General features: G+C 46.5%; 3 protein-coding genes and 1 long non-coding RNA gene across 11 annotated transcripts; 1 reads left to right on the top strand and 3 right to left on the bottom strand.

Annotated features, from left to right (window-relative positions):
- Positions 1-882: 882 nt before the first annotated feature.
- On the bottom strand, positions 883-13,719 carry Card19 (caspase recruitment domain family member 19). Of its 2 annotated transcripts, XM_070033291.1 has the most exons (6): positions 13,447-13,717; positions 5,893-6,035; positions 3,613-3,766; positions 2,136-2,195; positions 1,874-1,945; positions 883-1,175 (listed from the first exon to the last, which is right to left on the bottom strand). In XM_070033291.1, exons 1-6 carry the CDS (start codon positions 13,451-13,453, stop codon positions 1,060-1,062), a joined length of 552 nt encoding a protein of 183 aa, XP_069889392.1. In that variant the 5' UTR covers positions 13,454-13,717; the 3' UTR covers positions 883-1,059. The 2 variants fall into 2 exon arrangements, with proteins under 2 accessions (XP_069889392.1, XP_069889393.1); XM_070033292.1 differs by lacking the exon at positions 2,136-2,195 and having other exon boundaries at positions 13,447-13,719.
- A 247-nt stretch (positions 13,720-13,966) lies between these two features.
- Positions 13,967-18,972, top strand: LOC138834686 (uncharacterized). Its single transcript, XR_011374231.1, has 3 exons — positions 13,967-14,083; positions 16,088-16,312; positions 18,889-18,972. It is a non-coding gene; the product is annotated as an uncharacterized lncRNA (long non-coding RNA).
- On the bottom strand, positions 16,884-37,736 carry Susd3 (sushi domain containing 3). The gene is made up of 5 exons (XM_070033290.1): positions 37,620-37,736; positions 26,699-26,887; positions 23,845-23,992; positions 22,690-22,854; positions 16,884-19,330 (listed from the first exon to the last, which is right to left on the bottom strand). The coding sequence occupies exons 1-5, from the start codon at positions 37,705-37,707 to the stop codon at positions 19,114-19,116; spliced, it is 807 nt and encodes a 268-aa protein (XP_069889391.1). The 5' UTR covers positions 37,708-37,736; the 3' UTR covers positions 16,884-19,113.
- A 13,924-nt stretch (positions 37,737-51,660) lies between these two features.
- On the bottom strand, positions 51,661-100,799 carry Fgd3 (FYVE, RhoGEF and PH domain containing 3). 7 transcript variants are annotated; one of them, XM_070033287.1, is made up of 19 exons: positions 100,676-100,799; positions 94,423-94,562; positions 91,810-91,944; positions 90,376-90,839; positions 86,576-86,650; positions 84,994-85,115; positions 82,090-82,246; positions 74,105-74,243; positions 73,041-73,099; positions 71,588-71,734; positions 70,560-70,652; positions 68,597-68,676; positions 67,854-67,884; positions 67,325-67,432; positions 66,796-66,858; positions 59,429-59,551; positions 55,430-55,570; positions 53,185-53,325; positions 51,661-52,588 (listed from the first exon to the last, which is right to left on the bottom strand). In XM_070033287.1, the coding sequence occupies exons 4-19, from the start codon at positions 90,799-90,801 to the stop codon at positions 52,370-52,372; spliced, it is 2,124 nt and encodes a 707-aa protein (XP_069889388.1). In that variant the 5' UTR covers positions 90,802-90,839; positions 91,810-91,944; positions 94,423-94,562; positions 100,676-100,799; the 3' UTR covers positions 51,661-52,369. The 7 variants fall into 7 exon arrangements, with proteins under 7 accessions (XP_069889388.1, XP_069889383.1, XP_069889384.1 ...); XM_070033282.1 differs by having other exon boundaries at positions 84,994-85,130; positions 100,676-100,798; XM_070033283.1 differs by lacking the exon at positions 100,676-100,799 and adding an exon at positions 100,458-100,669 and having other exon boundaries at positions 84,994-85,130.
- Between the last annotated feature and the right edge of the window lie 5,251 nt (positions 100,800-106,050).

Genomic DNA, 106,050 nt, shown 5'->3' with positions numbered 1-106,050 from the left:
ATCCTGCATAGTGGCTGGGAAGTGGGTTCAAGTGCCCAGCTCCATTGAGAGCTCTGTTCTTTGGACACACTGGCTAGCCAGGAGTGTGGAGAAGCTGGGGCTGTAGTGACTGGCCAAGGGAAGAGGTCCAGGAAGGATGGAGACATGGGGGCTTCTTGGATAACCATGATAACCTTGGATAACCAAGGACAAAGTAGATTGGACTCCAACGTGGTTGAATGTCCCTTCGCTCCCTTTAGCTAAGTGACCCAGGCAAGTGGTTCCCTCTGTAGGCCATGTTTCCTAACCACAGTGGAGTCAGCAGGCAGGGAGGCTGTCAGACCAGGATTCAGAGCTGCCAGGCCAGCCAACCCCTGTCCATCCTTCCCCACAGGGCCTGAAGGCTGAACAGTGAGACCAGGTGACTGAGCCACCAGGGGGCACCAGATGGCCAGGAGGCTGAGATGCAACAGGGGAAGGACAATATGGGGACATGTGAGGTAGGAGGGAATGGAGGATAGTAGAGGAGGTCTGAGAGGTTGGGAGCAAGGGGAAGATGTCTGAGAGAGAGGGCACAGTAGGGAGACACAGAGAGAAGGGGAGGGGAAGGCCTGGCCCAAAGGCTGGACTTGAAGCCATGAGGGCCAGGCATTCATTGGTTGCTCATGTAAATCCAAGCTACTCAGGAGGCTGAGATCTGAAAATCATGGTTCAGAGTCAGCTAGAGTAGATAAAATCAAGAGACTCTATCTCAACTGTGAGAACATCAGCTATGAGCATAAAAGTCAAGTAAGAACACGAGGCCCTGAGGTCAGCCCCAGTACTGACAGCGGCCAGTCAGAATCCTGTAGAGACTCTCCTGAGACAAAATAAAAGAAAAAAAAGAAAAAAAGAAACAGTGGCTGAGATGATATAAACATTTTAATACATTAGGCACCTTGCAGGGTGAAGGTGATAAGCTTCTTATAGAAATTATAAATAGTGAAAAATAAGCATTTAGAAAAAGAAGTGCTGGCTTTGCAGTGGGCAGCCGGGCGATTCTTTGGTTGAGCAGCTGACGAGGCTCAGGGTCTGAGTCCATCAGAATCCCCCGAGGTCATCTGCTAAGAAGGCCAGCAGGTAGCGGCTGACATGTCTGTCGATGATGACTGGTGAGAAGCCGAGGATACGCCGGGTTCCTGGCAACACCTTGGGGTCTGGAAGACAAAGGGAAAGCTCGGATCCAGGAGCCAGCCATTATGGTGAGCTGTCCTGGCCTTGCTGAGTTCTATAGGGGCCAGAACAGGCTGGGCACTGGTGCTGTCACTTTCTCATTCCCGCATGGTCATGATATTTGAGTTAACAGACCTGAATTGGGGCACATGTGAAGCCTATAGCTCTTGCCTGAGTGACCCGCAGGCCTTGAGCACTGTGTGGGCATGCACCTGGCCCCACCCCCTGAGGCCTTCCACAGGTGGGACAAACTCGGGCATCATGGGAAGGGGGAGGGAGAGTGGGCTGGACTTTGACTTGGCACTGTGATGCCTTGTGGCCTCCAGTCATGGAACTCTACAGAGATTACAAGACCCAGGCTTTAGGGGAAGTGACCTGCTCAAAGACCCCATGTGACTCAAGGTCACCAGTGTGGCAGAACTCTTTAATCCCCAGGCCCCAGGTGTTCCCTCCTCCCTGAGTGTTGTCCTCTGATTCCCACCCAGGAGGGGGGGCTCCCATGCGATTTCTTGGTATCCCTTTAGGATGACTCCTGACTCCCTCCCACTGTGTAGGTGAGGAAATTGAGGCAGCAGAGAGGCCAAGGGGCCATAACGTGCACAGGATTCAGGGTCTTCTCCTTTAGCCCTGGCCAGTGGCTGGCCTGGAGCCTGTGTGACCTGTGTGACCTGTTTGAACCCACCTGGAGGGCAGCAGTAGAGGAGGAGGGCTAAGCCTGCGGCCAGGCCCAGGCCTGCCAGGAAGCTCATGGGTCCTGGGGGAAAAGGAATGGGAGTCATTTGCCAGGTTAGTGAAAACCTCAGGGGCTGTCCACCAACACGAAGGTAAGTATGGAGCCCAGCCTTGGGATGGAGAAGCCCGGGGACCAAGACGGAGCCTAGAGGTGGGGAGGGGGAGGGAGGGAGATAGAGAGAAAAAGAGAGGGAGGCAGCCGAGCGTGTTACCCCGGTCACTCAGCTCGCGGCTCTCGCTGCCCCAGTCGAGCTCTGTGTACTCTGAGTTCTCTGGAAACAAAATCACAGAGCACTGTTAGTCAAGGCCTGGACCTGAGAGCACCCCCATGGGATACCCAAGGCTGCATCTACCTCCTGAGGCTGCTGGGCACTCTCATGGTCCCATGTGGCCCTGAGATGCCAGGATATAGTACAGTTAGACCCTCAGGGAAGCCCCTGGTTTCCTGGCCACATGATACCTAATACAGCAGAGTATCCATGATGGAATCTGACTGCTATCTTCATGAGCTGTCAGGCCAGGCACAGGGGGCAGGGCAGGACAGGAAGCTTTAGCCCTAGATCTTCCTGTTGGACCTCTGCAGGCAGCCCACCTGCCAGACAGACCATGGGGGTACCTAGGAGCCATGGAAGCTGCTTTATCTCCTGAAGAGGTGTGGCTCTACCTAGCTATCTTCTGAAAGACCCCTGGAACAGTCAGCTGGGGTGAGAGGGCCCACCTGCCCCATCCTTGAGCAACTGAGCGATCTGGGGATGCATTATTGGGATGAGACTCCTGGCAGAGAGGCTTGGGCTAGGCCACCTCATTCCTCTGGCTGAGAACAGTATTCCCTTACGCCTACCCCAAAAGGGTACTAGCATCCTAGCCTGGCTATGCCCTGCTCGATCCAACAAGCTTAGAGGGAGAGCTGGGGGAGCACAAGCCTCTGCCCAGCCCTCTGCACCTGAGGACACCTCACAGAAACACCACATATTTAAATTGGCACACAACCCCAATGCCTACGGTGGACAGGGTTAAGTCAAGGCTGGAATGGCCTAGGAGCACCTTACACTGTGAGGACAAGGCTGACTTCATGAATATGAAGTCATCCGCATTCACCTGAGGGTATAAAAGGAAGAAGACCAGATGTATGGGATGCAGGCTGCAGTGTGAAAACTGGCATAAGAGCCAGGTGCTGTGGCTCATGCCTGTAATTCTAGCTATTTAGGAGGCTGAGATCTGAGGATCACAGTTCAAAGTTGGCTGGGGCAGAAAAGTACCAATTAACCAGTTAACTACTCAAAAACCAGAAGTGGAGCTATGGCTCAAAGTGACAGAGCATTAGCCTGGAGCAAAAGAGCTCAGGGACAGCTCCCAGGTCCTGAGTTCAAGCTTCAGGACTAACAAAAAAGAAAAAAAAACCTGCACAAGAAGAGAGATAGGGAGAGGGATGAAGAGTCAGAGGATGGAGAGAGGGAGAGGGAGAGAAGGAAAGAGGGAAGGAAAAGGAGAAAGAGAGAGGCAGATAGACAGACAGACAGCAGCGCCTGTAAGATTCTTGCTGGGAGGCCACAGGGTAGTCTCTGGGGAGGAGCTGTGCTGCTGCAGCTTCAGATGGACACCCAGGATGTCCAAGACATAGCCATCTGACAGAATGGCCTTCCTAGACCATCACTGGGCCAGTGGTGATGGTGGGGAGGTGGCACTTACGCAGGGTATAGCGGCTGGGCAGGCAGCTGTGCAGAGGCTGGGCGTGGATGTACAGGGCTCGGTAGAACTCCTGGCAGTGCTGCTCGCCTCTCTGCTGCAGGTGGCTCAGGAGGTCACAGAGCCGCACACGCAAGGAGGCCTTGGGGTTCCGGAACTGAGGGCAGAGGGAAGAGCATGCTGGAGGGGGCAGCTGTGGCTAGGGTGGAACCCCTGGCTCAGGATCCCAGCCTCAGTGTCTTCTCCAGGTATGGGAACCCCTAGTGCCCCTCACCACACCTGCATGGAGCCCAGCACTGCCGCAGTTAGGGGCATTACTGCCAATCCTCACTTCCCATAGAGTAGAGAATGGCCAACTGAGGCTGAGACACCACACAACAAGCATGGGGCAGGGGATGTCACCCTAAGTGGTAAGACTCGGTATGACTTCCTGTGTGGCCTCAGTAAGTCACTGCAAACCACTGAGACTTGTTTTTCTTTATTTGTAAAACGTGAATAACAAATAAATTGTAGGGTCATTGAAGAGATGACATGTGATAACTGCTATTATTTTACAGTTATAGGAACCTGAATCAGATCTTTGAAATATTAGCTGAGGAAAAAAAATGGGTTTTTCTGATGTATTTGATGAGCCAGCATGTAGGTTTAAGGGTCAGTGGACATTCTGCATTGACCCCAGGGACTAGGAAGCTATGGCCTCGCGCTGCCCCCTGGTGGCTGTAATCATTGCTATAGGGGAGTAAAGTTGAGCCATACATCAATAAGGCTTGAGGTACCTGTGAGAAACTTCTTGAAACTTTTTTGAAACTGAGCATGTATAAGATTTCTAGTTATAGTAATGAGATTATTTGAGCTGTTAGGTTTTAAATCATTGTATGACTCTCATAATGTAGCCAGCATCTGAGCTGGTAGCAGTCTGGTTCTGTCCTGACCAACCTTACCTGTTCTAGGGGGTCTCAAACTTGTGACCTCTCAACAAGTGGGGAAACTTTAGTTCCAAGACAGGAAGATACTCAACAGAACAGCAGGGACTAGACACGGACCCCAAAAGCCTAGTAGGACTCTGGTACCAACAGCCAGGCCCTCCATTGTCAGAGACCACTGCTAAGGAGGAGGTAGCTCAAGGCCAGAGTTGGAGCTTGGGGCCTGGCAGGCTCAACTCCCACCTGTACCCCTGAAGCCCAGAGCCTCTCAGGTCCCTCAGGTCCCCCAGGCCTGGGGAAGTAGTCAGGATTAGACCTCTTGGGACAGAGCCCAGGAACTGCCTCTCACATGCCATCCCCAGCAGAGTTCACATGGCACATCACATCTCTGCGGAGCCAAGCCTGATAAGGGTGACCCTGGGCACATGACTGCCTCTTAGGCTTCAGCAGCCTTCTTTGTACAAGGAGTAGTAACTGTGGCCCTTACAGGCTGTGAAGGAGCATGCGTGGCACCATTTACCAGGTGGGCAAGTCTGCACCACAGCTTGCAAGCACAGGACTCTCATGCCTACTGCACAGACAGGGAACTAAAGCTCCCAACACGACTAGTCTCCCTGAGCTCTGCTGAGTAGCGTAGGGCAAATCCAGCTCCTGCCCTGCCATATGGTCTAGAGGCTCCAACCTGTACCTCAGAGGGGCTGGGCCTTCCAGCTCACATAGTACCCACTTTGAACCTCTGTGTGGCATTAGAGTGATGCCAGGCCCAGACTTTAGACCCACCCTCTGTTTCCTGCTTCTGGTCTTACACCGCTATGTACGATTGTATGTTGTCACGTGTTGTGGGATGTGGTTACAGCAGGCAAGAGGACATGAACAGCGCTGATGTTCTGGGGTTACTTGGGGTCACTCGGCAGTTGTTTGTTGTTTTTTTTGTTTTGCGGAGGGGGGGGGTCTGTTGTGGGGATTGAACTCTGGGCCTGAATGTTGTCCCTGAGCTCTTCAGCTCAAGTCAAGTGCTCTAACACTTGAGCCACAGCATCACTTCCAGTTTTCTGGTGGTTAATTGGAGATAAGAGTTTCACTGACTTTCCTGCCCAGGCTGGCTTTAAACCCCGATCCTCAGATGTCAGCCTCTTGAGTAGCTAGGATTACAGGCGTGAGCCATATGCACCCAGCTACTCAGGCACTTTTGAGCTCTGGTAGCCTTGGTATCCAAGCCCAGGTATGCCACCTGAGACTATCCTGGTGGGCCATCCCTTGAGAAAATGACTCAAAGCTAACTCCAACAGCTTCCCCCAGCCCAGAAAGAAAGGGAAATGCAGAGGCGGCTTGGGCTCCCCCACCCTCATCTCCTCAGCACCTTTTCGGCTTCCTTGTTGGTGAGGATCTGTGGGTAGTAACGGTTCAGCTGGAGAATGATCCTGTCCACCTGCTGCTCACTCAGGCGCCCCTGGCCTGTCAGGAAAGGTGTGTCCTGCACCAGACGGTCACAGTAGGTCTGATCTGAAACACGTGGGGAGCGCAGGACATGAGCCAGTGTAGCCCTAAGGGGGCCAAAGATGGCTCCCTTGGTGTTGACCTCTGGAGTCTCCACACATTGCTGGAAGGGTGATGAATTCCCTCAAGGGTATACCTGCCAGACTGCCGACAGCTCATACAGTGGCCATCATATACAGGGAAAGCTACCAACCAACCAACTCACCTTGCCAAAAGATGGAAGTAGGCAGGCTTGGCAGAAACCCAGAAAAGGACATAGTCTCCAGCTCCTCTTCTATGCCCAAGAGCTTACCACAGAAAATGAACTCAGAAGGGTGAATATGCCATCCCACAGGCACCCACAATGCCATCTGAAAATAGGTAGCACCTAGGGAAGTCATATGAGCTCAAAGAAGGCCTAGTTCTGAGCAGTATAGCAACCCTCGGCCGTGTAGCTGCAAGAACATGAGGCTCAGGATGGCCTGTGCTGGGATCACCATGGGACAAGGCAGTCAGGAAGGCCTTAAAGCTCCTACCACCAGCAAACCAACACACCATCCAAGGAAGGGCCTTATCCTTTGGTTTTTCTATCAGAAATCATCATTAAAGGGGGTTGGGAATGTGGCTTAGTGGTAGAGTGCTTGCCTAGCATGCATGAAGCCCTAGGTTCGATTCCTCTTTATTACATAAACAGAAAAAGCCAGAAGTGGCGCTGTGGCTCAAGTGGTAGAGTGTTACCCTTCAGCAAAAGAAGCTCAGGGACAGCACCCAGGCCCTGAGTTCAAGTCTCAGGACTGGCAAAACACACACACACACACACACACACACACACACACACACACACACACACACACACACAAACACAATCAAATCACCATTAAAGCACTTACACTAGATCACATGCTAGGTTTGATCCCAACAAATACACACACACACACACACACACACATACACACATTCACTCCACAGAAGACAGATCTTTAAAGCTGAGGGGTAGAGAGGATATAAACAGGCATGGGGGGGGTCACAGGATCCTTCTGAAAACCTTATAGACATATGGCCACTTGTCTAAAAACTAAATCATGAATAAATAAGAACATCTGACAAGACCTCTAATTACTTAGAAGGTTTAATTCAGTAATCAAAACTGCCCCAAGAAGGAAAAGCTAAGACCAGATGGTTTCTCTGATGAATTCTACCAAGCATTTTAAAATGAGTCAACACAAATCCTACCTCTTACAAGACACTGAAGAGGAAAGAGCACTTCATAACTATTACATGACGTCAGAATTATGATACTCAAATCAGACAAACACACAATAAGAAAATAAATTATACAGAATACCCTTTATGAATATTAATGTAAAAGTCCTCAACAAAATATTCATAATCCAAATTTAGCACCATAGTAAAAGAATTATATGGATTTATTCTTGATATGATGGTTCAAAATACAAAAATAGATGTAATATACTAATAGAATGAAAAAATACATAACTTCAATTGATGCAGAAAAAGAATCTTACAAAATTCACTTTTTCTTGATACCAATACTCAATTAATTAGAAATAGAAGATGCTAGGTTTTGAATGTGCATGTGTTGGAAAATTCATGCCCCATATAAGTGTTAGGAGGTGGAGCCTAATAAGAGAAGTTTAGATCATGAAGCCCTACCCTTGTAAATTACTAGTTATTAATACTGGTTATAGGAAGTTTACCATCATATCCTTTCCTTCCCTTATACATAAAAAGAAGGCTTTTTACTTCCAGAACTATTTAGCCATCAAAACTATAAGCCAGAAATTGTCTGTTCATTGTAAGTTATCCAGTGTCAAGAGTTCTCTCATGTTGCACAAAGCAGATTAAGGCAGAGGGAAATTTCCTCAACATGGTTCAAGCCATAAATTATATATATATATATATATATATATTTATAATATATATTATATATATATATATATATCACAGCAATCACGCTGAATGATGAAAGCTTTTCCTCTAGAGACAGAAACAAGACAAGGATGCCTCCTCCTGCCACTTCCATTCAGTGTAATTGTAAATGCTCTAGCCAGAGCAATTAGACAAGAAAAGTAAAGGCATCCAAATTGGAAAGGAAGAAGAAAATTTATCTTTACAGATGGCATGGTTTTATATAGAAAAAAAAATCATAGTTGGGTACCTGTGGCTCATGCCTGTAATCCTAGCTACTCAGGAGGCTGGGATTTGAGAATCGCAGATCAAAGCCAGCCTGGGCAGGAAAGTCAGTGAAACTCTCTTATCTCCAATTAACCACTAGAACCCTGATAGTGGCACTATGGCTCAAAGTGGCAGAGCACTTTGAAAAAGCTCAGGGACAATGCCCAGACCCTGAGTTCAAGCCCCATGACCACCACCACCAACAACAACAAAAAACTTAGTCTTCGGCTGGGAAGGTGGCTCAGTGGTAGAGCGCTTGCCTTGCATGCATGAGGCCCTGGGTTCGATTCCTCAGCACCACATAAGCAAAAAGAAAAAAGCCGGAAGTGGCGCTGTGGCTCTAGTGGTAGAGCACTAGCCTTGAGCTGAAGAGCTGAGGGACAGTGCCCAGGCCAGAGTTCAGGCCCCACGACTGGACCAAAAAAAAAAAAAAAAAAACTGCTAAGCTAATCAACATATGCAGCAAGACTGCAAGACATGAAGTCAAAACTGTTATATACTAACAATGAACAATTCAAAAATAAAAAATTCCATCTATAATGGCATTAAAGTGAACAAAATAAAAATAAATTTAATCAAGGAGGCAAAAAATGTACTCTGTTAAAAAATGAACATCTAACAAAAAGGAAAGATGTCTCACATTCTTGGATTAGAGGATAATACTGTAACAATGAGGACACAACTCAAAGCAATCCACAGACAATGCTATCTCTATCAAAACCCCAAAAGTGTTTTGTTGTTGTTTTGCAGAAACAGAAAAATACATCCTGAAATTTATGTAGAATTTCAAAGCATTTAATAGCCAAAACAATATTTAAAAAGAATAACTTTGGAAGACTCCGAGTATCTGACTTTAAAACTCACCAAAGTAAAATACGCAAAACAATGTAGTACTGAATGAGACTGAGCCCAGAATGAAACCTATATATGAGAATCTTTATGGCTTACAGTTCCATTCCAAGTGATAAGAAAAAATTCAAGCAACATGCAAATTCCTACTCTCCGTGTTACTTCCCTATTTTTTTTAGGAATCTGACTGCAAAGCTGAAACTGATTAGAAAATAATAATTGTTATATATTTGATATAATTATATTTTACATAATTATATAATAATAAGTAGTAGTAGTACTAGAGCTTGAATTCAGGGCCTTATTTTCTTGCTTAGCTTTTTTTGTTCAAGGCTGATGTTCTAACACTGGAGCCACAGCTCCAGTTATAAATTTTTGCTGGTTAATTGAAGATAAGGTTTCATGAACTTTTCTGTCCAGGCTAGTTTCAAGCCATGATTCTCAGATCTCAGCCTCCTGAGTAGCTAGAACACACAGGACCAACCAATGCCCAACCTAGAAAAAAAAATTTTTTTTTTGGGTCCGGTTGTGGGGCCTGAACTCTGGGCCTGGGCGCTGTCCCTCAGCTCTTCAGCTCAAGGCTAGCGCTCTACCACTTGAGCCACAGCGCCACTTCCGGCTTTTTTCTTTTTGCTTATATGGTACTGAGGAATCGAACCCAGGGCCTCAGGCATGCAAGGCAAGAGCTCTACCACTGAGCCACCTTCCCAGCCCTAGAAAATTCTTTATAGTTTAAAATATTTTTCCCCTCTTAGGAGAATTCAAATAGCCAGCCATCAAAACTAAAAATGAATGGAATTATTAAAGTCAACTCAGTTATTGCTATTAGATCCACTTTGTTTGTATGTGTCCAAAGTATAAAATGAATAATTATTTATATTCAAATTAATCTGTTTTTAAAATACTACTTAAAACTTTGTTTTCTGGTTTTTGAAACACAATGAAAGTCTGGGTTTTTTTGGGCAGATGAAAATACTTGAGAGCTTCAACTGTTCTTAATTCTCTTTCCTAACTGGAGACTGATGTGGCTGTTGTTTAAGGAAAGGTGTGCATTCCATTGTCTTACATCTTCTAAGTCTACTTACAAAATAGAGTTAGTAGATGGATGATGAAATGGGATGCAAAGGACTTTTTGGAGTGACAAAACATTGTTTTGATCTGCCTTGTCAAAACTTTTCAAACTTTATTAAAAATGAGTGCATTGCTTGTAAGTAGATAAACTTTTATAAGGTATTTACAAAATAATTGATATATTGGAAAAGGTAGGCCATTTTCTCTGGTTTCACCCATGGGGCACAGTATTCAAATGCAGTCTTTCTCACATCTCCATCCTTTTGGCTGGTCTTTCTTCTGCTTTTTGAATTCTCATACCATTGAAGCAAGCCATGCTCTATAGGGTCCTGTGTGGTCAGGTGGAAGGGGACGATCACCCTGCACTAGTAAGTCAAATGTGTCCTCCAGGGGATTATGATGTAAGGGTGGGGGTCTGCATTCACAAGGCTGCCTACCCAAAGTTTCTATCCACTATGCCTGTCCTCCAGAGGACAAATGGAGTTGTCCTGGTTCTCCAGGCCTACTCTTTGGGCCATCAGCCGCCATCTCCGATCACAAAGGCGGCAGCTAGGGACTCCGAATGCTAGCTAAACCCTCACCGCCTATGTGGAAGATAAGATTCTTCAGCTGCCCCAGGGATCTGCCAAAGCTACATGGCCAGCTACATCTGGCAGCTTGGCTCCAGCACCTGCAGCCTCTCTCACTGGAAAGTTAAAATGAATCCTAGTCATTATTTGGATTCATTTCTCATGGAGAAATCCCATGAGCCAGGCATTCTATAGACTCTACACCTACCTACCTCTGCCCTTCCTCCAGTTTGCAAGATAAGCATAACCACCACCCTCAATTTCAGACAAAGAAACAGAGGTATAGCAAGAAGACAAGGTATGTATTTAAGACTGAAGTCAGCTAGGCAGATCTGAGGTCTGGACCCAGACACAGGCATATTGGGGCTACCTCTTCATACCCAAATATCCTAGCTCTCCTGTTAACACATGGATCAGCCATGTAATAGGCTACATGAATCTGTCCTCTGCCAGACAGGAGCAGGCCCAAGACTGCTTATATCAATGTGCATAGGGATGAGTACACAGTAGGCATGCACTAAAGAGTTCCACAATAAATGGGCATCAGTCCAATGCCTAGGGCAAGATCTGTTGGTGGACAGCGCCCTGTAGCAGTCTCCTCCCACCCTGTGAGCCCAGCAGGGCCTCTGCTGCCCACAAAGCATGAGTCACTGGAGTTCTGAGTCACCCGGCACAAGTAGCATAGCCCAGGGGCTGAGGCTGCCTGTGCAGCTCTGAGGCTCTCGGTTTCCTACATTTCCTGTGGTTCTTGTGATCTATGCATGCAAAACCCATACAGGCAACCACTGGGAAGCCCCTGTCCGAGTGCCAGGCCCTGGTAAACACAGCCAGGACTGTCTTCACAGGACAAAGGAAGACTCTCAAATTCCACATTCCCACTTCCTGTCTCACTGGCACCAGGATCATAGACCCCACCCACTCTAGCCTGAACTTCCTTCTCAGCTTAGACCAAAGCCTTCAGCCTGTTATTTGAGCCCCTGGAGCATCCAGCCCCACATCCTTATTCAGCCCCTTCCTGCTTGGCAGCTCCTAACTGCACCATAGTTGGGGACAGTGAAGCCTCCTTGAGATTCCCCCTTCCCCACCCTTATCCTACTTAGGTTACAACAGTTGGCCATCAACCTCCCTCCAAATTGCTCTCAGAGGACCCTCTTACACCAGCACCCAGTATGGCTAAGATCACTCCATCACTAGGCAGCTAACTTATTAAGCACCTGTCCTATGCAGACACCATCAGTGTTTGGCAGTCAGTGTTTGGCAGTCGCTGGCTCACACATACGCTTGCTGGCAGCAAAGACTGGGGAAAGGCAGGCCCCCAGGCAGTACAGGAGGATAGTAAGCCCAGGACTACTTGCCTGTGGCCTCAGCAAGCTGTCCATCTGATCTTCACAGGCCTCTACTCTCTAGGTCTCCAATTCTTTTTTTTTAATTTAATTTTATTTTTTTTGTGAACATACTGTACAGAGGGGTTATCTAGGTCTCCAATTCTTAACCCAAAAGGAAGGATTGTGAGTACTATCTAGAGGCCCAGTAGATACCAGAAAGTGTATGCTGTTTTCATGGCCAAAACCTTGAGGACCTGCTGTCTGGCTGTGCCCTTCCAGATGCAAAGTCCCTTCAAGTAAGAAACCTTCTCAGATTACCTACTCCCTCCCCAGCGTGCTGCCTCAGTCTCCACCAACACTCAGTTCATGGCAGGGCTCCGTGGGGGCAACACAGCTCTAAGTTATGCATCTCATGCACCCTGATGAACTTGCTTTCAAGTTGCTAGGAAACCGGGAGTCTGCACATGCATCGCATAGACCTGAGCGCTGGGGCCAGGGCTTGGGTCCTCTTCTCCACTGACCAGCAGAGTAGCCAGGGTACCTATTCAACCTGATGTTGTTTTTCTATTCATACACAGACATCCCATACAGTTATAGGTAGTGCCTCAGGAGGAACCTCAGGTGTAGTATACGCTTAGAAATAGCAACCAGAAACAAGAAGAGTTGGAGGGATGACAAAGGGGAGCAGGTGACAACAGAAGTCTCTTCTAGCCTGGTTGTCTTGAAAGTCATCAGGTTTACAGCCCACGAAACCTTATTTTGGTGCAAGCTATGACCAGAGAGGGCTGGGGACTTGTGGCTCCACTCTGACACCCTGGGCCACCTTCCACTACGTGAAGCCGAAAAGTGAACAGAGCGACCTCACAGGACTCAAACAGTTTGCCACGGGGTCCTTCCCTGGCGCCTGAGCCTCCTGAGCTCCTCTTACAGAGCAAAGTCGGAAAGAAAGTGGGCGGAACCCAGATCAGGAGTGGGCAGGCCGGGCTGGGCCCATCCCAAGCGGGTGCGGGGAGTCCAGTTGCTGGCTCTGATTCGCCCCCGTCCTCTCTGGGGTAAGGGAATGCAGAGCCCCAGGCGCCCCCGGAGGCAGCAGTAGGAGAGTCCCACGGGTACCACGCCGTGCCCAGGAAGGCAACCCCGATCTCAGCCCCAGCGCACCGCACCCCGCGCGCGGCCCGACGCCGCTGCGATCCACGCACGCAGCCGCAGGGCCGCGACCTCGCCCCGCCCCGGCCTCCGAGCTTACCTGCTGCTCTGCCTCTTCAAGCCTGCACCTGGGCGCCCCACTTTCCGTGCCTCCCAGCCCCCCGGCGCCCCCCGGCCCCGCCGCGCAGAGCCCGGGAGCCCCCCGTCCCGCCCCGCGGGTGCACCCGCGCCGCCGCCCACAGCTGACAGCCAAGGTCAACGCCAGGCTGGCCCTGTGCCCACCTGTCATGGCGGCAGACACGGCGCCACCCCGCCGTCCCCGGCTGTCCGCCGCCCGGCCCACCGGCTCCGGTGACCGCCGCCCCGCAGGCTGGGCTCTAAGCCCAGCCTCTTCCCGCTAAGTCCCTCCGGGCTGCGACCGCGACGAGGCCGCCACCCTAAATACCGCCCCTCAACTAGCCACGCCCCCTCCCCGTCCGGGCTGGGAAGCTGCGCCGAGCCCCGAGCGCCGTCCTATCACCGGCCTTTCCCGGCCCAGTGTCTGTAGCGACTAGGGCAGAACTGTGTGTAAACCCGGTCCCTCACAGAACCACGCCCCCGACAGTGTCAGTTACCTCGCCACGTGGAACCCTGGGCCCCGCCCACGTCCGGAGGGCTGTAAGCCCCGCCTCTCGCTCTGAGCCACGCCTTTCACACAAGTCCCGCCCCTATCTCCAATTAGCCAATGCGCGCCTCACTTGAGCCCTCCGGTTCTTGGTCCCGCCCTCCCAGGCTCCACCATTGCTAGCCGGACTTGGGCTCTTGGTGTCTCGGACTTGCCGGCTCTGCCAGCTCGTGGAGCTCCACCCTGGGCTATCGCACCCCACCTCCAAGATGAAGAAAATGAGACTCAGAGGAGATATGAGTCATTCAAGGTCATGTAAGTCAGGTATGGGGCAAAAGGCTTGTCTGCATCCAGTCCAGTATAGCCTTTCGTATATCAGCCAAAGTAGCTTTGATTTTGCATCCGAGCAAGCGGGGCTTGGACAGTGGTGCCCAGGGGAAAGTTGGGACTGAAGAGTGCGACCCATTACCTGGCACCGTGGCTCTCACTAGGGAAGTCATTTAGCTTGTCTGAGCATCAGTTTCCCGAAATGGACGACCTCAGACAAGTCTCTCCACCTGTTTCCCTTCCTTTCCAGCTCTGGTGCCCACCAAAAGAATCCCCCAGCACTATATGATGCTGTCAAATGTGCCAAGTTGTGGTTAGGAAATGGAGCTGGGGGAGGCTGGGAGAGCAAGTCAGGGTTCTCAGCTAGCTATGACTCCAAGCATTTTGTTTTGTTTCCTTTGAGACATTGTACCCTTACCTGGAATGGGGAAGCCTTACCACAAAAGTCCCTGTGGTCCTTGTGCCCTTCGTCTTTCTGCCTCAGTTTTCTCCCCTGTGCTGAAGTTTATCTTCTCATATGAAGTACCTTGAGATTAGGTTGTAATGGCCTCTTGGAAACCACAAACTCTCAGGCCCACTGGTGGTGGTCAGTACACACACACACACACACACACACACACACACACACACACACACACACACACACACACACACACACACACACACACACACACACACACACACACACACACACACACACACACACACACACACACACACACACACACATTAATTCTATTCAGGTTCCTCACAGGCCCAAGAGATTCAAAGCAAGTAAACAGCAACTCTCAGTCTGCACAGAGGACAACATGCTTAGCCTGCCCTATGTGAGGTGATAAGCACTCAGCCTCTGAGTGTGTGTGAAAGGGGGTGCGGGGGGGGGGTGAATCCAGGCTAGATTTCGCTAGATCTAGGACTTACCTCCTGTGGGAATGCTACAGAGCCTACTGGGGACACAGCCTAACTCTAGTCATTAATCCATCATACTGTATTATGGTGACTTGCATTGACCACCTCTACACTCATTTCACTCCTGAGGAGAATGTCAGAATCACAAGTGCTGGGACTGGGTGAGACAGGGAGGACTCCAAGTGTCGCCTACCTTTGGCATTGGCAACCCTTTCCTCTCTCAGGAAGACCAGCATTCTACCTTCATGTCTGTGGAAATTAGTCAGTGATGTGCCATTTTCAAGACAAAGCATCTAACCCTGAGTGAAAAGTTGCTCACACAATTACTTAGCAGCTTAGTGACTGATTCCCAGAACTTGGAAGATAAAGAGTAGGCAAATAGGTCATCAGAAAGGGGCATCAACTAGCATGGAGAAGATAAAATGTGCTTCCTAGCACATACTCATTTTACCAAAAGAGCCTTCCCCACAAGTGGAGACAGACCTTTTTCTAAAATTCAACCAATTCCAAAAGATGTATGTGTTAAGATTACTTAATAAAACTGAAGGGTGGTATTTTCAAATTAGAGAATAAATTGTTTGGTATAATCTCTCTCGGTGTCTTTGGCCCACCAGACACTCAATCACAGTTCAAAGTCAGTCTGAGCAGGAAAATCTGTGAGACTCTTATCTCCAATAAACTATCAAAAAAGCCAGAAGTGGCACGGTGGCTCAAGTGGTAGGGTGCTAGCCCTGAGCAAAAGAAGCTCAAGGACAGCACCCAGGCCCTGAGTTCAAACCCCAGGACTGGGAGGAAAAAAAGGACAGAAAGGAATAAAGAGACAGGATTACAGTGCCAGAGTAGCCTTGAAAGGCTGAGGGTGAAGACCTAGGCAGGAGGACATGGTGCCTATGGGCTGTGGGAGGCCGATGTGACTAGAGATAACCATGACCAAAAAGGCAGTGGTGGCTGCTAAGGGAGCTGAATACAAAAAGAACAAGGATATTCCTTTCTCACTTGCCCACATGGCCAGAGGCCATCAGGGGTCCTTCATTTATTCATTAACTCACTCAACAATGTCTCTTAAACATGCACCCCATCCAGAGGTAGATCATAAGGAAGGCAGAAGCTTTTCTCCAGTATTGAAAGATGGAGACACATATCTGTCTGAAGAAGATTCATGCAAAGGAAGAGACGGAAAATGTCTAGTAAGACTGCTAGACTTTAAGATGACCCCAACAATCCTAAAAGCCTGAGTGATTCCTTCATGCCACCTCCTCCAGTGAACCAGGCTTGTCTGTGTGACCAGCAAAGTATGGAAGAAGTGAGGTATGCAACATCTGGGACTGGGTCACAGAAGCATTGTAGTTTCAGTCAAGTTCTTTTGAGTAGCGTCTGCTGTGGGGTACTGGCCACCATATCAAGGGTGCTCAAGCAGCCCTTCAGAGGTGTGTGTGTGTGTGTGTGTGTGCGCGCGCGCGCACGCACGCACGCAAGTGCATACACACACGCACACACACATGCTCATGAATGCATACATGCCAGGCTTGAACTCAGGATCTCATGCTGTTGTTTAGCTGATGCTCTACTACTTGAGCCACACCTCCAGCCCAGCTTTTTGCAGGTTATTTTTGGAGATGGAATCTCACAGATTTTTCTGCCCAGGCTGCCTTTGAACTGTGATTCTTTAAGTCTCAGTATCTTGTGAGCCACCAGCACCTGACTTTTTTGTTTTTATTTAGTGCTGGGGATGGAATTCAAGAACTTAGGCATACTAGGCAAACACTCTCACCACTGAGCTATACCCAACCATTCTACCTGGTTATTTGAATGATATTATTTTAGTATCTATAGCTAGTATGTGGCTGATTCCAAGTCTTTCTTTTGGTAACTTAGTTGTTTTTTTTTAAAGTTTTTATTGCTTTTATAAAGGTACAGAGGTTTACAGTTACATAAGTCAGGTAACAAGTATATTTCTTTGGACAATGTCACCCCTTCCTTCGCGCTAGTAACTTAGTTTTGAGATGTGCAGAATTGGGGGGTGGTCTAGAGTGCTACATTTTGGGGTGGAGCTCACAGCCCACAGTTCTATTGAGCAGTACCTCCTGCCCTGCAAGCTTGCACAGCATTTTCCTCCTGCCTATCTACTTACTATGGCCATCTAGATACTTCTTTTCCTCTTTCCTCTTTCCTTTTTTTTGCAATGCCAGGATTTAACCCAGGGCCTCAAGCTTTCTATACAAACATTCTATCACTTTAGTTATGCAGCCCCCACTCCCCTCTCTTTCTCTCTAAGAGAGAAAAAGATTCTAAGAGAGAATCTTACTACTTTATCTGGTATCTCCTGAACCATTATTCTCTTTCCTCTGCTTCCCAAGTAGCTAGATTACAGGCATGCATCACTACACTCTGGATGTGTATTTGTAACTCATATCTGAGAGCCAGAACCTTTTATCCTAATCCTCCCTTCCCCCACCTCTGCTCCAGTAACACAAACTTACTTAACTATGTGGGAACAAACACACACTCATCACCCCCTGCTAGTCTCCAAACCTTCATGTAGATCTCTAGAGCCCTAGTCTACCCTGGCTCAACTTCTGCCATCTTGACTGCCACCTAACCCTGTCAGGGGTTAAGGGCCGGGACCTAGCACCAAAAAAACCTGAATTTTTTTTGTCATCCATGCCAAACCTTGGCCAGAGCTGCTGAAGTCCCAAAAGAGGTTGAGTGGTTTCTTTGTGTGTGTATGCTGGTACTCAACCTTGAGCTCAGGGCTAGGGCACTGTCCCTTAGCTTTTTAACTCAAGGCTGGGGCTCTATCACTAGAGCCATAGTCCTACTTCCAGCTTTTTGGTGGTTAATTGGACAAGTCTTATGGACTTGTCTACCCAGGCTGTCTTTGGACCACAATCCTCTAATCTCAGCCTCCTGAGTAGCTAGGATTATGGGTGTGAGCCACCAGAGCCTGGCTAGTGACTGTTACCATGGAAGCTAGCTGCCATCAGCAATTCCAGATCTGAGTGACCAGCCTTCGATGAGACTCCATGCAGCCACTTCTGACTGCACCCACTAACTGCAGGAAGGGATCAAGAACTCAGCTGTGCTTCCACTCAGCCCAGAACATCACATAGTAAGAATACACAATTATAGTTTATTCCAAGAGGTTTAAGGCTCTAGAAGGATAGGCAAATGGCACAGTGGTTTCTACCTCTGTGGTTTTTAGGAGTAGGAGAGATTTTATTTCCCTCACCTGACGTTATGGACAATGGATGCAGAGCCTTGGGCAGGTCCTTGATTCAAAGATGCTGAGGTGGATAGCCAGGCACTTGTGGCTCACACCTGTATCCTAACTACTCAAGAGGTTGAGATCTGAGGATCATGGTTGGAACAGCCTAGGCAGAAAGTCTGAGGGACTCTTATCTTCAATTAACCAGCAAAAAGCTGGAAGTGCTCTAGGAGTAGAGCACCAGCCTTGAACAAAAAAAGCTAAGTGAGAGCAGAGGCCCTGAGTTCAAACCTCAGTAGCAGCACAAATTTTCACAATAAAAAAAAATTAATAAAGCCAGGTGCTGGTAGCTCACACCTTTAATCCTAGCTACTCAGGAGGCTGAGCTCTGAGGATCACAGTTCAAAGCCAGCCCAGGCAGGAAAGTCAGTGAGACTCTTATCTCCAATTAACCACCAGAAAACCAGAAGTGGCGCTGTGGCTCAAGTGGTAGAGCACTTGCCTTAAGCTGAAGAATTCAGGGACAGCACCCAGGCCCAGAGTTCAAGCCCCACAACCGACTAATAATAATACTAAATAATAATAATCTGAAGTAATCATCTATACTTGCTGAAAAGTATTTTATTGCTGTTCTTTTATTCTACTACGCAAAACTAGATTTACTTAAAGTGTCTCACAGTTTCTTTAAAGGAACCCTGGTTGGAGGGAAGCTGCCCCGGGACATTGGTCCAGCAGCTGTTTCAGTGTCATTACTACAAGACCTCCACGGGACTCCCCTGGAACAGAACACTTCCCACTGGGGCCTCAGCCTTCAGTGGCAGCTTGACTCCTTACACCTGGAAGCAGATTTCTCTGGCCATCCTCCAGCTGGACATGTTGCATTACAGGTACCTGACTGGTGGGGTCACCCTGGAAGGTACATGGCAGGCCGTGTGGTTATCCTTGTGGTGGGCCGGGAGCCTGTTAGGCTCTTCCCTGGGCTCACTGTGTGGACCACCACAGGGTTACATGGTGAGTTGGAGAGGCCACCAGTGCTCGAAGAACCAGGCCCAAAAGTCCAGGGGTCCTTGTCCACATCATGGGTCACACTGGCCAGCTCTCTGATGCCATCACTGAGGTCTCTGTGAGAAGAGGAGACATAGGCTGAGGAAAGTGCTCTCTCAAAGTGACCTCCAACCCAGCCTCTTCCAGCCTGTTATAGGTCCTTCCAGGTATCCCCCCCCAGCCAAGGATCCTCCCATAGTTCCTTCCATAGTTCTGTGACCACAATGCCCCTAAGGTGAGTGTCTGACCATCTCTAACACAGATCCCCACAGTCTAACAGCTGGCATCTGTGAGGAAGAGCCAGGGCAGACCCATGGCCCCAGACACATCAGCCAGTGGAACCACAGCTGCCCTCATCCAGAATACCAGATGCCTTAGCGGCAGCCCTCCTTTCCCCTATGTCATAGTCTTTTTCTTTATTGGGATACAAGATGGGTAGAGGGTATCACAGGTGGGGGGTACAGCCTAGGAAATGTGACTGTATAAAAAGGAAACTGCTAGCCAGAACTGTCCTAGCCAAACTAAAATAAAAATGAACAATTGAGTTGACAGGTCAAACAGTCTCTCATGATACCAAGGTCATGAGAAAAACATTAGCAGGTAATGTGGTGAGCAACCAGAGAATGACTAACACAATGTTATGGGAGGCAAAAGTTTAGGGAAAATATTCTTCCTCAACATTTATCAAAGGAATGTGAAAATGGCCTGCAAAACTTACACTTGTAAAGAAGGGATGAGCAAACCATTAGCTTGTGGTCCTTATGCTATGGCTGAATTAACCTGTAGGAAGCTCTGGGAGAAAGAATTGGTAGTGAAAACATTCAAGCTATTTGGCCCAAACAATCCATTTCTGGAATCATCATTAATTTCTAGCAATCGTCTCAATGAAGAAAACAAAGCTGGGCACAGTGATACATGCATGTAACTCAGGAGACTGAGGAAGAAGAATCACTTGAGCCCAGGAGTTGGATACCAGCCTGGGAAACATGGTGAATTCCCATCTCAAGAGAAAAGGAAAAATAGGACTGGGGATGTAGCTCAGTGGGAGAGTGCTCACAACAAAAGGAACTAGATCTAAGCACAAAGACACTTACTTGACCAGTCAGCAGGGGAGGATCTAAAGGCTATAGTGTACTTACTAGTAAATGCATTGGGTGGTATGAAAGTGTATACAAATGTATTGACTGAAATATGGTAGATTCCAATGAGAACTCAAATAATGTAATTTCTTAGAAAGGAAAAGTCAACATTCAACAAAATAAGCACCGGGAAACAGGTACTTGAAAGGGGTGGGATGGAGTCAAGGGAAAAGTCAAGATGAATGAAGAGAAGATGGGAAGAATGCAGTCAAGAATCCAATGTAACCTGTTGCAACAATGAGAAGTACAAAATGTCATGTCAAAACCAGCTTTACAATGTCGGTGTGGGGGGTGGAGGGGGGTATGATTGGGTGGGGGGGAGGGGGGAGGCTGGGAAGGGAGGTGTAGGGTAAACAAAGGAGGAGGCTGCAATGCTTGGTAAGAAATGTATGCATTATCCTGCCCATGTAATTGTAACCCCTCTGTACAGTATGTTCTCAAATAAAATAAAATAAAATTAACAAAAAAAAAGAATCCAATGTATATCCTACAAAATTGAGGAGAGTGAGGGAAGGGTTGGTAGGGGAGGGATAAATGAAAATGTTGAAAGGGGTGCTATTGATTAAGATACATTGTATTTATAAACTGGTCACCATTTGTTAAATGGTGACTCCTTTGTACAGCTATTTAAAATTAATATAAATTGTTAAGAAATAAATGATATAGTACATTTGTAATAACAGCTATTAAGTATGATTCCTAGCTGGGTGTGGTGTGGTGCAGTGCATGCCTACAATCCCAGCTAACTATCCAGGAGACAGAGGTAGGAGGATTGTGGTGTGAGGCTGCCTTGGGTGACAGCATGAGACCTTATCTGAAAAACTAAAAAGCAAGCCAGGCGCTGATGGCTCACACCTGTAATTCTAGCTACTCAGGAGGCTGGGATCTGAGGATTATAATTCAAAGTCAGCCCGGGCAGGAAAGTCTATGAGATTCTTATCTCCAAGTGGAGCTGTGGCTCAAGTGGAGAGCACTAGCTTTGAGCAAAAAAAAAGCTCAGAGACAGCGCCCAGGCCCTAAGTTCAAGCTCCAGGACTAGCTCTCCCCAACAACAACAACAACAAAAACCAAAAGACCTGAAAAGCAAAGGACTAGCCAGGCACTAGTGGTTCATGTCTCTAATCCTACCTATTCAGAAGACTGAGATTTGTGGATTGCAGTTTAAAGCCAGGTGGGTCAGGAAAGTCTGTGAGACTCTTATCTCCAGTTAACCAGAACAAAACCAAAAGTGAAGCTGTGGCTCAAGTGGTAAAGCACCAGCCATGAGCAAAAAAGCCAAGAGACAGAGTCAGGTCTTGAGTTCAAGCCTAAGTATTGGCATAAAAAGAAGAAGAAAAAAGAATCAAAGAGCCCATCTTTGTTTCTCATGGATGATTTGGTTGAATTACAACACAATGAACAAAGTCACCCCTGAGGCACAGCAAATCAGGCAGTCACCCTGGATCCTGAGCCTAGGGATGGAGTACCTTCTTTATTCCCTGACTGGAGGAATTGGGGACTTTTCCTTGGCAGAGATCCTATGCTTTCCTACAGCTCATTTCTGGGCCCATCTCTAAGACCTGCAAGCAGCCAGGCTAGGAACATACATCTCAGCATGATGGGAGACACCATCCAGACCCAAGTGGGACAGGGGTCTCTGGTAAGACCATAAACCCAGGGTCCTTGGTAAGCCACACCACAAAGGACAACAAATCTGAGTTTAAGGGCTCCAGAGACCTGATAGCCTAGTGTTAGGCATGATCTTGGAGCACAGAGTGGGTGCTGATACTGATGGCAATTCTGGCTGACAGCAAGTCTGGCCGACATTCTCTATGGGCCCTGAGCCACTCGGGTCAGATTTCTGGAGCCGGAAAAAGAACATCCTTATACCAGTTCTGAGGAGAGAGAGACAGAGACAGAGAGAGGCAGAGAGCAGAGCTATGTACTTGTGTGTGTGTGTGCACTCAATTCATGCTTCTGAGAGGGAAAGGGAAAGGGAAGGGAGGACGTGAGAGATGGAGGAAGGAAAAATGGGAGGGGGAGCAATGACTTAGCCTTGCACTGAGTCCTGCTGGGGCTGGGAGGGAACCCAGTCTTGGAGTCATCACAAGCCTTGGCACTCCTGTGGAGTTGAATTCTCATAGTGGGCTGGGTGGGTGGGGGTAGCTCTGAGAACTGAGAAGTCTCTTTCAGGATGCTCTGGTGTTAGGGTTGGGAGTTGAGGCATAGGGCTCTGGTTGCGCCAGGCTCTGGACAAACTGGGAAAAGGTTTTCTGGCCCCCGACATCCCCAACCTGCCCCCAAGCTTGGTGACCCACATAGCAAAGCTGTGGTTGTCATGGGCCTGACTGGACCGGCTCCCTGGCTTGCCACCTCGATCACCACTGCTGCTGTTGTTGAGATTGTGGCTCTTGAGGCCTAGGTATGCCGCTTGTACTGTCTCCAGGTCTTCGCCTCTCAGTTGGTACCACAGCTGGGCTGTCCTGGGGGAAGGGGGAGAGCTCAGGATGAAGGACACTGAGCAGGCACAGGAACGAAGAGGTGGCTCCATACAGCCCAGCATGCCCTCAGGCAGAGGCGGTTGGCAAGCCTCTGTAGGAGCCAGACAGGGGACACTTTTAGGGTCATTTCACCCACCCCAGTTTCTCCTGTAACTTAACTCTGCCTCCACCACTGGAGAGCAGCCAAGAACAGTCACCCAGAAGCATGGCTGTGATCCCATAAAAGGTGACTTAGGAAAACAGACGGTAGATGTTCTAGCCGTGGGCAGTGCTGCTAGCTGAAGAGACTTATGAGTAAGTTTGTGCCACTGAACAGCACACTTAGAGATGGCTCAAATGATGCATTCGTGTTATGTATATTTTACCACAGTCAGACAATACAACCAGAAAAGAAGCCATTACTGCCAGGCACCAGTGGCTCACACTTAGTTACTCAGGAGGCTGAGATATAAAGTTGGTAGCTCAAAGCCAGTCTGAGCAGGAAAGTCCATGTGATTCTTATCTCCAGTTAACCCGCAGAAAAGCCATAAGTGGAGTTGTTGCTCAAGTGGTAGAGAGCCAATCCTGAGCAAAAAAGCTAAAGGACAGCACCCAGGCCTTGAGTTCAAGCTCCCAGCACTGGTATACAGACACACACACACACACACACACACACACACACACACACACACACACACACACACAATTGTATTAAGAAGCCCTTCAGTGGTCATATTTTGCTTATGGGCTGTAATTCTGACCTTAAATCTGTGGCACTCACTTCAGCTGTAGGCATTCTTCAGTTGTCCCAAATGCCACTAATGGGGCAGAGTGTTTGTCCTGTGTGTGCGTACACAGGTTTAAGAATATAAGTCTCAGAGCCACCATGTACCACTTTCCACACCATCCACAGACACAGATCCAGGGTGTCTGTAGCAGCTATGGCAGCATCCCTTGAGCAGGGTACATCCTAGGACCACCAGGCCACCATACCTGTTGGAGCGCTGCTGTTCACTCCTCTTCACACACTTGAGGAAGCAGCAGGTGAGGAAGGCCACAGACATGAGCAAGATGATGGCACAGCTCACGATGGAAGCGATGACCGCCACCTTGAAGCCAAAGGTCTCATGTGGCGGCACAGCTGTTAAGGAGACAACCACCAGCTCCTGGGACAGCTGGCCCAGATCCACCAAGCACAGGGGTCGGGGTCAGGGGTGGGGGGAATAGGGGATAGGGGTCAGGCCTTTCTCATTCTCAGTGAACTCTGTTTTGAGAAGAGTCACTGGTGGCTGAGGCAAGAATTTATACAGATTTCACTTGAGGGAGGCTATCAAGGAAGACTTCCTCCAGGGAGGAAGAACTTGAGTAGGATTCTGCAGGGTATTTAGAAGTTTTCAGGGAGTACAATGGAGTTGCTCTTGCAAGATCAGATAATGGCCTCACTGGCTTGCACTCTTGCATCCCTGATTTAGAGCATAAGGCTGGGCTGTGGACCAGATGCTGAAAGATGCACCAAAGTGAACTGTTGAATCAGCCCACTGTTTTGCCCAAGTAGGCAAAACTCTTCAGGGGCCTTCTCTGGTCACTGTATAGGATGAAGCAAAGGCAAGGAAAATATTCATGATTAGGGTCAAAGGACATTTGTATAATCTAAGAACCAGTTCCATAGATTCTTTTTGTGTGTGTGTGCCATAACTGGAGCTTGAATTCAGGGCATAGGTACTATGCCTTAGCTTTTTCACTCAAGAATAGCATTCTACCACTTGAGTTGCAGCTCCACTTCTGGCTTTCGGGTGGTTAAATGGAGAGAAAATTCTCATAGATTTTCCTGCCCAGGTTGGCTTTGGACTTTAAAACTGAAATCTCAGATTCCCAAGAAGCTAGGATTATAGGCATGAGCCACAGCATCTGGCTCATATCTATAGATTCTAAGGGATGTTCTGGAAAAAAAAAGATACCAGGGTCTTAATTTGAACAACATTATATGCTTTTGCCCCAAAGTGGACATGGTTCCTGTCTCTAGTCACATTTCCCCTGCTAGATGACAGCAACCCCAACCCCAACTCCAACCCAACCCCAACCAAGGGGATGGAAGAGATAAGGGAGAAAGGTGGAAGGGATGACATGATCAAGATGCATTATACTCAGAAAGAATGACACCACCCTATTTGTTAGGAAATGGAAAGACTTGGAAAAAATTATATTAAGTGAAGTAAGCCAGACCCAAAGAAACATAGGTCCCATGGTTTCCCTTATCTGCAATAACTAGTATATGTCTAGGACAAGCATAAGAGGTCAAAAGCTATGTACATATGACCATATAAGCTGATGCTAACCAAAATGAACCCCAAGATAGGAACACAAGAGATTTTATCTTTTTTGTTGTCCTTTTTAATGTACTTATAATGTACTATGTGATTTTTTTGTTTCTTTGTATATTCTTCCCCCATGGTATAACTTCTGTTGTCACTGTATTTGATTCGTGTCCTGCATCTTGTATATACATTTTTCTAATTTGGGGAAGGCAAGGGAAATAACAAAATGCTGAAATAAGGATATAGGTTGACCCATTGTAACAACAAGAAGTACAAGACACTATGTTAAAAACAAACTTTACAACTTTGGTTGGGGGGAGAGGGAGGAGTTGGGGAGGAAAGGGAAGGTAGGGAAAAACAAAGGAAGGGGTAACAATGCTCGATAGGAAATGGACTCATTACCTTGCTCATGTAACTGTAACCCCTCTTACAGTATCTTTACAATTAAAAATATATAAAAGATGCATTATACTCATAAACTGATATGTTAAGTCCATTTATGAGTACAATGCACCTTTGTACAACTACTTAAAGATGAAGATGATAATATTAATTACAAAAACAACAGAACAGAGACCTCCATTGCCCAGCAGTGACACAACTGCGTTCCAGCCAATAGTGGATAAAGAATAGTGGTCAGGGACTACTTCTAAGAATCTTCCTTGAAATGTTGATGTGTGACCTTTGCCCTTAGGGGCCACCATCCTATAAGCCCTACTTGAAACAATTGCCACCAACTCAGGTCAACAGTAGGAGCCCGGTCCCGCTGTAATGGAGCATGCTCCAAACCTGGCTATTCATTCTGTAGGGGGAAATGCTACCTTGATACTACTTGTCATTTGGGGTTTTCTGCCTCTTGGAAACTAGTCCTAACAAATATCGTCATTCTTAAAGATTCACTCAGCATGTGAATAAGTTAAAGGCTCTGAGAATTTCTGTAGGATATACATACAGCATCAGCCAAGCTATTTTAACTCTGAAGTCATTTTTATATACAAACACATTAAGATACTAAACAGGGAAATATATTTTGCTTTGGACAATGATGTGTGAGAATTGCATCTTACACCCTTTGCCATAGAAACCAACCCCTTCCCTAAGACCAAAAGCCCCATGATCAGACATATTCTGGTCTAGTATGTTCCTAGTACCTAGAGTCCTTTTACATAGAGTAGCCTATTAGGATTTGCCACATGAAGGTAGAGACAGACAGAGGGAGGGAGGAGGAAGGAAGAAGAAGGGAGGATGGGTTTCCTGTTTAATCCGTAGCAAAGCACCAGCTCAGACAACACAGATGGTCTCTTGGGGCTTAGAGGCCAGTGTAAAAGCAAGATTTGAACCAGCAGCTAGGACTAGAGTCCATGCTCAGCCTTGAGGGGTTACTGGCCACTGTCAAGCCACAAGGGATGGAACCTTAAGCACCTGAGAAGCCGATGCCTACACACCTAGGACTATGCACATGACTGGATTTAGTCCTCTCCCCCGACTCAGCAGCCATTGAACCAATGTGGCTCAGGAGAGAAGGGTCTTACATTTGCACACAGGGGTCCCTGAAGACCAGTCAGCGATGTTCTCCTTCCAGGCACAGGTGAGGAGGCCAGACCCTACCATCTGGTGGCCGGAGGGGCAGTGGAACACGAGCACAGTCCCCACGGAGGTGCCGTTGCCACGGAGGACTTGCAAGGTGCCCCTTGGGGGTGGCTGCAGCTGGGCACATGTGCCTGGGGAGAGAGAAGGGCTGTGAGGCTACCGGCAGCTTGGCGTGGGCAAAAGGGAGGTGTTGGCAATAAGGAGGGATTCCCCCAAAAGCTGAAGGACCCTCTGGAAAAGGTCCTTGGGGACCATCCAAACGTTGAGACCGAGCTGAGGACTCCAGTTACAAAATTAATAAACATTAGAAGACATGGTCAGGTGCCAATGGCTCATGCCTGTAATCCTAGCTACTCAGGACTGAGAGCTAAGAATTGTGGTTTGAAGACAGCCCAAGCAGGAAAGTCCATGAGACTCTCATATCTAATTACCCATTGAAAAAGCCAGAAGTGGGCTGTGGCTCAAGTGGTAGAGCCTTGAGCAAAAAAAGTTCAGGGGCAGCACTCAGGCCCTGAGTTCAAGCCCAGGACTGGCACCAGAAAAAAAAAAAGACAATAAATGCAAATATGTCACTATTATCTAAGCAGAGCTCCAAAGGCAGAAATTAAAGGTAGAAGAAAAGAGATAAAGACAGCATGAAAAGTAAAAGGCATTTGTGACTTCCTAATAATTGAAATGTTTCTCAAGATAAAAATATTTTGAGGGGCTGGGAAGGTGGCTCAGTGGTAGAGCGCTTGCCTTGCACGCATGAGGCCCTGGGATCTATTCCTCAGCACCATATAAGCAAAAATAAAAAAGCTGGAGGTGGCGCTGTGGCTCAAGTGGTAGAGCGCTAGCCTTGAGCTGAAGAGCTGAGGGACAGCGCCCAGGCCCAAGTTCAGGCCCCATGACCGGACCCCCCCCAAAAAACAAAAATTTGAAGAAGGTATTTGGAAAAAAGAACAAGCTGGGTATTATTGGCTGATGTCTACAATTCTAGCTGCACAGAAGACTGAGATATGGGGATTGCAGTTCAAAGCCAGACCAGGCAGGAAAGCCTGTGAGTATCTTATCTCCAATTAACCAGCAAAAAGCCAAAAATGGAAGTGTAGTTCAAAAAGTACAGCCCCAGCATTAAAAAAATAAACAAAAGGCGCTGGGAAGGTGGCTCAGTGGTAGAGTGCTTACCTTGCATGCCTGAGGCCCTGGGTTCGATTCCTCAGCACCATATAAGCAGAAAAAGCCGGAAGTGGCGCTGTGGCTCAAGTGGTAGAGTGCTAGCCTTGAGCTGAAAGCTGAGGGACAGCGCCCAGGCCCAGAGTTCAGGCCCCATGACCAGACCCAAAAAATAAAAAATAAAAATAACAAAAATAAACAACAAAGCCGGGCGCTGGTGGCTCACGCCTGTAATCCTAGCTACTCAGGAGGCTGAGATCTGAGGATCGCGGTTCAAAGCCAGCCCGGGCAGGAGAGACCGTGAGACTCCTATCTCCAATAAACCACCAGAAAACCGGAAGTGGCGCTGTAGCTCAAGTGGTAGAGCGCTCGCCTTGAGCTGAAGAGCTGAGGGACAGCGCTCAGGCCCAGAGTTCAAGCCCCACGACCGACAAAAAAATAAAAATAAATAAATAAATAAACAACAAAATCGAGCAAGAGAGCAAGGCCTTAAGTTCAATCTCTGGGTACACACACACACACACACACACACACACACACACAACACTCAGTGACAGAGACACAAAGGGCTATGTATTGCATGACTTCATTTATATGAAATGTCCAAAATAGGGAAATCCAGAGAGACAGCAGATTGGTAGCACACACACACACACACACACACACACACACACACACACACACACACAACACTCAGTGACAGAGACACAAAGGGCTATGTATTGCATGACTTCATTTATATGAAATGTCCAAAATAGGGAAATCCAGAGAGACAGCAGATTGGTAGCTGTGAGAGGATAAAGGGAGCAAGTGAATTGAACTGCCTAGGGGACAGGGTCTTCTTTGGAAGTGGTAAAACAGTCTAAAGTCTTGGGGTGGTCCCCCTCCTCCTCCTTATCCTCCTCCTCCTCCTCCTGTACCCATCCTGGGACTTGAACTCAGTGGTGCTCTACTATTTGAGCCATAGCTCCCCTCCCAAATATTTGATGGCTAACTAGAGAGAAGAGTCTCAAGCCCAAGCTCTGAACCTCAATCCTCAGATATTAGCCTCTGGGCTGCTAAGATTACAAGTGTGAGCCACCAGTGCCTGAGCTGTATACTTTAAATGAGTGAATTTTATATGAATTAGAGCCCAATAGGGCTGTTAAAATCAAGAGGAAAATATTTCAACTAAGAAATACTTACACAGGCTGGGTGCTGGTGGCTCATGTCTATAATGCTAGGTACTCAGGAGGCTGAGATTTGAGGATTGTGGTTCAAAGCCAGGCCAGGCACAAAAGTCCCTGAGACTTATCTCTAATTAACCACAAGAAAACAGAAAGTGGAGCTGTGGCTCAAAGTGGTAGAGTGCTAGCCTTGAGCAAGAGAGCTCAGGGACAACACTCAGGCCCTGAGTTCAAACTCACAACTAGAAAAAAAAAAGTATTTCTACATATTTAAGACCTGAGATGGTGGCTTTTTGTGTGTGTGTGTGTGCCTGCCATTCCTGGGGCTTGAAGTCAGGGCCTGGGCACTGTCCCTGAGATTCTGTTTGCTCAAGGCTAGAAAGTACTCTACCACTGAGCCACAGCTCCACTGGCTTTTTCTGAGTAGTTTGTTAGTTGTAAGAGTCTCATGGACGTAACTGCTTTGCCTGGCTTTGAATTTCAATCTTCAAATCTCAACCTCCAAGGTAGCTAGGATCACAGGTGTGAGCCACCAGAGCCCGGCTTTTTTTGTTATTGTGGATTTAATTTTTTTTAATTTGGTTGAGATTAAAACCAGGTTAAGGGGCTGGGAACGTGGCTCAGTGGTAGAATGCTTGCCTTGCATGCATGAGGCTCTGGGTTCGATTCCTCAGCACCACATAAGCAGAAAAAGCCAGAAGTGGAGCTGTGGCTCAAGTGGTGGAGCACTAGCTTTGAGCTGAAGAGCTGAGGGACAGCACCCAGGCCCAGAGTTCAGGCCCCATGACCAGCAAAACAACAACAACAACAACAACAACAAAAGCAGGTTAAACTATTTTTAACAGATTTTCCGATGAGGGTGTGGGAGGAATGGACAAGTTCTAGGATGGTATATATGATGGTGTATGCAGGATGTTGGGAGTGTTGGCTCAGAGAGCGGGGCATACTGACCCAGAGCATCACTCTGTGTTAGGTGTGGTTTAAAACCTCTGGTCTGGACCATTTCCTGAAGCCCTCAGATGACCCTTCCTGGCCTTGGGTCACTCAGCTCCCAGGGGTTCAGCTGGGACTTGAACTGTGCTCTACCAACTGAACCACACCTCCAGCCTTTTTGCTTTAGTTTTTTTTAAAGGTAGGGTCTCATGTGTTTCGCCCAAACTGCTTTTGGTCTATGAACTTCTTATTTATACTTTCCATGTAGCTGAGATAACAAGGCAGGACCACAATACTCAGCCTTGAGACTTAAACTCTTGACTCTAGAATTTTCTTCCTCATAGCTACCAGCTCTGTATCCACAGGCATCAAAGCAAGAATGAAAAAAGGAAGTATGACTCTGTACTCTCTCAAGGAAAGGAAACCTTTTGCTTTTTCAGGTCCTGGGATCTCTCTGGATATATACGGACTTACTGACCAGAGAAGTAGACAGGAGGGTTTCAGAACTATGGCAGACAGCAAGGCAGCCATGGGCCAGCTATCAGACCCTTCCACAGGACACCAGGCAGCCAGCACTTCCCAGTGCTCAATTTAGAGCAGTAACTTCTGCATTCTTGTAAGGCTGGGCCAGCAGAAGAGGCCCACCCTACCACCAACCAGAGATTTGTAACAACGATGGTAAAGAGTGCATTGGGGAGGGAAGTCAGTGAGGGGGAGTGCACTGGTCTATCTGATAAAGCACACATGGGCATCGATCCATCATTTAACGTTTTTGAAGTGGGGGGCGGTGGTACTGAGCGTTGAACTCAGAACTTCATGCTTTCTAGGCAGGTGTTTTACCACTTAAGTTATGCCTCATCATTTCAAACTAAGACCTCATCCCAAAATAAATGACAGGTAGAGTAGGCACAGGGTCAGACAAGTATGTGAGGAAGCAGGCAAGGGGTGATATGAGGGCAGAATGGTGCTTGGGTATAGTTCTAAAATCCTTTGCAGGGGGCGGGAGAGCTAGAGGCGTGGCTCAAGTAGTAGAGCAAGTTTGAGTTCCAGTCTTAGACAAAAATGTCCTTTTTCTTCTGCTCTGTGCCAGGAAGGAATAAAAATGCCAGAGGAGCCTCTCACAGTCTGGCTGCCACAGAATAGACCTCTTCTGCCTCTTCCTGAGCAGGAGGTCCCTGCCTAGGGTGGGCTCAGACCTGTTGATACTAAACTGGCACAGGTCTGGGAACGGAGGTCTCTGCTATGCATGAGGGGTATAACAGGCCAAGGCCTCCTATGAATCGGCGGCCACTAGTGAACCTGGGTTGAGGGGCTGGCAGGGCCTTTTCATGGGAGATATTGGGGGCCCTTGTCACTCCCTGCCTGGGACCTGTGTTCCCACTTGCATTTCTACACTAGCTTCCTGGCAGGGGAGACTAGAAGAGACATCTACAGAAGGAAACTACCACCATAAACTACCCCTAAGTGTGTCTTAGGGACAGCAGTGTGGATAGCCTAGCAGGAGAAGAGTGGGGTAATGAGATGTCCCAACTCAGTTCACACTAAGTCTGTCAACAGCCACATCCTGTGCTCTGCAGCTGGGTTCCGCTGTGGTGGGTGTTTGTGTCTGCAGACAGCAACTACACTTCGCAGTGTGCACCAGCCACAACCCAGGCAGCCCCAAATCTTCAAGGACAGACTTCCGGCTTCTGTCACTGAGCCTCCACAGCATGGGGTGGGGGCAAGAATGATGTCATTTACCCACATTCAAAGAAAGGGAAACAGCCCCTTGTCACACTGCTCTGAAGGAAACCAGGATGCAGGGGCAAATGAAATACTTAAATAAAAACTATTCAGGTCCAGCAAAATGGGCAGCAGCCCCAAAGCCGTGCCTGGGCAAAGTGGGCAGAGAAGGCTGGGTTTTAGTAGAGGTGGGGGGGCAGTTTCTAGGAGACCCACAATAGAGGACTTCAAATGTAGTCCTGACTCCAAACACAGCTTCAGACTACACATTTCCTAGCCAGCTAACAAGGGGCCCTCACAAGCAGAGCCCCTGCTCCTCGTTATGTTGTAGGAATAGTTCTTCCTTTAAAATTGAAATGAAAACTGGAAGAGAGCAAGGGAAAGGGTGACATTGTCCAAAAAGAGACATATTCTTTACCTGACTTACATAACTGTAACCCTTCTGGACATCACTTGTATAATAACAATGATTTTTAAAAAAGAACTTAAAGAAAGAAATTAAAACCAGGTACTGGTGGCTCACATGCCTATACTTATAACTATTTAGGAGGCTGAGATCTGGGGGTTATGGTTCAATGCCAGCCCTGGCAAGAAAAAGGGTGAAACCCTTATCTCCAATTAACCACCAAACAGTGAGAACTGGAGCTGTGGCTCAAGTGGTAGAGTGCCAGCCTTGAGCAAAAAAACTAAGGAACAGCACTCAGGTTCTGAGTTCAAGCCTCCATAATGGCACAAAAGAAAGTGATATAAAAAAGGAAAGAGAGAGAGAAAGGAAAGAAAGAGAGTGAAAGACAGAGAAAGAAAGAAAGAAAGAAAGAAAGAAAGAAAGAAAGAAAGAAAGAAAGAAAGAAAGAAAGAAAGAAAGAAAGAAAGAAAGAAAGGAAGGAAGGAAGGAAGGAAGGAAGAAAGGAAGAAAGAAAGAAGCAGAACTGGGGCATGTCTCAAGTACTCCTAGCAAGCACAGAGCCCTGAGTTCAAATCCTACTACTGCCAAACTCAAATAAAATAGATGTGTATGGGGAAGGTGACAATGCTGGGAAGCGGGCAAGCTCCACTGGGGCTGGCCCTGCCTTGTTTACTTGTGTAGTTCAGGGAGCCTTCCACCCAGCAAAGCCCAGCTTTCTTTAATCTACATACAATCAATGCAGGTACAGGCAGGCACCCCAAGTTACTAGTGGGACCCAGCCCTCTCTAGGAGCACCCTTGTGGAGCCCTTAGCCTTCTTCCAGCCCCAGATAGGTTTCTGAGGGAGTTAACTCCTGGCCTCTGGGGTCTGATCCTCACCTGACCCAGTCACAGGAATAGGGTTATATTGTGGAGACACTGAAGCAGGAACTAACACATAGGACCAACCTGAGTGGGACTTGAACTTAGGGCCACTGTCCCTCAGCATTTTTGCTCAAGGCTGGCACTCTACCAACGGGCCACAGCTCTGCTTCCAGCTTTTGGCTGGTTAACTGGAGAGAGGAGTCTTTCAGATTTGTCTTCCCAGGTTGGCTTCAAACTTGGATGCTCAAATCTCAGCCTGCTGAGTGTGACTTTAAGTCATATCCCAAGTATCCCAGGGCATAATGGTACCCAGAGCACCAAACATGATAGCCCTAGAAGGCCTTCATCCCCAAGGTCCCCATCCTTCCAGTCCACGGCCCATAGAAAACTCTGACCCTCTAGATTCCATCAGGGTCCTGCCCCCATCCCTGCCTTGGAAAGCTAGCAAACTCTTCTAAACTCTGGGCTGAGCCCAATTTTCCAGATGAGGAAACTGAGGCCTACAAACCTAGCTGAGTTTCCTGAGAAAACATTAGCAGAGCTGAGGATGGCTGTTCCCACAGGTCAAGCCGATATAAAAAAGATAGGATGTGCTGGTCGAGAGTGGCTCATGCTGGTAATCATAGCTACTCAAGAGGCTGAATTCTGAGGATCACCATTCAAAGCCAGCCTGGGCAGGAAAGTCTGTGAGACTCTTATCTCCAACTAATTAGCAAAAAACTGGAAGTAGAGGTGTGGCTAAAGTGGTAGATCACTAAGGAACAGTCACCAGGTCCTGAGTTCAAGCCCCACGACTAGCAAAAACCAAAAGTATAGGGATGATAGGGTTGCAGAACCAGGACTACAGCCCATGAAGTCTGTAACCATACCAGGGATGTTTGAAAATTTACCATGACTGGTGGTCTCTGACCATCATATTCCTAATCCCTAATAAGAGAGATCCCCCCAAAACTCAGCTGCAAACCCCAGCCACCCTTACATGAGCCCCTATGCCCTGCAGACCCATGGCCATTCATTCCTCATTGAGCCCCACTCCCTAGGACCTCTTCACATGTGGTACCTAAGAGTTGAATCCCAGCTACTTTGTCCCCTGCTTAAAGCACAGCATCTCTCTCTGATGCCCCTCCAGACCAACTCTGCAGGCATGGTCTGAGACAGAATTGTCTTTCTGTCTTACTTAAGGGTTCCCAGGGACACTGGACACTGTATGACTTCCCATCCTCAATGTGTCCCCCTCTGATCCTCAACCTTTTGGCCTCAGCTCTGATGCGTGCGTGCATGCGTGTGTGTGTGTGTGTGTGTGTGTGTGTGTATGTGCGCGCGTGCGCATGTGCACACATATGGTGCTGTCCTGAGGCCTGCTTGAACTCAGGGCCTGAGTACTATTCCTGAGTTTTTTCACTCAGGGCTATCACTCTCTCACTTGAACCACAGCTCCACTTCTAGTTTTATGGTAGTTAAATGGCGATAAGAGTCTCATAGACTTTCCTGGCTGAGCTGGCTTTGAACTGGGATCCTCAGATCTCAGTCTCTTGAATAGCTAAGAAGAGCCCTGTCCCTGGTCCATTATTATGCAAGCACCTGTGAAACCTCTTTTTATGCATTACGTAGAACTAAATCTTCAAGAAAAGGAAAACACAAACAGAACAAAGTGAATGGTTTAGTGCAAATGAAACACACACACACACACACACACACACACACACACACACACACAAGGTTGAGCCTGGCCATATCTCACTGGATAGTATTGAAGACAGAAGCACATAAGGCCACCCCCCCCCCAGCCTAGAGGGACTCCTAGCCTGTGTCCCCCACCTGACATCTGCCCAGCACATATGCCTCAGCAGTGTTCCCAGGCCCTTACATCATGGGGGCACGTGGCCTACCCTGGGCAGGGCCTCTATTCTCCCAGCCCCACCCCCCCTAGTCCTTGAGGCCAGTGAGTGTAACGAAGATTCTTGCTTGTTAATCTTTTATCTGGAACTTTGGACTACAGGCCAGTCCCTTCTTTCCTCCCCCCTGGAGCCCGCACCATCCCCTCACCCTGACCTTTTCAGTAAGTGCCCTTTTATGCTGTCAGAAGCTCCTAGGAGAAGGGATAGCAGCCACTGGACCCAGTCTCAACAGGAGTTGCAAGCTGGGCCTGGATCTTTACTTGCTAATGAGTCCCTGTATGATTTTGCTCAGGACTCAGTTTCTTTAAATACAAAATGGGAATCCTTAGAAGAGATTTTCTCAAGAGTTCTCAGAGGTGACTTATGCATATACAGAAACTCTCGAGAACAGAACCTTCCAAGACTTTAGCAGATGATATGTAGCACCAACACTAAATATGGAAGGTCCATAACTCTGGCTAAGTGTTCTTAGAGTCACTTCCCTCTTTGAGCTTATCTCTCAAGGGAAGAATAGCACCAACTTCAGAGCGCCTAAAGAGCTGTATCTCCTAAGCAGAGCCCCATATTGTGAACTGTATACTCTCTTCTTCCCAGAACTGAACTGGGAAAATTTTAACTAAGAAAAATTGTGTTGCCCAAATGCCTAAAGGGTCAGGAAACGGAGGCTTCTTGTGCTCTGCCTCTCATTAGCAGCTCTGCCTAGCAGGAGACCACAGCCACATCTCAAGGCATCAGTAGGCCCCGTTTTAATCACACTGGCTCCCAGTGGGCCTCAGTTCTCCTCTGTAAAATGGGTACAGCCCAGCCCTTTGGCTGAAGAAATAAAACCACAGAGCCTGCTTCACTTACCCATTGGGCATTTCTTTCTGGACTCTTCAAGGTCCCTTCCAAGAGTGCTAAGGGGGTGGCCTCCGGTCTCTGGAACCCTGTGTCCCTGGAAGGCCTCCCAGATTAGGGAGTACAGAGCTACCTTGGGAGCAGGGCCAGGGCCTGCCATTCCACAAATATTCTAAACCCTACTCTGAGCCATCCTCCACCTCCCCTGGAAGACAACAGACCCACAGGATACTGGCTCTCTGTCCTTTCTATCTACCCTAGGAAGGCTAGTGATAACACCCCATTCTATAATGGGGGGCTGGGCATCCACACCCCCAACCACTGTTTAGACAATAACAAATCTCAAGAAGACCTAAGCTCCATCCCTTCACTTCATGACCCATATCACAGCATACAAGACTGAGGCTATCAGGGATGGAGCCATGGGAGTCCATATTTCGGCATTACTCAGGGCAGGGCAAGGATGATCCCAGGACTCCCCCTGGCCTGTCCACAGCCACGCAGGTATACAATATTGATTACTTAGTACATAGGGAAACTGAGGCTCAGGAAACTCATCACAGGTCAGAGGGAGGATTGTAATCACATCTCTAACCAGGAGGAGGGGAGGGGGTTGCCTCACAAGTGGGAAGTGCCCAGAGACTGGACCTCACAGGTGCATCACTGAGAAGAAGCAGTTTCAGAGATTACTGGAAGCTCCCAGGAGTCAGACTGGGACAAGTAAGACCCTCCAACCCATCCTCAACTAAACAGCCTTTTGTGTGCTAATGTATCAGAGCCTCCAGCCTTTCCAGGCTGACCTTGGGCAAGTCCCACCAGCTCTCCTAATCCTTGAAATCACCTCCTCCAGGCTGATAGGCCAAAAGGACTCTTTTGAGTCCCAGGCCATACCAGGTTCAGGGCTGGCCCCAAAATTATAGAAGCAAATAGTCCCTAATTTGGCCCCCCAAGACCAAATTAAGGACCCTGAGCATTTGGCTGATGGGGTAGGATAGTGTCAACCAAAATAAACCAAATCCACCAGGACTGGGGCAAGCCTTTGGGCTTCTGCAATGCTAAGCAGTAACCAGACTCCTCCTGTCAGCCTTCAAGCCCCAGCTTCCTCTTGGGCCAAGAGACTAAATCAATCGGGCTTCAGCCCGAGTTCCCCAAGACCCTCAAATCCAACCCTGGTGGGCAGTGGCCAGCAGACTGAACTTGTGGAATATAGAAGGTGCAGGGTTCGGGTTTGGTTGTGTTTGTAAATGGATTCGACTTTAGAAGCATTCATGGTGCAAAGCTGGAGTTCAAACCAGAACGGGAGCCTTGGGCACTGAAGGTGAAACCTCTTACGCGTATTTTTGAAACTATACACTTAAAAGTAAAATAAAAGCTTCCTTCCTTCCTTCCTTCCTTTCTTCTGGAGACCTTTGAACCTTTTAAGAGCCTAAGCCAACTCTAGGCCCCACTGCATGGTGACCTCGGCCAGTCCCTTCTCGCTCACAGGATCAGTTTCTCCTTTTGTAAGGCGAGGCTGGCTGGGGTGGTCACCAAGGAACCTCGAAGAGGACACCTGCCTGCAGCACGAAGAGGGCGCCCCGGGGGGCTGCGTGGGACCGGTTCGGACTTCCGCAGCCCCCCACCCCCCCCCGGGACCTTCGGGGAACCCGAGTGCGGGAACCCGCGTCCCGTCCGCCTCACTGCCGGGTCTCGGCTCGTGCGCGGGAAGTCGGGGAGGGTCTTCTTTAGGGCACCCTCAGCTGTGTGACCCAGGCGTCCCGGGCCGTGCACACCCCCTAGCAATGCAATGCAGCCCCCTCGTTCCTCACCTCCCCCCTCCCCGCTCCGCCCCGTCTGTGATAAGGGTAGAGATCCCCTCGGAGACCTTACACCCCAGTGCTCACCTGTACGGTTCACCGCGGCGGGCGTGGTGTTCCCGGCCCGGCTCCGGGGCTTCGCCCTGCCGCGGAGGGTCTCGGCCACCCGGGGCATCTTGCGCGCTCCGCCGCGGCTTCCCTGGCCGGAGGAGACAGGGGGCGGGGCCCCGAGGGGGTGTGCGCAGGGGGCGTGTCCGCCACGCCCCAGCCACGCCCCCGAGGCGTGGTGCCTAGCCTCGGACAGGCCCACGCTGTGCCTGGAGGGGAGGCCAGCGCTTAGGGACAGGTTGGGGCAGGGTTCTGGCTGGGGCGACCACGAGGAGCCCCGTTCTGTGACTGCATTCCTGAAGCCAGTCCTGGACAGGTGTTCCTTGGAGGCTTCCCATGCCTTTTCCTCTCCTGACCCCTCCTGTCCTGTTCCCCCATCTTGGCTCCTAGAGTGATTTTTCACGTGTTTCCATATGTTCGTTTGTGTTTCGATTAGGGTTGTTCCGTCTCGGGTGCCAAAGAGTTGAAAACAAAATCCCTTTTCTCCTGCTCCTTAGACTACTACCAGCGTGTCTTATGTGGTCTGTTTCTCTTGGGTCTCACTTACAGGCAAGGCCCTTTCAGATTCTCCTGAGGAGGCTGGTCATACTGTAATCCTCTGATGTGAGTAGGATTAGCAGCGAGCGTGCATACACACACACACACACACACACACACACACACTTTTCTGGCTGACCCCCTCAGGTCCAGCTCCCTGGGTGGGCCTCTCTGGGCCCAGAACTGTGTGGTTCACCCATTCTTCTCCCTCTGCAGCCCTCCTACCCTCAGAGTCCTAGAGACAATCCCTTACCTACACAATAGTCAGGGAGAGATTTTACACCCTGAATTTTGGATTTTCTCAGGAAAGTTACTCTAGCAGAGGTAGGAAATGCAAGGGTCCTGAGGTAGGAATACATTTGGCTTCTCCAAGGACAACCAGAATCTCAGAGTGGCTGGCCTATGGCATGCCTTGAGAAGGCTAGGAAGATAATCCAGACACTGGCAAAGCTGGGACAGGTATGGCTCTAGCCAGGCAAGTGACCATGAGGAATGTAGTTAATCTGGGAGACTATAGAGTAGGGATCCAGTAGGACAGGCTCTCTCCTGACTTCTGCTTTGTGAGTCCGCAGAAGCTGAGAAACACACAGGGGACTTTCCTCACTCTCTATCAGAGTTGGTTTCACTCCCTAATATCTCATTCTGGACTGTGGGCCACTGATGATGCTTTCTTCAATTTCCTCCATGCAAAACTAAGCATGTGTGTCCTCTCTGCCCAATGGGGAAGGGCAGGACCATGTACCATACCACTGTGACCCTACCCCCTCCAGAACATACTTCTAGAACCCCAGAATTCCCAGGTTACTGCCTGAGAACTGTGTGGACCCTTTCTGGGTATTTCCCCCCCTCACTCCCTCCCCCAGCCTCCCTGAAGGGAAGCTGCCTGTTTGCATATGTGTGGGGCTGGGAAGGGAGGTCTGGAACAACCTTGGATTGCAATTGGAGCTGTGTAGGATGTATAAACTCTAGACTCTCTGGGGCTCTCCACATACCTCTATGCTATGGCTCAGGCCTCTAAGAATCCAACAATGAGCTGGGCGCTGGTGGCTCACGCCTGTAATCCTAGCTACTCAGGAGGCTGAGATCTGAGGATCGCGGTTCAAAGCCAGCCCGGGCAGGGGAGACCGTGAGACTCCTATCTCCAATAAACCACCAGAAAACCGGAAGTGGCGCTGTAGCTCAAGTGGTAGAGCGCTCGCCTTGAGCTGAAGAGCTGAGGGACAGCGCCCAGGCCCAGAGTTCAAGCCCCACGGCCGACAAAAAAAAAAAAAAAAAAAAGAATCCAACAATGTTGACCACCTGACCATTTAGGGAGTGTGTGCTTCCTAGGCCTGTGTAACAAAGGACCACAGATACAGTGCCTTAGAACAAAAAAGATTCATTATCTCACCATTCAGGAGGCCAGAGTCTGAGCTCAGTGTGTGGGAAGAGCTTGTTTCCCCAAAGGCTCCAAGGGAAGCCCTTCTCGTCTCTTTCTTTTCACCTCTTCTAGCCTTCCAGCTTCAGGCAGTCCCTTGGCCTGTGACAGCAGGCTATATATGTATGTCTCTCTGGGAATGTCCTTATGAGATGAGGGCTGTCCAGACTGAGGACTGTGTAAAGCCCGGCAAGTCCTTTGTCACATGACAGTATAGAACTATATGTTTCTTATATGCTTTGCTTCTACTGACCATGACTAAATGCATGTGTTTAATAACCTTGTATGGCTTGCAAGTGATGTTATACCTATCCAAATTATCCTTGGCAGAAAAAAAGGTTCCCGGCCCTTTAAGACACCACTCGTAATAGATTTAGGCCCACTCCAGTGTACTGATGACAGATGTATTGGTTATATCTACAATGACCCTAGCGTCAAATCAGATCAAGTTCACAGGTCCTGAACATTTGTACTTGGGAGGGACAACTCAGTCCTTAATGGGACAGAGCATATTCATCTGAGAAGTTGTAACTTCATCTACGCATCCTCAAGGGTAATGGCACTAAGCCTCCATGCGCTCCATTAGAGGACCTATGCCACATTCTGCAAGAAACTGTATACCTGGTTGTGCTTCTTGCCACCATAGCTACCTTCAGAGCAGCAAGAAGGCTAAGGCTGAGATCCAAGTATTGTGGTTTGAAGCCAGTCTAGGCAGAAAAGTATATGAGATTCTTGTCTCCAATTACTCACCAAAAAAACTGGCAATGGAATTGTGGCTCAAAATAGTAGAGTGTCAATCTTAAGCAAAATAAAAAACACAAAAAAACAAAAACAAAACTCAAAACTAAAGGAAAGCCAGGCCCCAGTGAGTCCATGAGACTCTTATCTTCAATTAACCACCCAAAAGGCAGAAGTGAAATTGTTGTTCAAATGGTAGAGACCCAGCTTGGAGCAAAAGTGCTAAGGGACTGTAATAAGACCTTGAGTTCAAGCCCCAGGACCAGTACACACACACACACACACACACACACACACACACACACACACACACACAGACACACACACACACAGACACACACACACACCAAAAAGAACTGACACCCTGTGGACTGACTACATGCCGGGCCAGTTTAGGAGTGGGGACACAGTATAACCCAAGATGGGATCAAATCCACTTGGGGGCTGCTCCTGCAAATCTAAACCTAGGCAATCTTCTTCCTGCTTTCTGAATCTTTTCTGTACTTCCTGAATTTGCTACAATGAAAACAGGAAACAAAGATTTCCATCACTTCCTACATGTAAATGATTAAAAATTGTTCCCAACACTGTTACATTTGCACTTGTCACAGAAGACATAACCTGAACTCTTACGTTACAGGTGGACATAACCTGAGGAAACTGAGGTTCTAAGAAAGAAACTATCTTGTCTGAGGTCACTGGCATGTTAGGATTACACCTTATTATTATGATCTAAGGCATTCCATTCTAAGGATAGAGTTTCAGGGGCATGTCGAGTTTCAGGGGCACTTCGTCTGTGTTTTCTTTGACTGAAGCTGCTCCAGCTAAGCTGGGAGGTAAGAAGGTACCTAGGTGGGTCAAGGGCAACCAGAAGCTTAATGCTCAGAGCCTGTTAAGCTTCTTTGAGGCCTAACACCTGCCCAGTGAGCAGGGCTGGCCCCCTACTGCCTGGTCATCAGAGAGGTTTCTCCCCCCCTCTACTCCCAGCCCAATCAGTGGCCACTCAGATCTTACCAGGTGTGTGGGCACCAATGCTCCAATCCTGCCTCTTTACCATCCTAGCCCAGTCCCACCCAGTCTCTGCTCAGCCCTGAGTGAGCCCCCACCCTTCTCTGAGCTTGAGTCTCTTTCTCCTACCTCCTCATGAGAAAAGTTCTGACTGCCAGAGCAAGTCTGGACCTAGCTTGAACTCTGGAGGCAGATTTCTTTAGGTCCTCCTAGAGGTGAGTGTTCTTGGTGGCCTGTAAGGCTGGCCAAGGCCCATCCAATTGCAGAAATCAGAGAGACCTGGATTTCTGAAGCTGCTGGGTGTCTTGTAAGACAGAGGAGGAGTCTGAGGCCTAAAAAATAAATGTCTGTCTGAGCAATACAGCTCATCCCAGAATTTTTCTATACAACTAGAGTCTATCTGAACTCACCTTATAGGACTTGAGCTCTTTCTACCTCAGCTTCCCCACCTGCAAAACTGACATGCCAGCCAAGCATTGGTGGCTCATGCCTATAATCCTAGCCACTCAGGAAGCTGAGATCTGAGGATCAAGGTTTGAAACCAGCCTGAGCAGGAAAGTCCATGAGACTCTTACCTTCAATTAACCACCAAAAAGACAGAAGTGGAGCTGTGGCTAAAGAGGTAGAGCACCAGCCTTAAGCGAAAAAGCTAAGGAACAACACCCAGATTCTGTGTTCAAGCCCCAGTAATGGCATAAAAACAACAATACCAACAACATCTAACATGAAAGAACTCCAACCCCAGGCAAAGAAAGGCCTAACATAATGCCTCAATGGTAATGCCAGGGATATGTGATAGGGGATCTCTGCCACTATTTCTGGAAGTGCTGCCCATAGGTTTTGTGTCTACACTCTGCCTACAATGCCAGTACCCAGCTTTCATTGACAGATGCTTCACTGCTCCAAGTTTTATAGATGGGAAACTGAGCTTGGGCCTATGCATCACACATTTCCTATATGGCTGTTTCAGTCATTTGCAAAGGATAGTAACCCAACATTAAAACTCTGCAGGTTTTTGGCCCCCTCTCTGTGTCCAGCATGTGTCCCTCTTTTGGCCTCATTTCACCCATCATAGTAGGGGGATAGCTACCCATGGCTTCAATGTTTTAGGTAAGAGCGTTGCAGGGCATGATACCTGAAGTCAGATAAGCACCTCATCCCAGCATGGACCACCCTGGACCCATCACCATGGCCAGACAGAGAATCTTGGATAGGCCAGGGCTTCAGGATCAGATACTATATAACAGAAACTTTTGCAGGGCTGGGAGATAGAACCCAGGGTCTCACACATGCTCAGCAAGCACTCTATCACTGAATAACATCCCCAGCCCAACATTTTTTGAAATAGCAATCATCTTGTCATATGCTTAGAAACCTGTAGTTCAGGCAGGGCTTGGCATCTTCCCTCTGCTTATGCAGATGCTCAACTGAAGCAGGAGGGTCCATTCCCAAGACACCTCATCACAGGCTGACAAGTTGATGATGGCTGACTCCATGGCTGACTCCTCTCCACAGGGCCCCTAGGGCTTCCTTGTAAGGAAACATGAGGTTTGAAAGCTAGCATGAGGCTGGCTTCCAAGAGCCAGCATTCCCGGAAATCAGAACTGGAAGCTACTAGCTTCTCAAGGTCTCAGTTCACTGTTTTTTTCTGTTGTACTCAAGCAATGAGCACAGATACAAGGGGTGGAAGAGTCTTCACCTTTTACTGAGATGAAAGTGTTCTCACAAAGGCCAAAGCCTGGCGTTGGGCCAAAGTACTAGACCAGGTTGTCCCTAAGTCTTCTTGGATATTTGCTGAACCTCTGGGAAGATCTTGCTTCTAATTAAGGCCAAGATCAGGGAGAGACCCTAATAAAAGTGTAATCCCACTGTTCTTCAAAGTGTACACACACACATACACACACACACACACACACACACACACACACACACACACACCACACACACACACCCCTAAACACTGATATTATTTGGCGTGGCCTTGAGACAGTGCGTAAATTCATGGTGCCTAACTTTTTTTCCAAATTGTGTGGAGGCATTGAACATTTGCCTGTCCTCTGGTCTGTAACACCACCACTTGAAAGGGCATAGAAAGTCAAGATTATTCCTGAAACAGCTGATCCCAAACACATCTGGAATCCTGATGTTGATATGCACAGTCTTTTTTCTCCCTTTGAGGCCTAGCTCAACCCAGGTGGGCCCAACCTCCTGTGAGGTCTCTATATAATTTCTGCACTATGTTCAGGGTCCTGAGCCTTCCTAAACAACCCATTCCTTGATCCACTCAGAGTCTCACAGAGGACAAAGATGGGCCAAGGCTAACTCATTTGGTGGCTCTGTGCCAGTTGGAGAAAGCCACAGCCCTGAGTATAGTGCATTGGATGGATCTCAGTGAATATAACTATTCTCCAAAGCCTCTGTGCAGCTAAGCTCAGTGGTAGCCTTCAAGGGGCTGAGGGCTCACACATACTGCAGGGGGCAGCCACAAGCTACTTTCCCCTTGCTGATAGCTGTGGCTTCTGGAAACCAGATGTACACTATCCATCCAGTGCTCAGATCTTCCAGTAGCATCTTCCTGACTTCCCAATCTTATTATGTCCAGGACTACTCTGTGCCTGGCTGTGAAACCCATGTGTCAATCCCAGTGACCTCTCAGATGCCCAGGGCCCAAGAGTAAAGTCTTTAGTCCTCTGTCCTCAGTGAAGCTATTTTACCAGTTCCCTATAGTCCCAACTCTGAGTCCTTAGAATTCTTGCCATACTGACTCTCCTGACTGCCCTTCCCAGCTCTGATTTGCTGTAGTGCTTCAATGCTGGGCTCTTCCTGGAGGAAGAGCTAGTTGGAGTTTGTCTTCCCTCTCCTCTCCAGCATATTGTACTAAATAACATATTTGGTTTGTCCTCTGTGGGCCTCACTGTGCTGAACAGCTATAAAATCTGAATAATAAGAATCAATGCATTAGCAATATACACAAGACATTATATTGGAAATGATCTGTACAACTTGGGGGTGGGAAGGTCGGGGAATGGATAGTAGGAGAAAAATGAGGGAAGGGGTAACATTTGACAAGAAATGCATTTATTACCTTACTTATGTAACTGTAACTCTTCTGTACATCACTTGACAATAAAAAACATAGAAAACTATACTGATTTTGTGTAAAAGTGAAAATAAAACATATAGGAAAAGGGGGGAAATGTGAACGATTTAAAAACAAATTCAAGGCTGAGGATGTAGATATGACCCCAACAATGACATATATCCAAATATACATATTACATATATATTACATGCTGGTACACACCTGTGGTCCCCACTACACAGGGGGCAGAGGTAGCATGGTCTGTGGCTGGTGGTAAAAAGCAGGACATTTTATCAGGCAAAATAACTAAAGCAAAAGAAAAAAGGTCTGGGGGCATGGCCCAATTACTACAGCACTTGCTAGCAAGTCCAAGACCTTGAGTTTAAATCCAAAGCCCCTCAGCCATGCAGGGCAGGCTAGAAATGCCAGGGAAGGAATGCTCCAGGAGCTGGTGGGTAAATACCCACCTCACTCTCTTGCTTGAAAGTGGGATGATACCAAGGTGATTTATCTACAAAGTGAGAAGAGACGTAGCTTGGTGCTCACAGCTCTGATGGAATGTAAACAATTTCACAGAATATCCACATCAGATAAAGCCTCTTTGTAATCTTGTCTTTGCACAGAAAAGACAAAGTCGCCAGGCAAATAAAAAAAAAATGCTGGGTAATATGAGTGGCTGTTACTTCCTTACCAATTACAGGGTTGGTCTTGCTTTTTTCCTTCATGTCCTAATAACATTCAGTAAGAGATCAAAGCATAGAATTACTCTAGATTCCTTGTAACAACCAATCCAACTCTACTTCCTTGAAACCACTTCAGAATCTCCTAACAGGCCCAAATTCTGCTCTAAATCCTCCTTGATCCCCAAAAGAGTCACTTTGGTTCTATATTTAAAATACATTCATCAAATTGCTCCAGGGGCCCATACCTATAATCCTAGCTACTTAGAAGGCTGAAATCTGATTCAGTTCAAAGCCAGCCTGGACAGACAAACACACACACACACACACACACACACACACACACACACACACACACACACACACACACACACACACACAATGCATTCATATAATATCTTCCAAAGCTTTTACTTATGCCCAAAGCTATGGCTTGGATAGGTGTTACCCAAAGGCCCCTGAGTTGAAAACTTTGCCCCAAGTTTGAAATGAATGGCTTGGCACTATTGATTGGTAGTGGAACTTTTAGCAATTTAGAAGGTGGGGTCTGTTGGGAGGCCCTTAGGTCATTGGAGTTGGGCCCCCAAAAGGGATTGTGAGCCACAGTCTATTCTTCCTGCTATGAGGTAAGCAGATTGTTCTACAACACAATCGCACACCACTAGGAGCCAAAAAAATGGGTCCACGTTATCTTGGACTGGAACCTCTAAAACTATGAGTCAAAAATAACCTTTTTCTCTCTCTAAGTTAATTATCTCTGGTAATTTGTTAAAGTGATAGAAAACTGGTCAACACAGGGTCACTTGGTCCAAAGTAAATCTGAAACCCAGCAGGCAAATTTTATGGCTCAATGCTCTGTCCTCGGGACCTGAAGAAGAGGCCCTCTTCTATGGGGCTTGGTAGCAGCTGCAGCTCTGACTTCTCTGGACTGCCTCCAAGTCACTCTTCTTTCAGCTCACCCATCTACTATGGTCATCTCCATTAGCTCCAGCTTACCCATCTCCTCCCAGGTTCCCTGAGTCCTGTGTAGTTCACAGGACTTGCCATCAGACAAGAGGCTTCTTCTCAGATCATTCCTCCATGAGCCTTCTCTCTCCCTAGACCCTGAAATGGTTCATTGGTTCCACAAGTCACATTCACAATCTCATCAGCAAAAATACACAGCAACTTTGGTGTTATCTTCAGACCACACTTTCTTACCAACCAATTTTCTAATTTTAGCTTCATACTTACTCAAGTTATCTCTTTCCTCTCAGTCATTTCTATGAGCAGCAAGAAGAACCAGGCCACGTACTCCATACTTTGCTTGGAAATCTTCTTGGCTTCGTATTCAAGTTCATTGTCTTTGAGTGCTATGTTCCATCCAACAGTGGGAAACAATTCTGCCAAGTTTTCTGCCACACTGCAACAAAGATCATTTGTTCTCCAATGCTTAATAATATGTTGTTTTAAAGCTCCAGTAGAAGCACCTTGTGTTCTTGTTTCTGCTAATGTTCTGTTCCTGATTATTAATGTACTCTCTAGGGTGATAACAGATTTTACTGTTCTTTCTGTCTAAGCCCTCACAGGGAGACCCTTAAGTAACTGTCCATATTTCTACCAACAATCATCTGAAGGAAATCTGAATGTCTTAGCCCATTTGGGTCTGTTATCACAAAACACCACAGACTGGGACATTTATACACAAAAATTTCTCAAAGTGCTGGTATCTGACAAAGAGCTCTTCTTGCACTGTGATCTATATCATGTGGCAGAAGGGGGGAAAAGAGAGAGACACACAGAGAGAAGTTTAACTCATCTTTCATAAGGAACTCACTCCATGATAACAACTTTAATCCATACTCCTTAAAGGTCCTACCTCTTAACACTGTTACTACTTTGTTGAATAGTTTCCAATACACATTCAAACCATAGCACTTTAAGTGCTGGTGGCTCACACCTGTAATCATAGTTACTTAGGAGGCTGAGATCTGAGGATTGCATTTTGAAGTCAACCCAAACAGAAAAATCCATGAGAACTGTATCTCCAATTAACTACTCAAAAAGAAAAAAAAAGCCAGAAGTGGAAGAGCACTAGCCTTGAGCAAAAAAAAAACTAAGGGATAATGCCAAGTCCCTGAGTTCAAGCCAAGTACCGGTACAAACAAAAGAAACAACACTTGGATTTTTCTATTAAGACCCTTGTCTGTCCATTTTTGTCCACTTGGCTTGAATACTACACTACCATATAGGAAAATGAAATTATATCATTTGCAGGAAAATGATGGAATTGGAGACTATCATGCTGAGAGAGGAAAACCAGGCTCAAAACAGCCAAATGTCATGTTTCACTCATCTGTGGAAACTAAACCTAAAAGACAAACATGTTCATGGATAGCTATTATGTATTTATACACACACACACACACACACACACACACACACACACACACAGGGAACATGATTCTGACCATGAGACTATATAGGATAAGGGGAGAAGGAAAAAGAAAGATTGAGGGTGAATAATTTCATACAGTGAATATATATATATATGTATACACACACACACACACACACACACACACCATTAAAAACCTCAATGAAAGCGGTTGATCAACAGACGATTGAAATGATGGGGGAAGAGAACACAATAGAGAAGGATATCCTGAGCAAAATGTAATCTATGCATATCTGAAATACCATAGTGAAAACCGTTGGTATAATTAATACACACTAAAACAAATCAATGTCAGTAAAGTAAAACAGGTCCTGTTGGGGGATGGGTACCAGTGGAAAGGAGGAAGGATAACAAAGAGAATGAATAAGGATGAATATGGTCCATGTAGTTTCATATATGAGCAAAGTCTCCATCCTGTAATCTGTACCTGATTCCAAATTTTCAAGCATTGTAACAGCAACACTCCACTGTCTGGCACGAAATCTATATTAGTCTACTAGGGCATCTGTGCAAATGACCACAGATAGCTTGATAGGACAAGACATTTTTTGACGGCCTAAAACAACAGAAATGTATTGTCTGTTTTGGAAGCCAGGAGTCTGAAATGGAGGTGTATAAAAGGACATGCTCCCTCTGAACAGTTAATAAAGAAGCCTTCCTTGGTCTTTCAAGTTTTAGATGATTCTAAGATGTCTTTGGGCTGTGGCCATATCATGTCTGTCTTCACCTCTACCATCCTATGGACCACTTTCCTGTCTGTATCTCTGTGTTTCCTCTCCATTTCTTCTTTTTTTCTTTTCTTTTCTTTCTTTTTTTCATTCTTTTTTTCTGGTGCTAGTACCTAGACTTGAAATAAGGCCTTGGGCTATGTCCTTTAGCTTTTTCACTCAAGTAGTAGGACTCTACTTGAGCCATACTACTTGAGCCATAGCTTTATTTCTGGCTTTTTTTCTGGTTAATTGGAGATAAGCATCACACAGACTTTCCTGCCTGGGCTGGCTTTGAGTCACTTTTCTGAGATCTCAGCTTTCTGAGTAACTAGGATTACAGGTGTGAGCCACCAGCGTTTGGCCTTACCTCTTCTTATAAAAACATCAATCATCCAATGTGATTGTTGTTACTCTCATTCATATGAAAGATTTTGGTACTCATGGTTTTGTTCAGTCTCCAGCTTATCACACAGGACCTCCAGCTCTTGAGGTCCTATCCTATTTCTGTCTAGTTTCTCTTTTACATAGATAAGGCCCTATACCTTGAACCACTTGACCACTTCTGCCTTAATTCTGGTGAACTTGACAATGCCACTTGAATTCCTGTGCTAAGCCTATGCACCCTTCAACCCAATCCCCAGTAGAAACCAACTTGGCAACCTCGTGGACCCCACTAAAAGCTTGGGTCTACAGGAGCCCTCTATTGAATGGTGTCTGCTTGTTGTGCACACATGTTCTTAAGGGCCCTGCATCATCCCACTTGACTTGTGAGGTGGGCTGCTCCATGCTCTCTGGGCGCTGTGAGTAATACACTTTGTCTTTTCACCAATGTCCCTGACTGCCACCGCTGATGATACCAAACCTAATTTAAATCCCTCATTTCAAAAACCTCACCTTGATTAAACTTATTACATCTGCAAACATAGTTCCAAATAAAAGTCAAATTCCAAGATTCCAGGAAGTTTCATTCCAGGAAGACATGAATTGAGAAGAGACACAGAACAACACATAACATCTTGTATTGGCTTCTGTCCCTTCCCTGCCTTGTTCTCCACTCCCTTGATGGCTCCTCCAGTGCCTCGGGAACTCCTTGCATCGAAATCAATATACCAGAGTCTGCTACTGAGATGACCTGGCCTCCTTGTGGTGAACAACAGGGGCCTCCTCTGTAAGTGGGATGACCAAGTTGTCTCTTTCTATTCAGACAGGACAGAATCCTTCAAGGCCCCAGATTTGGGACCCTGAACAGCACAATGATTAGTCCTGACTGTGTGAAGTGGGATGATTTATGATGAGAAATTATCTTCTTCAGAAATGCATGGGCTGTTTGGAGTGTCAACAGTTTTGTGCTCTTACTTGGCTTTTCCACTCGAAGTTGGCATTCTATCACTTGAACCAACACCTCCACTTTAAGCTTTTTGCTGGTTAATTGGAGATAAGAGTCTTGTGAGCTTTTCTGCTTGGACTGGCCTATAACCTCAATAGCCAGGTCTTAGCAACCTGAGTAGCTAAGATTACAGGGGTGAGCACACAGTCACCAATGTGTTTTTGAGGATTTGAGTTGGTTTGGAGGAGGGACAATTTATTGCTTTGAGTCTTGATAAAGGAAAGCCACACTCTCTTTCTGGAGTAGAGGTTCATGAGGAGAAGCATGTAGTACTTATAGTGAGCAGAACAGGGGCCCTAAGACTGAGCTTCCTGAAGGACAACGCCCAGTAACAAGAGGAAAAGCTTGGCCCTCTTAGAATTGCTGTGAGCTTAGAATCTGAGGGGGAGAAACCTCAACAAGGCAAGAGGATTGGGGGAGCAGAAGGTGAAAAATGGAATCCAGTAGGTGGGGTGTGGTAATGGTCAGCAGATTGGACTTCACAGGTAAATTGATCTGTTCAGGTAACTGCTATAGATGAAATCAGAACTGCTTCCTCTGTTTGTATCTCGTCTGTTGCCTCTTCTTTCTGGACCCCAAATGGTTGAGCTCAGGAGTCACTGGCTCCTTTCATTATCACATGACGCTGCATCTCAGGTCATATACCAATCCTGATGACCAAGGGCTAAGGTGTCTGGATCTCAGGGTAGCACTTGAAAGAATCAGGCTTGGCACCAGAGCCTGTAATGCCAGCTACTTAGGAGGCTGAGATCTGAGGATCATAATTCAAACTGGCCTGGGTTGGAAAGTCTGTGAGACTTTGATCTCCAATTAACCATCAAAAAACTGATAATGCAGGCATGGTTCAAGTGGTAGAGTGTCATCCTTGAGTGAAGAAGCTGAGGGACAGCATCTGGGTCTTGAGTTCAAGCCCTAGTACTGACCCAAGAAGGAGAAGGGGGAAAGGAGAGGGGAAGAAGAGGAGAAAGGACAAGGAGGAGGAAGATGAAGAGGAAGAAGAGGAAGAGGAGGAGGAGGAGGAGGAGGAGGAGGAGGAAAGGAAGAAAGGAAAGAAGGAAGGAAGGAAGGAAGGAAGGAAGGAAGGAAGGAAGGAAGGAAGGAAGGAAGGAAGGAAGGAAGGAAGGGATGGAGGGAGGGAGGGAGGGAGGGAAGGAGGGAGGGAAGGTAGGAAGAAAGGAAGGGAGGCAGGGAGGCAGGGAGGGAAGGAGGGAAAGAGGGAGGAAAGAAATCAGGCCATTGGATTACTGTGCTACCATTGGGTCTGCCAACTGGGCTGAGGGCTCTTCTTGATATCTCCTTGAAGAACATCTAGAGAGAATTCATCTACAGAGACAGAGGCAAGCCTGCTCTCCTCCCTCAACTCCCAGCAACAGGACTAGTTGCTCAAAGAACCTTGCATTACAGGCAGTAGAAAGGCCCCTGGAGAAACCCAAGCTTGCTTTAGCCTTCAGGTCAAAGCTGTGTGGCAGAGAGGTAGAGAGGTAGGGCCAGTTCTACCTGAAGGCCTGGGTTTGGTGGCATCCTGTTATTTTCATAGGAAAGTGGGAGGTGGGTACAGCTGCCTGAATCCAAGTTGTTCTGTGCTTTGTCTTCCAGTCATGGCGGCTGTCTGGGTCTCAATGTGAGTCTCTAGGATGAAACTAGGAATCTAGAAGCAGCTGTCTGTAATGTCCCCAGAACCTGAGAACTGTGTATGAGGCAGGAGAGTGCCAGGCCTCCTGATCATAGGTACCCTCCATTTCTGCATTGTACAATTAGACTTCCAGACCTCAGGACCATAGGGCACAACGGGAGAACCCAGGACCTTTCTAAAGATGTCTGCAGTACTTTGTTGGCACCTTTCTCAGAGTACTTTCTTAACCCTATGACCTTTATGACATCCCCCAGATGTCTGCCCAGTTCTGGCAGCACCAGAGATGCAGAGCTGCTTTCCAGGCCTGGCATGCAGTCTATGCAATTCTGCCACCCTTGTCCTCCATGCTTCATTTGCCTGGTGGAGAAGTAGAGGATGCTGAGGCCAAACCTGCTGTTGACAGCCAGCATTTATTTACATAGACAAGCACTGCATCTGCCCGCTAAGGAGTCAGCAGTAAACCTCACATGCCTGCCACACAGGGCCTGGACCAGCTTCCTTGAAGAACTTCCCAATGTGGTGTTCAGGAACCACATGTCAAGATGAGATGGGGCAGGTCGACCTCTTGATCAACAGGGGAGGTAGACTGTGAGGCAGATTCTTGGGAGAGGGCAGAAAGGGGAGATGCTACCCATTGGAGGTGAGTCACAGCCTAGCTCACACAGTGGACAGGATGTACAGAGGCCAAGGTGGGCTGTAGGTAGCTCTGCCTAACCCAGGGCCAGCTGCAAACCATCCCTGGGCCTCCTTTCTGCCTTTTGCTAGTTGATGTCACCACACAACCAGCTTGGTAACATTTTATCTTGCAGTGGCCCATGCTCACTGTTCTGGCCATACTTTTGGGCTAAGAATCAGAGGCTGAGCTCTTGCCCAAGATCTGCTGGATGGCCCCTGGACAAGAGGCTGTTCATTTTTGAATTTCTGTTTCCTCCTTTCTAAAGCAAAAGGAGACTTCCAAAGCCAAATGCCTCATGCTCTGGGCAACTGACAGTCTTCATTCCTTCATGTGGCCTCCAATATCACCTCCCAGAACACAGGTCTGACATGGCAGTGCAAAGGGTTGTGGGGGGGCTAGGCTCATGGAATGGCCATGCCTGGGACTACAGGGTTCCTGGGCTGTTCTGGACTGTGTCCCCATGCGCAGTGGTGGTCAGGACCTCCAGCCAGCGCTGTTGTAGTTCTGTTGAGGAGGCACTCAGGTACCAGGTCTGCTGGCCCTGCTGCAGCTTCCACACATGCTCTGCCTGTAGGTGCTCCTTGGGGTCTGGTACACTCACTGTGCAGCCAGGGAGGCGGATGGTGCATGGCAGTTGAGCAGCCTGCAGGATGGAGAGAGGATCAGCAGAGTCATGGGTATACCCTAGTTCCCCATCTTCCTAAGCAACCATGCCCAACCCTATATGGTACAAAGCAGACACAGGCAAGCCTGGTGGATATGTGTGTGCTGACTTCTGTCTACATGAGAACCGGTGGCCCACAGCTCTCACCAGGGAGTTGCTGGGAGGAGGCCCTCCTATTTCCCTAAACTTCCCTCAAACTGCATGGCCTCAGCCATTGGAACAGCTACTGAGGCTGAGAGAGGTGAGGCAAAGATTTCTGAGTCCACCTGCCAATGGAATCTACCCAGGATATGAGTGAACAAAGAGCTAATGGATGAATATGTGTAGCAAGGAACGACCAGCATCTGTGCCATCTACTTACCCTCTATTCTAGCTTTCTCTATCCCACCCACACCCTGGGTTTCTCTGGGGTCCTGGCATAGTTAGGAGGCCTGCCTTCTGTGAGTGAAGAACAGGGTGGGGGGTTTCTAGGAAGCAAAGACGGCCAGGTCACTGACGGTTGGTGAATCAAACCTGCTGCAGGTGTGGCAGGCCCGAGGCTCTGGGCTGTGGTAGTAGAGAGCAGGGACACACACCTGGTTGTTTCCTTGCAGGTCCAGCACCTGGGAGTCTGACTCAGGGATGGCAGCCCACACCTCACTCCAGTCTATCCCATTGTCTGACAATCTTAGGGGGCCACAGAGCAGGCTGGGCCGGGAATCTGCAGCAGGTGCATTCTAGGGACACAAAGACACAGGTTAGGGGTGGTCTCACCTGTAATGGTTACTGTCTCCCCTGAGGAGGCTAGGGCAGGACCAGAACACTGCTCAGAAGAAGCCGATCAAGGAGATTCAACTGAGGAGTTAGTACAGGCTGAGCCCAGATTCTCCTGGATCACTTGAGCCCAGTCTGAGGGGCACAGATGCCATATGGTCTCAGGCTGGGTCAGCCCTCTGAGGGAGTAAGACCATGAGTCCCATCAAGATGGCATCACCAGGGGGAAATGCAATGGTAAGAGTTTGATCTGTGAATCATAGGACAAAAGGACTACATAACCCCCATGTCACACACTCACACCATACACTCACATACCTGGGCTCTCTACCACATAGATCACATACAGACAAACAACACCTGAGTATACACACATACTTCCCCTAACACATATACACACACCTCACACAAATACTTTGCTTCTTTTCTGATGTGTTTAGAGTCATTCTAGAGACAAGTCTCCTGAGCCATCTGGACAAGGTTCTGACACCACTTACTGGACCTGATCACCCCTAAAATCATGTCCTTCCTCAAGGCCTGAAGCTACCCCATAGGTGTTCAGGGCTGGTACCCCTGGATGGCATAGTCCTGGAATTCTTATAATACATCTTGGCATTGAAAAAGCAGGCAGCCAAAGGACAGAGTCAGGGACTTTACCATCAAGGCTGTTCTACCCCTGGTCCTAAGATCCTTATATCTTCACAGAAATGGAGGGACAATGGTGATACTTACTATGTTGAAAATGAACTATACAACTTGTGTATGGGGATGGAGAGGAAAACTGGGAAAGAGTGAGAGCAGGGGTAACATTGTCCAAAAAGAGATGTACTCTTACTTGACTTCTGAACTGTAACGCCTCTGTATAGCACCTTTATAATAACAATTTTTAAAGGGGAATGAAAGATCCTTACATCCTTAACATCTTAAACAAACCAAGGTCAGAGCTTCTGGATGGCCTCAAACCAGGACAGCAAGGAGCTTTGGCAGCTTATTCATTCCAACGCACCTGGACCAAGTTTGGGAGGGAAAATAACACAAAAAGTTCCAAAAACAAAAAAATGGTTGGGTACTGGTGGCTCACACCTGTAATCCTAGCTATTCAGGAGGCTGTGATTTGAAGCCAGCTCAGGCAGGCAAGTCCATAAGACTCTTATCTCCAATAAATTACAAAAAAAGTTAGAAGTAGAGCTGTAGCTCAAGTGGTAGAGTGCTAGCCTTGAGCAAACAACTCAGAGACAGTGCCCAGGCCCAAAGTTCAAACCCAAGAACCAAGGGGGAAAAAAGTTCCCAGCCAGGCACCAGTAGCTCCTAGCTATTCTGGAGGCTGAGATCTGAGGATTACAGTTCATAGCCAGCCCAAGCAAGAAAGGACATAAGACTTTTACCAATAAAACTACTCATAAATAGCTGGAAGTGGTGCTGTAGCTCAAGTGTTAGAGCACTAACCTTGAGCAAAAGAAGCTCAGGGATGGTGTCCAGGCCCTGAGTTCAAGCCCCAGGACAGGCAAAAAACAAAAGTTCCCAGAAGATCCCACTTGCAGTTTGCTCTGAAACCTCATAGTGTGTCAAGTTAGAGAGAAAGGAAAATGCATGATTCTGGAAAACTGTGTTTTTCTTTTTTTCAGATTTCCTGTCATTCCATAAAGTAGGAACTGGGTCCTATAGAAAGCAGGGTTAGGAAAGTAGTAGCCACATCATGAAGAAGCAGGGAAAGAGGAAAGGGATAGGGAAACAAAGGACGCCATCCCTCATCCCCTAATCTCCCATCCCCAAGGGCCTTCCTAGGGGGCTAGAGGTGAGACTGACCACCACTTGGAGCTCAGTGCCTGAATTAGATGGCAGCTCTATTGCCATATCCATCATTTGGTAGGGCAGAAGCAAAGCTGCCACATCTAACTTATGGGTACAAGTGGTTCCCCATCTAGCCCTGACTGGTTCTTAAAAGCCATATGTACACCCATGCATGATGTTTCACATTCCATTGCTCCCAGTGGTTCTCTAGGACCTGAGGAGCCCACTGAAGCACCTTGCCTATCTTTCCTGGTCCCAGGGACCAGGGCCACTCACCTCTGTGCATTGCTTGGACTCTGTGGGAGCCTCGGAGCTGGGGTTCATAGGAGTTACTGGTTCGCTCAGGAAGCATGCTCTGCAGACACGGCTCTGTCTGCTGTTCTCCGCCTTGAACTCAGAGCACTTCCCACAGATGACCTGCAAGACAGAGGGTATCTGTGACCCCCCACAACCTGGGTAAAGGAACAGGAGACACCTAACATTGTGTTTATCCTGGCCTGAGGCAGGGAGCTGGGAACCCTGTCTGAGGACAGAGATTAAGGGTGTCAAAGATGGCTTTGAATATAAGGACCAACATGGCAGTAAGAAAAGTGAACAAAACTACTATTCACATATTGCTGGCCAGAAGACCCATGCAAATCAAAACCCTAAGGAGAAGCCACTCATGTCCCTCGGATGTTGTTATCCCCCTAACAGGAAATAACGCTGCTGTTGTAGAATATGGAATAGTACAACTGCCATGGGAAATCATATGGAGGTTCCTCAAAGAGGAACAGAGCTGACTATCAATGACTCAGACTGAAACTCTAGCTACTCATTAGGCAGAGACATGGAGGATCATAGTTTAAAACCAGCCTGTTTAGAAAAGTCTGCAAGATTCTCTCCAATTAACCAGCAAAACACTAGACTGGAGGCACGGTCCAGCTATGAACAACAACAAAAGCCAAATAAGAACATGGGGCCTGTGTTTAAACCCCTGAACTGGTATTTTTAAAAAAGAAGAAGAGGAAGGGAAGTAGGGGGGGCGAGAGAGAGAGAATAAAGAAAGAATGGCCATATATCCATCAACATCAATGTCATTTCTGGACATTTATTCAAAAGAAGCAAAGGCATATGTCAGTGGCTCACATCTATAATCCTAGCTACTCATGAGGCTGAAATCTGAGAAGCATGGTTTGCAGCCAGCCCAGGCAAGAAAATGCATGAGACTCCAATTCACCATCAAGAAAACAGAAGTGGTGCTGTGGTTCAAGTGGTAGAGTGCTAGCCTTGAGTGAAAAAGGTAAGGGACAGTGCCCAGGCCTTGAATTCAAGCCCTAGTACTGGTGCTCATCTCTCTCTCTCTCTCTCTCTCTCTCTCTCTCTCTCTCTCTCTCTCTCTCTCTCTCTCTCTCTCTCTCTCTCTCTCTCTCTCTCTCTCTCTCTCTCTCTCTCTCTCTCTCTCTCTCTCTCTCTCTCTCTCTCTCTCTCTCTCTCTCTCTCTCTCTCTCTCTCTCTCTCTCTCTCTCACACACACACACACACACACACACACAGAGGAAATAGAAATGGAAAGGGAAGGGAAGGAAATACAGGAATGGAAAGGAGAGGAGAGGAAAGGAAAAGAAAAGGACCATGAACAGCCATGACCACTACAGCACTATTCACAATAGAAGAGGTGGAGGCACCCAAATGCCTGTCCATGGAGGAATAAGAAAATCATGGATTATCCCCACACTATGATATTATCCAGATGGGCAGGCACTGAATGTACTTCCCACTGGATTTAAACCAAAGGATGTACCTCAGTGAGTCCTCCAGAGATCTCCCTAGCCTGGATCTCACCCTCCCATCCTACCCAGAGTCCTCTGCTCCAGGGTCTCCTCCTATCAGCTATCCTATCTCTCTTGCCTCAGTATTTCTTCCTCTGCTGCATCTTACTCCTAGCACATGAATCTTCCCTCCTGTCTCAGCACCTTCCATGCCTCCCTTCTTTCTTCTCTCCTGGGCATTTGCATGCCCTTGGCAGACACTGCCTCAGTTATACCTTGGCCTCCTTGTGACCAACTACAGGATAGCTTTGGTCTTACCACCTGCAAGTGCTTGCAACATGAACTTCCTCTCCTAGATGCTCACCCTTCTTGGACTCTCTCACATATCCTGTAGACTCTTTGTATATTAGGCCCATTCCTGGGCCTGGCCAACTGAGCCTTCCCTCCCCAACCCCCCCCCCCCCCAGCCAGTATACTGGCACATGCTGGCCTGCTCTCCATATCGGTTAGCTGCCTGGGCTCCTCCCCAACTTCCACCACAGCACAGGCTATGGTAAGTCAGCTCCCACACTACTTCCTCTTCCATTCCTTCCTTATTAGAGATGACAGACATCAATGTCTCCTACCTGCTCTCTACTTGGTGTGATCAATAAAACCCACTGTGCAAATCTAGAAGCACCCTTTTCCACCTGGCCTTGATGGCTTCCCTAAGCCTATGTTCATGTTGGGCTTGGGCCATGGCCTGTGAGTATCCTAGGCTCCCCAACATTTCAATGCCCAATCTACCCAGCATGTCACTCATCCATCCACTCATCCATCCATCCATTTATTTACTCATCCATCCAACCATCTACTCATCCATCCATTCATGGTCCATTAATCATCCATCTAATGAATCAATCATCTCTCCATCTACCCATCTCTCCATTTATTCCTCCTTGTCCTATCTTATGGCCAGCATGACGAGGTTTGTTTTTTTTTTGAGACTCTTTTTTTTTTAATTTAATTTAATTTTATTTGTGAACATACTGTACAGAGGAGTTACAATTACCTGGGCAGGATAATGCGTACATTTCTTACCAAGCATTGCAGCCTCCTCCTTTGTTTACCCTTCACATCCCTTCCCAGCCTCCCCCCTCCCCCCCAATCCCAATCCTTCTCTCCCCCCCCCCCCCCCCGCACCGACGTTGTAAAGCTCATTTTGGACATGACAACTTGTACTTCTCATTGTTGCAACAGCATGACGAGGTTTTATGGAAAGGTGCAACAAGGAACACCAGGTCAGGCTCCTGGCACCCTTTGGAACAAGTTACAAATCATCTTCATGGTGAGATCTCTCCCATCCTCAGAGGGAAAGGTAATTTTGATTGATTGATTGATTGATTGATTGAGAGAGAGAGAGAGAGAGAGAGAGAGAGAGAGAGAGAGAGAGAGAGCACTTGTACTGAGGTTTGAACTCAGGGCCAGTGCCTTAGCATTTTCACTCAAGGTTAATTCTCTCTCTACCACCTAAGCCACATCTCTACTTCTAGCTCTTTGCTGGTGAATTAAAGTCTCATGCATTTTCCTGCCTGGACTGGCTGCAAACCATGATCTTCAGATCCATTGGAGCTAGCAATTTTGATATCTTAACTTAAGTGTATTTGAATAATCAGCAACTTGCTCAGGGAGGTTCTATGTTCAGGATTAAGAAATGACTCAGCAGCCCACTGTCAGGAACAAGGGCTTCGGAAACGAGGGAGGAGAAATGGAAATGGCATGAGATTAGGGGACCAGTCAGAGGTATAGCCTCATCACATGGACCAAGTGATCTTCATCACCACTGAAGCACTGGAACAGAAGCCATCAGGATAGTACTTCTGCCCTGACCACAACAGCTTTACCCTTCTCTCACCTCCTTCACACTATACATAAGAACGCTATCACTCCCTTTGTTCTCAAGGGTACTATTCTCAAGGCTAGGGTGCACTGTGGCTCCAAATCTAACACTTTTTCAACTTCAAAGAATATCAGGCACCAGCACCAGAGGTGATCAAAGAAATGTGGTCAGCTTCTGCATAAAAGGGACAATATCATGTTCAAGGGCATCTGCATCCAAGAGATGAGATCTGGATGCAACTGTTTGTTTTGTTTTGGTGCCCGTACTGGGGCTTGAACTCAGGGCCTAGGCATTATCCCTTTGCTTTTTCACTCAAGCCACGAGAGCCTCAGGTCCACTTCAAGCTTTTATATTGGCTAACTGGAGAAAAGAATTTCCTACCTGACGACTTTGAACTGCAATCCTCAGATCTCAGCCTCCTGAGTATCTAGGATTACAACATGAGCCACTGGCACCCAGCTGAATGCACATTTGTCTGTCCACTGTGCAGTTTGCAGAGAGGCAAACAGCTGTGTACATGGCAGGCAAACAATGCCTGTTACCCAATGGTAGTGGCTGCTGCCCATCACAAGGACCTGTGAGAACCCAGCAGGTGACTACCTGCCCCTTGTCTGAACAGGTGCTTCCTTCTCATGGCCCACTCACCGCCCCACAGAGTTTGCAGTGATGTCTCCTCTTGGTGATGGAGTTGAAAGTCTCCCCACAACTCTTGCAATTCTGCTTTTCCTTGTCACGTCTGGTCTTAGAGGATAATTTTCTGGACTCAAACTACAAGGAGGCAAAAAGCTGCTATTAGTTATAAAGCATGTGGTCCACCAGATGTAGAGGAGGTGAGCCGGGCGCTGGTGGCTCACACCTGTAATCCTAGCTACTCAGGAGGCTGAGATCTGAGGATGGTGGTTCAAAGCCAGCCTGGGAAGAAAAGTCCCATGATACTCTTATCTCCAATTAATCACCAGAAAACCAGAAGTAGTGCAGTAGCTCAAGAGGTAGAGCACTTGTCTTGAGCTGAAGAGCTGATAGACAGAGCCCAGGCCCAGAGTTCAAGCCTGACCAAAAAAATAATAATAATTACACAAGTGACACACACTCAAGGCCCAAGTATACTAATGCATAAGGAAAGAAAGAAAAGGGCCAAGCTATCCTGGAAGACTTAGTCTTCCCCAGAGAAATTGTGGGCAAGAGGATCTGGGTGAAGCTGGATGGCAGCTGGCTCATCAAGGTCCATCTGGACTGAGCACAGCAGAACAATGTGGAGCACAAGGCTGAAACGTTTTCTGGTGTGTATAAGAAGCTCACGGGCAAGGATGTTAATTTTGAATTCCCAGAGTTTCAGTTGTAAAGAAAGATGACTAAATAAAATATAATTCATAGTTTAAAAAAAACAAAGAAAAGAAAAGAAAAAAGGACCAAGCTGGCTACACCTTCCCTCCCAGCCCCACCCCTACAGGCCACCCAGAACATCACACATTATATGGAGAAATGTTCCAAGCAGATCAGGTTCTTTATGTTTAGAACAACTTGACCAATGACTATCTGGCATGTCTGAAAAAATATGAACGAGAGCCAAAGCTGGAGAAAAACCAAGTTCACTATACAGATGGCACATGACACCTGAGGCTTGGATGTCACCATCTGCAGCTCCAGAGTCATAGGGGTTCCAAGATCCTTCACACACACACATGCACACACACACACACACACACACACACACACACACACATTCTGTGATGGGTACTCAGGGATAGCCTCACTGTGCCCTTGCATACACCCATGCACAAACATAATGTGTGTACCCATATGCCTACATGTGCCAACTGAACAGAAGCATCTAGTAGGGTGATGTGCTCATATGCTGTCTCCTGTGATACTGCCTAAATACAGGACATTGCTCACCTGGCACTGACCAATTGGGTCTCAGTTTCCCTTACAAGCAGTTCAAGGCCAAACATATCTGTCATCCACTGCTCTGTCATCCACTAGCCAGGATACCCTGTGTGGTTTCTCTGATGCTCAAGGCCACAGTTAAGATCCCAAGCCCACCACATAGCAGGTATGCATCCCAGACTCCATATGCAAACCCTGTGTTCCCCTGGCCTCAATTCCCCAAGTACCAGCTTTGTCTAGTCCATGCAGGGCTTCTTCTTCATGAGTCTCTCAGGATTGCAAGAGTGGGGGAAACATGCAGGAAGACACAGGAGCCCAGAGCATGGAAGGGAAAGCAAGAAGAAAGTTGACAAGAGAGGGGAAGGAGGCATTTGCTCTGGTCCTGTAGCCTCCATCCTATGCTCAGCTTCAGGGTGTCCACCTCCCTTTGTTTCAAGTAAGCAATCTGAGGGTCAAGTTGGTGGGTATGGTTGAGAGTCCAATGACCCTAACATGTAACTCAGGGAGGGTGGAGGACCCTGGCATGGTACTCAATGGGCAGCTCTTCATGGTGCCAGAGAATGCAAGAAGCTATGGCAGCCACCGGCCAGCACTAGAAGATATAGGAAAAGCCTTGATGGGCTGATGTATGTGGCCAAGAACTTGATCTTTGGAACCAATGAGGACCCGGTCTCAGACAAAGCTCAAATGGAAGTTCCTGAGGCAGGTAGAACTTCAAGACTGAGGCCAGTACTGTGGGTTCCTCTAGTTCCCTTCATCTGGCAAGTGTTTCCTGTTCAGTACAACAGAGCAAAGCCAAACACCCAAAGAAAGTACCCCTCCTGCACCTGATCCTATAATGTTGAAGCTTACAGCACATTGGGGTTCACCTTGATATGGCTTTATCTCCCATCACCCCAGGTTCCCAGTACAGAGGTCTGGTTGGATCTGTAAATTGCAGTTGACCAGCAGGCCAAAGGAGATCTCATTTGAAGTCCAAGAACAGGTCTCCCAGTCAAATATACTATAGATCCTTCTTAGATGAGGTTGTCAGGCAGAGTTGAGCAAAGGAAGGGGACTCAGATTTTCTGTATGCATGTCAGACATGCTGTGCTCAAGTCTGCTTCATGAAGGTGGAAATTAAGGCTTCCATAGTAACTGCCAAGCACCTCCAACGCTGACCTGTAAATTAGTTTCTTTTTTTTCTTTGGATCCGGTCGTGGGGCCTGAACTCTGGGCCTGGGTGCTGTCCCTCAGCTCTTCAGCTCAAGGCTAGCGCTCTACCACTTGAGCCATAGCAACACTTCCGGCTTTTTTTCCTTTTGCATTTATGGTGCTGAGGAATCGAACCCAGGGCCTCATGCATGCAAGGCAAGCGCTCTACCACTGAGCCACCTTCCCAGCCCTGTAAATTAGTTTCTATAGAAGGCCAACAGGGCAATTCTGCTTCTCTTTGACAAGGTTATCTGCACAGCATGGAATTGGGAGGACAGCTCAAAAACACGGATTTGGACTCCCATAAATAGCCTTGATGAAACTGCATCAGTTAAAGCAGGTAGTGAAGAGACCTAGCCATAGGGATCTACATAGACAAAAGCAATGGGCTTCAGGCATGACCTAGAATCATTTCCACAGGAAGTGGCCAACAGAAGCCTCTCTACTGCTCGCAGGGCCCAAGGATGGGCACAGGGTAAAGTCTCATCCAGAAGGACAGCTGCAGCATTGTGAGAAAGCCATTGACCTGAAGCTGGCTAGGGCCAGTACCTCGCTGGCATCTTGGATGAATCTGTATGTCACCCACTGTAGATCTAGAGCCCTGGAGGATGAAGCAGGAGGGGGAAGCATTTAGATTCTGGTTTTTGTGCTTCTTTTAAGAGAAACTGGACTTTGGCAAAAAGAGAAAGGCTTTGAATCCTGTCAGGTTCCTTGCAAACAGTTCTGGGCTGGAAGTTCCCCCTCTCTTAGGTTTTTTCCCCCTTCTTTTCTTTCCTTCCCAACACCCCCTGCCCCACCCCCGCCCATAGGCAGTCCTGAGGTTTGAATTCAGAGTCTTGGGCTTGGGAGGCAAGCACTCTACTATTCAAACCACCCTCAGCAAGTCCCTCTCTTAAGGGAAGAGGGGCTTCTGGGACTGTACAGCTGAAGGGATTGCAGCTTTGGAAATTAAACCATTGTATCACGAGTGCATTTGTTTTCCTCTCTGATTATTCTAAGAAAAGGCTTAAATATGGATTCCTATAGCAAAGACCATTCTTTGATGGCAGAATTATGATTTGCTTTCGGGGGTGTGAGGGGGATGTGTGGTATTAGGGATTGAACTCAGGCCTCATGCTTGTTATACAGGTTTCCTACGACTTATGTCATTCCACCAATCCTTTTTGCATTGGTTATTTATGAATAGGGTCTCATTTGAGTCCAAGCTGGCCCAGGATCCTCCTATTTGTGCTTCTCCAAGTAGCTGGGAATAACAGGTACGTGCCACTGTGCACAGTTACTGGTTGAGACAGAACTTTTTTTCTTTGGTGTGTGTCAGGGGGAGGTTGGGAATGGGAGTTGGGCTGGCCTTGAACTGGGATTCTCTGATCTCTACCTCCCAAGTAGCCAAGATTACAGGCTTGAGCCACTGTGCCTGATCTAAAACTTGCTTTGGAGCATGCATTTGATGCCCTGAGCACATGGACACCTTCACTTGATTGTTCAGTACCAATTAGCAGATATTCCATGAACCATCAAAATCTCAGATCAGCTCAGGGAAGGCGCCAATGGGAAGTATGTGCCTTTGTCTACTGCAGGACCAGAGAGACCTCAGGCTATTTGTTGGAGGAGGGACCCACCCCAGCTTGGTGCAGGTGAAGGGACATAGACAAGGAAGCCAGAACTGGATCTGTGACCCCTGATCTCCTGGTGGCTGTGGGATAAATGCTGGAGATCCTGTAGAAGGCTAGACCCCAGGATAGAAGGCAAAGAGAGTGAGGTACATGTAGCATCTAAGTGTGGTCATATTCCCAGGAATTCTGGTGACCAAAGGACATAGTCTGAGGCCTCCACTTGAGGCTTCCATCAAAGAAGTAGGTATCCAGTAGGCACAGCCCCTGTGTCAAGCATCCAGAAGCTTCCCTGATCTCCCTGCCCAGAGGAAACTGAGGCTTGAGTAGGCAACACTTGCCTGAGCCCTCAATCCAGGGCCAGCTCTGAGCCTGTCTTTCTATAGTATAAAACATTTTAAAACATGGCCTGTCAGGTTCCTTCCGACTAGAATACTCTAAGCCCTGACCCAATACCCTCCACATGGAGTCCTATGACTCCATCTCCCAAGCAGATATCTTATGCTAAAGCCCACCCTGGTATCACTGTTCCTACAAACTGCTTGACACTTTTAAACCAAAGATCCACCATGGATTCTTGGGACACTGAGGGCCCTTCTCTAGAGCCCACTGGCCCAACCTCAGGAAGAATCACACAGATGAGAATCTGGTAGCTTTCATATCTTGATCTCCTAGTGGCCAGCTAGTGACCAGTGACATTTTCACAAGGCTGAGGACTGCAGGAACTTGCAGTCCAGGGTATCATCAGAGATGAGGACCTTCTTTGACCATTCTGGCCAAGGGATATGGGGCTGACTGGGGAGTACTTCATACATATGTGTGTGAGTTACAGAGTACTCAGTACAGAATACTGACCAGGTGATGGTTAATATACCCCTCTGGCAGCTCAATCAGTAGGTGCAGCCATGCACACAATGGGTACACACTGCTTTCCATACATTCCTAAATGCTCAAGAAAAGGGATTAAAAAGCCTTCCTGAGGTTAGTACAGCCAGCATAATTACACATATGGTTTAGCAATTTGGAAAGTTGTTGATGGGATGGTTTGTAATGGGCTGATTCACGTAAGGAGCTCCCTAGAACAGGCCATAGGCAAAGGCCATGCAAAGGCCTCAGTCAAGTAGCATCAGGGAGGCCAAGGCTTTGAGGGTGGAGGGAGCAGGAGGTAGGCATGGCCAGATGAAAGCAAGAAGCTACTGGGAGAGTTGAGGTATTCTTTTCCCCTGCCCTGTTGCCTTGACTCTGGTCACACTTCCTGATTTTTTTCTTTCTTGCATATTGATTTATTCTCCTTTATATATATGCCCAAGATATATATCAAGATAACAAGGTAGGTCTATTTTTAATGTTTAGAGGAACCTACATACTGATTTGCATTTACTAGTTTATGTTCCCACCACTAGTGTATGAGGGTTCCTTTTTCTTTTTTTTTAAATTTAATTTTGTTGTAAAGGTGCTGTAGAGAGGGGTAACCATTATATAAGTAAGGTAATGAGTACATTGTTGAACATCTTGTTGAACATTGTTACCCATTCCTTTGGGGTTTTTTCCACTATCCCTCCCCCTATCCCAATTTTTAATATCAGCCATATTTCTCCTCTGAGTGCTTGTCTGCTCTTCAGAAGCCTGACAGCAGCACCACCTAAAGAGTCTCTCCTCTTGCTTCTTATCTTGGGGTTCTCTCCTTTCCTTCCTCCTACTCCTGTTCCTGAAAAGCTTTATCTTTCCCCAAAACTTCACAAGCTTTCTCCAGATTGTTCAATGTCTGGGATCCTGAGCTCCACAGACCTGAGAAAGCTCAGGTCATAGGGGAGGAAGCAGAGTACTATCCAGGCCCACCCATGGCTTTTGGCGCTTTGGCCATGGCTCCATTCTATCCCTAAAGGGGGTAGTTGTCACACACTGACAATCTAGGTCACCACAGGAATGAATGATGATTCCATAGGAATCTCCTGCTTTCTACTCCAGGCTGACTCTGTAACAGCAGCCAGTCCTTTTCCCTACCTCTAGGCCAGCTCACCTGACCACCCTGAGCCTGCCCTCTCCTCTTAAATGGGGCTACGTGACAGAACTCAAAGGCAGCAACATAACTTAACAGGGCTTGTGTTCACAGAGAGCTGGAGGGCTGGAATTTATGATCAGGCAGAGTCATCAGCTGCTCTAGGACAGGTCGTCCACACCTGTCCCAAATGCAGAGTGACTTGGGCTCTGTGTGAGAGACAGAGAGACAGAGACAGAGGGAAAGAGAGGGACAGAGACACAGGGAAATCTAGAAACAGGCAGAGGAGGGATAGAAACAAAGACAGACAGACAGACTGGCAGACAGAGAACATACAACAGGCAGAAGCAGAGAAGAGAGAAGACAGAGAGAAAGAAAGGAAAGAGAAATCATGGAACTGACAATGTAAGAGAGATATAGGCATAGCAATACAAAGATAAAGTCAGAATGACAGACAGACAAGGAGAAAAGAGAGGGAGACAGAGAACAAGCATGGGGGAAAGGAGGCAGATGTGGGGAAGAGGATGTCTTGCTGAGCCCTGAGGTGTTCTATGGAGAAGACTCCAGAGGGAGAAAGAGCTCGTGTCAGGGAGGGACCAAGAGAGCCTCGAGCCAGCTGCTGCTCAGGGTGGTCCTGGGCTCCCGGTCACCACCAGTGCTGGCAAGTGTGGGGCCCCATAGCTAACAATGTGGCTCAAGTACTGGAGTTCACTGTGTCCTCAGCCTAGTTTACCTCCCCAGATAAAGTAAGGGAGAAGGGCTTCCTCAAAGGTCCCACACTGAGCCCCTGGAGAACGGGTGTGTGAACACAGGCAGCTGTGAGGGGAAGGGTGGGAGATAGCATGGCCTCAAGACAGACAAGCACTCAGAGAGGTGAGGAGACCATGTTCTTCTTATCAGCTCATGGTGAGCTTCTGGGGTAAGGAATAAACCTCTTTTCTTTGCATTTCTGGGGTGCTTATAAGAACCTAGCACCTCATTATGATATGTTTTATCAAGACACGATTCATGCAAAGCAAGAGCATAATGTTCACAGGGAGAGCTCAGAGAATTCCTCCATGGGCACACAGCTAAGAGAGAACCACCAACAGCTCCCCCATGACCTCCAGAGGCTCCAGTCATGACCAGGCTGGCCCCCAAGTCACCAACACCTGACCTCAGGCATAGCCTCACATTTGAACACCATGCCCTGAGCAACTCGGGTGGGGAGTAGGGGAAGGGATAGGTTGACCCTTCAGCTGCCAACCTCCAGGTCATCCCGGTCAAATCCCTCCCTGGTACCTCCTTATCCCTGCTAACCATTGACAGAGAGGGTCACTCACCCCTGTGGCATTCCCACTGCCGTCAGTCACCCCCACAGGCTCCACAGAACTTGTACTCACCACCTAGAAAGGAACCCAGAAGCTGAGTGTAAGATGGCTTCCTGGCCAACAACAGCATGACATCCAGTTTAACACCTTCTGTCCCTAGGTCACCTGGGATAAGATGCCCAGGGCTCTGATTTGACATCTCTCAGAATAGAGAGATTGGGGGAGATAATACAACTGCAGAGAGAGAGAGAGAGAGAGAGAGAGAGAGAGAGAGAGAGAGAGAGAGAGAGAGAGAGAGAGAGAGAGAGAGAGAGAGAGAGAGAGTTGTCTGCCATTACTGGATATCCTAGGCTGGCCAAAGTAACATGCAGGAAGGGTACTGTGGCACCCATGTCCCTGAGCCAGAGTTGGTGGCCCTGATGCCCAGCAGGCTGCAGTGGCTACTCAGTAAAAGTAGTCAAGGTGCCCACACACAAACCTGCGCCTCTCTCCCTAGCAGGCAGCCATCGCCCTTCCTCCCTGACCCAGGCTGCTGACTCACAGGTGAGTCTGGAGACAAGGTGGACTCCTCATCCTGGCTGCAGGCACCACTGAAAGCTCTGAAGGTCTCACTGTTCTGCTTGTGCTTCTCGATGGTGGCCTGAATGACCTGGACACAGAGCAAAGCCACAGGGCTGTCAGAGAATAAGGCGGTGGGGGCGGGGGGAGAGAGAGGAGGGGCACTGACCCTGCCTCTGTCCTGAGCATGAAGTCCTGGCACCGATGGAGCCTCTGGTCATCTTAGTTCTTCTGAATGAGTGATGTGGGTAAGAGGATCTGCTTCAGAGAGACACTTAGCTCATGGCCCTCTCAGCTCATTCATATCTATTCTTTTGTTTTTCATGGGGAAGGGCTCTTAGAGGTGATGTGGCATTTGAAGGTGCAAATGCAAGCATGTACTGCCTCCCTTCAGGGTAGGATCCAGGGACAGGTATTAGCAGCCCTGGAGGAGAAGAGCTTGGGGTCACCCCTCTACTCTAACATGAAATGGACTCGGGGATTTGGTTACTTCAAAACTTTAGAAGTTTCACCTGAATCCATTCTTTCTTCTCTTCTTCTGTCCTATAAAAACAAAAATTGTATTTTATCAATCCCATCGTGGCTACTCACTATAAACCCCTAAGGCCTGTAGCACATACTTAGCCATTTACAGTTCAATGCTAGAAGGTTGCCTTGGGGGTGGGGGGGAGGGTTCAAAACACTGTGGCCAGGTGGGGTTACACTTGCCTGCTATGTAGTAGATTGTAGGCCAGTGCTTGCCTGAACCCTAGTGGGCAACTCTAAAGCTTTCACACTACTGATGGCCAAATTTCCCACATACCACCAGTGAGAGCACAGGCCTGCCTTTAGAAGGTAACGTGACAAAAGGCACTGAAATATGGTGGCTATTGAAATTATGTACTATAATATATAAAATAGGCATTACACATTATCATATCATGTATGTTACATGTTATATATCATATATTTTATATTTCTATGCATACATAATATATTTCCATACACACAGAGAAATTTCTGGAGTATATATGGAATGGTTAAAAGTGTCAACCAGACCTTGGAACAAGAAGTAGGCAAAGGCTTAATTCTTCATTGACCTCCCCTTGTTACTGTGAAATGTTGAACAATGAATAAATAAATACATAAAAATATATTGATAGGTTATTCCATTTAAGAAAAGAAGCCATCTGTTGAAACCTCAGATTCACTGAGCATCAGATTCACTGAGCATCAGATTCACTGAGCATCAGACTAGAGAAGGCCTGTGCCATACCGAGTCTGAAGTTCCAGGGACCTTCTTCTTCCCTTTATAGTGAACGTAGGTGCTGCATTTGGCTTGACAATATCCTGTACCTGCAGAGCAAAACAGGGAACAAAACATAAGCAAACACAAACCAGTCACCTTAGTTGCTCCTCAATGACAACCCTACATTGTTGAGTTGGAGATTTTTCTCTGAGGAGGTATCAGAGGCAACTTTGGGCCTTCTGGTCTGGAAGAAAGAGAAACTGAGGTTTGGAGTCATGGTAGCTAATGCTGGTTGCTGCTTAAGCTGGTCCATAGCTGGAACTTCTTATCCCCTGTATTTGGAATGCTACTGAGAAAACCATTCCTCAAGTCTCTTCTAGAAGTTTAAAAGTTGCTTCCAGCTACCCATTGCCAGTCTTTCCCCACTGGCACAATGGGCACTGCTTCCCAGCAGCACCACCTCCCTCCTTAGGCCGGATGAGGATCTTATGAAAGAGCCAGGAGATCCTTAGCCACTCTGCAGACATCTGAGCCTATGTGGACAGCCACAGCCTAAGTTTTAAGACTTAAATGGTAAAATGTGTACCCAGACTGAGCTGACAAAAAGGATCACTTATTTGTAGGTTCTCAGATTGTCTCTGCTACCTCAGCATAAGACCACAGAGCATAGTATCAAAACTTGGGAACCCTGTGACCTTCACAGTGATCCTTATTAGAATCCTTATCCCTGATCAGCCAACTGGTGGCTTTAGGGAAATAAAGACTCTGGACACAGCCCAGAATCACAGGTTGAGAACTGCATTAACACATCAGATTCATTAAAACAGGACTAACTCCTTAGGGAGAAACACTGAAAAAGATGTCTTCTGACTATAGAAAAAAATAATATATATTTTCTGTAGTTATTGCTTGCAATTGATGTGTGTGTGTGTGTGTGTGTGTGTGTGTGTGTGTGTGTGTGTGTGTGTGTGTGTGTGTGTGTGTGTGTGTGTGTGTGTGTGTGTGTGGTGCAGCTTAAGCTCATGGCCTGTGCTGTCTCTTCATTTTTTCACTCAAGGCTGGAACCCTATCACTTGAGTCACATCTCTTCTATCTTTTTGGTGATTCATTGGTGTCTTTCCTGCCCAGACTGTCTTAGAATGGAAATCCTCAGATATCTGCCTCCTGAGTAGCTAAGATTACAGATGTGAGCCACTAGTGCCTGGCTGTAATTGTCTTTTATAACCAGTACCAGGACTTTTTTCATTGTCATTTAAGCAAATTTTTAATATTTTGTATTAGCCAATATTTCTTTTTTTCCCCAGAGCTGAGGACTGAACTCAGGGTCTTGCACTTGCCAGGCAAGTGCTCTTCCACTGAGCTAAATCCCCAACCTCTTATCCAATATTTCTGAAGCACTCATCAATTCAAAGCCCTTCCCACAATGGACAAAATCCATTCCAGTTCCTACTGCTACCATGAGACACAGAGCAAGCTCCTAGACAGGGGGATATCAAAGATGTAAAGGTCATTTGCAAACCATCCTCTGGCTTTGAGAGTGCAGCAGAGGAGAAAGCTTGGAGTCCAGGGTCTAGGCTGGGCAAACAGGCTCACACTCCACACTTAATTTATCCCTGCAACTCAAGCATCACTTTAGGGTATTGTAATGGATCCTGAGTCCCGGCTTCATTAAGTGACAACACACACACACACACACACACACACACACACACGCACACACACACACACACACACACACACACACACACACACACACACACACACACACACACACACACACCTTGAAGCTATTCACTTCCTAACAACCTCATCTCATGAGGCTGGCAGGGACCTCAAAGATGGGTCAAGCCAGAGAGAAAGGAATTCTGACTCTCCAGGCCAGGGCACCAGGGCTGAGATGGTATAAGTCCTCAGAGCTGGTAGCCAGAAACACTGCTTGGGGTCCCTTCAGGCAGGCATGAGAGAGGGGTGGGGTATGGGGTTCACCTACCTGGAGATCAGAGATGTCCATTTTCTCCCGGACACTGAACTTCTGGCCCATGAGCCGCAGTTTAGGCACACAGTAGAGAACCATGCTGTTGAACTGCAAGGACAGCTTAGTGAGGCCACAGTGAGTTCCTCACAGGGGACCCTTGTAAGCTTTCCTCTAAGGTTGTAGAATAAAATACAGGGTTTTTAAAATCTGTTTGTTTTATGCCAGTAGTGGGGCTTGAACTCAGGACCTCTCATTCTCCTTCAACTTTTATGCTCAAGGCTGGTCTCTGTGACTTGAGTCATGCTCCATCTCCATCTTGCTAGTGGTTAATTGGAGATGAGTCCCATGCCTTTCCTGACCAGGTTGGTTTGGAACCACGATCCTCAGATCTTAGCTTCCTGGGTAGCTAGAAGAAAAGGTGTTAGTCACCAGCACCTGGCATAAAATGTACTTTTAAACAGATGTATACAATCATTTTAGCTATGAATATATCTTTTAGAGAGCTGATTGGACAATAGCTTAATTTTCATCTAGTTCTTAGTCTTCAGTTTGTTTACTGTGCATGTGCACTAAATGTGTGCTAAGAAAACACAACTTTTGAATGAACCATTGACACATGTGCAACTATGGATGAATCTCTCAAATTCATGTATCTAGCAAAAGAAGCCAGAGCTGTCTCATAGTGTTTATGCAGTGCTATGAAAAAAAGTAGAACTATAAACATATCAACATGAACAGAGGCTAGGAGTGTGCTTTCTAAGCAAAGGAGGACCTGGGTTTGATCCCTAACAGCACAAAAAGAAGGAGAGAGACAAGAAAGAGGAAGAAGAGGAGAAAGAGGAAGAGGAGAAGGAAGAAGAGTAGGAGGAAGAAAAAGAAGAAAGAAGAGAAAGAGAAGGAAGGGGAAAAGAAAAAGGGAGAAAATGAAGAGGAGGAGGAAGAAGAAAAAAGAGAAAGAAGAGAAAGAAAAGGAAAGGAGGAAGAGGAGGAGGAGGAGGAAGCTGGGGAGAGGCAGGGGAAGGAGAAGAGAGAGCCCAACTCACCAAGAAGAGGTGACGGTCCTGAGCTGTGCCGTTCTTGGCTGACAGCTTCTGAATTTGGCCCTCCTTTATCAGCTCATTGGCTGGGTTGACAATGTCCTCTTCTCCACCCAGTTGCTCGTACACCTCCAGGAGCTTGTGCATTTTTTCCTTTAAGAGACATAGAACTTTGGCAGGTGCATGGTCATAGGGTGACCAAAGGCCTTCAGAGTCTGCTGGGGACCTAGGGGCAAGCTGAATCTTGCCCTGTGACTGCAACCCAGAACCCCAACAGGACAAGGATCCTGCTGACATTGAAAATGAAGGGAAAATGTGGTGACATGTGAGTTGGTTATGAAATGACTAGAAGTTCATCAAGTAGTGAATAACAACAACAGTAATAGTAACAACCAATAACAATTACCTCCATTGCTATGTGTCAGGTGCTTTTCTACACAATATGTATTTAATTCTGATAAGATGGGTTCTATTGTTAGTCTAATTTATAGGAAAGGCAAAGAAAGGTCCATGGAATGGCCATGACTCAGACTGGGCCAATACATATGTCACAGTCCTAGGCCACGATGACTAGATAGATGGTCATGTGGCCAGCCTGCATCCTAAGACTTGATGGGACAGGGGCAGCAACTCCCGGTCCCAGCTCTGAGCTAGAAGCAACACAAAAGAAGGCAGACTGGAGCCTGGAGGGACCTCAACACTAGCAATGTAGTCTGGATCTGTATGCACTGTGCATCCACACCTCCCATCATTGGACTTGAGTGATCTCAGCCTGTACAAGCAAGCAGCTTAGGCTGGCCCTCTCTGTCTCAAGAATGGATACAGGTAGACACAAGTAGACCAAACGAATAGTATATAATGTGAGAGTCATGAATGAGAACTGACATGGTGACAGGTCCTGTTCTTGGCACATGATGTGCAAGTGATTCTTCCTCCTCCTGCCTCCTCCTCCTCCTCTTCCTTTACTGTACTGGTCTTGGGGCTTGACTTCAGGGCCTGGGCACCATCCCTGGGCCTGGGCACTATGTTTGAACTTTTTCTCAAGTCTGGTGCTCTACCACTTAATTCACAACTCTACTTCTGGCTTTTTTGGTGGTTTAACTGCCCAAGCTGACTTCAAACCATAATCTTCAGATCTCAGCTTCCTATGTGGCTAGGATTACAGGTATGAGCTCCCAGCACCCAGCCTGCAAGTGACTCTTTTAATCCCCAATGAAGCCTTACAAGGCAGCTTCCTCACATGTCTCAATTTCAAAGAGGTACAAAATGCTAAGTAACTGACCAAAGGTCACAGGTGTAGTGAGGAACAGGCCTGTTCAGTTGCAGACAGATCTCTGACCATCCTTGGGACAGCTCCCTTGGAGAGGATGTTCACTGATGTGGTAAGGTGCTTGCTGATGAAGCTCACTTGCTCCCACTCTCCCTGCACTTAGAAAATGCTCACAGCAGTTGCACTCACCATTTTCCTAATGGCCGCATTGGAGTGGTTGGCAGCTGTGGAGATGAGCTCCAGAGACCCTGCAGAAGGAGAGCCCAGTCAGCCTGGGCAGGTGGTGACTTCATATGGTCTCACCCAAGAGGCTGACTCTGGAGCTTCAGGCAGCTACCCACACTGAGAAGGTGTTGTCCCTGCACTTGACCTTTCTTGAAGGTCCCCAAACACACTACAGGCCCAGCCTAGAGAAGGGGTAGGATTCAATGCCCTGTGGACATAGTCCCTTTGCTGGGCTGCTGGGGCCACTACCAAATGGGATCCTCCACCAGCCCCCTCCTGCATAGATCCCTGTCCTGTGCTGCCAGCCACATTTATCTATGCCCTTGGGCTATGAATGTGTGTTCTCTGCTGACCTCACAGGGCCCATTGCTGGGGCTTAAGCTTTGGATGGGGCCAGGCGGCAGCACCTTCCTCAGAACCAATGTCCCCTTCACACTTCAGACACACAATGTATTTCTCTACTTTCAAAAACTCTAAGTTATTTCCTGACAATTAGGCAATTAAGTATTTTCTCTCTCTCCTTTCTCTCTCCCCCTTCCTCTCCTCTTCTGCCTCCCCCTCCCCCCTGCAGCCTTCCTTCCTTCTGCCCGGTCCCCCACTTTTCTTTTCTGTGCTGGTCCTGGGGCTTGAACTCAGGGCCTGGATGTTGTCCCTGGGCTTTTTTGCTCAAGGTTAGTGCTCTACCATTTGAGCCACAGCTCTACTTCTGGCTTTTTGGTGGTTAATTGGAGAAAAGATTCTCATGACTTTCCTGCCTAGGCTGGCTTCAAATGGAGATCTTCAGATCTCTGCCTCCTGAGTAACTAGGTTATATGTGTAAGCCACTGGAGCCTTGCTCATTTCTCTCCTTTTAGCTCTGTCCCTCTTCCCTGTCTCAGTCTTTATGTATCTCTTTTTCTCAACTCTCTATTTGTCTTTCCTTTCCCTTTCTCTACATCTTCTCTCCCTCCTTCCCCCCTTCATTCTCTCCCCTCTTCCCCCTGCTTATGTCAGCATTCTGGGGATCTTTCAGGCTTGGGGCCACTCACTCTCTGCATCCTTTCGATCTGGGGCATCTCTGGGAAGCCTCTTCAGATAGTCCTTGAGCAGCAGCTCATAGCGGGGGACCCTCTGCACAGGCTCCAACATGTGGTGCTGCAGTGTCAAATTTCCACACACCTCTTGTTTCTGGAGAGAGAGAGACAGAGAGAGAGAGAGAGAGAGAGAGAGAGAGAGAGAGAGAGAGAGACAGAGAGAGAGAGAGAGAGAGACAGAGAGAGAGAGAGAGAGAGAGAGAGACAGAGAGAGAGAGAGAGAGAGAGAAAGTTTTGGTAACTGAGGACACACACATGGACACTGTCCCTGAGCCTGCTTCTGGCCACCACAGCCCCAGGAGGCCGGCAAAGCTGCCTACTAGTTTTGTTTTTGTTTTTGTTTTTTTTTTGCTGGTCATGGGGCCTGAACTCTTAGGCCTGGACGCTGTCCCTCAGCTCTTCAGCTCAAGGCTAGTGCTCTACCACTTGAGCCACAGCGCCACTTCTGCTTTTTCTGCTTATATGGTGCTGAGGAATCGAACCCAGGGCCTCATGCATGCAAGGCACCTTCCCAGCCCCAAAGCTGCCTACTTTTAAAGACATCTTCTACAGCTGGAGAAACTGAGGCTCGGAGAGGTTGAAGGATGAAGCCCTGACTCGGACAGGTTGGCTCTGGACCCAGATCTCTCCCTTCACACACATCCTCATTGAGAACACATGTGCCAGGATGATGCCCTTCCTCTAGAGTGGTTTCTCCCTGTCCTGATCAACCAGGGCCTGAGCTCGGCTTCACTGTCCTTCCTCAAATGGAACCAAGCTTTGCTCACTCTCCCTTTAGGAAATCAGGACTAGAAGCTGTCCTAAGATGTCTTTCTGCAAATAAACTCAAGTGGGATGATCTTTCTGTGCTGAGATCCTGGTGATCCTGGCCTTACCCAGCACAGCTCATGGCTCCCACACCTCTCCTCTTTCTGGATCACAGATCCTCTTTTCTAATGCTTCACCTCCTCCTCACTGCTGCTGAGAAGTCCAGACCTTGATCCATCTGGCAAGCCCCAAACACACATGTGCTGCTGCCATCACTTCATTGCCTCTGTCTCCCCTTGCATTTTCCTGTCTACACCACCTTATTTCCTCCTCCCTCATGTGATCACTGGCAGTTCATCTTGGCTGAGTGGAGCTGATGCTTCTGTTGCCCTGTCCACCTACTGCCAGCCTCTGACAGCAGCAACAGGTCCTCTGCCACTTGTACTTGCCTCAGGGACCAGAACAAAACAACTTTCAGCTCAGATGAGCTCAAAAATGCCTAGGAGCCAGGCACTTGGTGGCTAATGCCTGTAATTTTAGTTATTCAAGAGGATGAGATCTGAGGACTGTAGTTTGAAGTCAGCTCAGGTAAGAAAGTCCGTGGGACTCCTGTCTCCAATTTATCAGCAAAAAGCTGGAAAGAAGGTGTGGTTCAAGTGGTGGAATACCAGCTTTGAGTATAAGAGCTAAGGGATAGTGACCAGGCCCTAACTTCAAGCCCCAGGACCAGCACACACACACACACACACACACATACACACACACACACACACACACACATACACACACACACACACACACACACACACACACACACACACACACACACACACACCTTGGATACAACAGGACTAGAAATGCCAATCAAAACAATTACTTCATGGGAGAATCATCAAGGGATGAGGAGGCACAGGATATTTAATGATCTCAAAGCATCTCCTTTGCAAGAAACTTATGAATAAGGGGAAAACACCTTACTCCAGGGAAATGCACAAAGGGCCTGAACCAAATTATGGCCAAATCCAAATTGAAGGAAAGTTAACCACTAACTGAGCAGGACAGAGGCCTGTTCTAGATGGAGAGACAAATGATATTGGTCTTAGGTTGAGTTATAGACCAAAAAAATAAAAAAGAACATTATTGAGACAACTGTTGACATCTGAATGTGGGCTGTGGAACAGGTAGTTCTATGACATCAATTCAAAATTCCTCATTTTGATCATTGTGCATGTGGGATAATTGCCTCCTTCTTATTTATTGATAAACAGCTAAAGTATCTGTACTTTAGTTTCAAAAAAACTAAAAACTGATATTTATGTGTGCAGGGAGGATGGTACACAGGATAGATGTTATCTGCTTATAACACTATGTTATTATTGCCACTCCTCTGTAAATGCTTGAAGTTTTGTTTTCAGTTTAAACAATTTTTAAATCTGTTTTAGATTAAACAAAGGAAATACTCAGGCCAGGTGGGTGGCTCATGCCTATAATCCTAGCTGCTCTGGAGGCTGAGATCTGAGGATTATAGTTTGAAGCCAATCCAGGCAGCAAAGTCTGTGACTTTATGTCCAATTAATCCCTAAAGGCCAGAAGTGGGTGTATGGCTCAAGTGGTAGATCACTTACCCAGAGTGAAAAAGCTAAGGGACAATGTCTAGGTCCCAAATTCAAGCTCTAGTACCAGCACAAAGAAAATTTTAAAAAACGAAAAAAAGAAGCCTCCATCAGTCATAGGATATGCAAACATCATTCAATCCTATTTTGTCTGTGGCAGGGCTTCACAGCCTCAACCTGTGGATCACTGATGTGGATGGTAAAATATTCCCAGCTCATGCCAGGAGCAACATCAAAGTCAACAGATTTGGCCTAAGTCTCTAGGAGCAAAGTCTGTATAAAATGACTGAGCTGGGCTGAGACTAAGGTGTAGAATTTTCCCAATGCCTCCAGCTCAGTGCTCAAAGTCAGCTAGCAACTGGCTGTGATTATAGACCATGTCTGCCAACAAGTGTCCCCAGCACCACCCATAGTTTAGGACAATTTAGTGCTGGTACAGATATTGCAGACAATTGTCAGACCAATCTTGACAGTGTTTTGTCAGCTACAGGCCTGCTAGACCCAAGAGTCTGGTCTGCCCCATCTGAACAGGGGACAGCTACCTAGGCCAGACCAAGCACTTGTCACTTCAGAAGAGAGATGCTCATTGAGCACATATATCACCATGCTGTGAAACTGTGTGACGTAGTTTACTGTCACAGCATCTCCTGGGAAACAGACAAAAATCCCAAAGTACGGCCTCCCTCATCCTACATCCTGCTTGATAGGCAACCTGGGAAGAAAACTCAAATACACAACTCAAGTTTGTATGTGTTTTCTGTTCTTTCTCAAAATAACCAACTAGATTTAAATTGGCCATTGCAAATTGAATTTTATTTATTTATTTGTTTGTTTATTCATTTATCTATGTTGATCATGGGGCTTGAACTTGGGGCCTGGGCTCTGTCCCTGAGCTCTTTCACTCAAGGCTAACACTCTATCACTTTGAACCACAGCGCAACTTCCAGGTTTTGAGTGATTAATTGGAGATAAGAGTCTCACAGGGACTTTGCTGCCTGGGCTGGCTTCGAACCACAATTCTCAAATATCAGCCTCCTGAGTAGCTAGGATTACAGGCATGAGCCACTGGCACCCTATTTTATTTTTGTGCTGGTACTGGGGCTTGAACTCAGGACCAGGGCATGCACCCTTAGCTTTTTCACTCAAGACTACCACAGTTGAGCCATACCTCCAGTTCCTGACCATTGCAAATTTAGCAAAAGTTCAACTTCCTCAATCATAGCATTATAATGACAATGATAAAGATGAAAATAAAGGAAGAAGAGAAGGAGAGGGAGGGGAAAAGAGAAGGAAAAGAAAAGCAGCAGACTTAAACATTAGGACTAGAAAGAACACTGAGGCTGCATGGGGCTTGGATGAGGGAGGTGCTAGCGGAGCCCCTGACAACAATTTCCCTTCATAATTTATGGTGCCTTGGCTGTTGATAAGATTGCAATGGGAACATATTCCTGGGAAAGAAACCATGTTGCAGCTTGTATTTTGGAAAATCAGGCTTTGTTCTTGTTTCCTCCATAGGGCACACAACCACAGCACGTGAGCTGTCCTAGGATGCTCTATCCTCAAAGAGATTCTATTCTGCTGGTCCCTATCTGTTCCCCAGATCTGGCTGTCACTGCAGAGACAGAAGACTGAAACTGCTCTCTCAGATACAGCCTGAACAGACTCCCAGGTGGGTGAGGAGAAGGTGAAGCTTACTGAGGTTGATCGCAACTATTTCATGGGAGCAGCTGGGATAAGAGTCAGCAGAGAGGGAGGAGGGCAAAGGGAGAGAAAAGGGCTCAAGTAAGGTTATATTTATCTCTCCTCTCTGTGACCTCACACTGCTCCTGAGTTGAAGGTGCTTGGAAGCCTGGGTGATCTAATGATAGGTCCCATGTGGAAAAATATGAGGGGAGCTGGGCACTGGTGGCTCACGCCTGTAATCCTAGCTACTCAGGAGGCTGAGATATGAGTATTGCAGTACAAAGCCAGCCCGGGCAGGAAAGTCCGTGAGACTCTTATCTCCAATAAACCACTAGAAAACCAGAAGTGACGCTGTGGTTCAAGTGGTAGAATGCTCACGTTGAGCTGAAGAGCACAAGGACAGTGCCCAAGCCCAGAGTTCAAGCCCCACGACCAACCAAAAAAAAAAAAAGATATGAGGGGTCACCTCACATCTAGGCCCTATCTCCACATCGTCTACAGAGGGCACTCATAGCCCAAGTCCATTAAAATATAGACAGAATGCAGGAAGAGTATGTATGTATATGTAAGGGTGTGCATGTGAGTGCATGTATGTATGGCACAGCCACTCTGTTGTGAATCTGGGCTCTTTTGTTTTTGTTTTTGTTTTTGGTTGTGGGGATTGAACTTTAGGCCTGGGCTCTCTGTTCCTGGGCTCTTCAGTGCAAGGTGAATGCTCTATTACTTGAGCCACAGCATCATTTCTGGGTTGTTGTTTTGTTCTGGTGGTTAACTGGAGATAAGAGTTTCACGGACTTTCCTGCCCTGACTGGCTTTGAACCATGATCCTCAGATCTGAATCTTCTGAGTAGCTAGGATTATGTGAACCACCAGGCCCCAGAAAATCTGGGCTCTTTCTACATTCTACAATCCAGCTGAAAATTACATGGGAAAGCCAGGAACTGGTAGCTCAGACCTGTAATCCTAGCAACTCAGAAAGCTGAGACTTAAGCATCATGATTTGAAGCCAACTTGAGCAGAAAAGTCTAAGACTTATCTCCAATTAAGCAGCAAAAGGCTGGAAATGGAGTTGTGGCACAAGTGGTACAGCACCAGCTATACCAAAGAAGAGTACAGGCCCTGAGTTTAAGCCCCAGTACTGGACACACACACACACACACACACACACACACACACACACACACACACACATATTAGAATAGCTTTTACCATTTTTAAATAAAGACATAAAATTAGAGGAAAATATAATTTATATCATCTTTGCCAGTACAAAATGCATTTATCGGCTTTTTCAAAAGCATTCCTTCTTTCCTTTCTTTTGTGTACATGTGTGTGTGTGCGCGTGCACGCGAGCAACTGCACACACCTGTTCTGGTATTTGAACTAGAGGCCTCAAGTTCTCACTCAGCTTGCTTACTCACTTGAGCCATACCTTCACTTTCAGCTTTTTTTGGTGCTTAATTGGAGATAAATATGCCACAAACTTTCCTGTTTGAGCTGGCTTCAAACTGTAGTCTTCAGATCTCATGGCTAGGATTACAGGCATAATCACCAGCACAGCACCTCACAGCATTCATCTTTTTTTTTTTTTCTGTCGGTCGTGGGGCTTGAACTCTGGGCTTGGGCACTGTCCCTGAGCTCTTTGGCTTAAGGCGAGCGCTCTACCGCTGGAGCCACAGTGCCACTTCCAGTTTTCTAGTGGTTTATTGGAGATAAGAGTCTCATGGACTTACCTGCCCAGGCTGGCTCTGAACAGTGATCTTCAGATCTCAGCCTCCTGAGTTGCTAGGATTACAGGCGTGAACCATTTTTTTTAAATTGTGATTAAGTGATTACAGAAATTTCACAAATTTCACAGTATTGTGAGATAGTGATACTTAGTTAAAGTCACAAACACATTTTAACCTTCATGGGATAAATTGTCTTTATCGTGGTCTATAAAGTTTGTGAATTCTATGAGCTTTGACAATACAGTTATTTCTTCCCCACTGGGTGATATGTACATTTCTTTCCCCTTGAATAGTGTCAGCTGTTCCCTCTTTCCCCCTCATTCCCTCCCTCCCATTGCTGCCATTGAGTTGTTTAGTTCGTTTTGATCAATGTCCAGTGCAGCTAATGGTTCCTGCTGCTGTATGTTTTCCCCTCTTTCCCTCTGTTTCTGTGTCTTCCTCCTAGTTTCCCTCAGATGTGCACATATGTGATCAGTAGCATGGGATCATTTAGTAATGATACAACCAGATGAGTGGAGGTCCTTTGTTTCTCAGGTCTTGTTTACTTTGTTGTATCTCCTTACATGAACCAATTTTTTTAAGATGTGCTTTTGCTGGAAACCAGTGGCTTGTGCCTATAATCATAGCTACTCAAGAGATCTGAGAATTGTGGTTTGAGGGTAGTTCAGGCAGAAAAGTCTATAAGACTCTTCTCTCCAATTAACCAGCAAAAAAGTCAGAGATGTGGTTTAAGTGGTAGAGAGCCAGCCTTGACTAAAAGAGCCAAGTGAGAGAATGAGTTCAAACCTCAGTACTAGCAGCAACAACAACAGAAAAGTAATGCAAATAACTTAAAATAAAAATTTTATATGTCGCCGGGCGCTGGTGGCTCACGCCTGTAATCCTAGCTACTCAGGAGGCTGAGATCTGAGGATCGTGGTTCAAAGCCAGCCCGGGCAGGAGAGACCGTGAGACTCTTATCTCCAATAAACCACCAGAAAACCGGAAGTGGCGCTGTAGCTCAAGTGGTAGAGCGCTCGCCTTGAGCTGAAGAGCTGAGGGACAGCGCCCAGGCCCAGAGTTCAAGCCCCACGACCGACAAAAAAAAAAAAAAAAAAAAAAATTTATATGTCTACCATCAACATAAGATTTTTTAAAGATCATTAGGGGAAATACAACTTGTAACAAGAATGACAGATAATACTTTACATTAATATAAAAATCTTGTACATCAATTTTTAAAAGACAGTAGATAAGAGCAACAAGAATTGAGAACAGGCTGTTTGCAAACAAATAAAAGATCAGACAGACAAATAGAAAGAAAGGATCAGTCTGGGTTCTGGTGGCTCACACCTGTACTCCTAACTACTCAGGAGGCTGAGATCTGAGAATTGCAGTTTGAAGCAAGCCAGGCAGGAAAGTCTGTGAGACTCTTACCTCAAATTAAGCACCAAAAATAAAACCTGGAAGTAGAGCTGTGCTCAAGTGGTAAAACACTAGTCTTGAACAACCATGCCCTGAATTCAAGCCCAGGAAGACTGGCACCAAAAAAATAAAAGGACATGAAAGATCAATATGACATTCTACCATAAAATCACAGACTGTCCTTGAATCTAGGTTCTATGAAATAATCATTTGTCTTGCTGGATCTTGGTTTTCTCTCTGCCATATCTGCAATGGAATTGATGACTCATCTCTGGTAGTTAATTTGTGAGGATCAAAGCATCAATCAAGCACCATGACCTATCTAATAATTGTCCCAATTTCTCTATGTTCCCAAATTTCAATAGTCACTTATTACTTTTGGGGGAGGGATGTAGTATTGGGACTTAATCCCGAGGACTTGAGTAGAATTTTCCTTGTGGCTGGCACTCTACAACTTGAGCCATGCCACTACTTCTGCTTTTTCCTTTGTTTGTTTTTCAGGCTAATTGGAAATAAAAGGATTCATCTGCCCAGTCTAGTTGTGAACTGAGATTCTTAGATCTCAGTCTCCTAAGTAGTTAGAATTATGGGCATGAGCCACTGGCAGTTGGCTCTCATATGTTACTTTTTAGAATAAAATATATGGTTTTAAAACACACACACACACACACACACACACACACACACACACACACACACACACACACACACACACTAGTGTGCTACCCATGAGGATATCTGCCATGCCCCTGCATACACCCACCTGGATGCTGTGAATTACATCCTTAAATGGCAGTGAGCGCTGGGTCCACGTGCTCACCAGCCCCATTGCCCGGTCGAAGTTCTTGACATACTCGCCATACATCTTCAGGAATGGAGCCAGCTTCTGCAAGATGTCCCCAAGCCGGGGATTTGTGTCCCTTTTGAAGGAGTGAGGTTATCAAAAAACATCCAGAAGAAATGGGGTTCCCATTTACCAAGGGGCAGTTGGTTGCTGAGGGCAATGCCTGACTCAGTACTATATACTGATGGGCTCATTGGTCACCCTCTCTAAGCCTTTTATCTTCTTAAGTCTTCTGGGGTAGAAAACACTGTTACTGGAAATAAAAGGATAAATGTCTATTAAGCAACTGAAGAACAGGCCACAGTCATCAAAAAGGATGAAATACCACTTCACACCTTGTAAGTGTGCAAAGATCAGAAAGGGCCACTCTAAGCCAATGGCCCATGCCTATAATCCTAGCTACTCAGAAGGCTGAAGATCTGAAGAGTGCAGTTCCAAGACAGTCCATGCAGACAAATCAAAGAGACTTCTATCTTCAGTTAACCATCAAAAAGCTGGAGGCATGGATCAAGTAATAGAACACTAGCCTTGAGCAGAAAAAGCCAAATGAGAAGGTGAGGTCCTAAGTTCAAGCTCACTACTGGCACAAAAGAAGGAAAAAAAGAAAGAGAAGAAGGAAAAGAAATGAAAAGAGAAGAGAAAAAAGAAAAAGAAGGAAAGGAAAGGAAAAGAGCAGAGAAAAGAAAGGAAAAAGCCAGACTGCTGGGCATTGATGGCTCACATTTGTAATCCTAGCTACTCAGGAAGCTGAGATCTGAGGATCCTGGTTCAAAGCTAGCCTGGGCAGGAAAGTCTGTGAGGCTCTTATCTCCAATTAACCACCAGAATACCAGAAGTGGAGCTATGGCTCAAAATGCTAGAGTATTAACCTTGAACAGAAGAGCTCAGGACACCACACAGGCCCTGAGTTCAAGCCCCACAACCAACAAAAAAAGAAAAAAGAAAGGAAGGAAGGAAGGAAGGAAGGAGGAAAGGAGGGAAGGAGGGAAGGAGAAAAAGCAATGACTGTTCTATTCAATCTGCCAAAGTTACGAGGAGAGTAATACAAATAGTAAAAGAACATTACTGCTTTGAACAAGGCTGTGCATTCAAGTTCCAAGAGTGAAAAAACATAGTATCGTATCAGTCTTTGAACTTAATCTCTTTGTTGGAGATCTATCCTAAGTTAATAGTCAAAATCAAAGATAAAAGATACAGTCATAAAGCCATCACTGTGGGGACATGCTTTTTCACATGTGCAACAACAGGACAGCAGATAAGTGGCCACATTCTTGTGTCCTTGTCATTAAAGAGGCTGAGAGGGCCACATGTGCACTTACAGTTGAATCCCTGGGGCCTGGAAGGGAAAAGCTTGCCTCTACTAGGATCAGACTTCTTCATCTAGAGGGCTACATCCAGCCTTGGGGACAGAGTGTAACCTGTTCTGCAGCTGACCCTGTCATTCTGAAGAGTCACATGTGGGCAAGCCCTGAGTCACAGGTGAAAAGAAAAAAAAAAAAAAAAAAAAAAAGCAAAACAAAACAAAAACCCTAGCCAAGGCCTTACGGGACACCAAGGAAAAGCCAGGCCCAGGAAGGAATCAAAAAGCAGAAGTGCTAGGTTTCTCACAGTAAGGGGGGGGCACATAATGAGAATTAGCGGATTAGTGGCTTCTCTTGTGTCTTTTCATTAGTTGTGGTTTGCAGCCAAGACATCCCTTTGCTAAGAATGGGCCATTGGATTTCATGTTCAAAACATGACTTTTACCAGGTGCCAGTGGCTCATAAATATAATCCTAACTACTAAGGAGGCTAAGGATCAAAGTTCAAAGCTAGACTGGGCAGGAAAGTTTGTTAGACTCTTATCTCCAAATAACCTGTATCAAAAAGCCAAAAGTGGAGCTGTGGCTCAGATGTTAGGATACCAGCCTTGAGCAGAAAAAGCTAAGATAGTGCCCAGGTCCTGAGCTCAAGCCTCAGTACCAGTACAAAAATAAAAGAAAAAGAAAAAGAATGGAGCCAGATGCCTGTGGCTCACACCTGTAATCCTAGCTACTCAGGAGGCTGAGATCTGAGGATCAGGGTTCAAAGCCAGCCTAGGCAAAAACCACTAGAAAATCAGAAGTGGCACTGTGGCTCAAGAGGTAGAGCAGGGGGCTGGGAAGGTGGCTCAGTGGTAGAATGCTTGCCTTGCATGCATGAGGCCCTGGGTTTGATTCCTCAGCACCACATAAGCAGAAAAAGCTAGAAGTGGTGCTATGGCTCAAGTGATAGAGCACTAGCCTTGAGCTGAAGAGCTGAGGGACAGTGCCCAGGCCCAGAGTTCAGGCACCATGACTGGCAAAAAAAAAAAAAAAAAAAGAGGTAGAGCACTCGCCTTGAGCTGAAGAGCACAGGGACAGCGTTCAGGCCCAGAGTTCAAGCCCCACAACCGAGAAAAGGAAAAAAAATGGGCAGAGAAGCAGGAGAAAGGTAGAAAGAGGAGGAGCTGGGTTCTGTTGTTGGGGAGAAAATGTCTATCTTGTTTAAAGCAAAGGTACAATATAAAGTAGGAGAGAAAAATCCATCCAACCAGCACTATTACTTTCTTGTCTTGGGTTTCTCAACCCTCATTTAAATTTCAGGAAGTCCTGAGTGGGTGTTAAAATCTTCAAGTTCTATATCAACTTCCTCCAAAGCTATGGCGTAGAAACATGAAATGGCTGGTCAAAGTTCCCCATTAGGAAGAGTAGGGCTGGGACTGGACCTAGGCCACCATAAGACAGTACCCACAGGCTCCTGCCTGGCTTTCAAGCTCCTGAACTCCAGGATTTGGGGCCCTTGGGTGGCTATGGACGGTACTCACCACTCCTCTGTGATTCGTGTCTGCAGCTCGGGTAGCAGGAACTGCCCGTGGAAGCGGTAGATGGAGGAGATGTTAGAGAAGATGCCCGTGGTAACCTCCTGAGGGATGCCTGCTTCTGTCAGCTGGGTGCAGAAAACCTAGGTATATAGAAGTCCCTGAGGGCTGGGAATGTGGCTTAGTGGTAGAGTGCTTGTCTAGCATGCATGAAGCCCTGGGTTTGATTCCTCAGCACCATAAACAGAAAATGCTGCAAGTGGAACGGTGGCTCAAGTACCAGAATGCTCACCTTGAGCAAAAGAAGCTCAGGAACAATGCCCAGGCCCTGAGTTCAAGCTCCAAGACTGGCAAAAAAAAAAGTCCCTGAGTGTGATCCACCATGAACATCTGCTACAGATGGCACTTAGACACAGGGTACAAGAATACCTTATGTTTTCTTAACGAATGTCAGAGTCAATGTCCTCCCTTGTCATCAAACTGGTTCAAACCACTTTGTGGTCTTATCACAAGTTTATTATGGCTAAGGACTATAGGGAAGGCAGAGGCAGAACCTGGGGAAGGACACATCATTTTCCCTTATCCCTCTCTGGACCTTGGTCAAGACTTCTTTCTCTGGCTTGTAAGATTCAAGCAGAAATAACCCACTCTGTCTAAGCCTAGTTTCATTTATTTATTTATTCATTTATTTTTCTGCAGTACTGGTTTTGAACTCAGGGCCTCCGGCTTGTTAGGTAAGCACTCTACCACTTGGTCCATATTCCCATTACCTTTTTTTTTTTTTTTTTGTGAACATACTGTACAGAGGGGTTACAATTAGATGGGCAAGATAATGAGTACATTTCTTATCAAGCATTGCAGCCTCCTCCTTTGTTTACCCTTCACATCCCTTCCCAGCCTCCCTCCCACCCCCTCACCCAATCCTCCCCCCCCCCCACCAAAGTTGTAAAGTTTGTTTTCGACATGACAACTTGTACTTCTCATTGTTGCAATGGGTCCACCAGTATCCTTAAATGACTTTCCCATTACCTTTTGATTTTATTATTTTTCAGACAAAGGTCTTATGCTTTTTGTCCAGACTGGCCTCCTTGTATAGGTGGGATTATACATACTACCTCCATCTTCTTTGTTGAGAGAGGTTCTTCCTAACTTTTTTCCCAGGCTATCCTTGAACTACAAGCCAACTCACTTCCATGAGCCTTCTGAATAGATGGGATTACAGGCTTGAGCTACTGTACTTGGCTACCAAGCCTGGTTTCCATTGGTAAATTTTTTCTCTTGTTGTTTCATGGACAGGAATAAACAGCACCCATGGTCTCAACTATTTATATAGAGAAATACTTAGCAACCATTTATGTACTCAGATAGTCTAGTCACCAAGACAAAATGTCCCAAAGATTGTAAGATAAGACCTTTTCCCCAGAACCACAAGCACTTTTAAAAAAATACACATTTCTTAATCAGACTTACATTATTACTCCAACTATAATATCTAATTAATGCTAAGGATGAGGACAGACTTTGCCCTGAAACTTCCCATTGGAATTCTGAGAGTGGACAGAGGTGGGCCCTGAGCTGTATGGATTACCTGGTCCAATAAGTGCAGCCGCTTCACATAGGTCTCTTCGGTGTGCAGGAGTTCCTGGGCAATCTGGAGCAGCTTCTGACAGTGGAAGCATTGCAGAGAGAAAGGAAACAGCTCAATAGGGGGAAATGAGCACCCAGCCAGGGCTACCCGCAGTGTGCCAAGATGACCAGGGAATGTGGCAGGCCAGAGGAGGCTGCTGATGCTCAGTTCTCATAGATGCTATTTCCATAGAACATTCTGGAAAAAAAATTCAAGTTTTTTTCCCCAGTGCTCCAAAGCAACTACAGCCAGATGACGCTTTCTTAAGCTTTGACTGCAGAGCATCAAAATCTATTATAGGACTTAAAATGTAGCTCAGTGGCACAGCATCTGCTTAGTATGCTCAAGGTCCTAGACTACATCCCCAGCAATGCAGACATACACACACACACACACACACACACATACACACTCACGCATCTTCATGAAATCCCAACAAACTTCTACAAGGCAGTAAAAGCATTTCTAAGGAGGAAATTTTAAAAAGAAGAGCTGGGGATATAACACAGTGGTAGACTATGTGCCCAGAATTCATAAAAACCAATGTTCAGGAAAAAAAGTCTGAGCCAACAACATAACTTTACTCCTGATACTCGAAAAAGAAGAGCAAGCAAAGGCCAAAGCTAGAAGAAAGAATGAAGGAAGATCAGAACAGAAATAAATGAAATAGAGTATGGAAAAGATTTTAAAAATTAACCATCCCATAATTGATAATCATCAAATTGACAAATTTTTAGCCAGGTTAATTCAGAAAAAAAGAGAATAGACTCAAATAAGTGAAATCAGAAATGAAAGAGGGATCATTACAATCAATGCTACAGAAATGAAGAAGTTGAAAGAGTATTGTTAATATGTCAACAAAATGTATAACCTAGAAGAATAATAAATAAATGCTCAGAAACTCATAGTCTCTAAGATTGAATCATGGCAATTTAGAATCTGAGAAAATCATTAATGAACAAGGACATTTAATTAGTAATAAAAAAAACTTCACAATGAAGGAAAGTCCACAGCCAAATGGTTTCACTTGTGGATTCTATAAAGCACTTAACGACAAATTAGGGCTGAGAAGATGACTCAGTGGTAGAGTGCTTGCCTTGCATGTATGAGGCCTTGGGTTCTATTCCTCAGCACCAACCACATAAACAGAAAAAACCGGAAGTGGTGCTATGGCTCAAGTGGTAGAGAGCTAGCCTGAGCTGAAGAGCTGAGCAACAGTGCCCAGGCCCACAGTTCAAGCCCCACAACCCACAAAAAAAAAAAAAAATGACAAATTAACACCAATGTTCCTAAAACTCTTCCCAGAAAAACTGAAGAGGAAAAATACTTCCAAGCTCATTCAATGAGGCCAGCATTATCCTGATACCAAAGACATTACAATTGAAGAAAACCTCATACTAATATTCTGGATGAATATTGGTACAAAATTTCTGGGAAAAAAAACACTAGGAAAGCATACACCATGATCACCAAGTTCAGATTCTTTCTGGAATACAATTAAAGCTTAAAATATAAAAAACAGTCAATATAATATACCATATTAGCAGAATGATCAAAACCCGATTATAATATACCATGTTAACAGAATGATCAAAAACCATATTAGCTGAATAATCAAAACTTTATGGTCATCTCAATGGATAGAGAAGATACATTTAAAAAGACTGAACACCCTTTTGTGATTAAAAATAAAACCAACAATTCAACAAACTAGGCATAAAAGGAAACAACCTCAATATAATAAAGGCTGTATATGGAAGCTCATAGCAAATACACTGAATGATGAAAGACCAAAAGCTTTTCCTAAGATCAAGGACAAGACAAGGATGTCTGCGATTGTCAACTGTATTCATGTAGTACTAGAAGTCCTAGACAGAGCAATAAAGCAAAAATATCTAAACAAAGCAGACATCCCAAATGGAAAGAAGAAGTAATATTAACACTCTTTCTCTCTTTCACTTCCTGAGGAAAGTGGTTTTGTTCTTCATATGCTACTGACAAGATGTGTCTCCATAAACCCAAAGTCAATGGGTCCAACTAATTGTGGACTGAAACCTCTGAAACTGTGAGGAAAAAAAGAAGAACTTTCTCTATGGAATTGTAACTCATTTGTGCAACTTTTTTTTTGCCAGTCCTGGGACTTGAACTCAGGGCCTGAGCACTGTCCTTGAGCTTCTTTTGCTCAAGACTAACACTCTACCACTTGAGCCACTTCCACTACAGTGCTACTTTTGGCCTTTTCTGTTTATGGTACTGAGGAATAGAACCCAGGGCTTCATGCATGCTAGGCAAGCACTAACCCACCTTCCCAGCCCACAACTTTTTAATAATAACAAAGAATTAAAAAAAAATAAATACAATGAACTTTCTCCCTTCACATGTTGACTAGCTCAGGTATTTGTAGTGACAGAAGGCTGACTAAAACAAGGGAAGGAAATATGGGGTGCCAGGATCCTGGACCAATGCTTGCTTGTGGTAGACAGTGTTCTAACCAGAAGCCCCAATGTGGAGAAGACAACCCATTCCCACTGGGAAGAGAGCACTGCCACCTTCCTACCACAGATGCAGGGACGTGGGACTTCCACAGACCCGGAATAGGGGAACTATAATTTTCTCATCTTATAGGAAGCTGAGAGATATGACTCAGTCCTAGTGGAGCTCACCTCCAAGAGCCTGGGGAGATGGGTGCTTGGTGTTATCTCTACAGGGCGTCTTGACATTTGGGCCTTGCTGATCCCTCTCCCCCAGGGCTGGCCTATTCCTAGAGATAATGAAAGATTTGCCTTTGATGGTACCATACAAATGCAAACCAATCAACTCCAACTGCAGATCCCTCCCATCACCTTTTTGGTGCTGTCCTACTCTAGATATGTACCTGCCTTCTATCTATGTGCCCTCATTACCCCAAGGCCAGGTAGCATTCAACCAGGGAAAGCCCTCTGCCTTAGAGCTGGCTGAAATTACTCAAGCTAGCAGTGTTGAGCCTGTTCACCCTGACTCACCAGTTCCTTCCTGTTTAAACCACAACAAGACTCCGCCCACAAGTTGACCCTCCCTCCTTCCTTCCCCTTGCTTGCCCACTGGCCCAGCTACTTCCTTATGTGGCTTCTTGTGGCAGGATGGCCTTTCCTGGGAGCTGTGAGCATCAAGTTATGCTTTCCCTGCCAATTGTTGACAGGGACATTGGTTGGCTGGCTGGCTATGCCTAAGTAATATTACTTGTATTACACCAGAGCTCAGCCTTCCCTCTGTGAAGCTCACTGTGGACTGGCCACTGGCTGTCCCTTACCTGACAGGCCTGTCCCCTGAGCCTACTGTGTTAATATCTCTATAACCATGAGGATCCAGCAGGCCCAGCACATCAGGACATGTCCCCACATTCAAAGGAACACAGAGCACCCAGCCTGGGCCATGCCCTACGGATGATCTGACAACTGTAAGTCTTTAGGGTCTCTAGGGCTCAATCTCTCCATTTAAAAACCAGGAAGTTCTCAAGCTACCTTCATCCAAAAGCCTTACAATAAACAATGGGTAGCTTCAGGCAGCCATCATCTCCTCTTGGGGTAGAGGTGTGCCTACCAAAAACATAGGGAAACTGAGGCTCAGGATTGCGGTTTCCTAGCAGTCTCCATCCTAGAAGTCTTCCCCTTGTGTAGAGCAAGTCTGTGTGCTCCATTTCTATGAGGGTCAATCACCCCAAACCTCAAACTCCTTCAGGGAGAGCTCTGAACTTAGGCCCTGGAATAGAAGGAGAAGCCTACCTGGGCCTGGCCAATGTTGTCTGTCTTCAGGGGGGTGTTCTCAGCATCAGGCTCCTCATCCACATCATTGTTGTCCTCCTCTTGGAGTGAATTCTGTGGTGTCTCACTGTCCATGGCTGTTTCTGGGTGCAGCCCCAGCATGGTGGGGTCTGGGGGGACCTCACTGCCCTCCTCACAGGGGAAGTGCTCACCAGCAACGCTGGAGGATGGGCTGTCAATTCCACTGTCCCGGTTGGGAATCTTCAGGCCAAGATCTAGAAGGCAGCTCCCTGCTGCACCCTTGCTGCCAAGTTCCCCTTGGTAGGTGCTGGGCCTAATGGGGAGGACTTGGGGCTTCCCCAGGGAGGAGTTGCTAGGCCCAGCATTGGATACTTCTACAGTGGTGATGGCTTCTGGTGGGGATGAGGATCCCCCATCTAATTCCATCCTCAGAGCTGAACTCTAGGAGACTGGCCAGGAGCTTCCTGTCAGGAAAAAATGAGTTTACCTCAGTATAGCTCCCTAAACCAGCCCCCTAAAGAAAGTCAATCTGTTAGAGTTAGGCTTTGAAATATCAACACCTTGATGGACTTCAGTTGGGGTCCTATTCAGACAGGCTTTGAGGGAATGGAAAATGGAAAAATATGTTACTTTAAAAGTATTTTTCCTACCAAAAGTAATCCTCATCTGGGTTTGGCAGCTCTTGCCTATAATCCCACCTACTTAGGAGGCAGAGATCTGAAGGATTATGGTTGGAGGCCAACCTAGGGGAAAGTTCATAAGATCCTATCTCAGTCAATAGCTAGGCCTGCTGGTATGTGCCTGTAATCCCAGCTATGAAGGAAGCATGAATAGAAGGATCAAAGTCCAGACTGGCCCTTGTTAAAATAATGAGACCCTGTCCCTCAAATAAATACAAAAAGGGCCGAGGGTGTGGCTTAAATGGTAGGACAGCTGCCTAGCTAGTGAGAATACCTGAGTTTAACTTCATGAAGTACACTACTTAATAAATAATAAGTAAATAACCCACTACCACTAAAAATGTAGCAATCTCATGGTGTCATATGAGGCTATTTGTTGCTCATTACATTCAAAATATATGCACAAATTAACAAAAGTAGTAAGAACACAGTAGCTTCTATTTATAACACCCTTCTGGGGCCCATGGTATTTCTTGTGAGTATAATAATCCCAGGAAATGAGGTCCTTCAGTATCCTAAGTCTGAGATGTAAGATACCACCTTACATTTGCATATCAGTCTCTCTTGGCCCACTGGGGATTTGCCCACTGAACAAGTGGCAAATCCAAGTCTCAATGCCTAGTACATAGAATTCATCAGGCAGTTCTGTGGTGAGATCAGACCAGAAGAGAGAATGACAGTCCCTGAAATCTTGCTCTTGACCCCAAGATTCAACCACAGAGAAAACAAGGGGCTGCAGGTGATGACAACTTACCTGATGCTGTCCTTCTCTCCTATGAAGATATTGACAGTGACTGGCCTGCTTCTTTTGGGCCTCCAGCAGAGGTTGGAAAGATTTCTTGGAAATCTCTTGTTCAAGCTAGTTTGAAGTGGAGCTGTTTAGAAGGTCCTAGGGAAAAAAAAAAAAAAAAAGAGAATGGTGATCAGAGCAGCTCAAGGCCCCCAGTTTTAAAAAGGAAGGCAGCCCCTCACCACAGAGTGGCAGATCCTAGCTAAAGAACAGACAACCTCAGCCTCCCTAACAACACACCCAGCCCAAGAAGGGCAAGGTAACGCCAGCGTCCAATACAGGGGCTCACATACAGTTGGCTCACGCACACACTCACCCTCAGATATTCTTCTATCCAACTTCTTTATGTGTTCCCTTTCTCGCCGCTAAGCAGCACAAACAACAGTTAATGCTGACTGATGGCTTCTTACACTCACAGGAGATAGAGCTTTCTGTCCCTGGGCTGCACCTGGCTGCCTCCAGGGCCTCTAGGAAATGCATTACAGGGCTGGGTGCTGGGTCAGCTCGGTGGTGTCATCCCCTACTCCCCACTGCCACCACCCTCAGGGCTGCGGAAGTCCACAGGCCCCTGAACAAGGCTCCTCCCACTCTCACAGAATCCTGGGAGCTTACCTTCCAGTGGTAAAACTACCTCTGAGTGGACCTTTTTTTTGTCAAAATGACTCCAAATGGACATTTACCATTCGCTACTGCTACATGCTTAACAAGCTTAATGGGCAGAAACATTCAGATTTCCAAACAGAAAATACATGTTTTTCTGCATTCTTCTCATAGTATTAGAGATAAACTCAAGTTTCCAGAAGTTAGACATGGCATAGCCAATAAGAGTACATGGGTGGAATGTGAGCTGGACTCAGCTTTGGTGTAGTCAGGAGCAGCAGGACAGAGATGGGTCCAACCACACCTAGTCGCAGGGAGGGTATAGGGAAATTATACTTCTCCAAGAAAGAAAAGCAGAAATGTGATTTTCTTTTTTACTACCTGAAGAGGTCACACACTAACAAACAACAGTTTACAAGACATTTTAGACCAGATTGAAAAGCCCTGTGATTCTTGAGAGATAGGAACCATTTCTGGGTCAAGAAGCAGGGAAGGGAAACCCTTGGGACTTCTCAAAATGAAAAACAGAGCTAGGAGTCTGGAGGAAAAAGGAAACTGAAGTGCACAGGACAGAGCTCTAGAAAGAAGAGATCTACAGAGAAAGAACCTGGAGATCTGCAAAGGGGTGTTAGGAAACCACATGAGGATGGAGGGGAAAAAAATCCCTGACAGGACGAAAGGGAGCACTCTCTGATGTTCAGCGAGGACAAAGCTGTGCCTATTCCACCATCCAGCCTGAAAAGCCTGCAGGTTTACAGGGCATTGAGTCCAGTACTCAAGAAGGTCTTGACTTAGTAGTAAGGTATAATTAATCCTCCAGTGGCCCACCATTCCACCTAAAAAGTCTTAACAGAAAGGCCAAACTGTTTACAACTTAATTATACCCCTGAGGACAACTAAAATACACTTAAAGGAATACAGAAATACCCAGCACTGGCGAGGTGCAGTGCTCATGTCTGTAATCTGGGCTACTTGGGAGGCAGCAACCAAGAGGATGAATGTTTGAGGCCAGCCTGGGCAAAAAGTTAGCAAGACCTTTATTTCAACTGAGAGGCTGGGTATAACAATGCGCACCTGTGATTGAAGCTAAATGAGAGATGATGGGAAGTGGCACTGTGGCTTAAGTGGTAGAGCGCTAGCCTTGAGCTGAAGAGCGCAGGGACAGCGCCCAGGCCCAGAGATTAAGCCCCATGACCCACAAAAAAAAAAAAAAAAGGATGATGGTCGCAGGCCAGCCTGGCAAGACCTTATCTAAAAGTAACCTAAAAAGCAAAAAAGGGCTAGGGGTGTGGCCTAAGTAGTACTGTTCTTGTCTAGCAAATTAAGGTCCCGAGTTCAAATGCCAGTATCAATAATAATAATAATAATAATAATTCAATATCCAGCAAGTTAAAAGTCACAATGTCTGACATACAATCAAAAATTACCAGGTACAAAGGAACATTTAAATATCTCTTAATAAAAAAAAAAAACCTCAGTCAATTGAATTTGTCCCATAACTGACACAGATATTGGATATAGCAGACAGGGCATATGAAAACATTATAGCTAGGTGTCAGTGGCTCACACCTCTATAATCCTAGCTACTCAGGAGACCAAGATCTGAAGATCACAGTTTGAAGCCGGCCTGGGCAGAAAAGTCTGTGAGAATCTTATCTCCAATTAATCACCAAAAAGCCAGAAGTGAAGCTGTAGCTTAAGTGCGGTAGATCCACCAGCCTTGAATAAAAAAAATGCTAAGGACTGGCACCCAAGCCCTGAGTTCAAGCCCCAATGCTGGCAAAAAGCATGACAGAATGGTTGCAGACCATAGTTGCTGCTGGTCCCTGCTTGGGTACTTTTTTGGCTTTGCTTCTAAAATCTACCAAAGCCATGCTAGCAGTGAGCAAGGCCCAGTGTATTTTGGCCATGTCCTGGTGGGCTGACAAAGGCCAGTCAATGAACATCCACAATTGTCCAGAAGCACTGAATACTCACCATGGAGCCTCAGCCTGAGAAGGACAGCAGCAGATGTGGTCAAGGGTTTCCATCTTCTCTGCTAAGAACATGGTAGGGCTTCTCAGACCATGACATTGAGTCAGTAGGACCTCAGAGCAGGACAGGGTCACCAGGGCAAGCTGAGGCGAAGAAAAGGAGACATAATGTTGCGCCTGTATACTGAGACATCTTGATCAGATACTGGCAAATTCAGCTCACTCTACCACCTCTAAAACTTAGCTGCATATGTTAATACGAAGAATTAAACAAACTGCTTAACCAGTGTAAAACATACTGTTAAAAATTGTATGAGTCTGAAACAGTATGTTCATATATGGAAGCTAGACCTAAAATACCTGGTATTTTACAGCACTCCAGGAATTCACACACAGTGAGACCAAAGGAGGACACTTTTAGGGGAGGAACACAAAAGTGAAACACCTATGTACCTCTGATCATATAAAATAATGTTCATCAAAATGAACTTCAGGAAATGGAAGCAAGAGGTTTTTTCCTTTGTTGTTTTTGTCTTCTGTTCTTTTTGTCTTGTTTGTTCATTTATCTATCTTTGGGAGGGCACAGAAATGGAGGGGCAAATCTGAAGACTTTGGAAAAACCACAACAAAATTTGTATTAGCTGTATATTTTTCATAAAGCTTTGAAATAAATGACTATATATCTTTAAAAAAAGAAATGGAGGGACAAAGGATGAACAAATGCAGCAGTGGTACTCTCTAGATACTATGTGGAAAAAGAACTATTCAACTTGTGGGTGGGGACAGGAGGGAAAATCTTGGAGAGGGCAAGGGAAGGGGTGTCCAAAAAGAAATGTACTCATCACCTGATTTATGGAACTATAGCCCCTCTGAATACCACCTTTGTAATAACAATATTAAAAAATGTATGAGTCTGTTACAACTTGGATCTTACATGTTCCCTGAAGGCATAGGTATTAAGAGCTGGGTACCCAGGCACTTTGTGGAGGTGTTAGAATCTCAGGACTCAGTGAGGTCTAGTGGGAAGTTTTTAGGTCATTGGGGTATGCCCTTGAAAGGGATTGTAAGACACTACTCCTTCCTCATCTCTCTCGTTTTGCTTCCTGGCAAAACGATGGTGCCACCATAGCCCAAAGCAATAGGGCTAAATGCCCACAAATGGAAACCTCTGAAAGCATTAACCTTTCCTCCTTATTAGATGATATATTTCATGTATTTGTTATGGCAACAACAACTAACACACATAGATCAGCAAAACAAGGTCTACTCATACAATGGAATATTGTTCATCCTTTAAAAAGGACAACTGCTATATGGGTGTCCTTTGAAGACACTATTTTGAATGAAATAAGCCAGGCACAAAAAGACAAAGTCTGCGTCATTATACTCATTGAGGTCTCTGATCAAATTCATAGAGAAAAAAATAGTAGAGTAATGGCAGCCAGAGGCTGGAAGAGGGGGAAGCAGAGAGTTAGTATTTAATAAGGAACTGAATTTATTTATTTACTTATTTATTTAGTGGCACTGGAGATTGAACTCAGAGCTCCATGTTTTTCAAAGCACAAGTGGCCATGCCTCTAGCTAATCTCTGCTCCTTTTTCTCTTTTTATTTCATGGAGAAGTAGTATAAACACAAACATTACAGCCATGAATAAAATATCACCATCTGCTGTCATTCTTAAAAGGCAAACAAAAATTCAACCTTCAAAATAAAATAGATGTGGGATATAGCAGGTAGAATCCCGGAGGGCAGGCACACCATACTCACTCTAAAATTATTTGAGCCTGAACATATATTTGAAAATCTTCAGAACAAAATATTAGGGGGCTGGGAAGGTGGCTCAGTGGTAGAGTGCTTGCCTTGCATGCCTGAGGCCCTGGGTTCGATTCCTCAGCACCACATAAGCAAAAAGAAAAAAGCCAGAAGTGGCGCTGTGGCTCAAGTGGTAGAGCGCTAGCCTTGAGCTGAAGAGCTGAGGGACAGTGCCCAGGCCCAGAGTTCAGGCCCCACAACCGGACCCCCCCAAAATATATATATATATATATATATATATATATATTAGGAAAGGGCCAGGTATTGGTAGCACGTGGCTGTAATCCTAGCTATTCAGGAGGTAGAGATATGATTATCTTAGTTTGAAGCCAGCCTAGGCAGACAAATCCAAGAGACTCTTCTTTCCAAATTAACGATCAGAATGCTGGAAGTGAAGGTGTAGTTCAAGTGGTAGATGCTAGTTTTGAGCAAAAAAGCTAAGAGCATGAGGCCCTGAGCTTGAGCCTGGTTCAGGTACTCATGCAACTGTACATGTGCATGCACACGGGCATACATGCACACGTGAGTACACACACACACACACACACACACACACACACTTCTAGTATGTATTAGGAGAAAACAATTTAACTCAAAGCTCCCAAGAGCCTCAGGCTCTTTCTTAGCAAAGGAAGGGTTATGAATTCCATTGTTCCCATGAGTACAAGCTGCCTTCCCTATTAGCACTTTGAATTCATTACATAATTCTCTGTAGCTACATTTGATTATCTTTGACAGTTTCCACTGTAAAAAGTAGTGAATAAGACAAACAAGAACCTCCAATCTGCACTGCTGAAATTCCTTGCATCACTGTCCACTCTTGCCTCTCCCTCTAACTCCCCTGCTCTAACTTCCCCCAGGAAAAACCCTTCAGGGTCTTTGCATGGAGACTTTTATTCCCAATTAACGAGCAGAGTCAAAAGTGGAAGAAGCAGGGCTCAAGTGATAGAGTTCAACCCCTAGTATCTAGTATCAGCACCAGCACCAGCACCAGCACACACACACACACATACACACACACACCCCACACACACACACACTATGCTGAGTGTTGTGGCACATGATAGCAATCACAGCTATGCATAAGTAAAAAAATAATGGTCCAGTATATTCCCTGACAAAAGTGTGAGACCCTATCCAAAAAAACAAAAATAAATAAATAAATGTCCTTTTAAGTATAAAGGTCTTGAAGTATGGCTCAAGTCATAGAGTGCCTGCTAAGCAAGTATGAGGCCTTGAGTTCAAACCCCAAAGCCAACAACAATAAAAGTGCTCTGTATCTATTTTTTTTTTTCAGAAATATAAGACCCAAATTGAGATCCTGCCTCAACGCAGAATCTTACTCAGATGAGCCCACCCCATCACCTCATCCAAATGCACAAGGACCAGTCAATGAACAACTGAGACAGTTGTCCATGGCTTGAAGGTGCTAAATGCAGGGATCCCCAAAGACCCAGGACAGATCTGGAAAATATGTCATTAGGCCAAGTGCAGTAACCAAGTGACCAGGCCACCCCACCTCATGGGATCTGTGTGTCCAGGTCTCCCCATCTCTTAGAACCAATGTGTAAAGGGATCCTTCATTTCTGGGTTAGAGACAGCAGAAAGGGAAGGAAGACGCAGAGGCTCAGTGAATGAACCAGGCCATTTGTCTCAATGGGGAGCACCGAGCTGGAGAAGGTGTGAGAATGGGAAGAACAAGAGTCATCCCCATACAGCTGGCATCCATGGGGCTCAGCCAACAAAGTGAGTCTGAACAAGTTATGAAAGAGTTGTAGGCAATAAGGAGGGTCAACTTGTGGGGCTCAGAAGCCACATGACCTATTGCTGATCATGAAAGAGGCTATTAGCACCTAAGTTAAAACACCAAGAATGCTGGGTGCTAGCTCATCCTTATAATCCTAGCTTCTAAGGGGGCTGAGATCAGAGATCTGAGGATCATAGTTTGAAGCCAGCCTAAGTCAGAAAGTCCATGAGAGTCTTACCTCCAATTAACCATCAAAAAGTAGAGCTGTGGTTCAAGTGGCAAAAAAAAAAAAAAAAACTCAGGGACAGAGCCCAGGCCCTAAGTTCAAGCCCCAAGACCACCATAGGAAGAGAAAAAAGAAAAACACAAAGTAGGACCAGGATTTAAGCCAAGTGTCCATTTCACCCCCAGGGCTGTAAGTGGCACAGGCACAGGACCTCTTACCAGCCAATTAGATCCAGATTTTCATTTCTCAGTGTCTACTCCACCCTGTTCCTCATTGTTAGTACAGACTGTCCATGGCCGGCACTCTGCCCATCACCATCCTTCCCCTACACCCTGAGATTGTCTCTTCATCACTTACCAGGACTCATAAATACCTGTAGCTGGAGGATCCAGTGCCCAGAAGGAAATGTTGGTGGTGAAGGCGGGGCCCTCTCGTCTCTCGTTTCCTTCCTGCACTGGCTCAGTCCCTCCCTACTGTCAGTCATGCTGCCTAGAGACAGGCAGGACCAGGCGGTCACTGCAGTGACCAGCTCTGTGCTTTCTTCAGGCCCTGTTCATTGTTTTTAGTGCACACTTGCCTCCAGAACATTCCATAACCTCACTGTCACCTGGGTTTTACATCTCTACATTTGCCTCTCTTGATTATTCCTTGTACCACGGAGCCTCAGTTTCCCCATCTGTAAATGGAGATCACAAAAAGCCCATCTGGAACAGGTAGGGAAAAGGGTGCCATAGGAACTTTGAGACTGCCAAAGCCGTGGTTCTAGCCCAGGTTCTAGCCTGGGAGGGCAGGGAGTAGGGGACAGGTATTAGAGGCATGTCAGCTCTTATACCATAGAACAACATGCTCCAGGCCTGAGATATACAGGGCTTGCAGTCCAGTGCGGCTGTGAGGGTCCCTATACATTTGGAGGTTCTAGTCTCTGCGGAACAAGGGCCAGCCCCACACCCCAAGAGCAGAACTTGGGCCTCTAAATGTCTATAAAAGCCCAGCTGAGGAAAACCACTTCCTCCCCTCCTTACCATCTTTCAGCTACTGTGTAAATTTCCGGCTCAGAAAAAATGTGTGGGGGCCCAGCCAGTCAACTCACAGGCTTAAGCCAGTGGGGGAGCTAAGACAAGCAGACAGAATAGAATGCCCAGTGTTTCAATTTCTTGTGCAAATGGCTGACAAAGGCCCCCCTTGGATATTGGGGAGGACCAATCTGAATGTCAGATGAGCTACCCACCCTGACAGGGAAACGGAGTCCGCTTAAAGTCACAATGCTGGGTCCAACTCCAGCAGCAGCTCCACATCCCCCACTGCCCTGTGCCTGTCTTCCTTTCTCCAGCAGCATCTCAGAAGCCCCAGACCTCCTTTCTGCCTCCCCAAACAACAGCTCACACCCCACAGCACTCATCCGCCCCAGGAAAAATGAAAATGGGCTAACCATCCACAATGACAAAGGCTCTCTACAAATCCCACAGGCCCCAGACCCCAACTTCCAGCACACACTTGGTCCCTAGGTCCTTATCGCCCACCTCCCCCACTGTCCTCACACTGCACAACATGAACTATCATAGTGGCATCAGACTGTACCATCATAGCTGCTATGACCCTGCCCTCGGGCTGCCAGCCTCCCAAGGTAGCCTCAATACTGCTCTGAGCAGACCAGGCCCAATCACTGGTGCTAGTAGGTCAGTGGGCTCAACTCTCTTTCCTAGTAGTAACCCATTAGATGGGCCACCTGTCATTTAAATTCTATAGTCCAAAGCCAGGCTCCAGTGATTCATGCCAGTAATCCCAGCTACGCAGGAGGGTGAAATCTAAAGATCACAGTTCAAAGCAAGCCTGAGCAGAAAAGTCTGTGAAACTCTTATCTCCAATTAACCAGCGCAAAACCAGAAATATAGCTCAAGTGGTGGAGTGCCAGCCTTGAGTGAAAAAAACAAATAAAAGAACAAGGCCCTGAGTTCAAATCCCAAAACCCACACACACAAAATAAAGTTATTTAATTAATTTTTTTCAGCTTATGCAAAAGACCACTGAAGTCTGGATGGACATGAGTGGGGTCTGGGCCATAGCCCTATTTTATAAGGCCAACCTGCATGGGTTCAACCTGAATGGCCAGCTTTGGACTTGTTCCCGTCTTGGACTCCTCTGTAACACAGAAGTCACTGACTACCCCATCCATCCTGTGAGCCTGTGCAGCACCCAAGCATGGCAGTCACACTGCCTAGCACTGTGAAATTTATGAAGCCTTCTCACACTTACCTCTTGATATCTCACAATAATGCTAGAGAAATCCATAGCCAGACAACAGTGCGGAACAAGACACCACTCACATCACAGGACAGCTTCCTGCCTTGTAAACATCCGTCTCCCACAAGTGACTCTTGTTTTGTTCTGTGTACCTTCTGTAACCCCGAAGTTTCCCCTTCCAGCACCAGACAGATACTTAGTGAGGATCTTGGGAACCCATCCCTACTCACCGTCCCTCCAAGAAGTACGAGTTTCTCTTTCAGGGGCTGAAACTTCATGCAGTAACAATACAACTTCCTTTTTTTTTTTTTCTTTTTTGCAATATGGGTCAGAAAATGATGGCATATTTACATTTCCGGATTGTTCTGCAGTAGCCTGAGATGGAGCTTGGTTCATTGGTTCTCAGAGCCCTCATTTGCAGGGTGGTGGGGGTGACCTCAAAAATGCAGTTCTCACCCCCATGGCCACAGCAACCCAGGCTTGGTTAAAGTTTAACAGGCTACTGGGCAGGAGCCCTGGGTATACAGGGGGACCTACCATGACCACTATCCCACATCTGCCTCAGTGGGCTTCCCTAAGTAGACCTGTGGCTTCAAAGGTCTTCAGAAAGGAGGCATCTGACATAGGTTGGCCAGTCCAAGCAGGTCCAGAAGCCCCCTTGGAATCTTCCTCAAACCTTCATGGGTTTCATGCATGTTAACAGTAAAATGGCCATGGATGGTTGAATAATGGAGAAACCCCATAACAAATGCGTTTTTTTCTGGTACCAGGGTTTGAACTCAGAACCTCACACTCTCATTTAACTTGCTTGTTCACAGCTGGCATTTAAGTCATGCCTACAACCTGGCTTTGTGCTGGTTAATTACAAATTGAGTCATAGATTTTCTGCCTAAGATGGCTCTGTGTGTATGTGAAAGAGAGAGAGAGAGAGACAGACAGACAGACAGACAGACAGACAGACAGACAGAGAGAAGAGAGTGCACTGGTACTGGGACTTGAACTCAAAGCCTAGGAACTGTCCCTGAGCTTTTTTGCTCAAGGATAGCACTCTACCACTTGAACCACAACTGGTTAATTAGAGACTAGAGACTAGAGTCTGACAGACATTCCTGACCAGGCTAGTTTTGAATCTTAAGCCTCAGTTTTCAGCCTCCTGAGTAGCTAGGATGACAGATGTGAACCACCAGCACCCAGTTATTTATTTTTTTAAATTATCTTTAAATAGAATACAAAGGGATTTCAATTCAACATGTCAGTTTATGAGTGCAATGCATCTTGACCAATGTCATCATTCTCCCCTATGTCTCCCACCCCCATCCATCTCCTTGATTTACCAGGTACCACTGATGCCTTCTTAATCCATCCTAAACCTTATTTTTTGCCTGTCCTGGGACTTGAACTCAGGGCTTGGGTACTATCCCTGAGCTTCTTTTTGCTCAAAACTAGAACTCTAGTGCTTGAGCCACAGCACCACTTCTAGCCTTTTCTGTTTATATGGTACTGAGGAATCGAACCCAGGGTTTCATGCATGCTAGGAAAGCACTCTATCATTAAGCCACATTCTCAGCCCCATAAACACTTATTTTTAAAGCAAGCAGTTTCTGTGTGCCTCAGTCTCCTTGTTGTTGAGTAGGAACAACACACAGGGGTATGGCGGGAGGGGGCATTGTCCCCAAGAGCAACCATCCTTGAAGCACCTGTGCCAGTCCCTGACACCTTGCAAATGTCATGCAAGTATAAGACAAACTCAAGTTACCACTGTAGAAAGCAATAAAAGGACCCATTAACAAGGAGGGTTTCTATAATCCAGGGTAACTTCCTTGAACATTTCCACAAAGTAGTTGCTCTGTGCATACCCAAAGATTGTGTACTCAGCAAGAAATGGGACCTCACTCCCACATTCAGCAACTCCAAACGTATACCAGTTTTTTGTAGGGTAGGGCTGGTGGCAGGATAAAGAGGCACCAGGTAAATCTGCAGCTGAGATGAAGGGAAATCAAAAGCCTTCACTCAATTAATCACTGACCATTTATTGAGCAGCTAAACGACTAGCTACAGAAGTTCATCCAGCAGGCCCTGAAGGCAGTTACTATAGGAGGCTTATAGAGGCCTTTGTCTTTGCCACTCCTCCTGATAAGGCGCTGGTTCTTTAGCTCCTTTGTTAAGCTGATAGCAAGGACAGAGGGTATGGTGCTCGGAGTCCAGTTGCTTCTCCAATCACTCTATCCTATTTTTAGGAACTCAGAGCCATGGGTCCCACATCCTTCTTGGAACCCTCAGATTCTAACTATCAGATCAAGTGTCCAGGTTTTTCTCATCTGTGTGTATGTGTTGTTGTTTGTTTTTGTCAAGACAAGAGCAGTATCATCCTAGCAGGGCAGGAACGGCATTGAGACCACAGTGTTTTTATCCAACTAGCCAGGACTGGGGACTCCTTTGTCAGCTTTGTGCCCCTAAAACAATTCCTACCAAATATTCCACCAGTAATAGTCCAGACCCTAGGAAACTAATGCTCCCCAGAGATGGTGTGGACCACTGTCTTTGAGTGGTGAGTTTCTTGGAATTTTCACTTTCTTCTTGATGCTTCTCAATAACATATAATATACAAAGAACATTTACAATATTTGTCATCGGGACAAAGCCAATCTATTTAAAAATAAGAAAATGAAAGTTTCTCATTGCTATTCCCAAGCAAGAGCTCTTGCACAATGAAAGCCAGCTGTCTCCATGTCTGTTTACGTACAGAAATGTTAATTTCTACTTTGCTGTTCTAAATGTCTCTGAGGAAAAATAAATGTGGTCATGAAACCAAGATGGAAAAGATACTGAGTGTAATTTTGCTTTCTGGAAACAGTTTTTGCAAAAAAAAAAATACTTTTTTTTTAGTTTGAATTCAACTGAAATTGCATTTGATTCAGATAGAGAATTTTTTTTTAAACTTACCTTCACTTAACTTCCCTTCTGGTCTGGCATTTGGAGAGTGCCCAAGCCCAAATCTGGAATCTGTGATGCCCACTTAGGACTTTAACCACACTAAGTGACATTAAGTGAACTCTTTTACCCCAAAATAAAACACCAGGCCATCGGAAGACTCCCTGGAGAAGGGCATATGAAATTCAGGAATAGTTGATTAATCATCCTTACATTTTTTTTTAAAACAAAAGAGAGCTGCTTTAAAACTATTTGATAGTTTAGTCATCTTAGCATAAAGAGCCTTTAACCTTGAACTAGAAGAGCAATCTCAGCTTCCACACATAGCTAAAGTGACATTTTGAAAGCTTCCCAGACAGGGGGTGTAATTACAGGGTCGTACTGGCAGCCTGCTAGGATAACATTTGAGCTTGAAGTGGGAGCAATTGTTTCTTCTTATCTTCAACTAAAAGCTCTACCCTTACACATGAGCTGTGCCTGCTGCTTTAATTTTTTTTCTTTATGCTGTAAGAAAAAATTATCGATGTGTAAATAGTGAGTGATGCATAAAAACGGAAGCATTAGAGAGATAGCCACACCCCCACCCCATCAAGCACTGAATAGAGGATAATTCCAACATTGTTACAGGGCAGCTGCACCGCCTCCACCAGCAACACTCCACAACCCAAAGAGACATACATGGGCTCTGCCTATGCTCTTCATGTCCAGTTGACACCCCAGCTGGAAACAGCTGGAAACTCATAATCCTCATAGTGGACATGCTGTACTCGGACCTTTAAACCATGCATGACCCAGGATCTTAGACACCTAGAGTACATCCAGACCCCTAGGAGACTTGAAGAAGCCTGGAATCATCCAGGAGCTTCTCCAATAATCCAAGAGATGATCTCTCACTTTGTAGATGAGAAACAACTGAAGCCTCTGACCCCAGCTTAAGCTCCACCCAATAGTGTCTGTGAGACCCAATTTATGAAAATGAGGAGGTGCCCTCAGGATACAGTCTTACCCTAAAGCAGAAGGACTGGAAAGCAGCCATCAGCCCTGGGTAAGCGATGCCATGACCCTCAGGTGATCTTATAGTGGACTACCATCTGCCCTGCCTAGCACTAGGAAACAAGGTGACAAAATCTGTGCCAGGGAGCAACCAGGATTCCTTGCTGCTGAGAAATTGTTAACTTTTCTGTACCAGGTAAAACCTATGACAACCTCAGTAGGGCTAGTGTTTTCTCTCCTCTGTCCAATGTACAAAATGAGTCCTGTTCACATATGCACACATGTATACTGATATATATGCACAGCTGTCTTTTCACTTCAGATAGATTTCAGATAATGATGTCTGCATTCTCTGGTTATCCTGAAAAAGCAAAAACCTTCTTGCTATCCTAATTCATGGATGGATATAAAACATAAGAAAATACAAAGAGCATATCCAGGGAGCCAAGATTCAAATTATAGAAGAAACCATAGTATGTAGCCTTTTCAGAATGTTCTCAACCACATTCATCCAAAAAAGCAGGTTTCTTTAATGATTCACAAGCTTCCCCACAGCAGTATCAAAGACCTCTTTTCACTCTGGTTTACTTTCTTCCAAGAGCTGATACAAGACCATGCATGGGAGTTCAAGCCTGTAATCCTAACTACTTGGAAGACAAATTGGGAAGATCGTGGTTTGAGGCCAGTCAGGGCCTTATCTCAACAAACAAACATATATCGTGCTAGGCACCTGTCATCCCAGATATGAGGGAAATATAATTAGGAATAATGAAGTCTGGGATAGCCAAAGACCCAATCAGAAAAATAACAAAAACAAAAAGGGCCAAAGATATGGCTCAAGTGGTAGAGAGCCTGCCTAGTAAGTGTAAAACCTAAGTTCAAACCCCAGTACCACTTTAAAAAAAAAAAAAGAGGGAGAAAGAAAAGAAAGAAAAAATAACAGAAGGCTGGGAAGGAGGCTTAGTGGTAAAGTACTTGCCTTGCATGTATGAGGCCCTGGGTTCAATTTCTCAGCACCACATAAGTAGAAAAAAGCCAGAAGTGGGGCTGTGGCTCAAGTGGTAGAGTGCTAGCCTTGAGCTGAAGAGCTCATGGATAGCACCCAGGCCCACAGTTCAGGCCCTATGACTGGTCAAAAAAGAAAAGAAAAAAAAAAGAAAAGAAAAAGGCAGAAGGCTTATGTTGAACAGCAGCATTAACAAAAGAAAAATAACAATAACAAAAGAAAAAGAAAAGAAGGCAATTCCAACATCTGAGATGAGATCTCATTATCATAAGAACCTCACAGGCACTGAGATTTTTGAAAGATTCTACTTGCCCCTTCTGTCCATTTTAAAAACAATCAGGAAGAGTGGGGCGAGGGTAGTGAAATGTGGAGATCAAACCAGGGCTCATCACAATACCCATATCCACTCTAGCTCATGTTGTTCCATAAAAGTCCAAATCATTCTGTTCAGAAGCTCAGGACCCCAGACCCATGGCAAGGGCAGCCAAGGTGGTCTCCTAACAGCCCAGCCTCACCCAAGCAAGCTCCAGAGGGGGCACAGGGCTGATGAAAGCCCCTCACCTACTCTTCCTGAGCCAGCTGTACCCCCTGGGAAATCAGCCAGGGAGAGAGGGGGAGGGGGGGATGGATAACCCCCTAGAGGATCTCAAAGCCACTTGAAAACCAACTTACTCA

This window comes from Dipodomys merriami, unplaced genomic scaffold, assembly GCF_024711535.1.
Source record: "Dipodomys merriami isolate MVZ:Mamm:240054 unplaced genomic scaffold, mDipMer1.0.p SCAF_22, whole genome shotgun sequence".
Lineage (NCBI taxonomy): Eukaryota > Metazoa > Chordata > Mammalia > Rodentia > Heteromyidae > Dipodomys > Dipodomys merriami.
The sequence above is the reverse complement of the archived record's forward strand: the minus strand, read 5'-3'. Positions and strand labels throughout refer to the sequence as shown.

Bases quoted from the DNA above. Each gene is read 5' to 3' on its own strand.
- Card19 (XM_070033291.1), bottom strand. The intron at 3,767-5,892 runs GTGCTGAGGAGA...CTCTGCCCTCAG, and splicing joins CCAACAAGGAAGCCGAAAAG to TTCCGGAACCCCAAGGCCTC. The intron at 1,946-2,135 runs GTAACACGCTCG...CTTTTCCCCCAG, and splicing joins CCGCGAGCTGAGTGACCGGG to GACCCATGAGCTTCCTGGCA.
- Susd3 (XM_070033290.1), bottom strand. From the start codon at position 37,707: ATGCCCCGGGTGGCCGAGACCCTCCGCGGCAGGGCGAAGCCCCGGAGC. The intron at 23,993-26,698 runs GTAAGACCCTTC...TCTCCTTAACAG, and splicing joins AGGGACCCCTGTGTGCAAAT to CTGTGCCGCCACATGAGACC. The intron at 19,331-22,689 runs GTGGGTCACCAA...CTCTTCTCACAG, and splicing joins GACAACCACAGCTTTGCTAT to AGACCTCAGTGATGGCATCA.
- Fgd3 (XM_070033282.1), bottom strand. From the start codon at position 90,801: ATGGAATTAGATGGGGGATCCTCATCCCCACCAGAAGCCATCACCACT. The intron at 71,735-73,040 runs GTGAGTGCAACT...TGTCTCTTAAAG, and splicing joins ATGCGGCCATTAGGAAAATG to GAAAAAATGCACAAGCTCCT. The intron at 66,859-67,324 runs GTGAGTCAGCAG...GTTCCTTTCTAG, and splicing joins CCTTGTCTCCAGACTCACCT to GTGGTGAGTACAAGTTCTGT.